Raw genomic sequence first — 144,179 nt, forward strand, 5'->3', positions numbered from 1 at the left:
TTCTCAGCTTATCTGTTCCCCCAAAGGCATCAAAGGATCAAAGGGAGAAGTCTGACAGCAAACATCAGGTTTGTTCACATCTTTGCTTACCTTTGGTGGATCACAAGGTAGGGGAAAGAGGCCAAAAGACTGACCACGTATGAGAATCAGTCTTCTCCAAAATCCAGCAGGCTTTCCCCCTTATTTATGTTTTTAAATATAAGCAAACTCCTTGGTGGTTAAAACAGAACCTATCTTACATGTCACTAATCTTTTGGTGACCAGTAACCTACCTCTGCTACAGAAATCTAATGGAATAAAGCACACTGCTGCACACCATCTTATTCGGTCTACTTTCCTTATGGTTACACCTGCTAGTGACCTTATTTCTTCTAGATGAAAGATGAAAAGTGAATGAAGGTGAATTATCACAGCCGATTTTCAGATATTCTCTGCCTTGTGTATGATACACAACAGAATTACCCCTGGTTCCCTCTAACAATTTAAACTTGGAAACAATATAAACATGACAAAACTTGTAAACCATTCTCCTCAACACCGAATAGCAAGGAATAGTACACAGGTCAGCAAGGAAGATGGCGATGAGGGTTGGAAAATAGGGTTAAGAGAATTAAGTCGAGTTTTGAAACTTCCTTCACGCTTTCTGGATTGTCTCAGCCAGCCTTGGAATAAACACCTGGAAAGAAATTGAAAACGATGGTTCTCGCAATTCCCTTCTGAACCGCCTGCCTTACAGAGGCGTTTATCAGCCCTGTGGCACACACGTGGGTAAGATCATAAACACCACCCCAGGCTAGACTGTGCTGTGCCAGCATTTTCCATCATAACCAGCTTCAAGCCTGTTCTAAAAATGTTTATTCTATTGGACTCCACTGGCTACTTTTTGTACTGACCCCAAAGGTCAGCTAACTCAGGAAACAATGCAAATAACAGACGCTAAAGGGAGAGCAACAATACTAGTGAAATGCTAAAGAAATCGTCTCTGAGACTATTTTATAAAGAATAGTGATGACCGTGGAAGATACTGATTTACCCATTTAATAGGTTTCCAAAACCCAAACCAAATAAAACACAACCACACCAAATCTAAATTACAACACTTTATTGCAGCATCGGCAAAGGTCAGATTTCTGAAGCTGGTGAAGATCGGGCAGCATTTCCATGTGAAATGTTACAACTTTACAAGTTTTGTTTCTTATTTAATTCTACATGCAGGAACTGAAACATGGTAAAAGAAAAAATGCAAAATAGCTAGAAAAAAAGATGTAATCAAGTTGTAGCATACAGATGTGCTCTTCAACTAAATTTACTATGCCTACTGGAAAGCAAACGAAAGACAACTATCCTAATAAATTAACAGATTGCCAGAAACAGACTAAGAATGCTCTTTTCTACTTAGTGGGGGGAAAACAAAACAAAACAAAACAAAAACAAAAGCAAAATAAAAGCTCTACTGTTTCCATACTTTGTTTAGAGACAGAGGCTGTAAACCCATGAAGGTCAACAAAATCTCCGGATCCCCTTCTCGCTGTCCTTCGTCCATCTTCTGTGGCATCTGCCTGGCACGCTGTCTGTTTTCAATGATACTTACAATGGGCTCAACTATCCCTGTTCTTAGGCTGGTGTCAGACTCCCCTAAGCCATCTGGGTACATGCTTTGTACACTAATCGTCTTCACATTTCCTTTTTACCCTAATAGGCAATGTTACATTACTGACTCCGATGGGTAAAACTGATTTTTCTCCCTCATCCCTTGTTCCTCTTGAAACAAACTCCTAAACAAAAGCCTTCCTGGTGGATTATCTGGTATTTGGATATCTTTCATCATTTTGTTGTCCTGCATGTAAGTTTTCACTAGAAGATTTTACTGCTTGCTCTATACTTTGCTACTATAGTCCTGGAGCCCCCAAATGTATCTTCTTCCAACTTGGGATGTTCAATTCAGAGACACTGTAACTCAAATCAAGTTTAAACTCAAGTTCATTTCCCCCATACCATTACCATTACAACAGTTTCTTCTTCGGCTTAATCATCTCACTGACGCTCTTCTTGGTGTAACTGCTCAGGAATCAAGTCAACCATCTCATTTCTTGACTGCATTCTCAAGAGAAGATGAACCCTCACGTGATTTCCATTACAAAAGGCCTTTTCTGCCTTATCTGGAAGCGTCGGCTTGTTCCGGTGTTGGCAGAGGCTGCTGTTTCTGCCTCATGGCCCCAGCCTGTCCCAGGTTTAGATTCGCAACTCTCTAGACCGACATGCTGAGCTGAGATGTGTCCACTGCTCTCATTCAATTGCTGGAGGACTCCACTATCCACAACATCAGATACAGGACCTAATGAAATGACACGTGCTGCTGGATCAACGTCTCCTAGAGGCACAAACAGGGCAATGTTAAAGAACCAGGACTGAGGACGACCCTCCAGCAAGAAAAAGCCCCTAAAAAAGGCCCCAGCCACTATTCACTGATGTCTGCAGACAAGTCAGTGCTTTTTAAAGAGAACGCAAACTCCTACTGGACTAAGACACAACAGGAGGCGGAGGGGCACTAAAAAGAGCAATTCTGATGCTGATCAGAAGGGGGTGGTCCCAGTAGCTCTCCTGTAACTACTTTCTAAGATGCTGAAAATTCATGGTTTGTGTCATGGCTGAACAGTGTACCCTCCAAATTCACATGTTGAAGTCTAGCCGCAGTACCTCAGAATGTGACCTTATTTGAAGACAGGATCACTGCAGATGTAATTTGTTAAGACGAGGCCAGACTGGAGTAGGATGGGCCCCTGATCCAGTGTGACTGTGTCCTCGTAACAGGAGGAAACCCAGACACAGACAAACACCCTGGGAGAACGCCACGTGAAGATGAAGGCATGGGTCAGATGGTGCTGTGGAAGCCAGGGGATGCCAAAGATTGCTGGCAAAGCACCAGAAGCCAGGAGGGAGCCTGGAGCGGATTCTCCTCTCAGCCTCAGAAGGAACCAACCCGGCCTTGACCTTGGATTTCGGCCTCCAGAAGTGTGAGGCAAACCGCTCTGTTGTTTAAGTCACAAAGTTTATCATGCTTTCTTTTGGCAGCTCTAGCAAACTCATACAGGTTGTCTCTCACAAGGCAAGTTGCATTAGCAAGAAACTTTCAAAGAATAAAATGCAAATACAGAAAAGTCTATCTTCAGCTGGATACATCCGTTAAGTCGTGCAGAACTGAACTGAATGGGAAAAGGTCAGTAGAAGAAGTATTCTCTGAGAGAAAGAAAGTCTCTCCCCTGATGTCAAGACAAAGCAATGGTCTAAAACAGAATACTTTATTTAGATAAACGCAATGAATGACAGGAGAAGCGTTCACAGTCTTTGATTAATAAGACACACATTATAACCCCTTGCTACTCAGAGTGTGGTCCATACTCCAGCAGCTTTGACATCTGGGAGCTTGTTAGAAACTAATCAGAACCAGCAGTTTAACAAGAGTCAGAATGGTTAAAATAGGTATTTTAAAGTTTGAGGAGCGCTGGTATAATCCACACAAGTTTATAGCATATAAACCGTGTTAGTATTAACACTTGCCAAAGATGCTGAGTTTCACAGTTTATTCAACACTCACAGGGTAGAAAGTATCCCTGTCCTGCACTACAGAACACTTTGGTAACTGTGTTACTTAGAGTGCTGCTGTCATTTTAACTCATTATAAGCAAATGCTTACTCCTTGTTAGAGCATTCCTGCCCAGGGAGAAGGACTGACATTTTAACTTACAGCCCTATTTCAATCCTGATTATAAAATATAAAAATCATTATAATTAATGTCTGGGAGCCTTATCAAAATCTACAGGTAATAAAAACTTAAAACTGCTTTAATAACCAGTTTCCAAGTAAATTTCCCTTTATCTGACATATAATGTCAACAATTTAATAACTTTTTAAAAAAAGTACTAGTCAAGTTAAGAGTCAAATTGAAAACAGTTTCTCAGACCTCACTCACAGAACCTCCCTCTGCCTCTTTCTACAGGACTTCAGCACGCAGACACCCGAGGACCACAGCTCTAGATGCACAGGTTTCTACTGAGTCTGGCCCAGCGTTAAAAATAGAAGAAAATAAAGAGGAGCCAAACTACCAAAAGACACCACCCATCACCTAATGTTCTTCCACATGACTACATTTCTTCACTTAAGTTTAAAAAATAGCAAAGAACATTTGGTACTTGAAAGGCTTCAAAAACTCACTTTTACACATTTGCTTGTTCCTCTACAATGTTCATCTGAACTGGCATTTTAAGAGCACTGGCTTTGAGAAGACTATAAAACCATAAGACTTTACAGAGGGCCATTTTCAAGAGTGTTGGACAAGTTAGGATTTTTTTTTCCAAGTCATTATTTTAGGAAGATATTTAAAATAGGTAAAGCCAAGTAGCTCAAGAGTCTCACAAAATCAGGAAAACAAAAGGGAATGAGGGTGCTAGGAAGCATAACACAGGGAGAAAGTTTGTTAAATCACTAAGCATAGATTTTCTTGAAGTCCCTCTGTCCAGTCAACAAATATTTACTGGGCATCTACTATGTGCCAGGCACCAAGACCTATGGAGGAGATAAAACGGAAAGCAAGACAAGGCCTCATGTCCGCCCTGAGTCTTCAATCTCCTGGGGGATGGAGACAAGCTAGCAGGTGACGAAGCACAACAAGGTCTGGGGAAGCACAGTGAGCCAGGGCAGCAAGGTCAGGCTCCCGAGTTTCAAGGGGAGACCTGACGGAGGAGCAGGAGTTATCCGGGGAAGAGCCCGAAAGGGTTCCAAACAGAGGGAGGCAAAAAGGGCATAACTAGAAGAGCTAAAAGGCCAGCTGGATGGAAGTAGGGGAAAAAATAGCAAGAGGTAAAGCCAGTAAGGGGAGTGCACCCCCATCACACAGGGTCGTGTTAACCAAGTGAGGAGTTGGGACTTTATCCCACAAGCCACGAGGAGCCACTGAAGGGTTTAAGCACAAGAGCTCACTGCTGGTCAGACGGCAGGTTTCCACTTGAGAAAGAACACTGTGGGGAGAGCAGAGAGGATGCATTGGAAGGGGTTGAAATTGGAGACTGAGAAGCATATCTGGAGGCTGCAGGCAATAATCCAGATGAAGTGACAGTAGCTTGATCTAGGATCTCCGTGCGGAGGTGGAATAAGCAGGGCCAGTGTGAGAAAGCCATTTACCACTAGAATCAGAGTATTTGTTAATTAACTACACAGAGAGACTGATGCAGAGGGAAGAGTCAAAAACAAAACCTCCTTTTCTAGTTTGGACAACTGTGAGGGCAGAGCTTCCGTTCACTGGGCTAGAGAACAGAGGAGGGGAGAGGATGGGGCGGGGATACGCTGAAGTCGAAGTTCCCGGGAGACGTCTAGGTGGTTGTTCAGAAGACAGCAGGTGCACGGTCAGAAACCAGAGTGGAGGCTTGGGCTGGAGACCCGGCTGGTAACGGAGCCACGGGAGGGGACACCTCCTGCGAGAGCGCTCGGCGTAAGCAAGGAGGGCCAAGGACCAGACTGAGGGGCACGGGTGTTTCCAGGAGGAGGCAAGGCCACCCCGGAGTCAGGAGACAAGCAGAGGAGGCAGGGAGGGAAGAAGAATACCAGAAAGGACAGCAGAGCCGCAGAGGTCACGGGAAGAGAGTGTGCCGACAGAAGAGGGGGCCCACGTGCAGAGCGCTCCGAGACAGCCACCCAGATGGCTGAACGGAGCACTGAGGCGGCCCGGGCCAAGGCCAAGGTGTCAGGGAAGGGGCGGGGAGGCAGATGCACAGTGAGTGCGAGGTGAGAGAGAGCCAGCGTGGCCAGTTCCAAGTCTGGCTGCCTGCAGGGCTAGAGGGAGGGAAGGAAATCAGAAAGGTAACAAAGAACTTTGAAAAACGACCGAGTAACTGGTAGCAAACTAAGAAAGGCACATCTCTGTGTTCATATACACAACTATAGCAGCATGTTTAAGCTGATACATCTGCTTTCCCATATTTTTATTCCACACTCCTTGAGAAATGCTTGGAGCTTAGACTCTCCATCAATGATTTTTTAAATAAATACATGACTAGGGCAGAATTAGCTGTCAAGTACCTGGACCTGGTTTCTCAACTGGACTATAAGCCTCAGAGTAAAGACTGTCTTCTACTTCTGAATTTTCTATAGTGCAGGACTGAATCCATGGAAGGTGCTGGATGGAATGTAAGCTGAGGGGAGCAAATCCTACTGCAAATAGTAATTATGTAGCAAATGTCACATTTATTGATTCTGTAAAGTCACCCAAACATTGAAAAATTAGAAAATGATGCTACTGTTACAATATCTAAACTGAGAAAGGATTAGGGATTAATAGACACAATGCTGTTCAGAGATGTTAGGCTGCAATATGGCTGGTGAAGTTGATGAAAAATGTCAAGATAAGAAAGAGGGAGCAGACATTACCAAGAACACAATGGTATATATTTAAAGCTACTCTAAGAAAGTGTAAAAGGAGAAAACTAAAATTTCCATGGCCTCTTCCTTAACCTAGCCGGTTCCACGTCTTAGCACAATAAAAGGTATTATTAAAGGACTTTAATGAAGGTCGTCGGGTAATTTAAAATAATCTAATATCTTATGCCTATTGTACATCATTTGTAATGTGGATTTCTAAAAAAAAAATTGCACTCAATAGCTGTTACAAAACAGATCCCTAAACTGTCAATGACAAACCAATTTCCTAAATTGCAATTTGATTAGAGTTGTCTGAGCATATAGTTCAAAGAAAAATGTTACCAGGAACACGAATATACTTAGTGAGTAAAGACACAAGCTGGAACATCTGCGTTTTCTCCAATGCTACTACTCTCCTCAGTGGACCATTTCTCTACCCCAGCATTCTTTTCTATACCTGCTCGCCTGTCTCCAACAACAAGGTGACAACATTTGAGGGCTGCTGTAGAGCCTCAGTCTAAATACCCCAAGAAGACCAGTAAAAGCACAAAGCCTACGCCACTTTTGAAAATAACCCAAACACAAGACAGAAAACCAAGTTGATAGGTACGGGTCTTTAGATCAGATCCCAGCAAAACTTTCAACAACTTTAAAAAAAAGATGAGTGAGGTCTTAGGCAGTATCTAAGAAGATATGAGGCAATATCTTCTATATGAAATACCTTACAGAGTTTTAATAATTTCACATTAAGCAACTCAAGGTTAAGAAGAACTGGCATAGATCCCAGCAGGATATTTTATAATTTAAAAACAAACAAACAAAATACCTCAAAACAAACTCAATCTGCATGACTGAAAGTCTAGTAACAGGTTTTGGGTTTTTGTAAACACTATGATTACATAACACTGGCTTGAGAGATTCTAACAAAAAGCCTGTGACGTCTCTCAAACTAATCTGTAACTAGTCCTCAAAAGAGGAAACTAAAAAATCCAAAGAAGTCCACTCAGAAAAAGTGGAAGCCAAGATTGGTGTGGCTGAAATTAAGATTAAAAAACAAACAAACAATTTTATAAATAGGTTTTCTTTACTCAAATATCTACAACTCAAAGACTTTTCTATTTTGCTAATCATTGGGCCTTGATCATTAGGTATAATCCAGAACTATCTAATTTGCTCACATGGACACCATGAAAAATAGCTAAGGCAGAAATAAGAGAGACCGTCCTACCTCCCACCAGTCTTAAAGATTAGATCTGCATTAGGCGCTCCCTTTGGATGTTGGTAACGAGGCCGCCGCTCCCGATTGGTGTTTGCTGGAGCTGGGCGCTGGGCAAGAGACTGCAGCATTTCTGGAATTAGGAGCAAAACAGAAAAGGCATTTAACGTTGGTAAATGTACTCCCAAGAAGCAAATAAAACCCTACGGAGATCAAGTTTATTAGTCCTGTCAGGTAGCTGACTAAAGAAAAATAACCATTATATGGACTAAAATGATTAAGAGGTACAAGAAGAGCAACCAAGAGAGGAGACATGCTCTTGAGTATCATTTAACATCCAACGCTCCCTTTACAGTCAATGTGGCCACAACGGTAAGTGTCGTGAGGCAGTGAAACAGCGTAAGAAGCAGTTTAGTACAACAGCTATCGGCACGGCGTTTGGAGCCAGATAATATTAGCTCAAATCCCAGCTCTGCCACATACTAGCTATGCGACTTTTGGTTCAGTTTCCCTAAATGTAAAATGGGAATAATAATAAGCACTTATCTCACAGAATTGTTGTGAGGATTAAGTGATTTGATAAAGTACATAAGTGTCCTGCCATAGTAAGCAATTACACTGAGTGTTACCTACCATTATTTATTATTAAGAACATTGGGTATCAACTGAACTGGAAGAGAAGATTCTAGAAATGGGATTTAAAGACAGAATCCTGGGACTTCCCTGGCGGTCCAGTGGTTAAGACTCCACGCTTCCACTGTAGGAGGCATGGGTTTGATCCCTGGTCAGGGAACTAAGACCCCACATGTCACGAAGCGTGGCCAAAAAAAAAAAAAAAAAAATTAACAACAAAAAAAAGATAGAAAACCAACTATTTATTTATACAACCATCTCTTGCACAAAAAGCAGTCGGTGAGTAGAGCACTATATAGACAGCCATGTTATGGCTCTAAAATCTGGATGCCAGGGGAATGACAAAAGGCTGACTTATGAAGTGTCAGTGGACTCTATATGTAAAGTTCCAGTCAATCCAAGTGTGCTGGGTATGTCTGCATAAAACTGGAATCCTAACTTGATGCCCACAAATCTGAAGGAACAGAGGGTCCTTGAGACCAGGATTCTCAAGTAGACAAAAGAAATGACATTTGTTGAATAATAATTTGCTCACAGTTGACTGGCAGCATGAGGCAATTAAAACTTGGCATTATATCACTTGCAAACATAGCTCTAACAGTATAGAGCCTAACTGAATTATGGGGGAAGCAAAATATGACAAAAATTACGTTAGTGTTACTTTACAAAATAAGTGAGAGAAAAATGAAGACAGAATGGAATATAAAAAACAATCAACTTCTCAGGCTAAATATATACAAACATGACATGAAAAGGTGCAGAATAAAAGCTTTGATGTTCTGTACTTTAAAAGCCCAAATTTCCACTTCCATCCTGAAAAAGATTTGATACCTTGATAATCTTCTTGTTCTTGCCGTTCATTGATATCTAGTGTGAGCTTTTTCATTCTCATCCTCTCTTCCTGTTCTGCCTGTTGCTGGTTCCAATGATTTGCAGCAAGTTGGGAAGACATGGGTACATTAAGGATCTTAAACTGAGAAAAAAAAATAATAAAGAAATCACAAATGGCTTGAGATAATCAAAGAAAAAAAAGATTTCAAATAAATTAGTAAGTAGAATTAAATGAGCTTAGAAAAATAATAATCTTTCCTTCCTTAATAAGTCAATAAAGACAGCATCATCTAAGAACGTAAACAGACAACAGTGTTCCTCTGCTAGAGACAAACCCATTAGGACTGGATGGGAAGTGGAAGGCCATCAAGTTCAACCTCCATCAAGTTCAACCTTTTCTGCACCCTGTTTGGGAGCACACATCTAAGCAACAGGGGATCATTTTCCACTGTACAGACCCTATTACATATGGCTAACTATAAGAAAGGGTTTTATACAGCAAGCTGTAATCTGCACCTTTTTCATTTCTACCCTCTGGAATCAGTTCTGCCCTCCTGAACTATGCAGTCTAGTCCACCTTCAGGCTTAACAGACCCTCATATTCCAAAGACAGATGTGACACTGGAAAAGAGAAAGAGTTAAGCAACTGACTGATGAGATCTATATCTCTATTATGGGGGAGAGTCCTTATCTATGGAATGGTTTGTTTTTAGCAGGATGTCCCTGTTTCAGGACTGTTAACAAGTATTAAACTATAATAAATATATTGTGCATTTGTTTAAAACAATCAAAAAGTTCTTTAAAACATTACATAATGGCTCTATTACATTAAAACTTTTGCTTTAATGATCAAAACATTTTATTTCAATTCATTATTCTAATTCACAGACATTTACATACAGAAAGAAACTATCAACAGTATTAACCTTTCTTTTCAACTACTTACTTCATTGGTGCAAATTTTTCTTTTCCTACTGACTACAGAAGAAAGTTATTTCTGGGCACAAATCTGGTGCACAAAGAGATCTTTCACTTAAAAACTAAAGATTCCTATAAGGCTACACATTTCACATTTCTAAAAAAACCATTGCACCAGAAGGGCCAACACCCAAAAGTCAAATAAAGAAATAAAAATCAGAACAAAATATACTTTCTTCTTCAGACCACAAAATAACAGTGATGTTTCTTCAAATAATGTTCCTAAAATTGAACATTTTCCAAAATTCCAAATAATGTTTATGAGTTGAAAATTTACTTAATAACCAAGTACTCTGAGCTCTCATTTCATGTTTGCTAACATTTAAAAAATAAAGTTCAATAAAAATGTTTCCTTAAACAAAATTTCACATTTTAAGAAATAGGGACTTCACTCCTCATTCTGAAGCTATATAGATTATACACTATATAATCTATCCACTTTGAACCAAAAATATTTCTTCTAAAACACAGACATATGGTCCTATGTTGACCCATACAATTTAGAATTCAGGACAGCTTGAAATGAATTTACTTTTCAAAGCTCCAAAGTTTCTGAAGGTAGATTTTAATTTTATGCCTACACGTTCTGAAAAGATCAAATGGGGTGTGCAAATTCACAGGTATACTGAATTTTCATGTGTGCCTCAGAAAAGGGAGACACGAATGAAGAAAACTGATTATTTACTATTGTGTAATTTGATCTTCACAGAAAGATATTCCTAAGCCTCCTTTTAAATAAGAAAAATCAAGGCTCAGGAAGTGTGCCAATGTAGTACAAATGTTCAGGAGCTGTACGGGAATAGGAACCAAGGCCTACCGAACTGACGTTGCCACGTACTGCCCTTCACAATGAAAAAAACAACAAACTTCCTTTTTGTGCCAAGAAATCTGGTGATGAGGGGAGAGCGAGGGAGTGGAAAGGGGAAGCTGAGAGCTTTTAAAGAAAAAGAAAATGAATCAGACCTAAAATGTGATGACTGAAATAGAAAAGTCTACTCAGAGGACTAAGTCATCCCTAGAAAAGAAAAGAAAAGCAAAAACTCTGGGCTTTGAGAATCCTGGTAACCATGGTGAATTAGTAGTTCCAAGTGCTGAGAAGAGCAATTTTACAAAGATCTCACTCCAACACCAAGTTTAGGGTCTTGATCAAAAACAAACCCTTATTTTTCTAGGGACTGGGTGGAGGATGAGGGAAAGGGGAAATGTGAGGGCTCATCTCTGGCCTGAGGGTGAGAAAGGGGCGGGGAACTTTCCTAAAAACTTGATAAACCTAGAAACTGCGACGGAGGAAAGTCCTATTGACTAGAAAGGAATTAGGAAGACAGTGTCTGAAAAACATACAGCAGTGCTCGGAATCGAAGTCAAAGTTAACTATTTAAACATGACTCATGATGGAAACCCTGTTCCCAGCCCTCCATTCCGTGATCCTAACTGGTATTCAGTTTTCATATCTCAAGATTTATTTGCACTATAGCAAAATAATGGTATACTGTACAACTTTGATCTTTTGAGTAACAAGAAATTACCTGACCAAAGCAGAGATAAAAAATTAAGGTAGGCATCATCTCCTGGAGGCTGTGCTGGGAGGGAGGAAACAGAACATCCCTGCCCTCACAGAGAACACCTCATTCCCGGTCTTCTCCAGTCACCCCCGCAGCAGCTGTCTCCCTCTCATCGCCTCCTCCCCACCCGGTCTCTTCTATCCTCTTATCTTGCTTTATCTTCCAACACAGCACTGTCTCCAACCTGACATTATTTCTTTATTGTTGCCTCTCAATACTAGAATGAAAGCTCCCAAGAGAGGAGGGACTTGGTTGGCTCCTGCATTTCTGCACATGGAACAGTACCTGGTATGTGGCAAGTCAACAATAAGTATCTGTTAAATGACTATTTAAATAAATGTGGGAGCCAGGCGCTGAACTTGTCTGTGATAAGCTGTGGTAGCCACTGTATTTCATAGACACTTCCATTAGTTATAAGATGCACTATTATTTTACATACCACTAAAACAGAAAAAAATGCTGTCAATTATCCCAAGAGTCCACCAACTCTAAGAGGTGGCTTGATTTCAGAAATATTAAAGTGTGGAATTTTTTTTTACAGAACTGGTAATATATGATGTATCCTAGAGTTGTGTCTGAGAGCCAGGCTCTGTTTTCTTCAGGGCACTTTTCACTATCTGCAAATATATTATGCTGTCTCTCTCCCTCATCTGGGTTGTGCATTCACGAGGCCAGGGGCTGCATCTTGTTCATCACTGTAGCCTCACACTTAGGATGGTATTTGGCACACAGTAGACAATTAATATTTGATGAGTGAATGTATGAATCAAAGTGATAGCTTAGTAGTCGGGGAAATGATTTTGAGAGCCATCTGTGAAATAAGGGAAAGAAGGAAGAGGTAATTTAAGGAGAATGGAGGAGAGGGTTAGGGATCAGAAAACAATGATTTTTGGTTTTTTCCCAAGAGAAATCTTGGCAAGTGAGCATTTTCTTGAGATTATCTGCCCTCACCCTCCTTCCCTTTCCCACCCTGAGCTTACATATGAAACCCTTCTACTGAAAGTCAAGGTATTTATATCTTCTAACAAATACATATGATTTAAATTTTATTTTAATATATTTATTTATCTGGCTGCATCGGGTCTTCGTTGCGGCACGCAGGATCTTCGTTGAGGCATGCAGGATCTTTCGTTGTGGCACACAGGCTTCTCTCTAGTCGTGGCATACGGATTTTTTCTCTTCTCTAGTTGTGGCGCACAGGCTCCAGGGCTCGTGGGCTCTGTAGTTGTGGCGTGCGGGCTCCAGAGCACATGGGCTCTGTAGTTTGCAGCACGCAGGCTCTCTAGTTGAGGCGCTTGGGCTTAGTTGCTCCGCAGCATGTGGGATCTTAGTTCCCCGACCAGGGATTGAACATGCGTCCCCTGCACTGCAAGGCAGATTCTTTACCTCTGGACCACCAGGGAAGTCCCTATCACTGAATACTTTAAACGTTTCCAGTCTTTCCCCTTGTAAGCAAAAGATAATTTAGAACCTATAAAACAAAGTTACTGCTTACACTTGATAACTAACAACCAACTGTGAATACACAGCGGACAGATTCTTACCTGCTGTTTATTGCCTTTTCTGGTTAACATGACAAACGGCATCGTATCTGCAGACTCTGCCTCTCCCTCCCCACCACCGAGTGGCGGCCCTTTCCTCAGCTGGCTTTTGAGATGCAAGGGAATGGCAACATCAAGTTGGTGCACTTTAACAGATTCGCCACTTCGTTGCTTAAAGACAGAAATGAAAAAATGAAAATAACCCAATACATTGCAAACAATTCCTTCAGTGCTATGTTTGTTAGAGCAAACACTAGAGCCAAGTCGTCTTTCTGAAACCACAGAGTCATCCCCCACCTCCAAACCCTTACACACGCCTTGGAGGAACCATATGATTTGGTTCCTACTGATGGCTCCAGCCTCTCCCAAGCTCAAACAAACAATGCTGTAGGTTCTACTGTTTCCCTGTTCCTTGAGTGCACTTCTCCTCTCATTCACACTCACGGCACACATCTTCCTTTGTAGTTATCATAGGCCATAACTGCCTGCTTATCCATGAGACGTCCCACCTGACTGATGGCGTTCATCACTGAACCCTTTCCCTGGCATTTGGTGGTGGTGCTTTACACAGAGCAGGTGCCCAATTAATATTTAAGAGTGAATAGAATCTACTAATGTTCAGATTAACTTCCTGCTTATTAATATCAATTATTTTTAGCATTCACACTGGATTTATCAACCAATTATTTAAACAAACCTTCACCAATGACTTACTACATGTTAGGCTTGGAGATACTAATATTAAAAAGATAGTCTCGGGCTTCCCTGGTGGCGCAGTGGTTGGGAGTCCGCCTGCCGATGCAGGGGACACGGGTTTGTGCCCCGGTCCGGGAGGATCCCACATGCCGCAGAGCGGCTGGGCCCGTGAGCCGTGGCTGCTGGGCCTGCACGTCCAGAGCCTGTGCGTCCGGAGCCTGTTTTCCGCAACGGGAGAGGCCGCAACAGTGAGAGGCCCGCATATCGCAAAAAAAAAAAATAATTAAAAAAAAATAAAAAGATAGTCTCTACCCTCAAAGAGCTCATAAACTTGTTAAGTAAGAGAGAGAAATAAATTAATTACAATTCATTTGGGTTGCGTATAACGTGTGTTGGGGATGGAGTGACCACATAGGCCTAGCTGAGAGTGGGTGGGTGCTGAGATTTCACAAAAGGTTGAATGAAAATGGGACATTTGAGAACATTAAGACTTCACATGACTTCTTCCAAGCAGATGGTAAAAGAGCAGTTTGGGGGATATGGAGGGAATTTAGGCTGGGGAAGAATAGGTGCAAAAGCAAGGATGTGAAACAGCAGGTGCATTTAGGGAACTGCAAATAATTTCTAAGTCTGATGAATGGAGCACGAATGAGAAAAGAGTGGAACATGACTCTTCAAAGCTAAGAAGGTAATGCCGAAAGGCCATGAAGGTGTTAAAACTGCTTAACTGCTATTTAAATAGTCTTTTGATATAGGTGCCATATATGCAAGAGTTGGGTTTTTTTGGGTTTTATTTTTTTGGTTTTTTTTTTTTTGCAGTATGCGGGCCTCTCACTGTTGTGGCCTCTCCCATTGCGGAGCACAGGATCTGGACGCGCAGGCTCAGCGGCCATGGCTCACGGGTCCAGCCACTCTGCGGCATGTGGGATCTTCCTGGACCAGGGCACGAACCCATGTCCCCTGCATCAGCAGGCAGACTCTCAACCACTGCGCCACCAGGGAAGCCTGGTTTTATTTTTTGATTTCTAAGTTCCAATTTCTTAGAATTTGCTTAAAGTTCTCCCAGGTTCATAAGATTTATCAAGACTTTTTATCAGTATTTAAAATTTGAAAGAATCATGTTAGATGAATCTTGATTTGTAAATTATCTTTCTTTCCTGATAACAAAATTAACATACTATTTTCGTAAACTATTTCAATACAAAAATATATTACTGGGCTTCCCTGGTGGTGCAATGGTTAAGAATCCACCTGCCAGGCAGGGGAAAATGGGTTCGAGCCCTGGTCTGGGAAGATCACACATGCTGCAGAGCAACTAAGCCCGTGCACCACAACTACTGAGCCTGCGCTCTAGAGCCTGCAAGCCACAGCTACTGAGCCCGCGTGCCGAGACTACTGAAGCCCGCGCGCCTACAGCCAGTGCTCCACAACAAGAGAAGCCACCGCAATGAGAAGCCCACGCACCGCAATGAAGAGTAACCCCACTCACTGCAACTAAAGAAAGCCTGTGCACAGCAAAGACCCAACGCAGCCAAAAATAAAATTAATTAATTTAAAAAAAAATATATATATATATATATTACCAAGTGCGTCCATACCAATCCCTCCAGGTACCTCCCTCAGCCCGACTCCAAGATGCAACAACTATTAACAATGGGTCATGTCCTTCCAGATTTTTTCTTGCACATATATACATATATAAACATATACTATATACACATATAAACAGGAGCAACCATGATGTGTATTATTCTATACTAAACATACATGTTCTTCTTCTTTTTGATTCAATATCTTGGGCATCTAGTTGAATATATACAGAGCTAATTATAGGGGTGTGTCTTATTTATTTTATTGGTCATCTACTGATAGACAGCTTAGACTTTTTTTTCTATTACAATGTCACATCTTTGTGACATTATATTTAACTTCATGCACTTGAGAGACTATTATTAAGGGTACATTTTTAGATCAAATGGCATGCCCATCTGACAGGTTTACCAAATTTTCTCTAAAAAACAATGGACTCATTTACACTTACCAAATATAGATGTTTGCCCACACTTAACCACAATAGATACTGTCACTTTTTAAATCTTAATATCTGATGACCTGATAAAAAGGCCCTTCTTAGTTCGCTTATCTTTTGATTGTCAGTGAGCTTTAGCACGATTTTGCATATTCTTTCCAACAGCAACAAAATGAGTCATTCATCTTTTCTCATTACTTTGTATGATCTCTTTGGTATAGTAGAGATATTGACTCGTGTTGTGTTGGCTATAGACTTTTTCCCCCCTGGTCTGTTATTTCTTAAAGGTTTTTATGGCATTCTGTGCTGGAAAGTAATGCAACAAATGGTTGATAAGAGACTACACCACTCACTACCCTTTCACCTTAAGCAAGTTTTTTTGTCTTTCCAAGCCTATTTCTTTAAGTGAAACATGGGAATATGAACAGCATCCAACAGCACTGTATGAAGAATAAATGTAAAGTCTTAATGCAGTGCTCAACAGTCTTCACAATTATTAAGATTTTTTGAGAGATTTGCAATTAATTCTGGTGTGGAAATAAAACAGAAATCCAGCTTTATTTTTATTGACCATTTGTTGAATACACCATTTTCCCTCAACTGATCTGAAGTGTTAACTTCATCATGATTAAACTGCCATGTTCTGAGGTCTATTCTGGACTCTCCTCTGTTTGATTAATCTGTCTATTCCTGCAACAACCTATTACTGTATGTATATCTTGTATTTCAACTCACCCTCCATTTTCTACAAGTTTCCTAGCTATTCTGTTTCTTCTTACAGATGCTTTTAGGAATAATTTTGTTAAGTTCACCCTGCATTCATGTCCCTGTTCTTCTCTCCCCCCACCCCCACCCCATCCCCAAATGCCCCCCGTGGGACAGAATTAGGACTGCATGAAATTTAAGGACCTGATTCATGAAGAGTCAATGTCTTCACGATACTGTATCTTCCTACGATTTTTAGCAAAAGGAAGACGTCTGTACAACTGTTCGTTTGGGGTATTTGATAATGATTTAAAATCAGTGCCTAACAGAGGATGAAGTTTTCTGCAGTACATAAACACAAATGCAAAAATGTGAATTCAAAGTTTCCTCCTCTCTGATCACACCCTCCCATCCTTCCAGATCACTTCTTCAAGAGTGCTCAATAAGTAACGATCACTGGACCACATCAAAAGCTCCCATTCCTCTGACTTCCTCAGCTTTTCTACCTTATTTCTAAATGTTGGGCTCCTCAGGGCTCAACCCTGAACCTGCTCCTCTTCCGTCTCCACACTCTACATCTGGGTGAGTCAGTTATTGCCATGGCTTTAAATATGCTCTAACAACCGCTCCATTTGTGTTTCTCTTCTGATCTCCAGACACTTCCACTGACACCTCACAGGCTCCTCAAACTTAACAAGTGGAACTTGGGCTCACTCTCCCGTTTCCAGTCAGAGACCAGCCAGTGGCCCAAAAGCTAAAAGACTTGAGTGTCGTCTTTGACTCCTTGGGCCCCATACACCGCTATCTAATCAAGCACAAAATAAATCCAGTTCATTCTACCTCCTAAACAGCTTTCAAATCCAGACTTCTGTCCATGTGCCCTGCCACTCCCCTAGACAGATGCCCATCATCTCTCACCTGGGTTACCACCACAGCCTTCTAACCACCCCCTGGTTAGTCTCCCCACTTTTAGTCCTATCCCAGTCTGAACCAGCTCCTTAAAGGACCGGGCCACTCCCAATTACCTGTTCTCATGCTGTGACCCACCCACAGACCGTGTTCTATTAATACCGGCCTTTTTTAAGTTTTTCAAACACAAGTTCTTTTCTGCTTCAGTACCTCTGACACACTGCTTTCACGTTACCCTAATTTTTCACCCAGATGACTCCTCTGTACCTGTCTTGTCTAAGAGTCATGCTCTCAGAGATGCCTTCTCTGATCATCTTATCTAAAGAAGGCCCTTCTCCTTTACTCTCTACCAAAGCGTTCTTTTAGTTCCTTAGCACTTATAATTTGAAATTACATATTTGTGGTTAAATATGTACCTCCCCCATAAAAGTACATTCTCTGAGAGCAGGAACCAGGTCTGTTTTTATTTACTATTTTACACTAAGCCTGAACAGTGCTAGTCACACAGTAGGCCCAATAAATACTTGCTAGACAAATGAATGAATGAGTAAATAGCTACTGATTCATGTAAGATACGAAAAACTTCTTTAAGGAGTAAACTGTTTATTACCTCATCAAAGGGATTATAATGATTATGTTTTATTTGATGATGTGTGCTCCTAAATGACATGAATATAAGGTTTCATAAAGTAAGAGTTTTCTAGATGTATGAAGAAATTTTAATATACGTAGGAAGAAGCAAATTGGCCTGTACCACTAATTCATACATGATCATAGCTTCTGACCTTACCAGCATCTTCTACATTTATGAAAGTAAAATCCAGTATTTCTTCTCTAAAGGATTATTCCATCGGCATCTACTCCATAACTTCCTCTATCTTAAAAATAACCCTCCTCTTTTAACTCTGACCTTCTCTAGCTACATCCCCATTTCTTTTCCCTTTCTAGAAAACGTCTCAAGTCAGCTCTACCTGTATCCAGTATTTCCACTTCCTCCTTCTCCGTTTCCCACTGAGCCCACACTCCATGGGGCCTTCACCTACCATTCCAACAAAAGCCCCTTTCTCAAGTCACCAAAGGTTAAAACAATAGCTATATATAGGGCTGAAGTAAACAGTCCATGGGATTTTCCCTCTAACTACAGAAAAACATAATTACCTAAATCACTGGGACGATGGAGCTTTTTATAAAATCTAGTATCTTAATGTCATGATTAAACAATTAACATTTCTTTAAATATCAAATGACCAATTTCCTCTAGATATTTATATATAAGTTATTCAAATTATAAATCAAACTTAAGAATTTACTAAATTAAATTTCCCCAAATATTTATCTTCCGCAGTTTGACTCCTAAACAAACTGCAAGTGAAGGGTTTTAGAAATAGAGATATGACTTCAGAGAGAAAAGGTGGAGGGTGATACAATGAAGTCACTCTGTTCCAAGTCTTATTACATTTTTTCCATCTATTTTCAAAGAAATGTGGCAAATTAGGATATGGGATGCCAGAAGTATTGGCAGCTTCAAACTGTCTAACTTAGAAAAAGCTGCTGCAGAGGTAAATGTTTAGGTAGGAAACACAATCAAATGTGCTGCAGTATTTTGTATTGAATACTTTGGATTAGAGCAACAGTTAATACCTGCAGATTTTCTAGCATCATTTTATCCAGAGCTTGAATGAAGTCCTCATCTTCTACACAAGGTACATGTTTGAGTCCACCTCCTTTAATCATTACCTCCTTATAAAAACAGAATAGAAACAAGAATTCAGACTAGAAATTCTAACTGTAATGTTTTGTATGGCAGAACCTTTTGTACTGATAACTTTTCCAACATAACTCAAGGAATGAGTGGGCAATATAACATTATTATATAGTCAAAGAACTTGTTAATAAAGAAAAGTATTTAGATAGGAAAACAAATTAAAAATGAATTTCCAAAGAAACATTATTTCAATTATCACAAAAACTAAAACTTCAGTGGCTAAAATTGAAATACTATGAAAATAGTGCACAATTTCAAAAAGCAAATTTTCAGCCATACGTACAGTATTTTCTTCGTCAGTTTCATTCTCCTTATTTGAATCCGTGAGGTAATCTGTATTCTCTTCCTCTTCTTCCTCCCCTTCATCGTCATCATTATCAGAACCCTCCTGAAATTGTTTAACATTTGTAGAAGATTAAGACATTTTGAAAAACATTACTACTTTTACATGCCTTAAAAAGATGTTAAATTTTCTGTATAATTGTTTATTATTCTCTGGTTTCAGCCTTTTATGCAGTCTGCCTAGACTGGTAGGGCGAAGTCAGCTGGCAACATGTACTACATACCAGTAGCTGAAAACCCATTTCACATTTTCCACTGATCTAGTAATACAAAGATCCTTTGTAGAAACTCTTCCTTGAATTCCACAAGGAACGAGTTTCCTGAACCTTTTGTTATTTTCCTCCTCCCTAACTTGAGACTGATTTTCTCCTAGTAGTTCTTTAATATCCATCTAACTCTGCAATGAAAACTGACAATTCAAATTTAACATTGTTACCATTTGAAAGCAATGACACTACATTTTATAAAGCACCTCACTGTATAAAGCACCTCAGTTTAGAAAGTGCTCTCACAGCATTTTGTTTGCTCTACCTAATTCTGAAGAAGGATGGATAAGCTTTATGGTCCTCATTTTTATATGTGAAAAAACTAAGGCTCAGAAAAGTTAAGTGACTTGCCCAAGGACATGTGCTTTATTAAGCAGAGGAGATAGGCATTCTGACTCCCCTTGCTGGTGGCTTTCAAGTACTACATCTCTCCATCCTCTCCTGTCAGTACCCCCAGCATCCTCTTCTCTCAGCCAAAATTCCTTTTCAAACGGAAGATTGGGCAGAACTCCAGTGAATTTTCAAAGAGGCACAAAAAAAACAAAACTATAACCATAACCAAAACCAAAAAAAACCCCAACCACACAGGGGCAGCATTCCATCTGAGTATCCTTCTAACACAATTCACTCCCACTCTGTTCCATAAAAGATTTTTTTAAAAAGACTACACTAAACCCAGCTGTTTCTCATTGTGCCAAGAGAAATAAAGTGAATGAGAAATAATTCCTAAGAGAAAACAAATGATTTAAATTTGTTATAACACTTCTAGTATACACAGAAATTGATTTTAAAAATCCAAACAGTGCATTATTACTTACTATAGAGACATTTGAAAACTTTTAGAATTTCTGAAGTGGAAATAGTTGAGGAAAATACAGAAAGGCATTAACTTTTTTTTCAAATGCATTAACCTTTTTTGACATAATTCTATAATTCAAATTTAAATTTGCAATAGAAATGCTCTTAAATTGGCCCTTGGAAAAAATTAATCATTTCTTAACACTTGAAAGATGCTTCCTATTCAAAAACTAAGCTAAAACACATTAACCCTTTTCTTTCACCATTTTTTATATTGCTCAAGCAAAATAAAACGGATTAACTTTTGAAATTAAAACGCTGAACAAGAATCTCCCTGTCCTAATCCCATGGTCATAATAACCTGTGAGGTGAGGAAGTCAACAGACCACATGAGCTGGTTAGGAAAGCAGGTGGTCAGCACAGAAGTCAAGCTGTCCAAGTTCAAATGCTGGCTTGCTAGGACCTGAGGCAAATTATTAACGTATCTGTGCCTTATTTATCACCTAACTCATAGGGTACCAAGAGAAATGGTAATATGAACACAGTGACCATACTCAATAAATATTATTGCTATTACAATAATAAATCTTGTACTTTCTCTAAAATGCTGCAGAAAATTAGAATTTTAGCAGAAGAACATTTAGTTCATCTTTAAAGTTCCTTTTAATTTACCCAGCTGATACTGAGAAGAAAATATTCTGGTTGTTATGTGCTAAGAATAACTTCAAAAGGCCATATGGAGCTTGGAAGAGTTGTGGACCAAGATGGAAAAGAAGAGTACAACTTTTCTGAAGAGTTCCACTCCAGCCCTGTTCTTTCTCAGTTGAGGCACATATTTATAGAATATCCTACATTGTTCTTACTACTTTATAATCAATCCATCTTCTCTCTTTAAAAATGTTCTCCTCCCTGTGTTTGGAGGGTACTGGTGGGAAAGGATGGTCTCGGGTGGGAGAGCAAACAATTCCAACTCCATTTCCTTAAAGTAAACCAAGCATTCCTTTCAATTCTCCTCCCAGACAAGGCTCATGAGTCATCCTATCGAACATTTTGTTTTTCCACTTAGCAAACACACATATATTATGTATAATATCCACTTTGCAACTGGAAAAGAAATAGTTAAAAATTATAAAGTTCACTTTTGAAAAGGAGAAAGTGTTTAGAGGAGAAAATATAGTACAACTATTCAAATGAGAAATTTATAGGAAAATGAGTCACTCTTTAATGTCACATTTACTGAGGATGTTTAATTTATTAGATTCTTTATCTAATTAGTGCGGTAGCAAAATCCAAAGACAGTCATAAGATTAGTCTAAAAATACAAAATGGAAATACTCTCTCATTTCCTTTTGTTGTTATAAAGTACTTAATAAGCCAATTTAAATTATATAATTGAATGTTTCTACGACAAACTCATTTTTTAGAAAAGCAATATAGGGACTTCCCTGGTGGCACAGTGGTTAAGAATCTGCCTGCCAGTGCAGGGACACAGGTTCGAGCCCTGGTCTGGGAAGATCCCACGTGCCGCAGAGCAACTAAGCCCATGTGCCACAACTACTGAGCCCGTGTGCCACAACTACTGAAGCCCACGCACCTACAGCCCATGCTCCACAACAAGAGAAGCCACTGTAATGAGAAGCCCACACACCGCCACAAAGAGTAGCCCCCGCTCACCACAACTAGAGAAAGCCCACGTGCAGCAACGAAAACGCAACAAGGCCAAGAATTAATTAATTATTTTCCTTCTTTTAAAAAAAAGCAATATAGCAATGTCCATCTCTTACATAGAAATCAATTATAGAAACATATTCCAGTTCTAAATTTTTATCAGTTTATTTATATCTACTTTAGGGGAGTGGTCAGGTTGGAAAGAGAAAGTGCTGGCAATACTGTATTGTATATTTGAAATTTGCTAAGAGTAAATCTTAAAAGTTCTCATCACACACACACAAAAAAACATTACTAACTATGTGAGGTGATGGATGTTAACTAAACTTATTATGGTAATCATTTCTCTCTCTCTCTCTCTCTCTCTATATATATATATATAAAATGTTATATGTACACCTTAAACTAATACAATGTTATATCAATTATATCTCAATAAAACTGGGGGAAAAAAGTGGTAGCAAAATACCAACACAAAGGTGCATTTCTACTGCCTATAAATGCTAACCAATTATAAAAACCATACATTATTATTTATGCTGCCTTTTACACAATAATTCATTTTTAACTAACAGCAAAGCTATTTGCGATGTAGTCAAATCATACGAAATGTTCATTAATAGCTACAGACCTTCAGGGCTAAAAAGAAAATAAGACTTAGGGATTTCTACTTCTAACTGTAGAAAGTCTTAATTACCTTAAATTATTGGTCATTTTAAAAAATTAATTAATTAATATTTATTTTTGGCTGTGTTGGGTCTTCGTGGCTGCGCGTGGACTTTCACTAGTTGCAGTGAGCATTGTGGTGCACAAGCTTCTCACTGCAGTGGTGTCTCTTGTTGCAGAGCACGGGCTCTAGGCACATGGGCTTCAGTAGCTGTGGCACGCGGGCTCAGCAGTTCTGGCTCGCGGGCTCTAGAGCACAGGCTCAGTAGTTGGGGTGCATGGGCTTAGTTGCTCCTCGACATGTGGGATCTTCCCGGACCAGGGCTCAAACCCGTGTCCCCTGCACTGGCAGGTGGACTCTCAACCACTGTGCCACCAGGGAAGTCCCTATGGGTCATTTTTCTTTCGCACTAAATGAAGCTTTTTAAAAATCCAGTTTATGAATCTCTTTTATGAATGCCTTAAATAATTTACATTCCTTTATACATGAAACAACCCATATCCTCTAAACATTTGTATTCTATTTACTCAAGTAAATCAAAACTTAAAATTTTAATAAATTCAATTTCCATAAAACATTTAAATATTGATTATAAATTTAAACTTTTTCAATATTTAATTAAAATCACACTTCTAAATTATCACACTCTCCTAAATGCTCTTAGCACCCAAGGGACACAAAGAAACCATACACGTGATATCATAATTATAAGCTTACAAGGTGAAAAAGTGCTAATTCCATGATTTAAATTTTATATTCATCAGTATTTTATTGTTATTCTTATTCATCCTGCTTTTCATTTTCTTAACTTTCTAATTTAAATATATATTAATGTAGACAGAATAGCATAAGGAACCCTTACCCATTACACAACTGAACAATTATTAGCTAATGGTCAGGTTATAGTTTCTTGTATATCCCTAACTCATTGCCCAGTCTACTTCCAGGTTATGAAGCAAACCCCAGATACTCTATTATTTTAGGTGGAATTTTTAAAACTTAAGCAGCTTTAGAAGAAAAAAGGAACGAATTAAAACTATTAGGTTGAATCATATGTGAAAATGACATTTTGATAGGTCCTAAATGGTAGAACAGTCATTTCATTCATGAACAGTCATTCATGTTAGTTTGGCCTAACAGAGTCGTAAAAACAAAAGGGCACACTGATGATTATGGTACATGATGATTTTCAGGTTTCCTATACTATCAGATCTGGGAAAAAGCAAAGTTATTAACATCTAGTCCATAATTTTTTCATAAAATCTACAGGTTAAAAAGTCCACACTCAAAAGTGAGATTAAGGGTACTTCCTGGTGACCCAGTGGTTAAGACTCTGTCCTCCCACCACAGGGGGCACAAGTTCAATCCCTGGTTGGGGAACTTAGATCTCACATGCCGCACGGTGTGGCCAAAAAAAAACGAAAGTGAGATTAAGATGCATAGCTGATCGGGACTTTCCCGGTGGCACAGTGGTTAAGAATCTGCCTGCCAATGCAGGGGACACGGGTTTGAGCCCTGGTCCAGGAAGATCCCACATGCCGCGGAGCAACTAAGCCCGTGCGCCACAACTACTGGGCCTGCACCTTAGAGCCCACAAGCCACAACTGCTGAAGCCCGCGTGCCTAGAGCCCATGCTCCACAACAAGAGAAGCCACCACAATGAGAAGCCCGCACACAACAAGAGAAGCCACCGCAATGAGAAGCCCGCGCACCGCAACAAAGAGTAGCCCCCGCTCGCTACAACTAGAGAAAGCCTGTGCACAGCAACAAAGACCCAACGCAGCCATAATTAAATAAATAAATTAAATTTTAAAAAAAGAAAACACATACTTAGCAGATCAATTTTTTGTCTTCAAATTGCTTATTAAATAAAAATCCTAACCATAATGATGGATACATGTCATTATACTTTTACCTAAACCCATACAAAGTACAACACCAAGAGTCAACTGTAACGTAAATGATGGACTTAGGGTGATCACGATGTGTTGCTATAGGTTCATCAGTTGTAACAAATGTACCACTTTGGTGGGGGATGTTGATAATGGGGGAAGGTTGTGTGAGTAGGTATGAGCAGGTAACATATGGGAAATCTCTGTATCTTCCCCTTAAGTTTGCTGTGAACCTAAAACTGCTCTAAAAAAATGGTCTTAATAATAGTAATTTTTAAAAATCCTATGATCAGTATTTTCTTACTTGTAAAAAAAAAAAACTCTTAATTAATCCAGCAGTTTTATAATAGACATATACTACTAGTTACATGTACTCTAATAAAACTAAAGAGGAGATCTTATTTTATACATTAAAGAAAATCTTGGCTCATATAATCAAAATACTCTTTTACAAATGTACCTATTTTGCTATAAATAAAAGTCATCACCTCTTCCTCTGGCTCATTCACTTCACTTTCATTTCCAGATTGTTCCTCTGTTTCAGCTCCTCCTTCTTCTTCTTCTTCATCCTCTTCAAGATTTTCTCCTTCTGTCATAGAATCTTTTGAGTCTTTGTCATTTACTAGGCCTTGAAGTGAGGAGAAAGTAGAAAAAGACATTAAAAAAAAGATAAAGGCAAGTTTTCGACAGTATTACACCACTTAAAGTATGTATTAAGATAATTCAACAGCCATGTTCTCAGAATAAAATAAGAACAGAATTTAAAACTATTTTGAGAACCATTTAAAAAACTTAATTAGATCTTTATTTCAACAAAGGAGCACTGATACATTTCTTAACCACTAGCCAAAAAAAAAAAAAAATTTTTTTCCCCTTTCTCAGAGCTTCAAACTGTTTATCTCAGTGTCAGATGAACAAAGGCAAACAGTAGCAGCACATAAGGTGCAGCTTCAGCCACGTACAATGCAACCTTGGTCATACTTCTTATCAAATGATATTTCAAGAATCTCTAAACACTCAAGGATATAATAAAATTATATCGCTTTAATGGAGAAGTCGCATTTGACTATCAATTTGAATGTCTGCAAATTAAGACTGAGGGAAGGAGGCAAAGCTATATGGTGACACATCTAACAGCTGTGTCACCAAAGAGCTTGTTTTTTTCTTCAGTAACAGCGTGTTCCTCCAAAGGGAATTCCCTGGCTTGAATCTCTTTCCTCCTCCTCATGTTCATCCACATTTTGCTGCCTAATCAATTCTTCTTTATTATCATTTGAGTTCCAAACTACTCTCTACTTTCAAGATGCACATACCATGGTCTCATCTGATCCGACTTTTCCCCACGCTCCCTAGTCCTAATCCAGCCTTTTCCTGTAGTTGGGGTAGACTCTTCTGTGTCACAAAGTATACTAACCTTGCATTCGTGATCATCAAATTGCTTCTCCATAGAGAATATCGTTCAATATGCACTTTCAAATCCTATACATTCTTCAAATTCAGTCTAAGTTTCACTTCCTGCATAAACTCACTGAGTACTACTCTTCCTCCTACTTACTCTAAAGCACTTGCAGAATTGATCACAGCACTTTACACTTAAAGATACACCATGTAATGGTTTTTCTAATGATTTCAATACATGTTACATCAGATTATAAGAGCCTTGAGAACAAAAAACTTTTTTTATATATTCAAAACTCATTAGAGGCCATATATTGATAAATACATAGTAGGTGTTTAGTAAATACTTGTTTACTCACAGAATCTTAGACAATTAGAGCAGACAGAAACTTTAGTGACGATGTGATTTAACCCTTTCATTTTATGAGGTATACTGAAGCCCGGAAAGTTTGAATAACTAACACAACCAACAAAAACAAAAAATTACTCCAGTGTCTTAAGTCTAACCAATTAAGAATTGACAAAAACACAGATGTACAGAGTGATGAAAGGAGGTACATTCAAGTTTGGAAATTAAAAAAAAAAAAATTGAGAAAAGATGGATAAAGCTCAGAGAGATCTGTTTTAAAAGAAAAATAATACTGAGGGAGAAAACTGCTATCTCAGATTGAGATACCATGAACTGACTATTTAATTTATTCATTTATTTGGAATTTCAGAAGCAATATATTGCTTTAATGTTATCAAAGGCAAAAAATTAAAAGTCAGGACTATATAAATCTAAGCACTCTCAATAAAAAATATCACAGTGCTGATAAACTCACATGGCCTAATATACCATTATACCTTTTTTACAGCCACTTTAAAATACGTGTCACAGGAAGAACTCTAATGGATAAGTAGCTTTGTTTTGATAGCTGTACATCTAATTTGTAAGGAAAATACTATTTCTAACACATTTTCATTTGCATTGCAAGTTAGTTTCAAAAGCAGTTTATAAATATATTTTGCATTTGCTAAGCTGTATAATAAACAGTTCAGTTGCTGACCTCTAGGACACTGTCAATCTAAAATAAACAATGCAGATAAAAATGTACAAAGGACATACGGTTAATAAAACGTAAAATCTAGACAGTACAATAGTTAAAATGTGGGTCAGAATTAAGTGTACTTGGGGACCAAAATAATCAAATACTGTTCTCTTGAATTTGAGCTGCTTGGTGCCTCAGTTTTCCTGCTCATAACAGAGTAATAATTGTGATACTCCCTTTCAAATGGTTTTCATTTATATTTCTCTGCTCACTAGACATGCTAAGCATTTTCCCCACATACTTACTATGTCAGAAAGAGCACAGTCTTTGAATTCTGGCTCGATTGTTAACCTAGTATTTTGATTTGGGCTTTACATAACTCACTTGTCAAATACGAACATTACCTTCCACTTTAATTTTGGCAAACTGGAAGTACTCAATAAAAATACCAACTCTTCCCTGCCCTCCCTCATTTGATTATGTTATGTTCATCTATCTATTGTGTATCAATTTGCCTGTGTTCTTTATGTAAGTGATAATAACCTGGCACAGAAACTATTTTCACTTCAATCTTAGTTATTTCTTTCATTGTACAAAAGTTTTAAGCACCCAAATCTGCCAACATATGTGTGCTTTCTTGCATCCTTTTAAAATTTAGGAAAATTACCACCTCTCCAAATATCTGATGATCAGATATATTTTTAACTTTTAAAAAATAAATATTTAACTCCTCAATCCATCTGGAGTTTGATGACATAAGATGTGGTTCTATATCAATTTTCCCCCTAAATGCTCACCTTGTTGTTCTTATCCTATTTTTAAGATTCCTATTTCGTCATACAATAAATTGTTTTGTATTTAATTGGGGCAACTTCTGGGCTTTTATTTTATTCTACTGATTTTATTTTTAATTTATGAAATACACTCTTCTGTTTTATAGGTAATTTATTCATATGACTTTTCTTTTTTCACTTTTATTCTTCCCATTTCTGTTCCTTTTATAATATAATAATATAATCTAGAACTTCCAAACCAGAATTAAATTACATTGCCTATTACCATTTTGGTTTTGTTCTTAAAGTGTGTCTTACTAGAGAATGGACTTGAGGAAATGGGGAGGGGGAAGGGTAAGCTGTGACAAAGTGAGAGAGTGGCATGGACATATATACACTACCAAATGTAAAATAGATAGCTAGTGGGAAGCAGCCGCGTAGCACAGGGAGATCAGCTCGGTGCTTTGTGACCACCTAGAGGGGTGGGATAGGGAGGGTGGGAGGGAGGGAGATGCAAGAGGGAAGAGATATGGGAACATATGTATATGTATAACTGATTCACTTTGTTATAAAGCAGAAACTAACACACCATTGTAAAGCAATTATACTCCAATAAAGATGTTAAAAAAAAAAAAGTGTCTTAGAGCCAGTAATTCTCTCTATCCTGAGAAAACCAAGATACACACAAAAGTAACATAATAATGTTATTTATAGGGGTGCAAAATTAGAAATAACGTGTCAAACAACAGAATTAACACATTCGTACAAAGAAAAATAGCCAGTTTTGTAAAAAATTAAATATTTAGAAAAGTATTTCATGTCAGGAAGAAATTTCATAATATATTAGGTAGAAAAAAATCCAGTTATAAAACTGCAAACACGTGAAGAAATTTTTTTAAAATAGAAGAACATATATCAAAATGTTAACACATGATTCTCCGTGCATATGAAATATCAGTGATTTCTGTCTTCTTGGCATTTTTCAAAATTTCTGCCATGAACACTTCATTACTTTTAATAACATTAAAATGGTTTTAAAAATATGAGAAAATGCTAACTATTAAGTTAGCATTGGATAGCTATAAGATTGAAATGATAATGAATTTGCAAGTGCTTGAAAACAAAAAACTACCAAAAGCAAAATGCTATATTATCTTATGGTTTACCAACAGGAAACAGATTTAATATAGATTTATTCATGTATACCTTGTCTATGATATTTAGATTCTAAAACAGAAGGAAAATGGGACGACTTGGGAGCATATTGATTCTAGTTGCCACCATCCTTAGAGTTGCATTGGCAAATGGTGACTGGTGACCTATTTTTTCCTTTCCATATTCTAAACAAGGACAGACTCCTCAAAAGAAGCCCGAAGTCCTTTAATTTAACTCTTTGCTCGATAAAGGATAAAGCATACTGCTCTCTTTACTGCTACCAAACTGGGTATCCAACTAGTATTTCCTCATGCCCACTATACAGAGAGAGTCATTCATGGAAGTCTTTGGGAAACAAGGCTAAGACTATTTCAAAGCATATAAAGTAAATGAAATAAGTATGTAGATAAATAAACACTCTACTTGAAACGATCATTTTATACAATTAGAAATCTGAAAAGGAAAAGAAAGTAGATAACTTGGGACAAAGTTCAAAGAACAAAAAGAATCACATATGCGTTTATGGGTTGAGAATTAGGAAAAGTGAATAGTTGCATAATCAGTAGCACCTTTCAAATAACGCTCAAATAGATAACAGTAATCGAATTCTCCAAAACAGGATTTACCTTGGAGAAAGAAACCCTATTAATATGCTGGATTTAATATGAAAAAATAACTTTAGAGGAAAAGGATCACCAATGCCTTTGCCATGAAAAGTGGTTTTTCAGATATGCAACATAGTAAATTTATACAATTAGTATAACTGGTCAAGGTAAGGGTCTCCTAATAAATAATCTCCTAATAAAATACTAGCTTCATAGGCTGAAACCATGTGTCACTTTGAAATGACTACAATACAACATGCTAAGAACTATCAGCAAGCAAGCCAGACTGGTAAGGCCCCACCCTGTTCCAGTTATTTCCACTGGCAAGGCTAGTCGGCTCCTACAGTCCTTTAGGGGAGCCGTTCAAATGCTACCTCTTCTTCCAGAACAATCGCAGAAGGATACTGAGAAAGTAAAGTGACCAATCCTCCTGTAGCACATTTCTCACATGTTCTCTAGTCTTTAGAAACAGAGACAACTCCCCCAGTGACTAGGAACTAAAATTTGGTGGGATAGTTTCAAACTTCTAACAGGCACCCCCTTATATAGTGTCAAGCCTGCACTGTCTTAGGAAATAGTGTTATTGAAAATATATACCGTATATGAGATGCTTTAATCAAAAGTAGGTTTTAAATTAGCAACCAAAAATTCTAAAATTAAGAGAGGCTGACAGGATTATATTTTTTCCATCATTATCATTTGCTTCAAGTTTTACATGACTGTTTTCCTCCAATTTGGGATTAATGAAAGCAAGAAGTAAGTCACCCAGGTCTTACCTAACACTATTATGTAACACTCAACATCAAAAAACAGAAAGTATACAAAAGTAAACGCTAACTGAAGACATTATAAAGCAAATTCTAGAAACGATCTGTCAAATACCATCTTTATTTTCTCTCTGTAATTAATTGCTTACCTAGTTTTATTAAGAATTCTCGTTCCAAGTCGTGTACCTGCCTGATGGATTCTTCCAGAGAATTACAGAGTTTGATCTTTGGTCTTAGCAGTTCTAGTGTGTCACTGATCATGTAATCTATGTCAATAGGAAATGGATGGTCTTTTGTCCAAACCTCCAAACTTTTCTTCCACCAAACATAACGCTGATAACAAATGAAAAATAAATTTAGCTATAAGAAATTAATAACAAAATATTTAAAATAATCTGTATTGTGACATCACCTAATTATAACAACTAAAGAGTTGTACAAGACACCTACCATTTTTATTAATGGTCAACAGCAGTGATCCTAGCACATTTATTTCCCTCCATCTATATAGTTCCTAAGCCATCTGGTGACTTTAATTTAAATATATTTTTTATTGTAACTGTCATAATCTTTTTTTAAAGGCAAGGAAAAATTATAAATAAATAAAACAGCAAATAAGTTTTCAGGTACTGAAACCAGGCAGAAACTCCACTCCCAAATCCCAAATAGGGCTTAAATATTTAATTTTACAAAAACAACCAAATTCAAGGCAACGGTTTTGATAAATTACAATTATTTTCTCTATACTACCTGCTTTGATTTTTTTAAAGAGTCAAAGTATCTGAAGATAGGGTTTTTGAATATATAAAAATCAGTAATCAACAAGCATTTATTGAACATCTACTGTGTATATGGCACCATTTAGATATTTTCCCTCGTCTCCTAGCTTGGCTCCTTCATTCTATTTTGTACTTGTAATTCTCAAGTTTAACTAAAAAGCACAACCCATGAATTTACTTGTATATAAACAGGTGTTCCTCTGGGTGTTTAATCTTCCTGTCCAGTTTCTTCTAGGTCTTTGCTACTCAAAGTGTGAGAACTCAGAGCTTATTAGACATACAGAATCTGAGACGTCCCCTACCCTAGGCCAACTGAATCACAGTGTGCATCTTAACAATATAGCCAGGTGATGTGTGTACACACTGAAGTTTAGAAGCACTGCTGCAGGTGAGCCTTTCTATCTGCCTTCCAATATGTAACTGGACACTGTTACAGGCAGCACACACTGACTGCATCTCCCAGGCCTCACTTACTTCTTACTCCCGTGCCCTAAGTATATCCCTGCTACACATTCCTGCTATTAATCAATGTGGAAAATACTTTTGTCTCTTTCTACTCCTGAATATTTCTGAGTGGCTCTTTTCTCTCTGCCAGTGATGTTAGAGTGAGTACAAATAAGAACACTCTTCTGAAAGGGATCCTGCTTTGGATGCTGATAGTGATAACTGATATTCTGCAGCAAAACTTTGGTTTTAAATACAGGCAGTCTCCAACTTAAGGCATTTCTTACGTGGAACAGAGAATCTGAGTCTCAAATCTTCAACACACCTTCCCCATTTTTGGCTCAACAATTCAGAAAACAAGAGAGTAACAAGTTACCCTCTAACGCAAAGATAAAGTAATAGGAGAAAGTTACAAACAGCTCTTCCCCAAGAGTAGTTACCCCCACTTAACACCAGCTACTATGTGGATGTATTTTTGACACCTCAAAGTTGTAGTTTTAAATTTATTTTCTTTGTCAATGGGTAAACAAAAACAACATAACAGATTAGATAGAAAGGAATGATCAAATAGAACTGAATGGTACCACTGGTACTTTATTTCAGTAACATCTGGAGAATTTGATAGTGAGCTATTCCCCCTAATAGTACTTATAACATTGTGTTTGATGGGAAATAATGATTAGGTTCCAGACAACCAAGCTACAGCTAACTTTTGGAACATGAACTGTATAGAAGCTGTAGAACTGTCTCTGTATTTGTATCTGAATTTAATTTATACTGTACTTGCTCTAAATCACCAGTTTACATAAGTAACTTAAGATATGGAAAGCACAACCCAAGAGTTTAGCAATGAATGAACAAATATTTCTTTCAGTGTTAATGATGGGTCTTTTTTTTAAATTTAGAAACAAGAATTTTAGATATAAAACCAGAACACAAATGAGTGAGAATGTTATCAAATGCATAAATATTACAAGTAATTTGATTCATGAATTACATACCAAATACAAAATAATCCATACTATACCAAATTTATAAACTGCACCAAAATAATTCCCAAAATTAATGATCATCAATTATAAAACTTAAAATGTAATCAGAATGTTTATGATAGAATTCATCATACATATATTTTTTAAATTTTTCTTTCTTTTTTTTGGCCATGCCGTGTGGCATACAGGATCTTAGTTCCCTGACCAGGGATCGAACCTGTGCCCCCTGCAGGAAGCACAGAGTCTTAACCACTGGACTGCCAGGGAAGTCCCCATCATATATTTTAAAACCTCTAAAGCTAAGTATACTTGCAAGAATAAATCTTACCTAACTATGAATATATCTTATACATAATATATGAATGCTACAGGGTTTCTTCTCTAATATTTTTGTAACACAAGCAATGCATTAAATGATGCCAACTGCTTATTTCAATTTATATACCTGAAAATACACAAGGAAGCAATCCAGTTTTCGTTTACTAGAACCTCTGTCAAAGTACTGGCCACAGGTATCCAAAATAGTGCACACTAGTCTAATCCTGAAAAGGTGCTCGGGAGGGTCCAGTGAACTTGGAGAGCCATCAGGGTTAACACCAAATGAAGTAAAAGAATAAAGAGTTCTAAAAATAACGGCCGATTCCACCATTCGGTAATTATAAAGTTCCCCTAAGAACTTGGCACTGCTGATACGTCTCTGATTAAATTTAGGTTGATTAACCTAAAGGGGGAAGAAAAAAAAAAGCAGATTTCCATTAAAGAATAGCAATGTGTTTGAGAAGAGGTAAAATTCTCCTATGTCACTTGACAATATCACTCACTGAACAGAGAAAAAATAATGGGTTCTTTTCTTATATTCTAATAGGTAGTCACTTCTGGGTGTCCTTTTTCTCTAAGAAATGTCTACCTTTAAAATGTTTTAATAAAAAGAACATGTTAAGTATTAAATTTAATATTAAGCTATTGTTAAATGAATTAAGTTTATAAAACAGTTAAAATGTAATTCTCCCTATCAGCCCTCTGTAACTTATTTTCTCTGAAATCCATGAATTAAGGAAACAACAAGCATATAGAAAGAGGAAAATTCTTACAGAAATTCTTATCAAATGATTACCAATTCTCCTAATTAATAAATTTATGAATTCCTATAACGTGAATGCCAATAGTAACCAGGAAATAATAAAAATTTACTATACTCTTCTAAAATAAGCTTAACTGAACTTGAAGAAAAGGCAAAAAATACTTCAGCATTAGCCTGAGAGAAGACTAGGAAATCTGACACAACAGGGTTTATTAAGAAATCATTATCTTCAAAAAAGTAATAGTAAATGACACCATATGGGGAAAAGAGGGTTTTCAAATCCTTATTTTTCAATAATAGGACTTAAAGGCTCTCTAAATTGTCCACAGATTCCAATGTGCTGCAGGTCTTTGTTACCTCCATTCCTAATCGAATATCTTCTAAAACTCCATCCACAACATGGATTCCAACATCCTCCTGGTAGAGCACTAGTCCTGCTAAGAGGTTGGCTACACAATGAATGCTGTTGTATTTCACATTCCAGATGTTTATCATACAACAAATCACATAGTCTTTCACTTCTTGGTCCTGCCAAGGCAACTTTCGCATCTGTCTCAAAACCTAAATGAAGAGAATTTTGTTTAAATTACTAAGATAAGCACTAAGTAGTCCAAAATACCCTATAATACAAATATTTTATTATGATTGTACAGTCATAGAACTTTTGAAATGGAAAATACTTTATAGATTCTCTACCAGCCTCTTCACTTTAGAGACAGGAAAAGTAAGATTTTTCTAATTATTGGTAAAATTTATTCACATTTTCCCTTTATCTTTCCATAACGGCCTTAAATTTCCTAGAGTTTCCAGGACTTCAATCAAGCTAACAGTATACACTCATACTCAGGTCACTGAAAGAAATACCCAAGATTTAACAAAAATAATGTTTTCTTTTGTGCATCATTTGATGTAAATAACCTCAGACGCTTCTTTTTATAAATGAAAAGTTTCCAATAACGAAATAAACCCAAGGTCATCTGGTTAAAAGATCCCTTAAGATGGAGGACACAGGACTTCCCTGGTGGTCCAGTGGTTAAGACTTTGCCTTCCAGTGCATGGGGTACAGGTTCGATCACTGGACAGGGAGCTAAGATCCCACATGCCTCGAGGCCAAAAAACCAAAACATAAAACAGAAGCAATATTGTAACAAATTCAATAAAGACTTAAAAAAAAATGGTCCACATCAAAAAAATCTTAAAAAAAAAAAAGATGGAGGACACAACATCAAGACTGACATCACACAGTTTCCTTGCATGTAAAGGGGGGATGATAGGCACTTACTCCATAAGTCTGGTCTAAGGGTTAGACAAGTTAAAGTGCATGAAGTACGTAGGAATGTGTCTGGCGCATTACAAGCACCCCATACAATTTAGCTATTACTTTCAAAATCTCTACTGGTAATGAGATAATCAGCAGAGCTCTAGTCATCATCAAGTTCTTTCCATTTTTATTCTGAAAGAAAATGGATACTGTTGGCAGAATGTAAAGTAGTCTTTTCATCTCTATTCTATACCCACAATCCACCTTTCAAGCACTAAATATGTTCTCATATCAGCTTCAATGGAAACGTTAACATCATCTCAAATGCATAAGCATTCCATACTCTTCAAACTTTTAGCCAATTCTAAAACAGCTTTCAAATCCTGTTGTCTTAAACAACTACTGTCTCTGGATCCCTGAAGGTGGCTTCAATTTTTAAAGTTGTGCTCATTCGTCATCACCTTCTACCCCGCCCGCCCATGACACATGTATTATTCCATGACTCTTATCCTCCCCATAGGTTTCCTCTGTCCAGAAGTTAATTTGCTTCAATTTTTTTTTCCTGAAAAGAAAAAAGTTCCATACCATGTTGTTTCAACTTGTAGAGTTGACCAAAAAATGTTTACTCAACATGTCTCACTTAAAAGTGAAGGTTCTAACAAGGTAACTACAATAATTAAGCTAACAGGTCGGTGGTTCTTAACCTTTTCTGGAAATTGACCCCTGCTGAGAATCTAAAGAAAGCTACAGACCCTCTTCCGGAAAAATACAGACAGGCCCAGAGATTCAATATCATTAAGTTCCAGAGGATCACGGGCCTCTTAAAGCCTACTTAAGGTTAAGAACCCCTGTACTGAAAGCAAAATATTTAAAGGCAAATTCATTACAGAACATCAGAGACAAAGTAATAGTTTCAAATGTACACACAGCAGCAACATCAAATTTAGAAGAATTACCATTTTAATTAGAATAAGAAGTTACTATCATAAAAGGAAAATAAAACATATGTCCCATACATTATGTATCATCGTATGAATTCCTTCTTGTGATGACTTGTATGGAATCAATCATAATGGAACTTGGGATCTAATCCTACCTCTCCTAAACTCCACTGCTGGGACTTTAACAATTCTGCTTCAATTTCTCCATTCAAAAAATGTGAATAATGCAAACTACTTACATTTCCTATCTATACTTTGTGGGGCACTGAAGCAACTGATAAACAAGCTGATCTAGGAAAACTGAAATATATGTCCTTGACCTAAAACAATTTGGTGCAGGGCTAGAAGGAAAGTGCACTGCAATCAGTACTATTATCATCAGGATGAAAAAGAATTAATTTGGTTGAATGTTATATAAGCTTAGCACTACCACAAATCTCAAGTTGACTACTGTTCTATGATTTCATTAAGATTTACCTTCTCAGTGGTAACCTTGGAGAGATCCTTGTACAAAAGTTTCCGGACATATTCCTGAAGAGGAGGACGTTTCTTTTTCACTGTTTTTTCAGCTGGAGGTGGGTTGCAGTAGTAATATGCATTCTCCACCATTGTGACATATCTTGCATCGAGATGCATCGCTTGTTTCTTTCTCATCATTTGTTCCTAAAATAAAAAGTCTAGTCAAAATACTTTCATTCTAAGGTTTCTTTCTTCCTAACTGAAGTTCTACTCTCAGTGATAAGATTTCAAGACAAAGGGCTAAAAAAGGGAAAAAACAATTACTAGGTATTTCTAAGAGTATGCAAGCATACTAATTGTTGTATCACTAATCATGTTTTTAGAACAAATTAGTCCATAACTGCTTGGTCTTAGGCCTTGTCCAATAAAATACTCAGAGAACTCTGCTACAAACATAACTTGACTTATAACTCTGCCAAACTATATGAACTCTACGTAAAACAAGGCTTATATACGAGTGACTGAAATTAAGGACCAACAATATAAATAAAGGGGTGAATGCCTCTGGCTGTTCCACACACAACAGCTGAGAATAACCTTATTCTGAGAGCTTGTGCCATCCAATGTTGTACCAGGTAAATCTGACGTGTCTCTATAGACAAGAAAACTAAAAGCCCCCAGTGTCACAACTTGTCCAGAGCCCTCAGCATCAGCTCCAGGAGGTGATTAAAAGCAGTCAATCATCATCTACTTCAGGATCCTCAACCTCAGCACTACAGACGTTTGGGACTGGATAGTTCTTTGTCGGGGTGTGTCGGGGGAGGGTGTTCTGTGCACTGTAGGATGTTTTGCAGCAACCTTCAGCTGTACCCACCAGATGCCAGTTGAGAACCACAGACTGATACTGTTTGAAGGTCTTCAAACAGTACTCCTAGTTCTTAAAAGAGCACCACACTAAGTATTAAGATTACTGAATTTATTCAGCCATTTAACATTTTACTTGGCACTTACTATGTGCCAGGCACTACGCTAGGTACTGGAAGTCACCAGTGAACAAGGCGGACATGGCTCCTACCTTCATGAAGCCTAAGAGTCTGGCGCAGGAAGACAGAATAAACAAGCCAACAAATAAACTAACAACCTTTTAAATACTAATTGTGAATAGTGTTATGAAGGAAAATAACAAGGCCCTAAGATGGAGAGTAATGAGAGCCCACTCTAGTCGGGGTGGGTTAGGGACGGCCTCTCTGCAAAAGTGACATTTGAGGTGTGCTCTGAAGGACAAAAGGTTGAGAAGAGACACAGAGAGAGCACCTGAGGCAGAAGCAACAGCAAGACGAGAGGCAATGAGGAGAGAAGGATCTGTTACAGGAACTACATGAAGGCCAGCGTGGTGCCAGCATGGAATGGCGTGAGATCAGTTCTAAGGAGTGAGGAGAGGCTCAGTGAGACCAGATTCTGCAGACCATAGTAACAATGTTGGATTTGAAGCCTGTAGAGGGAAAGCACTGAAGAGCTTCAAGCAGGTGTCTGGACCGGGGTGGCAGGTGGTGGCGGGTGGAGGCAAGACTTCAAGCTTTGGAAAGAAGGCTGTGTCTGCAAGCTCAGGGAGGGCAGGGGCTGCAGCATGTTCACTGATGTAAACCCAGCACCTAAAACAGTGCCTGGCCTAGCACATGGGAGGCTTGGAATTAATGTTTACTAATATACAAAGTAATGAATGCATTTTTTAAAACACATTCAAATCTTTCCCATGGTCTGCCTTTCTATACATGTAAAACCATTGTATACTGGGGGAAATTCTGCTCTTTCATAAGTTCAATTATGGGTATACCAAGTTTCACAATTGTTTCTCTTGTCTATGAATCTGCTAAAGTATACAGGTTGTAGCCTAGCTCCTCTCCTGACCTCTATTTTATAATTTGTGAATGCTTATTAAATGTTGACTCTTCCAGGGCTTCCCTGGTGGCACAGTGGTTGAGAGTCCGCCTGCCGATGCAGGGGACACGGGTTTGTGCCCAGGTCTGGGAAGATCCCACATGCCGCAGAGCGGCTGGGCCCGTGAGCTATGGCTGCTAAGCCTGTGAGTCTGGAGCCTGTGCTCTGCAATGGGAGGGGCCCCAACAGTGAGAGGCCCGTGTACCACAAAAAAAAAAAAAAAAAAAAAAAAAAATGTTGACTCTTCCAAACAGAGAGAACAGTTCCATGATTAACAGGGCTAGAGATAATGACCTCACCCTGTAAGTTCTTTGAACAAAACATGATGCAACACTTAACTTTTCATTTGTACATACATATCAGTTTTAAATCAAGACTAGTTTCAACCTGTTTGTTATGTAGACCACTTTAGAACCTTCTCCCCCAACACACACACCAAACTACTTTCTTTTTTCTTTTTTGATGTGGACCAATTTTAAAGTCTTTATTGAATTTGTTATAATATTGCTTCTGTTTTATGTTTTGGTTGTTTCTGGCCTCGAGGCATGTGGGATCTTAGCTCCCCCACCAGGGATGGAACCCACACCCTCTGCATTGGAAGGAGAAGTCTTAAGCACTGGACCGCCCGGGAAGTCCCCACACCAAACTACTTTTAACATCAGCCAAGAATAATTTTAAATGCAAACCAGTTAAAAGGTTATGTGTGTTCCCAAACAAATATGGGTACATTTTAGATCATCCCACAAGCATTCGCGCTTCAGACCAAACTCTCCTCCTCCTCCCTCATCTCTGTGACTGGCACCATCACCCACTCAGATGCTCATGCTGGAATCCGGGGTCTTATCTTAGGGCCCTTTCCCTTCCTCGCCCCTGGTATCTCACCATCACATCTCATCAGTTCTGCTTCCTAAAATTCTTCATACAGCCAGTTTTTATTCCCCACCCCCCCATCCTTACCATTTCTTCATTGTTTTCCCCTTAGGTTTTGAAAACAGCCATTTCACAGTTCTGTCTACCTCTGGCCTCAGCCACCTCAGTTATCTCCTCCACACCGACCTTTCTAAAACCATAAATCTGATCATACTTATCCTACCTGCTTAACATCCTTCAATAGCTACTCTCTACCACTGGGGGAAATCCCTCGTTCCTTAGCACAGTGCTCACACTCGGGGCTGTGCCTACGTCTCCAGTGTTACCTGCAGCCTCTTGACTCAGTGTATCTCTCTTCTCTGCCTTTGAGACTCAGGTGAGTCTCTAAAATAAACACCATTTTTTCCAGGAAACCTTTCCTGACATACCAAGACTAGATTAAGCACCTCTTCTATCTATACACATAATACCCTATGCTGACCCACAGTATTATATTACATCCCCCTCCCTGTGTTCCAACTGTCCATCTGTCTGAGTTATTAGACTGCAAATTCCATGAGGGCAGGAACTATCTTTTTCACTTTTATATCCCAAGGGTCTGACAGAAGAGTCAGACTCAATAAACACTCAGTAAACACTGGGAAGTTGTTAGGGAAGATCTCTCCTGACTCATTCAGTCTGGCTTAAGTACTCCCTCCATGAGCCCATAAAATCCTCTGCATACCTCTCTCTGTTAAAGCACTTAAAACACTACACTGGAATTAGCACTAGATATGGACCACTTTGAGGATGGCAACTATGTTTCATTTCTTTGTACTAACCACCCCCAACCAGCCATAACATCCCTGCAGAACTGAGCTCAGTGCCTAACACATAGGAGAAGCCCCAAAAGCGTTATATGATAAACAAGGCTCCTATCCAGAAAGCAAGACAATCAATGATAAAAGGCTAGCTGCTTTCGCTACAAGAAGGGGAAAGATCCACTGAGTGAAGAAAACCAGTCGGGCAGGAAGAACTCTGGTTTCCAGCAGTGGAATAAGTATCCACACCACCACAACTAGTAAACTTTCCCTAGCAAAAAGTAAACATAGAGGGTTCAATATTACAGATAAAATATAGACATTTTTAAAACCTAAGCTTTCTTGGCATCTCTATTACATTTTCATATGCAGTGTCTCATTTAACCCTACCAGCTTGAGCCAAAGAGGAGGAAGAATTTTTTCTGTGTTACAATAAAAATTTGAACTTGGAATGACTATTATATGAATAAGCCTAGAGAGAATGTGGAAATAAAGTCCATGCGATGGCCTTCACATTAATATTTTTGTTTACTAGAAATAAATTCCCATGTTTTTTTCATTTTAAATATTGCCAGAGAAGTATTCAAGCTTACAATTAGATTCTAAAAAAATAACACACCTAGAGAAAAAGACACAATCAACACGTCCGTAAAAGCACACTGATGTAATGACAGTCTATTCCCGGGGAGTCCTAAACCAGGGCTAACACTGACACCCTCCCCCACCATACTCTCTCCCCTGCAAAGGCTGCAATCGAATGCATGGGTATTACCAATAAGCATACTGACTTAATTGCTTAATAAACTTGATGGCCATGCTGGCATCCTAATTAGCTTAAGAAATATCTTCTCCCCCAAGTTAATTTTTCAAGCTTATGTTTTATGTTTTCCAATTAAAAAAATTTAAGCTTTATAATTTATGGCACAGTAAAGATGTACCAAGAACATCCACGAAGAGGGCTCTAACACAAGAGTATTTAGAGTACCTGCTCCTCTGCATCGTTTGTAAAAAGTTACCTGGGGCTGAATTTAATCCCCCTTCACAATAGTGTGAACTCACTGGCAGTCAAATGAGAAAAATTCCTACAGCTCTCCAGGAACGGTTGGAGTTCTAGTTCAGGTAGAAGTGTTCAAATGGCAGAGCAAGATAAAAGGAACTCGTCAAAAATTTTAACCCCTGGAGTAAATCAAGAACCTCAACCTCTTGCTAGGATCCTCAAGCCCTTACCAAAAGTACACTGGTCCTCAGGTGAGATTCTGGAGATCTGAAAAGAAATCTTCCACATGTTTCTAGTAGGGTACATGCCATTTCAATATGGTGATGGGAAAAGTCTGATAGAAGCATCTGTAAAAATAATAATGATGAAAAACCACAAAGACAACATTTCAATCCTATTAGAGAAAGAAAACATTATATACCTAATGTGTGCAACAAGTTTTAAAATGTCACTGTAAAAAGAAGAAAAGCTAAACACAACATTGTAAATCAACTATAATTCAATTAAAAAAAAAAAACCTAGTTTACTTTAGATGCCAAGCTTCATCACTGGGTATCTTTGTGTTAGGCCATAAAATTTTATCTAAAAACTTCAGGATATTTAATGTCATTCCTTTTAGATAGATATATGAAAACTAATTTATCAAAGCCCATTTTATATTTATCAGGAGATGCTATGTATTTAAGCAAATGCCACATACATAGCTAACATTTTCTAAATAGCTTTTTGGTTTTGGTTTATATGACATTTACCTTTAAACTTCTGACAACAAAAGCCTTACTGTATGAAATTTACAAACACACTGCCACATTTTACTATTTATCCCTCCAATATTTTTCTGTGCACATTTTCTAAGCCAAAAAAGATTTACACATATCATTTAATAATTTGGTTTCTTTGGGCTAACATGAGTATTTTTCCACATCTTTATTATCCTTCTATGGCATGATTTAAAGGGTGCATAGTACTTATAATATGAACTATACTAAAACTTAACTGATTTTTATTTATGGGACATCCAAATTGTTTACAATTTTTTGCTACTGTAAACAATGGTGTGACAAACACTCTTGCAGATAAATTTGTGCATGTTTATGATTATTTCCTTAAAACAAATGTACAGAAATGAACCTGTGTCAAATAAATGTATATTCTTCCTATATATATCAGTAATTAATACAAAGAAATATACTAATATGTCTAAGTTGGTCATGGCATGATTCCTTTCAATGACAGCGTTGAAAAAACTTTCACAACCTCTCTTAAAATGCTGTCCAAAGTTCCCCTAATGTACTTTGTAGTCTCCTGAGATGCTCCAAGTAGGTTTAGGAGACTTAACCCCTTGAATATTTACAATGATTATTAATATTTTAAATACTCTTAAGAAATCATGCAGTAAAGAAACTTGTTAACTCAGGGTTTTCCAAATGTATTTGAACCCATGAGACCCATTTTGTGTGACATACCTAGTGATATCTCAAAGAAATCAACTTGATAAAAAATGTGTTATTGTTAAGTAATGACCAATTCCAAAAGCAGAAGAATTATTTCATCTATGCTGCATCAGCTTTACCACACATAACTAGTTAGTTACTAATGAATTTCTACCTTAATTCTATTGTGGACAAAAAAACATAATCTGAATAATTTCAATTTTTTTGAACTTGCTGAGACTTTCTTTTTGGCTGATTTTGGTAAATCATCCATGTGCATTTGAAGAGATTATAAATTCTGATCCTGTTGGGTATAGTGTCAATTAGATTAAGGTTGTTCAATCCTGAATATACTTACTAATGTTGTCTGCCTATGCTTTTAGCTACTAAAAGGTGTTTTTAAGTCTCTCACTGTAATTGTGGATTTATTTCTCTTTCCTTGTCGATTTTTTGCTTTATGTATTCTAAAAATACAGTACTGGATGCATACTGATTCAGGAGGGTAACACACTTTCCTATTAAAAGGACCTCATCATCATTATGAACTATGCTTCTTTATTTCTAATAATGCTTAGTGCCTTAAAGCCTACTTTGTCTGATAATAATAAAACCAGGTGCTTTTACTTATTCATTATTTTTTAGTGCTTCCATGGTATATTTCCCCCATCTTTTTATTTTAGGCTTCCTGGTGTTAATATTTAAGGGTATCTTCCTTGTAGTCAGCATATAATGTTGTTGTTTTAATCAAGTCATATTCTTAAGGCTTTTACTTAACGTATTTTGTCCTTCTACATTTCATGTAATTACTGTTATAGGTATTTGTATCTACCATCTTATTATTTGTTCTATTTTGCTCATCTGTTTATTGTTCCTTTTTACTCCTCTTTTGTCTTCCTGTAGATTAATCAAATATTTCTTAATTACATCATTTCCCAGCACTTACAAACTGAAGCATTAAAACTTTAGATGTGTCTATTAAAAAATATTTCAAATGATTCACCACTAACCTTCAAACAATGCAGTGTATCATTTTTTGTGAACATCTTAAACTTGGTGAGTTCTCCAATAAAACGAACAGTTTTGTTCTTTGTTTCAATATTGATCTGGTCCTTTTTTCGTACCTACAAATTAAGAGAAGAGACACTGCTTAAATAATTAACATTTTGAAATCTGTGATAAGAATTGTTATTTTAATAAGACTGAATTCACTCTAGATATTTTAAATAAATTTGGGTATAATTTCTTGTTATATTCAAATTATCTTAAGTTAAAGCAAAATAAGCTCTGTAGAACACCAGTGCCAGGACATGCTTTGCAAAACTGTTTCATGGTCAAATAATTTGGGGAAACAATGCATTTCATCAGCCTTAAGAGGCTCTCAAATAAAGAAACCTGTTTAACTTAATTCAATGTTTCTCAAATTTATTTGGCAATTTATTTTGAAATGGTAACAACGACTAGTTTGTTAAATTAATATTATAAGGAATACACTTTAGGAAATGCTGCTTTAAAAATAATAAACACCAAGAGCTCACTTAAGCAAAAATGTTAAGGCTCAGTTAGTATAATTATGAACTATATACATTTTTTATTGTAAATTCATTAGTACAATGAAATTTCCAATACAATCACTATTTTTTATCAACAGTCACAGTCGTATATCAAAGTTCAAATCCTTTGCAAATATAAGCCCTCTACTTAGGCACATATTTCAAGCAATACTGAACATAACAAAATCCTATTACAACAGTACCATGTGAACAGACACATCACGATAAATGTAATTGGATTTAACCTCAGAATTACAATTTCACCAGAAAACCAAACCTGTAGTCTAGAAGCCTTTTCTATGAACAACAATAACAGTAATATGGTAGTGCTTTGAACTAGTTTAGTGTTCCTTATTTTTTCAGAGTACTATCCTATCTTATTTGTTCCACATAACAACACTATAAGGAGCAAAAGCTGTATAATTCTGATTTAATAGTTAAAACAACAGCAGAACACAAAGCTGTCAAATGACCTGACCAAGGATCAGTACCAAAACCCCAGACTCTAAATTCATACTTGAGAATTCCATTGCTCTATCATGTGCTGGGATTCAAAACAAGTCCAAACCTCACCCGCATCTGGACAATTAGTAACAATCTTTTACGTAAGTATTAAACTTCTACATAGACAGCTGACACTTAATGGAATTTATCATCTTCCTTTTTAAGGACCTACTTTCTGTAGCAAACAGAGGTAGGTGTTCACTTTTTAGATCTTCAGTGATAATTTTTGAACAAAACCATGTTTACTCACTTAAAAAAATCAAGAGGAAATTAGAAACTCACTATAACTATATTTAATCTAAAGCATCAATAAAACTGCAACTAAAAATAAAATCACAAAAACTCAACTTACAGAACTTTAATCATGTCATTCAAGCATACAAAATAGCTTTGAGATTAGAGACAAACAGAAAAAACTAGAACTAGATTCTAGTTTAATTAGTCTATTAAACAAACTAATATTGAATAAATTTGACTATTTATTCTAGCCTTGCAATTTAGCCTTCATAAAGGTGTTTTCACAAATAGGTGTTTGATAAGTACTGCATACTGAAAGCTCCTCTTGGGACTTCCCTGGTGGAGCAGTGGTTAGGAATCCGCCTGCCAATGCAGGGGACACGGGTTCGAGCCCTGGTCAGTGAAGATCCCACATGCCGCATAGCAGCTAAGCCCGTGTGCCACAACTACTGAGCCTGTACTCTAGAGCTTGCGAGGCACAACTACTGAAGAGCCCGTGCCTAGAGCCTAGAGCCCGTGCTCCACAACAAGAGAAGCCACCGCAATGAGAAGCCCGCACACCACAATGAAGAGTAGACCCTGCTCTCCGCAACTAGAGAAAGCCCACGTGCAGCAACAAAGATCCAAGGCAGCCAAAAATAAATAAATAAATTTATATATTAAAAAAAAAAGCTCCTCTTATTAATTTATCTTATTTTGTGAACTCCGAGGCAAGTTTAATCTACGCTCTAGATTAAGAGGGTAGACTCTGGACCAGATCTGCTAGGTTTAATTCCCAGCTTTATCACTTACTGTTACTTAAACTCTGTGCCTCAATTTCCTCATCTGTAAAATGGAACTAATGAAAGTAACTTATATCATACGGTTGTGAGTCTTAATTAAGTGAACTGATACATACAAAGCACAATCAATAGTGACTGGGACCACGAAGAGTTCACTAAGTATTGGCCATTATTAATATTATCCACATTTGTACACTGTATCGCTAATACACTGACACAAAATCAATATTCACTGAGTGAACAAATTAATGAAAATGCTTAACGTTTATATACATATTGCAGTGACGTGAAAGAGTAAAAGATCTACAGTCGCAACACCTGAGGTCCTGTGGTCATTTCATGCCATTTGGGGTGGGGGTAGGGGCATATAATCTTGGACAATTCATATAAAACTCCCTGAACCTACTGGCTCACTTGGTAAAATAAGGATAAAAATAAGGATGATGATGATGGGGCAGTAATGATGATAACTATACTTCACTTGATACTAAGCAATTAATGTCTAGGACAAAAGAGTATACAAACTTTAAAATGATGCTTGAGAAGTGTTTTAAATGATGCTGTAAAATACTTCTGAGTGAGAAATAAAAGTGGGAAATTGTACATAAAATATAAAAGCATCCATAAAAAACTACAGAAGAAAAAAAGTAAAGAAAATATACTAAAATATTAACAAGGTTTCCTTTAAGTGATGAAATTATGAGGTTCCCCCTCCTTTCTTTCTTCTTTATATATTTTCTAAACCACCCACACTGAGCATGTGTTTCTTTTACAGTTAAAGAAATGTAGAAATAGAAAAAGGATAAAGACACATTTCAAAAATGATATACTGAAGCTGAATCTTCAGAGGGAGTAGGGCTGGGAAATACATATACATGTTTTTAAAAGTCTCCCTGGGTGATTCTGGATGCACAAGCTCTTAACAACTGTGCTGTGGAGATCATACAATTTAAGTATTACAGAGCATCACAATTTACAAAAACATGTAACATAGTGTATCATTCACAATTATTCCTAAATATTATTGAGGTTAAGGAGGTACAATCTAACTAACATGACAAGATTATAGAATTTTTAAATGAAGTATTAGAAATCAATTATCTCACTCCCTCATTTTCAGATGAAAAAACTGAAGGCTTTTCAAAAGACTGTGACATAAAAACAGACTAACTTATTCTGACTCCTCATTTAATATTTTCCAATCTCATTTGTTGACTCTTTATGATCAAATGGTATGTCAAACATTTCTGCAAAAGTAAATACAGATGAATTAACAATGTAAAATTTTCTATATATTTTTAGTTCAATAATGTCTCAGATTTTACTTACATAATCAAATTTAGCAAAAATGCTGCTTACAACTCATTTATTAATAACAGCTGGAATTGAGATTACTCAAATAACTAAATTCATATACATTAATAAAAACTCTTCAGATATGTCAAGATACAAAAGTAAGAATTTCCAAGGCCTCTCATTCATTATCCCCCTGGAGGAAGAACCCTTTGTCCCAAACCGGCTCCTCTATAATGTCACCCAAATATTATATTTTCTGTCTTCCATAATTTGCTCATTTTGTTTTACATAAACATTCAATCATTCAACTAATTTTTTGGAAAATCCACTATACTCTAAACACTAAGTAGGCACTGTGTTTATAAACAAATAAATTTGCCTTCAAAGAAACTTATTTACTTTATTCTAGGGACCACTGATCTCCAAAGTAGGGAGGGCAAGACTCTTGATCTACTGGGGTGTGGGGAAAAAGAAATGTTGAAACATCTATTTATGTTTTTGTTTTTTATCTCATACTTTTAAAGTTATTTTTGTATGTTTTATGATATACATAAAATATCTGGTAGAATTACAAATGCATATAATTTATAAATAAATATGCCTATACTGGGGTATGTGGTCAACTTATTTTACCAACAGAGAGGCTTGATCAAAAAAGTTAGAAGGGGGGCTTCCCTGGTGGCGCAGTGGTTGAGAGTCCGCCTGCCAATGCAGGGGACACGGGTTCGTGCCCCGGTCTGGGAGGATTCCACATGCGGCGGAGCGGCTGGGCCCGTGAGCCATGGTCGCTGAGCCTGCGCGTCCGGAGCCTGTGCTCCACAATGGGAGAGGCCGCAAGAGCGAGAGGCCCACGAACCACACACACACACACAAAAAAAGTTAGAAGGGCTTCCTTGGTGGCGCAGTGGTTGAGAGTCCGCCCGCCAATGCAGGGGACACGGGTTCGTGCCCCGGTTTGGGAAGGTCCCACATGCCACGGAGCGGCTAGGCCCGTGAGCCATGGCCGCTGAGCCTGCACGTCCGGAGCCTGTGCTCCGCAACGGGAGAGGCCACAGAGCGACAGGCCCATGTACCGCAAAAAAAAAAATTTCCCATAACCCCACTATCCAAAGACAGCCACTGGTAGCATACTGATATACAATTTTTTCTAGTCTTTACTTGCCAAGAATTTTAACATAACTATAAATTTATTATGTGTAAGATTTTAGAGCTTGCTTTTTTTCCCCTTAAAAACAGCACTTTCGTAGAGAATGGACTTGAGGACACGGGGAGGGGGAAGGGTAAGCTGGGACGAAGTGAGAGAGTGGCATGGATATATATACACTACCAAATGTAAAATAGATACCTAGTGGGAAGCAGCTGCATAGCACAGGGAGATCAGCTCAGTGCTTTCTGACCACCTACAAGGGTGGGATATGAAGGATGGGGGGGAGACGCAAGAGGGAGGAGATATGGGGATATATGTGTATGTGTAGCTGATTCTCTTTGTTATACAGCAGAAACTAACATACCATTGTAAAGCAATTATATCCAATAAAGATGTTTAAAAAAAAAGCACTTTATGATTTGAAAACTTTTTGGTAAGTAAGACTTTCTAATGGTTCTATATCATTTCAGCATTGTGATTATATGACCATTTTCTTAATCCATTGTTGGACTTCTAGATTATTTTCCTTTTTTTCCCTATTACAATTCATGATGTGAATAAAGCTTTTGGGAGTACTTAGGATTGTTTACTTGGGACAGATTCCCAGAGTTGTCCACTGTATGAATGCCTCTAAGGATCTTGAAACATACTGCCAAATTCCTTCTCCAAATTCCAATCTCAAGTATATGTGATGGTTTCTCATTGTTATTACCTTCACTAACCTGTTAGTCAAATTGCTTTTTTTAAAATTTTTTCGGTACACGGGCCTCTCACTGCTGTGGCCTCCCCCACCGCGGAGCACAGGCTCCGGACGCGCAGGCCCAGCGGCCATGGTCCACGGGCCCAGCCGCCCCGCAGCATGCGGGATCCTCCCGGACCAGAGCATGAACCCACGTCCCCCGCATCGGCAGGCGGACTCCCAACCGCTGCGCCACCAGGGAAGCCCCAGTCAAATTGCTTTAACTAGAATTTCTTTTGACTACCAGGTGAGATTTCATACTGTTTTGCTAACCAGCGTTATTTCTCAGGTGAGGTTCTTAAGCATGGGACAAATAGGATCAATTGTGACAATATGTTGGAGCTGGATAGAAGCCAGAGATGGGAAACCTGGTGAAACAGCTATTCTCCTAATTCAAGCTACAGAGAGTGAAAGACAGTGGCACTGGGAATGAAGGAGAGACGCTAGCCTTGAGGAGGTGTTTTAGCAGATATATCAATAGAATTTGACCAATTTGGCTCCCGAATGTCAGAGGGGCGAAAGTAGATGTATTTCCCTCAGTGACTAGATAAAATATATTGCAAATTTATAGGGAGAATATAGAAGCCGGTATAAGAAAGTGAAGGATAAAGACATTTTTGAGAAGAAAATGAGTTTTATGGATGTATTTAGCTAAAAGTACATGAGAACTTATTAAGCACCAGGAGAGAGGTTCTGGCAAGAGATATATACGTGAGACTGCTGGGAAATAGATGCCACTTGAGCCCCAGGTAAACTGTGTTCCATCATAAAGGAGGGTGAAGGAAGAAAGTCTGGGGAAGGAACACCAACACATAAACTCAGCTGGAAAACAGAGCAAAGGATATTGAGGAGAGTAGTCATAAGTGAGAAGCAGGAGAGAGTGGTGGTAGAGAATAGGTAATTATTATTATAATGACATCTGTGTGATGAGCTTTATATGAATTATCTCATTTAATCAGTAAGAACATACAAATTGGGGCTTCCCTGGTGGCGCAGTGAAGAAGAATCCACCTGCCAATGCAGGGGACACGGGTTCGAGCCCTGGTCCGGGAAGATCCCACATGCCACAGAGCAACTAAGCCCGTGTGCCACAACTACTGAGCCTGCACTCTAGAGCCCGCAAGCCACAACTACTGAGCCCACGTGCCACAACTACTAAAGCCCTCGCGCCTAGAGCCCGTGCTCCGCAACAAGAGAAGCCACCGCAATGAGAAGCCCGCGCACCGCAACGAAGAGTAGCCCCCGCTTGCCACAACTAGAGAAAGCCCACGTGCAGCTACGAAGACCCAACGCAGCCAAAAATAAATAAATAAATAAATTTATTAAAATACAAATTATCCCACTTAACAAGCAAGGAAATCGAGGTATGGAGCACTTAAGTAACTTGGCCAAAGTTACAATGCTAGTATGTGGTAGAGTCAGAATGAGTTTCCTAAAAGGCAGGAGAGTCCAGCAATTTAGAATCTGCAGGGACATCAACTAGGATGAGGCGATTAGAAGGACACTGGTGGTTTCTGCCAGGGCGCTATGATGGTAAAACAAAGGGTAAACGTCAGAAGTGCAAGAGACACGTATACTCTACAACATCAAACAAGAAGGAAATGAAAGAGGATGAGGGGAGAGGTGCAGTTGAGGAAAGTTTTCCTGTTTTTATTTTAAGGATGGGAGAGTGTTGAGCACATTTATTGCCTGATAAAAAGTCAATGGCAAAGTCTGCAGATTTGAGGGTGGGAAAGGCTAGACCCTGGAGGAAGCAGAGGTGATCGATGACATCAAGTGCCCTCTCTTCTCTCTCCTGAGAACAGCAGTTCCCAAATATACTCTGGAATCCTGATACTCTTCTAGTTGTAATGAAACCTTACAACAATAACAAAAATGCCAATTCCCTCAACTCTCACCCCAATTTTCAAAGATGGGATGGGAAGTACACATGAACAGAATTTTCTTAATTTTAGGTTTCTCACCAAAAGCACTAATTATGCTTGGTCCAGCAACTCATGTTTTGCTTGACTGTGGCTTTGGTGGAGGGGTGTACGCATGTAACTCATACAGTGCAGTCATACTGCCTGCTAGTAAAACAGTGTCTTGTCTGTATCTGTATGATGGGATTAAAATACCAACAATATGACTTCAGACGCATCTGCCCCCCGAGCTAGCAGCTTGTCTTGTGAGTGACTGTATATTCAGCCCCTTCCAGAAGGCTCACAGTGCTCATTACCCTATTAAAGCTTTGAGAATTCTTACCATAAAACAAAAGCAAAACAGTTTAACTTTCTGGATCTCAGTGTTTCCAAACTTCTCTAGACAGAGAAACCTGTCCTTGATTAATATTATCTATGAAAGTCTGAAACACACTTCAGCAAAAAAGCTGGCCCAGAAAAATCTTACCCACAAATCTCATACTAACAAATTAACACCCATGGCAAGAAGCCTTTAGAGACCACTCCACCCCTCACACAGACTTTTGCTTCCTCTGGACTCAAGGCACTGACTCTCCAACAAGTCATTTGGCAATTAAGCATGTACTTCCTTATAATATCAAATTTATTTAGGGTTTAAATTTTTATTTCACTCTTGCTTTTATGAGTATTTATGCCTTATCTTCCCAATTACATCATGAGATTCCTAACCTCAGGAATTATGTCTGTTCTGGTGCTCAGCCATACTACCGATTTATGTATAGCTAGTGCAATGAAATGCATATTGAGCAGAGCAAACATTTATTTGCATTCCAAGCAACTTGCTATATAAAGCTAAATTTTACAAACACAATTTTTCCATGGGCATACATGAACACTTGCATTTCATGTCTTTTCAAATTCTACCAATGTTCACTTTCAGTCACCGCTAAGGTATCCTTTTACTCCTTTCAAGCCTGTAGCCACAAGATGGTGGGGTAACATGGGTTTGGGAGAACCACTCATAGGCACTCTATTAAGAATCTTTCTTCACGCTAAGGATTCTTAAGGCAAGAATCAATAAAAACATGGTCTATGACGGCATTCAGTGAGATCAGAGCATTTACGCAACTTCGTGTGCCCCAAACGTTGGACCCCCAACACCTAAGCAGGCATCCTACAGGCACTGTGTGCCCTGACTTGTCATGGCCAATCCTATGTTTCTTCGGGGAACACCAATGAGGCCTGCTGGCTCTCTTGACCTTGGAGAATGTTTTTACTTTACAAAAGCAAGAAGTGCAGAACCTACAATGGGAAAACAAGGTAGCAGCAACAGCTCATCTCCAAATTGGAATAGCATTTATCAATTTCAAGCTTTGTTGAGTAGATTTACATTTTAAATATTTAGAAGTCCATACATTCTGAACTGTTATACCACTATCAAGTTTCAAAATGTGCTTACCAATAAAATAATCATATTTTTAAACTAAAGAATCCTCACTCATAAGTGTGTATATATATATAGATATATATAACAAAATAAATGCTTAAATACATACATGAAATCTGAAATCCCCCCTCAGCATGGAACAAAGATCCTCTGCTACATCAGACATGCAGGGATGCAATGTAGCAACCAATCTTGCATAAAATGGTAGCAAATCCAACCTGCAAAAGTTACATGTGATATGTGTAAAAGGAAAGGCATACCAGAAAAAACTCATTTTAAAATTTAAACTTTCTCAGATATATTCACACATTAAATGATTATAAAAACTAATATAATAATCATACAGACATGCCTATGTATTGCCATCATAATGAAGTATTTGGAAATTCAATCTGCCTTGTGAAAGTTTATTAATAATCTGGTATTTTCCATTTAGTACATTTACTGCACATCTGCAATTTTCATCGAGTACTCAATTTTAATAAAATATGAAATACCAAGCAAAGAAAACATGGCTTAAAGTTTTAATCACATAATTACTGAGTAAATAAACAAAGATAACTTAAACAGTATAAAACAACCCTTTTAAATCATTTCCTTCATTTATCCATGGATAAGTTATTTCAAAACTTCAATGTAAAGTAAAAGGGTAACCAATAACCAAAAGGGTATCTAAGAAGTCAAACAAAAAAATAATCACAGGGCCTCCCTGGTGGCGCAGTGGTTGAGAGTCCGCCTGCCGATGCAGGGGATACGGGTTCGTGCCCCGGTCTGGGAGGATCCCATATGCCGCGGAGCGGCTGGGCCCGTGAGCCATGGCCGCTGGGCCTGCGCATCCGGAGCCTGTGCTCCGCAACGGGGGAGGCCACAACAGTGAGAGGCCCGCATACCACAAAAATAATAATAATAATAATAATAATAATAATAATAATAATAATCACAAAACCCACACACTACCTTATCCTACCCATTATAGAACCCACTCAGATTCTCACACAGGGCCTCTCGATTCTTACTCAGGACAATAAACGCAAATCTGCATTTCCTCATGCTGCTGTCCCCTTTCATCATCAGAGCACGTTCGCATCAAATTTGGATGCAACTCCAAATTCCAGCACTCCAGGCAGCCACTACTAATCAGAATCAACATACAAGCTAAAAATTTAGTTTCCATTCCTGCCACAGACATTATTTTATAAAACTCGATTATCCAATGATTCAACACTCAGCAGACCAGACTCTGAAGATGAGAAGCTGTGAGGAACTAATAAAAGCAGCTGCACTGACAGCAGCAAGTAATGGGAGCTGACAGGGAGGAAGGAAGCAAAAAACTAGAAAAATTCAAAGCAAGAGCTCAAAAACTACGACAACCCACAGCCATTTAGAACAGACAAATAATTTTACAAGTCTTACATACCCCTGAATATATCACTATACTACAGAACATGAAACTGGTGTGATCATCAGAGAAAACTGTGCATACCATAAAAGGCTGAGAATTAGACCTGGAAAACTCCGAAGGGACATAGTGAAGGAAGGAAGAATGGACAGAAATTTGAAAGGTGGAGTCAAGGAGAGGAAAGTGCTCAAATTCATGCCTAAGAGCCTCAAAAACTTTGTATTCCTCTTTGACCATTATAATTTCCTTTAAAACTTATCACGTATTTTTCTTACCAAGGTGCCAGGCCCTGTCCTAGGCATCCAATCTCCATTATTTATCTTGTTGATACTGATAACCACCCCATCAGGTAGACATTATAATCACCATTTCAGAAATAAGACTACAGAGGTTGAGAGAAGTCAAGAATATGGTGGCTCTGGGCTTCCCTGCTGGCACAGTGGTTGGGAGTCCACCTGCCGATGCAGGGGACACAGGTTCGTGCCCCGGTCTGGGAAGATCCCACATGCCGCGGAGAGGCTGGGCCCGTGAGCCATGGCCGCTGAGCCTGCGCGTCTGGAGCCTGTGCTCCGCAACGGGAGAGGCCACAACAGTGAGAGGCCTGTGTACCGCACACACAAAAAAAAGAATATGGTGGCTCTGTAAAAGTACCTCAAAAATTTTTAAATGCATTATACCCTTCTTTAAAGAAATGAGACGTACAGTCCGTTATGTAAAGAGCTGAATCAAAACATTTAATGTTAAGCTTTATTTTAAATGTTTCTTTAAATTATTTTAAAAGTTTTATCAATTGAAGGTTAAGTTCCTGTCACACAGAAAATGCACACATGTGGGTCACATTACTCCTTGTTGATGTTACAAAAAAGAGGTATCCTGTAAGACACTCTCACAAATATGTAGTAATTTTCTTAACGTCTGCTAGTGTGGGGAAAAAAAAAAAAGCCTAGGGCAACTGCACACGTAATTTTCATGCATAATAGATGGATTCATGCTAATACCAAATTTACTTTCTAAATTTTCAAACTTTAGTTAGAATATTATATTTTAATATATTATTATATTTTAGTTGGAACATTAGCTTTTTCATATCCACTTTAGCAACAAATACTTTTTTTTCTCAGTTCATGATCAATTACAAATATAGGACTTTAAACCTATGCCCCAGGTTCTACCCCTCCCAACTGCCACAACTACAGGTCAGAAAAATAAGACTCAAGAGTTGAGGTCATGGGATAACAAGGAGTAATGCACTGGGAGTCAGGAGGCTCAGGTTCTAATTCTCTCAAACAGCACTTCTGTGACCTCATGAATTGTCCTGACCTCATCTCCTACTATTCTGTCCAGTCTCACCGGACCCCCAGTAATCCTCAGGGCCTCAGCACTGGCTCTTCTCAGTAGCTGGAGTGTGCTTTCCCCAGATATCTCCGCCACTTACTCCCTCACAAAGGTCAAGTCTTAGTTCCAATGACACCCCCTCCATGAGACCCATTCTGAATACACCATTGAAACTGCAAATCAATCCCACCCCCCCAGCCCCTTACCCTGCACTATTATTTTTTAAATAAAGTTTATCACCTTCTAACATATATAATTTACTTATTTGTTCACAGGTGCTTGATAGATATTTCTTACTGTCAGCTTTTATTCTAAAATATTCTTCATATTAATGAAGTATCATCCAATTTTTATAAGAATAATATTAAATTTGATCAAGTTTTATATTTTAACAAACAAGCACTAGTTTATCAAATATCTTTATTTATTTATTTATTTATTTATTTATTTTTGGCCAAGTTGGGTCTTTGTTTCTGCGCGTGGGGGGCGCAGTGAGCGGGGGCTACTCCTTGTTGTGGTGCACTGGCTCTAGGCACACAGGTTTCAGTAGTTGTGGCACGTGGGCTCAGTAGTCGTGGCTGGCAGGCTCTAGAGCGCAGGCTCAGTAGTTGTGGCACACGGGCTTAGCTGCTGCTCAGCATGTGGGATCTTCCAGGACCAGGGCTCGAATCCATGTCCCTTGCATTGGCAGGCAGATTCTTAACCACTGCGCCACCAGGGAAGCTCTATCAAATATCTTTTATGCAGTCAATGGGATAATCATATAGTTTATTTTCCCTACTGCTGTTACATATATTAATAAGTTTCCTGTTTAAAGTAGCTTTTCATTCCTAAGATCAATCCTCTTTGATCATGCTGGATGTTTGTTTTTAATATACTATTAAATACAATTTGTTAGTGTTTTACTTAGAATTTTTATGTCGACATTAAAAAGTGAGACTGGTCCACACTTTTAACATCTTCGCTCTTTTTTTTGTTAAGATTTTGCCTATTTCTTCATATTATGAAATGGGAAGTTATGCTCTGGAAAAAATGATACAGCAAATAAATTACTCTGATGACTTTTTACATTTTCTTCCATAATCACTGGTCTATTTAATTTTGTCTTGATTGAATCAAGTTTGAAAATGTGTGTATTTTTTTCCAAAAAAAATTACTTGTTTCACTGAGGTTTTCAAGTGGTTTTTTTTTTTTTTTTTTTCAGTACGCAGGTCTTTCACCGCTGTGGCCTCTCCCGTTCCAGAGCACAGGCTCCGGATGCGCAGGCTCAGAGGCCATGGCTCAGGGACCCAGCCGCTCCGTGACATGTGGGATCCTCCCGGTCCGGGGCACGAACCCGTGTCCCCTGCATCGGCAGGAGGACTCTCAACCACTGTGCCACCAGGGAAGCCCTTCAAATGTTTTTTTTAAACTTCTAGTATATCATCTGGCTTATTCTTAAACTTTTTAATGTTTTCTTTGTATTTTCTAAATGGTTCTCTACCTGGATTTTTTTTTTAAGAATTAGCTCCTGAGTTTACAAAATTAATATTAATCTTGATTGTCTTTTTCAATGTATTTTTCAATAAAATTTGAGATTATAACACGTAGAAGCAAAAAATTTTAACCAAACTATGTCATTTCCTTTTTTCTTCTTTTCCTGGGCAAGTCACCTATACTTCGCTTCATTTTTTTTATTCTTCCAATTGGCTCAATCTATTGATACTTCAAAGCTTTTTCCCAGCCCCAAAAGAAAGGCGGATAGAGCCACCCATTTTAAAGTAAAGCAGCCTGTGCTATCCATGCAGAGTAACATCAGTAAACTAAGAACACAGGTCAGCACTTCCAGCTTCAACAGGAATTTAAAAATTAGTTTAAGGATCCTCTAGAAGATCTTAACTCTTTTAATTAAGCCTTTCTAAGTAGTTAGTAATCCTAGTTTTTGTTTCTTTCAGAATTGGTTATATGGAAGTAAAGCCAGATATTCCGTCTTCTCAGAATCCTCTACTAATAAACTCACCAAATCCTTCTCAAACTAAGAAATTCCTAAAATTCCTTTTTCCACTATACTTTTTACAATTAAATGGATAGTTGATACTAAATGTCATCCTGCCCCACTTAAATCTTCCAAGTTCTGTGAATGTTCATTCCTTACTTCACAAAATAAGATCCCCTATGATGCAAATAATATAAGAAATTACATATTTTTTCAATGTTAGCCCTATTTAAGTATGTTTTTCTGTCTTTTCCACCTTCCTACAAATGCAAGCCCAAAGGGAATGGAGTGCTAAATGCTACATCAATCACATGAAAGTTATAAAACACTTTAATCAACATAAAAAGCAAATTTCTGTGTTAAATTTTAAGCTAGATATATATTTTATTTTATTTGACTTTTCTAAAAGTGAACTAGAAAATAAACTTAGACCCTTCCTTTGAAAACTGAATTTTATAATCTTCTGAGAGTGATAATTATTTTTACAAACAATTAATGAGTGAACCATTTAAAAAGAATGTTTTTTTCTTAAATAATAATAAAACCTTGCTTATACTTTCAAGGTCTCCTAAATCACACATTTAAGTATCCTACAAGCAGTTAATGATCATCAAGTAAGTAAACATCCAGTTACTAACTACAAGTAAGAACAGGAAAGCAGGATAACATACTTTTTTTTTGTTCCTGAGGGGGGAAAAAAAGGAATCTTAAAGGCTTTTATTTCATAATCAATCAGCTTTCAAAAAAAAAAGTCCAGCTTTTTTCTGTCTCTTTAAAATCTAAAGAATTTAACTGTTGAAAGCTATTAATTATATCTGTGCTCAAAAATGTCTAGAAAAAAATTAATGTGAAAGAACACTGTTACTGTTCAATTAAAGAATACAAAGGTTTTTCTTCATAGGAAACACCAAAGCAAATGATGATTCAAAAAGGAAAAAATAGGGCTTCCCTAGTGGCGCAGTGGTTGCGAGTCCGTCTGCAGATGCAGGGGACGCGGGTTCGTGCCCCGGTTCGGGAAGATCCCATATGCCGCGCAGCGGCTGGGCCCGTGAGCCATGGCCGCTGAGCCTGCGCGTCCGGAGCCTGTGCTCCGCAGCGGGAGAGGTCACAACGGTGAGAGGCCCGCGTACCGCAGGAAAAAAAAAAAAAAAAAGGAGAAAATATAATAAACAAAAGATTGGGATCATTTACTCTGAAATTGACAACCAAATGCTCCGATGACTTTTTCCACAACATTCACGTTCCCAATTCAACAGTGCCATCAAGTGGTGCAACATGCTAACAGATTTCCCAAAACTCAGTTTCTCATTTTTTAGCAAGGGGAGGTCCAATTATACAGTCTCTCACAAAAACTCCAGCAAATGCTCCTAAAAGCTGGATCAGGAAAAGCTGTCCAAGACTTAAGTGAAGCACTTCACCTCTGAAGAATATTCTGTTTATATTAATGTAAAGAGATTCTGAACATACATCCATCTGCTAAAACACGGCAAAATCCATATGGCTTCAAAGTCACTAAAACCAATACCAGGTCCGTCTATATTCAACACAAGGAACTAAGAGATGCTTAGGTACGTTCCCTGATTCTGGCTGACTTTACACCTGAAAGGTTGCTTAGGTGAGGGAACCTCTGGAGCAGCTAGGAATGTTCTCTATCTTGATCTAGGTGTGGATATACACATATACTTAAGATGTAAGCACTTTATGTCATATGATCCAGCAATCCCACTGCTGGGCATACACCCAGACAAAGCTATAATTTGAAAAGATACATGCATCCCTATGTTCATAGCAGCTTGTACAATAGCCAAGACATGGAAACAACCTAAATGTCCATGGACAGATGAATGGATAAAGAAGATGTGGTACATATATACAGTGGAATACTACTCGGCCATTTGTAGCAACATGGATAGACCTAGAGATTATCATACTAAGCGAAGTAAGTCAGACGAGAAAGACAAATACCATATGATATCATATGTGGAATCTAAAATACAACACAAATGAATACATCTATGAAACAAAACACAAACAGGCTCACAGACATAGAGAACAGACCTGTGGTTGCCAAAGGTGAGGTCAGGTGGGGGAGGGAAGGGTTAGGAACTTGGGATTAGCAGATGCAAACTAGTATATATGGGATGGATAAACAACAAGGCCCTACTGTACAGCACAGGGAAATATCAATATCCTGTGATAAACCAGAATGGAAAACATGAAAAAGAATATATACATGTATAACTGAGTCACTTTGCTGTACAGTAGAAATTAACATTGTAAATCAACTATACTTCAATAAAATTTTTTTAAAAGATGTAAGCACTTTATATGAAATTTCAATTATATGTGTGGACAGTTATACTACAAATTAACTGTAGGATGATATATAAATACATAATTAAGGAGGTTTCTAGTAGATTTCATTTCTGTGGATTCCTTCAAATTAACAGGCTAAGAGATATAATGCCAGCCTTTTATGATCTTTTTTTAACCACTATTTATTTAATGAAGGAAGAACACAACCGAAAGTTAAAACAGTGCTTCACATCAGACATTTAAGAACTGTAAAGATGGAATAAATCAATTTTTAGAACTTTTGTGCTGCAAATGATACCAAGAAAGTGAAAGACAACTCACAGAATGAAAGAAACCATCTGCAAATTATATCTGATAAGAGACGTGTACAAAGTATATATAAAGAACTCATACAACAATAATAAAAAGACAAATAATACAACTTAAAAGGAGGTAAAGGATTTGAACAGAACATTTTCCAAAGAAGACATACAAATGGCCAATGATCACATGAAAAAATGCTCAAAATAATTAGCCATTAGAGAAACGCAAATCAAAACCACAATGAGGTAAGATTCCACTACAACACTAAGATGGTTATAATCAAAACGGGGACCATAACAAGTGTTGCTAAGGATATGGAGAAACTGGAACCTTCATACATTGCTGTTGGGAATGTAAAATGCAGCCACTGTGAAAAACAGTTTAGTGGTTACTAAAAATGTTAAACATAGTTACCCTAAAACACAGCAATTCCACTCATAGGTATATACCCAAGAGAACTGAAAACATAGACCACACAAAAACTTGTACACAAAGAGTCACAACGGCATATTCATAATAGCTAAAAAGTGGAAACAACTCAAATGTCCATCAACTGACAAATGGGTAAACAAAATGTGGTATATATCTATACAATAAAATAGTATTCAGCCTTAAAAAAGAAGGAAATTTTAATACATGCTATGATATGGATCAATCTTGAAAACCTACTAAGCAAAAGAAGTCAGGCACAAAAGGCCACATATTTTATGATTTCATTTATAGGAAATACCCAGAATAGGTAAATCCATAGAGACTGAAAGTAGATTAGTGGTTTCTTAGGATAGGGGAGAGAGTGGGCAGGGAGGGAATGGAACTGCCTGCTAATAGATATAAGGTTCCTTTTAGGGGGACAAAAATGTTTTAAAATTTTATTGTTGTGATAGTTGAATATACTTAAAACACTGAACTGTATACTTCAAATGGGTGAACTGTATGGTTATGTGAATTATATTCCAATAAAGCTTTTTTTGTTTGTTTTTTGCTTTTTTTAAAGAAAAGAACTGTAAAAACCTTAAGAGTTATTGAGTTTAGTGCTTCCTAAACCAAACTATACAAACTAGATAAGATAGCTTAAATTCTCTACCACATACACACACATATAAAACCTTCGGGTCCTCACAGTCATAGGCACTCAAGTAACTATTAAATGATTCATTCTGGTTTTTATAGTCGGCTCAGGGTGGAGGGGCTAAATGGATAAAGGAGGGAATCCTGGCCATAGAGAAGAATAAAGACATTCACTAGGATCCATGTCCTTTGGGGGGAGGGGAGGGAGATGCCACACAAAGAGAGAGGTGCCCCTTTTTCCAAAAATGTTTGTGGAATGTTCATGAAAACTGACTATATAATAGGCCACAAGAAAATTTCAAAAAATTCCATAAAGCACAAGTAACACAGTATTCTCTAATCACAGTGCAATAAAAATATGAATTATTAACCAAGCCAGAAAACAAAAAAGTCCCACTACCTGGAAATTTCAACTCTCTCAAATATCTCCTTAGGTAACAATGTAAAAACAAACTGAAATTGGAGAATTTCCAGAAAACATAAAAATAGAAATCACCACACGTCAGAACTAAGAGATACAGCTAAAACCAGGGTCAGAGGACAGCAATATATAATATAAATGCCAAAAAAGGAACAAAATGAATTAAAGAAACCAAAAAAGAAGAAAATAAAGATAAAATTCAAAAATAATGAGTAAGAAAACAATAAAACAGTAGAATAAATACATAGATAATCTAGAGGCTGGGTTTTGTGTGTGTGTGTGTGTGTGTGTGTGTGTGTGTGAGAAAAACTAAAATGAATAAACCACTAGCTAACATAATGAAGAGGAGGAAGAAGAAAGGAAAGGTATTATACAAATACAGGGTTGTTTGTAATGGCAAAGACTGGAAGTCCAAAGTGGTTAAATACAGTACATTCATAAAAAGAAACACTGCAGCTTTAAAAAGAACAAGAGAAATCTTTATGTATAGACATGAAAAGATTTCCAAGATATACTGTTAAGTGAAAACAGTAAAGTTCAGTTCAATAGGTATAAGAAGTTGCCCTTGTGTAAAAAAGCAGTAAATATAAGAATGTTTGCATGTTCTTGCACATGCAAAAGAAACTTTGGAAGGATTCAAGAATCAAGACAGCGGTTTCCTACTGGGAGGAGTAGGAATTGGGTAGATGGGGAGACAAGGATAGGAAAGATACTTTTCAGCACAATGTTTTATACTTCAGTGTTCTGAGTCTTGTGAGTGCATTACTTATTTTTTAAATAAAATTTTAAATTTGCATATGACCAATATTAATTCATCAAATATTTTCAAGCCCTTACTGTGTATCAGACACTACACTTGATGTTGTAGATGTTCAAAATGAAAAGATCTAGTCCTCTTTTAAAGGGCCCATATTTTTACAGTTTCATAGGGGTACAGGCGCAAACCAACACTGACCCAATATGCCTAATGTAATGTGCTGAATTCTTTGTATGTATGAAGACATTAAGTCGAAAGTCTATTAAAGAGCACCTATATATATGTAAGGGAAATAAAGATGGTTGTTCAGAGAAGATAATGCTTACGCTAAGAGTTCAAGACTGGAGATTTTTCAGTGGAAAAATACAGGATATCCCAGATAGAGTAGAAAGCAGAGGCTTGGAAGCAAAGAACAAAGGGTATTAAAGAAATCATTACAGATCAGGATTTTCCAAGAAGAGTGGCTAGAATGACGACTGAAGAAGTTGAAAAGGGGCTAGATGAGAAAAGGCATTGTAAATACCAGGTTACATAATTTTATCACCTTCTGTCTGTGAGGCATTGTGCTCAGTGCTGAGGATAAAGAAGTAACGTGGCCTCCCTGCTGCAGCTTAGTCTAGAAAACAATGTCCAGGGAAACCAAGAAACAGGTTTTTTCAGCAGTTTGATGCATGACCTTTCCTGTCTCTGGTTCTGTTGCCTGTATCAGAAATGCTTTCTACGTTCCCTCTCCTCATCCATCCCTCACCTAGCTCATTCCTTTCTCAGGTCTTGGCTGCTCCAGGCAGCCTTCTCTTACTGCCGAGACTAAGTCAATCAGTTCCCCGTGTTATACACTTCAAAGCATGCTGGGATTCTTCCTGTCAACTGCACTTAGAATTCTCTTTGAACCTGTCTTGTTCACCACTGTATCTCCAGCACTAATCACAGTATAGAGTAGCCCCTTAGTTAATGAATAAATTTTAGAACATAATTTAACCTTTCCTGATCACTCAGGCTGAATATAAGAAACCTAAATTATTATATTTATATATTTCAGGTATATAATAAGACTATGTGGTCTCTTCCTCATAGCTCCAAAAGGATATACATTTTAAGTACTTGTATCTTTATTTTTTTCTCTCCTCTCAAACCATAATTGTCACTTCCTACTACTTTCAAGTCTGTTTCTAGCAGATTCCAACTACTTCTAATTTGCAGCTAACCGCTGAGCTAAGCAGATAAATCCAGTTATAAAGGATGTAACTGGCACAAAACCAAGTAATAGTATATAGTTTTTCAGGAGTTTTCTCTGGGGTGGGGGAGTGGGAAGGAATGGGGATAAAGGGAGACAAGATGCTCTCTTATAAGTAAACTATTTAATATTACTGCATATTTTCTTTTGTTAACAAAGCCTTTTATTTTTGCTAAATTTGGATCATTCTATGCTAGAAGTACAGATAACTGTTACTGCGTTTCTTCATTCAAATAAACAGATGAAAAGAAAACTATGAAAGTAAACACTCCACTGTATAGGTAAAGAAAAGAATCAATTTTAAAAACTGGTCCAAAATATTAAGGAAAAGAATATCTGAGTTTGAAATTTTGAGTTTGAAAGTAGAATGTGTCTCACAATCAAAGGCTTAAAAGTACCTGGCAATATTCTTTTCTTTCTTAGTTGTACATGAAATAATCATGCACCTCATAACTGATGGCACCTCAGATTTGATGAAATGCAGTATATAATTTTACATAATAAAAATAATTCATCTATGATTTTCTCGATTAGATAATTCTGAATTATCTACTCGCTATATTAGCACATTCCATCTCCCTTGTCCCACTAAAATGAAAAAACAAATGCTCATTAATGCTGCTGACAGGAGATAAAAACCAATATAAAGGAAAAAAGTAGTGATTTGGTTTCACTGCGAAATGTTACCATTTAAGAGACCAATGAATGAAATTAAAATTGTGCTTAAGAAATCTTTAGTGAAATCCCTCAGAACCCGTATCTTCTGGGGAAAGTATCTATCTTAGCTATGATGTATGTAATCATGATAATAGTTAACAAAATCCTTTAATTATTCACTGTTGAATAAACAGAAATGGATCTCCTCCAGGTTCCTAAGGTCAACAATCTATGACCTGTTGTGGTCCTAAAATATGCGGGTGAAGTAGGGGTTTTAATTTAGTGTAAGTTAGAGCATTAGAATTCTCTACCAGCATTATTCATAATTTCTTGAATTACCAGCAACATAATCACTAATGTGACTTCCAAGTCTAAACTAGCATAATTACAAAAAAAAACTTGAAATTTTTCATTTAAACACAACTCTTAAAAATTAGATACAATCAATTTAGTCCGAGCTTTCCACAAAATAAAAACTCTCCAAAAAAAGATATACCATTTATTATTTTTTCTCCTCAGAGGCAAAAGTCTAAACAAGTTGCTTCTAGCAATGATTAAGTTATTTAAGTTCCTATAATTCTTAAATTTTTTCTCTCAAAATAACAGGAAAGCATCCCACTAGAGCTCATGAACAAAAATCAATGAGAAGTTCTAGAAAATATGCTAACAACAATGATAAAAAGTTCTGTTGACAAGGGATATTTTCTAAGAGATAAATAAACAAGAACTTAGACCTTACAATCATCATTGCAGGGTAAAAACACTAAGAAATTACTTTTTTTTTTTTTTTTTTTTTTACCTACCTTTGTCTGGGAACTATAAAGAGTGCCCGGACCAGCTTCTTCCTATTTGCTTTTGTGTTCATGTTCATGCAAAAATCCATTGCTGCCTATAGAAGAAAAAGCAAACTTTTTTCTTTAAAAAATCTCCATTTAGCTACTGAAAGCAGAAACCCTGCATGCTACAATGGATTTCTAATAGTTCCTAAACATTTCACAATGGTTTTAAGACACTAGTATTATAAGCATATCCCAAACTTTAAAGATCACTAAGCTTAAACTCCTCTCTCCTTATATATCTCAAAATATATGTTTCATAAACTTTTTAATTGCAACCTAGTGTTAGAAACAGAACTTCAAGTGAGTAGATTGAAGACCCACCATGATATGTTTGGCCAATAACTATATGAAATGTGCAATCCATGCTTTTGATCTCATAAATCAATGTTAATAACAGGAAAGTTTTCTGGTAAAATGTACAAAGTAACAAGAAGCCAGGAACCAAGGAAATTACTAATGCTAATAAGGATAACCAAAAAAGAATAAAGACCAACTACGTATGAGACAAAGACACAGATTATCCCCAGAAACATGTAAAAGTGCTTCAACACTGAGTAAAAATGTTTACTGACAACAATCAGATCTGATAACAAACTAAAGAAACCACATCATAGGACTACAATAAATACCCATAATTATTATTTAGTACAGCAATCCACTATTCTATATTTTAAAAATGAAAATGTGTTCAATATTTCATCAATATGTCTAACATCTAATATAAGTGTAGAAGAAAAGCTATGAGAAGTGTATGTTCCGGGAAGCCATTAGAAAAAAAAACTATGAGTAGTTGGTATTTTTTAAATACAGGTATATATATTTTTTAAACATTATCAAAGATTTTCAATATACATGGTTTAAGAAAATAACAAGTTGAAGTTATACTTTACAAAGAAAAAAACTATTATCAAATATCCTTTTGGGTATCTCAAGTATTTTCCTTCCATAGGTTCACATGATTATTTTATCATTAATCCCAATCTTTAGGTAGATTTGAGGATCAGGTAACAAAGATCCTCAGATTTCCCTACAAGGGGGTTCAACTCTTCAACAATACACTCACTGAAACACCTCCCATTTGATTAAAACTTTTGCTGAAAAAAAATGACACAACTGGGCCTCCCTGGTGGCGCAAGTGGTTAAGGGTCCGCCTGCCGATGCAGGGGATACGGGTTCGTGCCCCGGTCTGGGAGGATCCCATATGCCGCGGAGCGGCTGGGCCCGTGAGCCATGGCCGCTGGGCCTGCGCATCCGGAGCCTGTGCTCCGCAACGGGAGAGGCCACAACAGTGAGAGGCCCACATACCGCAAAAAGAAAAAAAAAAAAAAAAAAAAAATGACACAACTAATGGTGATTAGATTCAAACCCAGGAAACTAACTCACATTGAAAGTATTCACCAAGATTGAAACTGTCACTATTAGTCAAAAGTAAAACCAATGTAAATTTTTTCTTCTGCTTGTAAAGGGAGTATAATAAATTTTATTAAAGTTTATATTTTATAACATTAAAGCTTCTTACAGCTAATTAGAATAACAAAGAGAAAAGCTGAAAATATACTAAAGTTCCTTCAAGTAATTCACCCATATGAAACACTGAAAAATTCTAGACCAGTATAATAAAAATCCCAAAGGTCATGTACTCAGAAAACTGGTCAACACTGGAAAACTTCACACACACACACATACCCCTCAAATCAACATTTTTTGAAAAATATAAAGAAAAAATTTTAATGGCTAATAATGGCCTATGTTTCAACATAAATTAGGAAACAAAAAATAAGATGTACTTCAATAACTATTTTAGAACATTATCCTTTAAAGGGCAATAAACACTTTTCCTACCACAATAATCAAAGGCCAGTTAGATGGAAGAAAACTACAATGCTCAAAACTCTGCAAAGATTAGGAGTTCGTAAAACATGTAAATGCCTGGTACACATAGTGGTGGCTCAATAAATATGTAGAATAAATGAATAAAAGACTATATGAAAACTGCCAGAATTAATAAATTTGAGGAAATTAAAAAGAAAAAAAAAGCTTCACATGTATATTAATTCTTAGATTTAACCAGCCCTGCCCTTTGGGGAGAAATGAAAGCAAAGGAATCACTGGGGTGGTGTCTGTCTGCCCGGGTTACAAGTGCTGCCTGACAACTCAACAAGCAGTTTTTGAAAACTTGTTTCAAAACGTTGTTAAGTAAATGAAAGACAGTTCAACAATCATTTTTTATTTTTTTAAGTAAAAATAAACTCTTCTGATCATCAAATGCATGCAGAAATAAGCATCACCATGAATGACATTACCTGCAGAAGTCACCTAAAAGAAATCTTCACTTCGGGTTATATATTGTTACATAAGTATTGAATTCAAAAGAATTCTTAGATTTTTCTATTTCCCAACTACGTTTCCCTCTTAACCCATTTGGACTTCTGCCAATATAGATGGAAAAAATTCCTTTCATGAGGAAGCTGACTCCCAGGAGGAACCCACTGGGGTGCAACAGGGCAGGGTAACCTCCTATTTTCCATCTGAACCTCCAAGAGCTAACCCAGAATTTGACATATGGTCATTACTGAGCTGGGCACTGCAGGATACTTTCCAATACAGATTCACATGAGATCTTCCCACTCAACTTTCAGGATGGCACTCAAAATGGCTGCAAGTGTGTGGCAGGCATGTCAAGGTATGTCTCATCCTGCTGATATCCAGTGAATATATGAAAATTTAGCAGGGGAAAAATTCAATCATATCCCAACCTTAGGAAAATAAGCAGTTGTTTAAAAGGTAGTCTCCGCTATATTCTACAAATGAAAGAAAAAAAGAGACTATCTCTTCAGAAAACAGACATAAATGTTGTAATTACTAAGTTTTTGAAAACTGTACATTGATCTAATTACTCCAAGAGGTGATTAGCCAATTTGGAACTTTTTTCAAGCCTATTTGATTATATGAATAGTTACTGAAACACATCTAAATTATTTGTAGAAGAGCTAAACAAGCTGAAAGTCAAAAAACAACTTGATGTCTGTAGTACTCTATAGGGAACCCTCAATGCATTATGGGGAGAAAAAAGGATAAAAGATTACATTACACCTTGACTTAAAAATGATTTAAAGCAATGATTTTCAAACTTTGGGTCTCAAGAGTCTTCTACACTCTTAAAAATTATTAAGGACCTGAAAGAACTTTGTTTTTGTGGGTTAATATGTTTATCAGGAGTTACTGTTTTAGAAGTTAAAACTGAGAAATTTTCAAAATATTAATTCACATAAAAATACCAATAAATCTATTAGTTAACATTTTTTGGAAATTTTTTTTAATGAAAAAAAATTTAGTGACAGAAGAGTGGTGTTCTTCTAGAAGATACCTTGGATTCTCATATCTATAGATTCTCGTATCTATTTATGCACTCAATCTGTTGTGACATGTTGTTTTGGATGAAGTATATGAAGAAACTCCAGGGACTTCTCTGGTGGTGCAGTGGTTAAGAATTCGCCTGCCAATGCAGGGGACACGGGTTCAAGCCCTGGTCCGGGAGGATCCCACATGCGGTGGAGCAGTTAAGCCCATGCACCACAACTACTGAGCCCACATGCTGCAACTACTGAAGCCTGAGCACCTGGAGCCTGTGCTCTGCAACAAGCCCACGTGCTGCAACTAGTGAAAGCCTGCACGCAGCAACAAAGACCCAACACAGCCAAAAATAAATAAATAAGTTTATTAAAAAAGAAAAAAGAAACTCCAGTTTCACACATATATGTAGCTGGAAAGGGAGGCATATTTTAATATTGTTTTCAGTAATTATAGATATTCTTTGATACTTCACCAAAACTTGACAAGTGGTAGTTTCTTAACCGTCAGTTGCAATGTGAAATCTGAAACTGTATCTATCAATCAACTTCTCATGCTCTGCTAGATTAAAATCCATTGCTCTATCTTGCACTGAGTGAATTTTTAATATCCAATCAAGATTTTGTTGACCTTATGTACTGGTAATTCAGAACAGTGGTTCACTGAGCTACGCAGATCTTCCGAACACTTACAGTGTTTTTAAATTACATTATTTAACATCACCACTCATCTTATCAGGAAAGTTTCACCAATAAAGCCTCTTCAGAAAAGAACTGGGAAGATGTCAAGCTTATGGTGGTGAACATAAGTTTTCCAAAATTCTAATTTTTGCTGGAAACTCAAATTTGTCCACTGGCAATAAATACTTTTAACTGTTTCCCTTGAAGTGAGAGGCTCACCTGTTCATGTTAGAAAAATGTCTGCTAAACACCCACGTCTGAATAACCACAATTCGTCCATCAGTTCTTTCAAGTAAAAACGGTATTCTATGTAAAAAGCAACTAGTTTAGCTTGCAACTCAATCACACAAATGATTGAGGCAACCTTTTCTCGAGGCAACCTTCAGACAGTATATGTGCTTTACACATCCTTCTTATTTTATCAAGTTAAAAGGAAGTGTACTCGAAGACTGAAATGAAACAAAATTACTCCAATTTTTATGGATTCATCAAAGAGATTCTTAAGTGAAAGTAGCATTGTTCTTTTAATTGATAATGCACAGCAGTGGCTACTAGTACAGTCTGCTACCCATGCGGCTTGATTCGTGTTAAAATGCCAGCAGCTTTACCCATCACCACTTTTGCAAATGTCAAAAACAGTGAAAAAGTGGGGGAAAAAAGATCCAAGTATTAGTATGGAAAGAGTTTTGACCTTACAGACGCCCTGAAAGTGCCTCAGAAGACACCAGGAATCTACAGAGCATACTTTAAGAACTTCTGGTCTAACACAGTATTTCCCACACTGAGGAATCCCTATGTGAAGGGGAGAGGTATCAAGCTAATAGGATTCTAGACAGTTCCACCCCCAAACACAGCATCTACAAATTGGCTACCACTGTATGTGTTTATTTTGAATTCCCATATTAGATTCTATTTGAAGAAATGGTTCATTCTACAGCCACAACAGTCCAAAGACCATAGACGTTCCTAATTCGAGCTATCCTACAAGGTCTACGTGCTTGAGTAAAGTCACACAAAGGCAATCATACCTTGTCTATCAGATCACGGTTGACACAGTTGGGCAATTGCTGGAGAAAAGCATCTACTATGAGCTTGAGATGAGATCCAGTGCTGGCTTCTTCATCCTCTTGTTCTAATATGAAATTCATTTTTAAACAGGTTTAAAAATATATATACATAGACAATATAAGAATAAAAACATCGAGTAAGAAGTTATCTGGGGCATAGATAATCTAGAGCACTTTTCTTACTCATGAAAAAATGAAGCATTTTTTGAGATACTACCCTAGAAAGTGTGGGTATCTTTAGAATCATAACCCTAAGTCACTACTGTCTTTCAGATATCAACTGTAAAAAGGCAAACTTTTACATGAAAAGTCATTTACATGATACGTAATAAGTTGCATGTAGTTTTATAGTAGATCTTCTATTTTTATCTGTCATGCATCCCTTCTCCCATGTCTTCAATTAACAGTACGATCATCGCTTGCCCTCAAAGGCAATCCATGGGATTCTGATGGGGAAGGGTGCTGTCCAAGCACAGACACCACCACTCCTCTCGGCCACAGGACTAGCCAAGTCCTTCCATGAGGCTTATACACAGACAGTGGGACACAAGCCCTCTTTTCTTCTGATGTCACTAACTGGTTTGAGCCAAGGGTAGCCTCCAGCCATGCCTCCCTCCCTTCATGACATGGATAAACAGAATCTGCAGTAGGAAACAATGAAGCCCATAGAGAGACAGGCAATACTGACAGAAGGCATCTTTCTAATGAAGAATCCTAACTAATAAAGAAACTTGATGGGAAGTATTCAGGAAATAATTAACAATGTGCTATTTTTATTACTAAATATAAAACATTACTCAATTATAAAGATAAAATTACCACAGATGAACTGATATACTAATTGTCTTTTTATCTCTCAACTTTCAAATACACTTACGTTAAGACTGTAAAGATGATATCAGAATTAGAATACATTAAGGACAATGCTAGCAAGCAGAGAAGTGTAAGAAATATCTATTAAGATTCAGATTATCACTAAAGTTTGTAGTCACATAATATAAGACATGTAGTATTTCTGTTTCAAATCAAATTCCAAAAAAGTGATGGCCTAGAAACAACAGGAAAACAAGGGATAAAAGAGTAAAGACCCATATACTCAGGCAAGGGCTTTGTGTAGAAACACTAATCAAAACTTGGGAATTCCCCGGCAGTCCAGTGTTTAGGACTCTGTGCTCTCACTGCCGAGGGCCCGGGTTCAATCGCTGGTCAGGGAACTAACATCCCACAAGTTGCACAGTGTGGCCAAAAATAAGTAAAATAAAAAAGACGTTTAAAAAACAAAAAAACAACTAGTCAAAAATTAAAATTTTTGGCAATATTGTTTACCTTGCTCATCAAGAAGTTTCTTTGTAAGATCTTCAGCTTCATCTCCACCCTCTAGCTCCAAAGTGTCATCATTAATCTCTAGGTTCTCCAACTCAAGCTCCAAATCATCAGGACTTGATACCTCCTTATTATCCTTAGGTTCCTTTGCCTCTGTTTGAAATCAAAGAATCAGTACCTCTGAATTAAAAGTCATATTGAAAACCTGCTGCAAAAAACACAAAGACTTGGGCTTCCCTGGTGGCACAGTGGTTGAGAGTCCGCCTGCCGATGCAGGGGACACGGGTTCATGCCCCGGTCCGGGAAGATCCCACATGCCGCGGAGTGGCTGAGCCATGGCCGCTGAGCCTGTGCATCCGGAGCCTGTGCTCCGCAACGGGAGAGGCCACAACAGTGAGAGGCCCGTGTACCGCAAAAAAAAAAAAAAAAAAAAAAAGACTCACAAAATCTGCATCGTTTGTCTTAGAATCTACATTTATACCTGGCAAGAAATTTGATATATTCAGATTTTTTTTAATACATTATGCTCATTGAGAACAAAGACCATAACTTCTTTGATTCTGTATGCCATCTGTTCACTGAAGAAATGAACATATGGATGGATTGATGATGAATTGATGGATGGAGACATACATGGCATGAGGATCTGTGGTAACGATGAGGGGAAGATAAAGCTGATGAGATAAAGTGGACTCAAATTAATTAAGATGTCCATATTATTCTGTCATTCATTTAATCCAGTGACTCAATGTTTGTATTACAAAACTAGTAAATAAAAAAAATTTTTACAAATATTATTTTGAAACTAATCTTTATAGCACTTTAATATAAAAAAATTTGTCCTCCACCATTTACCTTTGTAATCATCCTTGTTGGACTCTTTATTCTGACAACTTTTTTCATTATCTTTAAACAAGATGGCTGGAACAAAAGCTTTCAAATCAATGAGGTTCTCATAAAAATTCCGAGCATCTTCGTCTTCCCATATACCACCTTCCAAGTCATATTCTCCAGGTTTACCAGGTGTAAATATATCAATTCCAGGCCCATGCTCTACAATAAAATAAATCACAAGGAATTAAAACCAATAAACCTTGATTATTTTGATTAACAGACGCTTCTTCAATCCACAAGCACTCTGGACTGTTCATGTAACCATCTTTACCAGAAAATCACAAACTGTGTTTTAAGTAAAGCTCTAAACCAGGACAGACAAGAGGAAAGCGTAGGATAAAGATGCTTTTCTCTTAAATGTTTTAAGCAACTGATATGAGATTAAGTAGCCATTTGATATATTAGGCCCACCTTCATAAAACTTAAAACCAATATAAGAAATACATAAGCCTGGTCATTCCTAAACATCCAGCTTAAAGTCCCACCTCCCCTATGAAGCATTTTTTTAAGATTCGCAACCCTCTGTACCATTTATATCATAATTATCATCACAAGTTTATGGTTTATCTGACCATGAACCCTTAAGAAGCAACACTCCTTTTGGTATCTTACCATAAACCCTTAAGAAGCAACCCTCCTTTTGGTATTTACTTGGTATAAGACAGATTGCCATAAATGGTCAATTGATAAATAACTGAAAAGGAAAGGAAGGAATGATGAGGAAATACATAGATATTTCAGTAGAGAGTGGAAAACCATGTATAACACACACAAACACACACACACACAGAGTCTACCTTACATACAACTACACTTTCTTAAACTCAGAACCTTAAAAGTAACTAATTTCCTACTTCATGATCATGAGACCATTCATGATTTTATCTATCCTCACTGTACATCTCTCCAAACTAGAAAATGATCCTGCAGAATAAAATTCACCCTGAGGGGTTCCCTGGTGGTGCAGGGGTTAAGAATCCTCCTGCCAATGCAGGAGACAAGAGTTCGAGCCCTGGTCCGGGAAGATCCCACATGCCGCAGAGCAACTAAGTCCGTGCGCCACAACTACTGAGCATGCATCTAAAGCCCATATGCCACAACTACTGAAACTCGTGCACCTAGAGCCCATGCTCTGTAACAAGAGAAGCCACCGCAATGAGAAGCCCGCGCACTGCAAGGAAGAGTAGTCCCCACTCACTGCAACTAGAGAAAAGCCCACGAGCAGCAACGAAGACCCAATGCAGCCAAAAATTAATCAATTAATTAATTAATTTTTTAAAAAAGAATCTAACAGAGCAGAAACCAGAATTAAAAACAAAACAAAACAAAACAAAACAAAAAATCCTGAAAGGGACATCCCTGGTGGCGCAGTGGTTAAGAATCCGCCTGCCAATGCAGGAGACATGGGTTCGAGCCCTGGTCCAGGAAGATCCCACATGCTGCGGAGCAACTAAGCCTGTGTGCCACAACTACTAAGCCTGCGCTCTGGAGCCTGCGAGCCACAACTACTGAGCCCACGTGCCACAACTACTGAAGCCCACGTGCCTAGAGTCTGGGTCTGTGCTCCGCAACAAGAGAAGCCACCACAACGAGAAGCCCGTGCACTGCAACTAAAAGTAGCTCCCGCTCCCCGCAACCAGAAAGCCCGCGTGTAGCAACAAAGACCCAACGCAGCCAAAAATGAATAAATAAATAAATAAGTAAATTTATTTTAAATAAAAAATAAAACTGATGGCAGAACTTTTGTCAACTTTGTTACACAGCATTTACATTTACATTGTATTAGGTATTATAAGTAATCTACATGATGATTTAAAGTATACGGAAGGATGTGTGCAGGTTATATGCAAATACTAAGCCATTTTATATGAGGGACTTGAGCATCGTTGGAGGTCCTGGAACCAATACCCTGCATATACCAAGGAAGGACCATAAATGTATTCACAGTATACAATGGGTATTTTCTTATTGAGGATGTAAAATACAAAATACCTTCTTGTATTATAAAAGGACACTTTATAAATATTTCACTCTTAAGATTTTTAAGTAAATAGGATCTTCAGACAGTTTTAAGATTAATAATGTATTAACATTTATCTACCGAAAGTAATTTTTCAAGTAGTTGTTGTGATATGTTAGAATAGTATATTAGTAGCCTTACCAAAAAGGAAGTTTAAAACACCTTCAAAATAATATGGAAAGTAACTCATCTTACAAAATGATAAACAATTTATCTTATAAAACTGCAAAGTAGGCTTTAGTTCTAAGTAACAATTTAAGATAATATACCATTCAAAACAACTAAATTAGCTTAGTTGTTTGGCCTGAGGCAACCCAACACTGAAGCCTACCTGGGCTCTTTGGTGGGGCTAATGGCAGACTCTGGGATGGCTCACGCCAACGAGTACCTCCCAGAACTTCTGCTGCCAGTGTCCTAGTCCTCACGGTGAGCCACAGCCACACCCCACCTCTGCAGGAGACCCTCCAACACTAGCAGGCTTGTGGATGAAAGGCTCTTGGTGCTGCAACCAGAAGTCAGTGCTGTGTCTCTGACGTGGGAGAGCCAACTTCAGGACACTGGTCCACAAGAAACCTCCCAGCGCCACGAAATATCAAATGGCTAAAATCTCCCAGAGATCTCCATCTCAACACCAACACCCAGCTTCACTCAATGACCAGCAAGCTACAGTGCTGCACACCCTATGCCAAACAACTAGCAAGACAGGAACACAACCCCACCCATTAGCAGAGAGGCTGCCTAAAATCATAAGGCCACAGACACCTCAAAACACACCACCAGACGTGGACCTGCCCACCAAAAGACAAGATCCAGCCTCATCCACCAGAACACAGGCACTAGTCCCCTCCACCAGGAAGCCTACACAACCCACTGAACCAACCTTAGCCACTGGGGGCAGACACCAAAAACAACGGAAACTAAGAACATGCAGCCTGGAAAAAGGAGACCCCAAACACAGTAAGATAAGCAAAATGAGAAGACATAAAAACACACAGTAGATGAATGAGCAAGATAAAAACCCACCAAACCTAACAAATGAAGAGGAAATAGGCAGTCTACCTGAAAAAGGATTCAGAATGATGATAGTAAAGATGATCCAAAATCTTGGAAATAGAATAGAGAAAATGCAAGAAACATTTAACAAGGACCTAGAAGTACTAAAGAGGAAACGAGCAATGATGAACAACACAATTAATGAAATTAAAAATACTCTAGAAGGGATCAATAGTAGAATAACTGAGGCAGAAGAACGGATAAGTGACCTGGAAGATAAAATAGTGGAAATAACTGCTGCAGAGCAGAATAAAGAAAAAAGAATGAAAAGAATTGAGGACAGTCTCAGAGACCTCTGGGACAACATTAAACGCACCAACATTCGAATTATACGGGTCCCAGAAGAAGAAGAGAAAAAGAAAGGGACTGAGAAAATATTTGAAGAGATTATAGTTGAAAACTTCCCTAATATGGGAAAGGAAATAGGTAATCAAGTCCAGGAAGCACAGAGAGTCCCATACAGGATAAATCCAAGGAGAAACACGCCAAGACACATATTAATCAAACTATCAAAAATTAAATACAAAGAAAACATGTTAAAAGCAGCAAGGGAAAAACAACAAATAACACACAAGGGAATCCCCATAAGGTTAACAGCTGATTTTTCAGCAGAAACTCTGCAAGCCAGAAGGGAGTGGCAGGACATATTTTAAAGTGATGAAAGAGAAAACCCTACAACCAAGATTACTCTACCCAGCAAGGATCTCATTCAGATTTGATGGAGAAATTAAAAACTTTACAGACAAGGAAAAGCTGAGACAGTTCAGCACCACCAAACCAGCTTTACAACAAATGGTAAAGGAACTTCTCTAGGCAAGAAACACAAGAGAAGGAAAAGACTTACAATAACAAACCCAAAACAATTAAGAAAATGGGAACAGGAACATACATATCAATAATTACCTTAAATGTAAATGGATTAAATGCTTCCACCAAAAGACATAGACTGGCGGAACAGATACAAAAACAAGACTCATATATATGCTGTCTACAAGAGACCCACTTCAGACCTAGGGACACATACAGACTGAAAGTGAGGGGATGGAAAAAGATATTCCATGCAAATGGAAATCAAAAGAAAGCTGGAGTAGCAATTCTCATATCAGACAAAACAGACTTTAAAATAAAGACTATTACAATAGACAAAGAAGGACACTACATAATGATCAAGGGATCAATCCAAGAAGAAGATATAACAATTGTAAATATTTATGCACCCAACATAGGAGCACCTGAATACATAAGGCAAATACTAACAGCCATAAAACGGGAAATCGACAGTAACACATTCATAGTAGGGGACTTTAACACCCCACTTTCACCAATGGACAGATCATCCAAAATGAAAATAAATAAGGAAACACAAGCTTTAAATGATACATTAAACAAGATGGACTTAATTGATATTTATAGGACATTCCATCCAAAAACAACAGAATACACATTTTTCTCAAGTGCTCATGGAACATTCTCCAGGATAGATCATATCTTGGGTCACAAATCAAGCCTAGGTAAATTTAAGAAAACTGAAATTGTATCAAGTATCTTTTCTGACCACAATGCTATGAAACTAGATGTCAATTACAGGAAGAGATCTGTAAACACATGGAGGCTAAACAATACACTACTTAATAACGAAGTGATCACTGAAGAAATCAAAGAGGAAATCAAAAAATACCTAGAAACAAATGACAATGGAGACACGATGACCCAAAACCTATGGGATGCAGCAAAAGCAGTTCTAAGAGGGAAGTTTATAGCAATACAATCCTACCTTAAGAAACAGGAAACAACTCGAATAGACAACCTAACCTTGCATCTAAAGCAATAGAGGAAGAAGAACAAAAAAAACCCAGTTAGCAGAAGGAAAGAAATCATAAAGATCAGACCAGAAATAAATGAAAAAGAAATGAAGGAAACGATAGCAAAGATCAATAAAACTAAAAGCTGGTTCTTTGAGAAGATAAACAAAATTGATAAGCATTAGCCAGACTCATCAAGAAAAAAAAGGGAGAAGACTCAAATCAACAGAATTAGAAATGAAAAAGGAGAAGTTAACAACTGACACTGCAGAAATACAAAAGATCATGAGAGATTACTACAAGCAACTCTATGCCAATAAAATGGACAACCTGGAAGAAATGGACAAATTCTTAGAAATGCACAACCTGCCAAGACTGAATCAGGAAGAAATAGAAAATATGAACACACCAATCACAAGCACTGTAATTGAAACTGTGATTTAAAAATCTTCTAACAGGGCCTCCCTGGTGGCGCAAGTGGTTGAGAGTCCGCCTGCCGATGCAGGGGATACGGGTTCGTGCCCCGGTCTGGGAGGATCCCATATGCCGCGGAGCGGCTGGGCCCGTGAGCCATGGCCGCTGAGCCTGCGCGTCCGGAGCCTGCGAGTCCGGAGCCTGTGCTCCGCGGCGGGGGAGGCCACGGCAGTGAGAGGCCCGCATACCGCAAAAAAAAAAAAAAAAAAAAAAAAAAAAAAAATCTTCTAACAAACAAAAGCCCAGGACCAGATGGCTTCACAGGCAAATTCTATCAAACATTTAGAGAAGAGCTAACACCTATCCTTCTCAAACTCTTCCAAAATATAGCAGAGGGAGGAACACTCCCAAACTCATTCTATGAGGCCACCATCACCCTGATACCAAAACCAGACAAAGATGTCACAAAGAAAGAAAACTACAGGCCAATATCACTGATGAACATAGATGCAAAAATCCTCAACAAAATACTAGCAAACAGAATCCAACAGCACATTAAAAGGATCATACACCATGATCAAGTGGGGTTTATTCCAGGAATGCAAGGATTCTTCAATATACGCAAATCAGTCAACGTGATACACCATGTTAACAAATTGAAGGAGAAAAACCATATGATCATCTCAATAGGTGCAGAGAAAGCTTTCGACAAAATTCAACACCCATTTATGATAAAAACCCTGCAGAAAGTAGGCATAGAGGGAACTTTCCTCAACATAATAAAGGCCATATATGACAAACCCACAGCCAACATCGTCCTCAATCGTGAAAAACCGAAAGCATTTCCACTAAGATCAGGAACAAGACAAGGTTGCCCACTCTCACCACTCTTATTCAACATAGTTTTGGAAGTTTTAGCCACAGCAATCAGAGAAGAAAAGGAAATAAAAGGAATCCAAATCAGAAAAGAAGAAGTAAAGCTGTCACTGTTTGCAGATGACACGATACTCTACATAGAGAATCCTAAAGATGCTATCAGAAAACTACTAGAGCTAATCAATGAATTTGGTAAAGTAGCAGGATACAAAATTAATCTACAGAAATCTCTGGCATTCCTATACACTAATGATGAAAAATCTGAAAGTGAAATTAAGAAAACACTCCCATTTACCATAGCAACAAAAAGAATAAAATACCTAGGAATAAACCTACCTAAGGAGACAAAAGACCTGTATGCAGAAAACTATAAGACACAGATGAAAGAAATTAAAGATGATACAAATAGATGGAGAGATATACCATGTTCTTGGATTGGAAGAATCAACATTGTGAAAATGACTCTACTACCCAAAGCAATCTACAGATTCAATGCAATCCCTATCAAACTACCACTGGCATTTTTCACAGAACCAGAACAAAAAATTTCACAATTTGTATGGAAACACAAAAGACCCCAAATAGCCAAAGCAATCTTGAGAAAGAAAAACGGAGCTGGAGGAATCAGGCTCCCCTGCTTCAGACTATACTACAAAGCTACAGTAATCAAGACAGTATGGTACTGGCACAAAAACAGAAATATAGATCAATGGAACAGGATAGAAAACCCAGAGATAAACCCATGCACATATGGTCACCTTATCTTTGATAAAGGAGGCAGGAATGTACAGTGGAGAAAGGACAGCCTCTTCAGTAAGTGGTGCTGGGAAAACTGGACAGGGACATGTAAAAGTATGAGATTAGAACGCTCCCTAACACCATACACAAAAATAAGCTCAAAATGGATTAAAGAACCTAAATATAAGGCCAGAAACTATCAAACTCTTAGAGGAAAACATAGGTAGAACACTCTATGACATACATCACAGCAAGATCCTTTTTGACCCACCTCTTAGAGACATGGAAATAAAAACAAAAATAAACAAATGGGACCTAATGAAACTTAAAAGCTTTTGCACAGCAAAGGAAACCATAAACAAGACCAAAAGACAACCCTCAGGATGCGAGAAAATATTTGCAAATGAAGCAACTGACAAAGGATTAATCTCCAAAATTTACAAGCAGCTCATGCAGCTCAATAACAAAAAAACAAACAACCCAATCCAAAAATGGGCAGAAGACCTAAATAGACATTTCTCCAAAGAAGATATACAGATTGCCAACAAACACATGAAAGAATGCTCAACATCATTAATCATTAGAGAAATGCAAACCAAAACTACAATGAGATATCATCTCACACTGGTCAGAATGGCCATCATCAAAAAATCTAGAAACAATAAATGCTGGAGAGGGTGTGGAGAAAAGGGAACACTCCTGCACTGCTGCTGGGAATGTGAATTGGTACAGCCACTATGGAGAACAGCATGGAGGTTCCTTAAAAAACTAAAAATAGAACTACCATAGGACCCAGCAATCCCACAACTGGGCATATACCCTGAGAAAACCATAATTCAAAAAGAGTCATGTACCAAAATGTTCATTGCAGCTCTATTTACAATAGCCAGGAGATGGAAGCAACCTAAGTGTCCATCATAGGATGAATGGATAAAGAAGATGTGGCACATATATATAATGGAATATTACTCAGCCATAAAAAGAAACGAAATTGAGTCATTTGTAGTGAGGTGGATGGACCTAGAGTCTGTCATACAGGGTGAAGTAAGTCAGAAAGAGAAAGACAAATACCATATGTTAACACATATATATGGAATCTAAGAAAAAAAAAAACGGTCATGAAGAACCTAGGGGTAAGACGGGAATAAAGAGAGACTTACTAGAAAATGGACTTGAGGATATGGGGAAGGGGAAGGGGAAGCTAGGACGAAGTGAGAGAGTGGCATGGACATAAATACACTACCAAATGTAAAATAGATAGCTAGTGGGAAGCAGCCGCATAGCACAGGGAGATCAGCTCGGTTCTTTGTGACCACCTAGAGGTGTGGGATAGGGAGGGTGGGAGGGAGGGAGATGCAAGAAGGAAGAGATATGGGAACATATGTATATGTATAACTGATTCACTTTGTTATAAAGCAGAAACTAACACACCATTGTAAAGCAATTATATTCCAATAAAGATGTTAAAAATAAATAAATAAAATAAAGTAGAATCTCAGCCTTAAAGAAAAAAAACTAAACTACGAATAAAAATAAGCACAGAAATATTAGTATCGCAAATGTCTAATTCACCTTATTACCTATCCAAGAAATAAAGTAAATCTTTCTGTAGCTCCAAGTATGATTTAAGACAGGCCCCTGTTAGACACAATCTAAGGATATCTATTACAGAAGAACCTGAAGGGACTTCCCTGTTGGGGCAGTGGTTAAGAATCCAGCTGCCAATGCAGGGGACTCAGGTTCGAGCCCTGGTCCAGGAAGATCCCACATGCTGCGGAGCAACTAAGCTCGTGCACCACAACTACTGAGCCTGTGCTCTAGAGCCTGTGAGCCACAACTACTGAGCCCATGTGCTGCAACTACTGTAGGCTGCGCACCTAGGGCCTGTGCTCCACAACAAGAGAAGCCAACACGATGAGAAGTCTACAGACCACAAAGAAGAGTAGCCCCTGCTCACTGCAACTAGAGAAAGCCCAAGCACAGCAACGAAGACCCAATTCAGCCAAAAATTAAATAACTAAGTAAATTTATTATTAAAAAAGAAAAGAACCTGAAGAAATTCATCGTATCATCATATGAGTTAATTACTATTCTCTAAGTGCAAAGCATTTTCCATTCAGAGAAGCATTTCAAGCAGATTTTCAATGTTCTTATTAGGTCTTAATACTACTTCTTCATTTAAAAAATTTTAAAGACATTTCAAAACATCCATTTTCAATATTACACATCTGAGAAGACTAAAGATATAAGTGATTACTGCCTACTAAAAAAAATCACAATGTTTGTTTTTAAGGATATCTTACCTTCTGGTGTTGGTTTGTCTTGAGGAAGATCTGGCATATTTTCATCCAAAAGGTCTGCTAAGGATTGAGAATTTGCCAGCAGCTTCTGATAAGACATAGCAAATTCCTCATACTGTTTATGTCTATCTTCGCTTAGCTCCCCTTTAGAATGTAGAATACGCCTATAAACAAATGATGAAATAATCTGATAATCTTATCAAAATAGATGGGATCATGTATTATTACATTGGGAATGTTCCAGAAAATTTGACTTTATCACACAAGCTTATTAACACAATCTTCTTTAACAACTTATTTTTAATACTTAACTTTCAAGACATATCTGAAATTAAAACTTGTACGTCAAATTCACCTAAACAATTAAAAATTTTTAAACAATTAAATTTTCACACTGGTTCTTCAGAAAACATGAAGTGTGATTAACACTTATGCTTGCAGAAATATAAAATTCAACAGTCTGCCACTAATTTTTATTATTTTGTTACAGCCATATTCCCATCAGACATACAAGTTGGTTTTCAAAAATAGCACGTTATAGAAAGAACCAGTATCTTTAAACTCACACAATGACTTGATTCGAGATTATCTTGAAAAAGCCTACATCTTCCACGTAGTCAATTCTCAAGCTACTGTGCAAGCACTCGTTATTTATACATTTAACAAATATTAACTGAGCAAACCCACTTAATCAAGGCCAGGCCGCCCTGAGGAGCATTGGACACAAGTACTCCTGCACTCTGCAAACAGTTCACTAATAAGCCACCCATAATTAGAAATGTAAAACTAATGAAAATTTTCAAATTGCATAAAGTAAAAAATTTACTGTAGTAGTTTAGATGGTTGAAATGTCTATAGCTGGACCCAATTTTTCTATAACTAACTATTTATGTAGTAGTGTAACATCTGAAATTTATAAACCTTAATACAAATACAATATGGATTTCAAAAAGTCAATTATAAATTGAAAATTAAGTCATTTTCAAAAGTAATATTTAAAAGTATTTTTTATTCCTTGTTTTGAGTTTCCTTATGAACAGTGAAGAAAATGAGTTAGAGAGTTTTTTGTGTGTTATCTCCTTAAAAGTTACAGAAAATGAAGTAGAAAATCCATCCCTACACTTATTTATCCCTGCTTATTTGGAACAATTGCCAAAGTTTCCCATCTTATCCCATTCTTATCCACAGGAACTTTTGTTTAAATGCTACAATATTCCAAATATCAACATTTTCTATTTTTAGGAATAGCAGTTCCCATTTACAAGCACAAGATAGATCAATACAAAGATCAATTATTATTCATTAAATCCAATTCTTTTTTTCCCCAAATCTGGCCTATTAGGATCTAAAGTGAGAATTTTTCACTCACTTTCTTGTGATTTAAATACACATTAGACAATATCGTTCTACAAATAGATAAGTAAAATGCCAAGATAGTTTAACCATAATAATCCAGGCTAAAAAGTATTCCTCTAACAACACTGTCATTAAAGAAGTTTCTTTCTCTCTTCAAACATATATTTCAGACTAACTTTACAGGCAAAAAGAAAGTTTCTTTCAGTAAGTTTTATGAATGATTTTTTTTAATTAAAGCAAAAACCCAAGCATTTAAAAATATTCAAGCCATGAAAGAAATGACTGACATTACTTTAAATGAGCTTGTTAGAACTTTTTTGTTGTTGTTAGAACTTTTAATTAGAAGTCATGTCATTTTTGAAGTTAAAAAAGCCATTAAAATTAAATAATTTGAATAAATAATACTCAAAGGCAGGCTACTCTAAAATGTTCTACAATTATTAGGAAAAATGTAAATTAATAAAAACTTGAGTTTATTCAGAAACAAATTATGTTAAAAGGGATAATAGTTCCAAGGGATTTCAAAACCTCTAATGACAACTAAGATGCAAAGTTATTTCAGCTTGAAACGAAATTGGAAAATATCTCAAAATACCATGAACCTGGAACTTTATTTCTCTAACAAGTTGACATTCTGGTCATCTGAAGAAGATACACCCAGTTTAGGTTATACAATATTCACTAAGGATTTATGACATACAAGCTGTAGCAAGGTGGTGACTATTTTATCAGAACAGAAAATGAACTCTTTTTTCCAGTATCAACTTCACTTTCAAACTTTTGCCTGGGACTTTGCATGGGTAAATTAAAAGTGACTGAATTCTATGAGGGGTCCCTTTGTATGCATTCAGTTCCTTTCCATTTCCCCTGGAACCATATAAAACTTTGAAGCTTCAGAGATATTCCTCGTCCTCCCAAAACCTCAATTCCACGATTAAACTTTTAACAGTACTAATTTACCTAACTACTTAATTTATACGTGTTTAGGTTATTGTCTAATGAGAATAGTTGGGGGGGGTTAGATTTGGTTGACTGGTTTTCTAATTGAATCTTATACTACACACTCAGAAAGCAGTACAGGATACCAATGAAATGGCATTAGAAGAGTTCTGTTATACACAAAACTTATATAGTCGTATGTATTTTTTCCTCGACCACTTATTTAATATATATTTCCTAAACATCTGACAAATCCTATAGCATGTAATAAGACTACAGACTTCAAGCAAAGAAAGAACCCATAACAGGTACCTGAAAATTTTAAATCCCTAGTCATTTAGAGGTTCTAATGAAATTTAAATGAAACAGTTTCTAGCTAATGTACTATATGAGTCAGTTTTTATAAGTTTATGAAGTCCATATGGAAGTTTTTCAGTTTGATTAAATTTTAGACCTGTATGAGGGAACTAAATATACACAGCACCTTTGACCAGAGCACCTTTTCTGTACATCAGTATAAATCTCACCAAAATTTCTTATGTAAATTCCATGGGAATATATCACTAAGCAAAATCAAGCTACAGATATGATTCATCACATATCACTTTAATTACAATCTCTTCAGAAACACATCTGTTACACAAAGCTGCTTTGAAGCCATTATTCTGAGACCGTCATAAACCAGAGGTCAGCAAACTTTTTCTGCAAAGCACCAGATAATAATTATTTTAAGCTTTGCAGACCATATGGTCTTTGTTGCGACTACTCAACTCTGCTGATATAGCACAAAAGCAGCCACAGACAATATGTAAACAAATGAGTGTGACTATGTTCCAATAAAACTTTATTTATGGACACTGAAGTCTGAACATCATATAGTTTTACTATTTCACAAAATGTTCTTTTGATTTTTTTGAACCATGTAAAAAGGTAAAGACCATTCTTAGCTCACCAGCTGTACAAAAACGAGTGGTGGGCCTAATCTGGCCTGCAGGCCATAGTTTGCCAATCCCTGTCATAACTGGAGATAACTGAGTATCACTGTTAAATATATTATAAACAAGTTCATTCTCTCTCCTGGTATCACTGAACGATAGGAAATGGTACCATAAAGATATGAAAAGTAAGCAATGAAAACAAAACTAATTCCAAGTCTTAGTCACTGTAATAAAAAAATAAGAAAGTAGACCTCCTTCACCCAAAATATGAGATATCACTATCTGGGAGGACCCCCTAAGGTACATCGATCCTTGATTTTTGGAGTGTTTTTTATATTACATTTAATATTAATTTTTTTTTTTTTTTTTGCGGTACGCGGGCCTCTCACTGCTGTGGCCTCTCCCATTGCGGAGCACAGGCTCCGGACGCGCAGGCTCAGCAGCCATGGCTCACGGGCCCAGCCGCTCCGCGGCATGTGGGATCTTCCTGGACTGGGGCATGAACCCATGTCCCCTGCATCGGCAGGCGGACTCTCAACCACTGCGCCACCAGGGAAGCCCCCTACATTTAATATTAATTTAACTTAATATTGTAAAACTGACAGAAAATTTCAAATAGTCCATTCTGGAATCTAGCATTATATCTCATAAATAAGAAAAGCCACAGATGCCTCAAAAAATTCTAGCATTGAGACATTCGGTTTTCTTTTTTTCCATTTTTTTCATTTTTATTGTTATTGCCTGACTTTCTTGCTATTTCTTTTATTTTGTATAGTGTTTATTCTGTTTTGTATTGTTTTTAAAAATGAATTTTTAAAATAACCCATGAAAGTTTAAGAAGTTTAACATACAAATTTTCACAATCATAAAAAGGCACAAAGAGAAATTCTCATTCAAAAACCTTTCTGAAGGATTGAGCAGGCAATATACCATTAATGGTGAACTAACATTTATTGAATACTTACAATGTGCCAGATACTGTTATTAAATGCTTTTACACATATGAGTTCACTGCATTGTTGGCATGTACCTCAGAGGCAGAGTGCCATTGTTATCCCATTTTACAGAAGAGAAAACCAAAGCACAGAGATGTGAGATAACTTGCCCAAAGTTACAGAATGAGTAAATGACATCTAAAACTTGAACCCAAGCAGTCTGGCTCCAAAGTCCACTCTCGTAACTACTGGATTATACTGCCTCTCAAATAAAATTAAAATTATCCACTTGGTACCTTATTTTGAATTAGGATGTCTCTCAAATGCATATCAAAGGCAAGCCTTCCCACATTGAGGTTCTTGTTTTATATTCTCTTTTGGGTCCTTCTTTTGTTTGGATTTGACTTTGTAAGTCCTGAGTAGCTAATGAGTTTACTAGACACCTTAAAAATAAGTACTAGGACTTCCCTGGTGGTGCAGTGGTTAAGAATCTGCCTGCCAATGCAAGGGACACAGGTTCGAGCCCTGGTCTGGGAAGATTCCACATGCCACAGAGCAGCTAAGCCCATGAGCCACAACTACTGAACCTGAGCTCTAGAGCCCACAAGCGACAACTACTGAGCCACGGGCCACAACTACTGAAGCCTGCACACCTAGAGCTCGTGCTCTGCAACAAGAGAAGCCACCACGATGAGAAGCCCACGCACCACAACCGAGAGTAGCCCCTGCTCACCGCAACTAAAGAAAGCCCACGCACAGCAACGAAGACCCAACACAGCCAAAAAAAACAAAACAAAAGAGTAGCCCCCACTTGCCACAACTAGAGAAAGCCCACGCACAGCAACAAAGACCCAATGCAGACAAAAATAAATAATTAATTTTAAAAATACATAACATTAAAAAAAATAATAATAAAAAAATAAGCACTAAATGCAGATGAAAATGAGTACTATGGAAGATGTGAAAAATACAGAATGAAAAGGTAGGAAAGAACCTGATTCTATCATTTGCTATCCAAGTCACATTGGGCAAGCTCTTTAATCCCTAACTCAGATCTATCACCTTCAAAATACAGGTATTTCTTTCAAGGGTACTGTGAGGATCAATTGAAATCATACATCTGATGCACTATATCAATGTAAAACAGTATTTTCGTGAAAAAAAAAAATGCCAGAGCTCACTGTAGAAAAAGCAAGAACTTCAATGCCAAGTATTATTTTGATCTTCTATTAGCCAAGTTAAAAAAGAAAAAAATCTTGAAAAGACCACAGAAAATCCATTTTAGCCTTGTTCTTACGCAGTAATGCAAAACAACATAGAACACATGGCCAAATCTTGAAAAAATAACCATGAAGCAGACCCATGAAAAACTACTAGTTTTCACTTTTCATCTCCTTTAGCGCCCTATCAAATTCTCATGAGAACTTAAATTTTCTTGTGGTTTCATTTTAGAATTTGGTCACAAATGTTGTACAATCTTATATGAAAAGAGACTAGCGCAACAGTTAAGCATAACTGTACCCAAAGATTTATTAACCAACTATGTCAAAGTCATTGACTCATTTTAGAAAATATCTGGAAGGAGGTAACAATTTCGAAGCACTTATAAAATTGTTAAAGCCTCTTTAAGTCTAAAGCACAGTGATATAACATTTTAATAGTGCTTAAATATTACTACACAATTTATTAAACAATCTCCCTGTAAAGGTAAGGTACAACTTATCTGGAAAGAATGTGAAAGGTAAAAGCAACACTATTTAATTTCAGGTTGATGTGTTTTCAGGTTTCAACACTGTTAAAGTAATGCCTCATGAATTTGCAATAATAAAAGAAATCTCTGGCGGGGGCGGGTGATGAATTGGGAGATTGGGATTGACATATATACATTAATTTGTATAAAATGGATAACTAATAAGAACCTGCTGTATAAAAAATAAAATAAAATTCAAAAAAAAAAAGAAAGAAAGAAACCTCCCTGGTTTTATTAACACGGGAAAAGCCTACATTCTACCTACATTTTTCTTCCTTACTAAACTTTAAATCATTTACTGCTGTTGGACTGAGCATGCAATCATGAAGGTCATAATTCACCAGTACTGAAAAGAGAAACATACCCCCACTCCCACCAATTAAGGAGAAAAAAAAGAAATTAAGACACTTGAGAATTATTCAAGCAAGAATTCTGACTTAATATCTGAATTCATGATTTCACTAATACTGCTAGAAATGAACTGTTACATAATTAACATTAAGTTACATCTAATAAAATTAAATCATTTATTCACCCAATTTTATTAAATGCCAAAAAATACTAGGTTATATTACCTTAATGAGAATAATATCTCAAAGTACAAAGCATTTCAAGTATAAAGAGCACTGAACATAAAAAACAAAACTTAGCAAGAAGTAAAGCTATTAATTCTAAATTGGCAAATATTACTAAATGATCTTTTGTGTAAATATTAATTCCCCAGATCAATCACTTAACCAAATGCATTTTAAAAATAAGATTTTGTACTTAAAGTACGAAAAGCTTATAAATTCAATTTATTAGAATTCACCCAACGCTAGGGTCAATTGTATTGCTGGCTGACAACTGTAAATCGTAAATCCCTCAGGGGGCTAGAAACAGAAGTAGCTATCTAAAATCTATCAGCCGAGATACAGCTGAGACAGGTCTTATTCAGTCACCATCTTCATTCATTCATTACAGTGTTTTTAAGAAAACACAGAGATTTTATTACTCTATTTTTTTAATTGGTTAAATAAAATTTTAAGTAAAGACTTTAATGAGTACAGACTAACACTTCACAGCCCCTAAGCACAGTGCCATCTCCCAAGTTAATTAAAATGACCAAGAGCACTTATAATCCATAGACTGAAAATATAGTCACTTTTTAAAAACCATCATTATTGAGATATGGAATAAAGCCTTAAAGTATTTCAACTATGTACAAGCATTAAATACTCACTAGCTTGGCACTTAGATTTCTAGCATTATCATGCTTAAGAGAAACCTTACTGGGAAAAAACGATTGCCTATGATTTATTCCTATGATACAGAAAAACTTCAAAACACCTACTGGATAATGATTGGGAAGGAGAAACTTTTGGAAACTGGTCATTTTAACTGTAACGTACCCTCTTAGAAGTAAGGAGACTAACATTAGGCCAAGTAGGGACTCTGCACTAACCAATTCCTCATGTCTTCTTTGCTCTCAGTCAGGCATTTAAATCCTCACTACAGAGGCTGCTCAAGTTGAAGCTATCCTAAGGCATGAGTGACTTATTAAGCTATATGCCAATTATTTTCTACATTGTGATTAAGATTCTCACATTCCCCCAAATTATTACATCTAATTGGACAGTCCCTGTGATAAAATAACTGCTACCATGCTAAGGTCAATTTACACTTAGTAAATAACCTCCTCTAATAACCAACCATAGTTAATAGTTCTGTATTAAAATGAGTAAGTTTCTAGGAAAAGGCCACAAAGCTGTGCTCTCAACACGAGATCCTGTTCAAAATTTCTTGCGTGACTTTAATAACAACAAAAAAAAGGTCTGCTTATCTAATCTAAATGTGACCAATGCATAAGTACAATTAATAATATACACATCATTGGGACTTCCCTGGCGATCCAGTGGTTAGAACTCAGTGCTTTCACTGCCGTGGCCTGGGTTCGATACCTCGTCGGGGCAGCGCGCGCGCACACACACACACACACACACACACACACACACACACACACACACACACACACACACACACACACACACACACACACACACACACACACACACACCATCGATTATCATTAGGCTAACATAATATGCCAAAAGTATCTAAATAAAGTTTCAAAGAGGTAAGTCTGTATTAGGTATAAAAAAATTATTTCACTAGTTCAAGGTGAGGAACTGGCTGGGCAGCAGTTCCTCTGAGAAATTAGTCTTTAGGCGTAACAAAAAGTCAAGACTGACAAGGCAGCTACAAAAACTAATGGAATTGTAGGTCATAAGCAGATAAGAAGTCATCCAAAACAAACGTCCTAAGGATAGTGAAGTGTCTGGAAATCATGTAGCATACTGAGGGAACCAGAGGTATTTAGCCTGGAGAAGATGAAAGGGAAACATCTTGGCAGTCTGCAAATATTTGAGACATCCTGGTGTAAAAGAAGAGACATGTCACATGCCAGTGCTTTTCAAACTATCTGCCATAAAGGAATAATTTTCTTTCCAATCATAGCACAGCTATAAAACACAGTGACAATATCATGGCAATGGAGAATTGCTATCAAAATGTCTAAATGCTTAGTCTCAGTTTCTCAGCTTAATTCATTGTGAACAGGTAAACAGTTCATGGACCCCCACTTTGAGTAGCTTTATTCCGTCTGTATCAGAAAAAAGAAGTAAATCAAAGGGAACCATTATATGGGGTGTTAAACATCAGCTTGAATTCCTAGCAAATAGGTATGTCCAACAGTGGAATGGCTCAGACCACTAAGCTCGAGAAGTTTTCAGAAGGATAATTTATGTCAGATAATCTATAAAATGGATTCCATTTTGCATTGGAAGGATGACCGGATTAAATCATTACAGACTCCCTACCCTATAAGCTTCTGTGAGGACAATCAAAAACACACACACAGGGCTTCCCTGGTGGCGCAGTGGTTGAGAGTCCGCCTGCCGATGCAGGGGACGCAGGTTGGTGCCCCGGGCCGGGAAGATCCCACGTGTCGCAGTGTGGCTGGGCCCGTGAGCCATGGCTGCTGGGCCTGTGCATCCGGAGCCTGTGCTCCACAACGAGAGAGGCCACAGCGGTGAGAGGCCCGCGTACCGCAAAAAAAAAAAAAAAAAAAAAAAAAAAAAACACAAACACAAAACCCTTAAAGTAGCCAATAAGAAGTAATCAAAACATACTTTTAAAATCAGCTGTGATGTATTAGGTAGGACACACGGGAAATGGAAAAAGAGTAGAAAACTTGGGGAAAAAAAAAAAGAAAGAAAAAAAAAAAACTTTGGGGCTTCCCTGGTGGCGCAGTGGTTAAAATCCGCCTGCCAATGCAGGGGACAAAGGTTCGATCCCGGGTCCAAGAAGATCCCATATGCCGCGGTGCAACTAAGCCCATGCTCCACAACTGCTGAACCTGCACTCTAGAGCCCGTGTGCCACAACTACTGAGCCCATGCGCCACAACTACTGTAGCCCACGTGCCTAGAGCCTGTGCTCCACAACAAGAGAAGCCACCGCAATGAGAAGACTGCGCACCGCAATGAAGAGTAGCTCCCAGGCTTCCCTGGTGGTGCAGTGGTTGAGAGTCCGCCTGCAGATGCAGGGGACACGGGTTCGTGCCCCGGTCCGGGAAGATCCCATATGCCGCGGAGCGGCTAGGCCCATGAGCGATGGCCGCTGAGCCTGCGCGTCCGGAGCCTGTGCTCCGCAACGGGAGAGGCCACAGCAGTGAGAGGCCCACATATCGCAAAAAAAAAAAAAAAAAAAAGAGTAGCTCCCGCTCGCCGCAACTAGAGAAAGCTGCAGCCAAAAATAAAATAAATAAAATAAATTTTAAAAAAGAAACGGGGCTTCCCTGGTGGCTCAGTGGTTGGGAATCTGCCTGCCAATGAAGGGGACACAGGTTCGAGCCCTGGCCCGGGAAAATCCCTCATGCCGCGGAGCAACTAAGCCCATGTGCCACAACTACTTAACCTGAGCACTAGAGCCCGCAAGCCACAACTACTGAGCCCACGTGCCACAACTACTGAAGCCTGCATGCCTAGAGCCCATGCTCTGCAACAAGAGAAGCCACCACAATGAGAAGCCCGCACACCGCAATGAAGAGAAGCCCCGGCTCACCGCAACTAGAGAAAGCCCGCACATAGCAATGGAGACCCAACACAGCCAAAAACAAAAAATAAAATTAAAAAATAGTAATAAAATAAAAAAAAGAGAAGCCACCACAATAAGAAGCCCACGCACTGCAACAAAGAGTAGCCCCTGCTCGCCGCAATTAGAGAAAGCCCGTGCGCAGCAACGAAGACCCAACACAGCCATTAATTAATTAATTAATTAATTAATTAAAAATAAACAACAGTCCTTGCTATTCAAAAGCAAAAAACGAGGATGCTTTTTTTTTTTTTAAGAAACATTAAGGAGCACCACTGCCATCTTAAATTCTCACCTCTTAGTGATCTTCAGCCACCAAGGATTTATCCATATAGGCTCTGCACCTACCTTACCCCTGACCTAACTGAACTACTGGCATACACTATTGCAGTCTTTTCTGGTTGAGTCAATCACCTTCTAGTGGTAACTACTTAAACCAGCCAGTCCTCCCCAACTACAGGCTTATAGGAATAAGTGTTCTCCCCCCACATGCACTTTAAATAGTTGCAGAGTATCCAACCAAAGGCTACTGCTGTCGCCTCCTTTCTGTGCCCCTTCAGCCCTCCTCCAAATCCAACCCTCCATAAAGTTGACCTAATAATACCCACCAACTGCATCAACTTCTAGCTTGCTGATGCCTTCTAGGTGCAGATGCTACACAGTAGTCTACAGTATCTTGTAACTGTCAAAGGTGGCCTAAATCAGGCACACACATTCCTCTAGAAGTTTGAATGGATGTCCCCAGGAGAAAGACTCCCATAAATTCATAGTTGCACTTGAAGAATTTTTTCACAGCTACTTTGGTACACTATTTTCCAAATTTCTAATCTAAAATATCACTGATAATGAATGACTTTTTCTCTTAAAAAGCGAGTATCAACAGTGACATCAATAAACTAAAATACAAAACAATGAAAGCAAACCTGTTACAGAGAGGGAACAGCAAAACACACAGAAAAATAGCAGATAAGTTAAAGTGACAGAAAAAGAAAACTTATCCCTCAACATTAAGAAGTTTTTTAAATCACAGGAAGAAAACAGATCCACAAAGTAAAAATCACCACATACTTGCCAGATTTCTTTTAAAATCAGAAACAAAATCTATCGAAGACTCACATTTAAACATGAGTACTTAGAGTGTTACACTGTGAAATTTTCCTGGAATGTTAAGAAATCACCTGCAATGAGCCCTTTTCCAAAAGTTCTTTCAGTGGCATGAAGACTTTAAAATTTTTAAGTATGAGCTCCAAAATAAATTCTCATTTCTGAGAAACATTTGAAAATCACCTGTTTTGTCTCTCAGTATTCTGTAGCTCCCTGTGGTCCCTTTTCAGGTGTTTGGTCAAAGACGTAAAGTATTCTTTTAAAAGATTCTGGAAAGGTTGCTGTTTCTCTGGACTAATTATCTCACTAGGAGGAAAACTCAAATTAAACTTCTCTGCAGCACTCTTTACTTTCCTTGGTACAAGTCCAGCAATATCATCTCCACAATGTCGACAAAAACTAATCACCACAGAAACATGGGTATGGGATTCCCGATCAGCATTAATAATATTTTTTAGCTGTTCATAGATTACGGAAAGACCTTCCTTGTCAGTGAAAATCCCAACTATTGTCAATTCTGCAATGAAACGCAAATCAGTTCTTAACTTGGTAATGTTAGGTGTTTTCTCTTCTTTCCTTGCTTCAAAATGTTTTTTCCAAACCTGAAGAAGTGATGGGGCAAAGTCGGCGTAACGCTGGTGAAAGAGAGAGCATAAGTGCACAGCACAATTCACATCAGATATTTTTAGCTTTGCTTCCACAATAGAAGCTACAGCCTCTGCAATGTACTTGCTTAAATTTAGGCCATTAAAATCATGGGACAAGGAGTCTCTCTGTTGTTCCGTAATAGTTTTTAGTTTCTTGACAAAAGCGGTATTTTTCTTCAAACTTGAGTCTAGTCGGCTAAAGAAATTTTCCTCTGGTCGGTTGTCTGGAGCATTTTGGTTTCTGCTACGAAGTTCCTTCCTTAACTGATGTCGTTCCCAAGCCTCCTGATGAAGCTGAAGGGATTCCTCTTTCTCTCTATATAAAAAACAAACAAACACGTAAGTAAAATACCCTGTATATTTTGAAGCATCACTGATGAATCCTATAAGAGTGAAAGCCAATGAAAAGGTGATCAGAAAAGCAACAGAATCCAAGAGGAAAAAAAGATGCAAGAGGCCCTTTCACTACTAAAGACATCTGATTAATGACTTAAGATAATGCGAACCCATTCTGATAACACCAAAAGTAGAAGAGCGGAGGATTCTGAATAACTAGATTAAAAATCATTCTGCCGGGCTTCCCTGGTGGCGCAGTGGTTGAGAGTCCGCCTGCCGATGCAGGGGACACGGGTTCGTGCCCCGGTTTGGGAAGATCCCACATGCCGCGGAGCGGCTGGGTCCGTGCGCCGTGGCCGCTGAGCCTGCGCGTCCAGAGCCTGTGCTCCGCAACGGGAGAGGCCACAGCGGTGAGAAGCCCGCGTACCACAAAAAAAAAAAAAAAAAAAAAATCATTCTGCCAACTGGCAAGCTAAATGGATAAAACACTTTTATTTGTCAACTCTAACTCAATAAAGCTGAAAAAAAAAATAAATGGATAAAACACATGATGCTTAATATGAAAAAACAAAGTAATATATTTGGGAAGGATAACCTAAAACAAATAAAAGCATTGGGAAAAAAGAAAAACAAAAAATGTCCACAAAGAATATTTTAATTAAAGAATAAACATTATAAAAGAATGCATTAAAATGTTTTGAGATGTTAAGTACCATTTCTCCATACTTCAGCATTAAATGAACCTTTATTAATAAAAGTACTTGCTAGGTTTAGGTCTTAAAATTCAAGTGTAATTAAGAAAGCTTGTATAGGAACCAGAAGAACTATAGGATAAGAGCACTTTAATAAAAGGTTAACAGACTCAGTGTATCCTGAAAAGAATAATTAAAAACAAATCTACCTATGTTTCCACTAAAAAGATGGGACATGTTTAAACTGTAGAAGCAGTAAAATAACTTGGGCAGGAGTGGCAGAGTGGAGACAATCTGACTTTGAGGTTTCTGAGATACCAAAATATGTAGCTTTAAAATATAAATTTCTAATAAAATAGATTTTCATCTTTCTGAGCTACCCTATAATTCTATGATTTTTCCACTAACAGCCACAATATGTTAACAGAGAGTTGCATCTACCACTGGGAACAGGGACATGTGAGTATCTCTTGGAAGCCTCCCAACCACACAGAAACACAAGATTAGCAGTGAGAGTACACGTTAAGAAAGCATAACTCATTACGTATATGCACTCAAGAACTCCATTATCATCTTTATTAGAAACACTTTTATATATAATGAATATATATATATACACATACACACATACACACACACACACACACACACTTAAGGTATTTATTTATATTTATAAATTTACAGGTAAAATAATGTGATGCTTTAAAATACTCCAAAGGAAAAAAGTGCAAATTGTTGATGCTGCGTAGGTGGGGAGGGGTGGTAAATCATTTCATTCTACTTTTTGCATCCTTGAATTTTTCCCAGTAAGAAGTTGGGGTTTTGGTTGCTGTTGTTTTTTTAAGCTCTTTAACAGGAGGGGTGAGAGAACTAAACTTACAGTGAAATTAAATATCCTTGTGAATTGTTTTTTTAAAACTAAAATAGAAAATAAGCAAGAAACTCTCAAGAATCATGGTTCTGAATATTCCAAAACAGGTCACTACTACTGCTTTTCAGACCCAAGGCTCCAGCTCCTCATTAAAAATAGAGGTATAAAAGAACTTTGGTAAGAAAGTAGGTAGCTGAGCTGTTCTAGGGATTCATGAAAATTCATGTTTGCAAACAGCTTTTTAAATTATATATATGAAGGGAGGAGCTCATGCACTATTCAACAACTGTCATTTCTGCTACATCCTGGTAGTCTTCCCATGAGGACTACCTCATTTTTCACCAGTTCATTATATCACTTGCACAGATTTACATGGTTAAAAATAGATTTAGATAAAGGTAAGAATGGGAGGCATTAGTGGAATTGTACTTAAGGACAAAAGTTTTAAAGTCAGCCCAGCATAGGTTCAAATCCCAGCTGTTCTACTTACTGTGACCTTAGGCAAGTCATTTAACCTCTTGAAGCTTCATTTTATTAATCCATAAAATGAGGATCACAGAGCTTACTTCATTAGACTGCCTTGAAGACATGTACTGATACAATTGTAGTGCCTGACATATAATAAGAACTCAACAAATAGCAGCCATTTAGAACTAAAGATTTTCAGGAATTCCCTGGCATCCCAGTGGTTAGGGCTTGGCACTTTCACTGCCAGGGGCCAGGCTGGATCCCTGGTCAGGGAACTAAGATCCTGCAAGCCGCATGGTACAGCCAAAAAGAAAAAAACAAACTAAAGATTTTCAACTTAGAAAGATGGCATAAGGTACCAGGGAAAAAAGCTTTTTTAAAAAACAAAAACAGCCCAGATTGCCCCACACCTCAAAAAATACTTATTAAAGATTACTATTGCAGCGACTGTGAAGTGGCGAAGGTCCTGGCTAGGAGAAGGACATTGGATCTCATTGTCCGCCCAGGTTTTCGACCCTCCCCCAAAGCCCCTCAATAAAATGGCTTGATCCGCCCCCCCCGCAAAAAAAAATTACTATTATTTAATTTAAAGAATGAAAGCACTGTAAGCATGCCACTCGTCAGTAAAACTAACAGAACAAGTAAATTAAGATACTCCCAACTCTCAAGAAACTGCACGCTGGAAGTTTTATTTCAAATAATCACTGTTTTTCCAAAACATTCCAATCTTCCCATTCCTGCACATCAATAGTTAGAATAAACGTTCTTACTTCAACTGGGCAGCCTCTTCTTCCTGCTGACGTTTCGCCTGCTCTTCTTGCTTCTTTCTCTCTTCTTCATGCTTCTTTTTTTCTTCTTCCTCTTTTTTCTTTAATTCCTCCTCTGCCTTCACCTTTTCTTCTTCTTTTTTCTTGCGTTCCTTGTCTTCTTTTTTTCTCTTATCTTCTTCCAGTTTCTTCTTCTTATCTTCAGGGACCTTAATAACCTCCTTCTTGGCGGTAAGCTTGATCTCCTCTTTTGGTTTCTCCCTGCTGCTCACTGGCCGCCTTTCACTGCAGTCTTTTTCCTTGCTGTTTAGTAAAGATTCTTTTTCTTCCATACTTGCTGGCTTTTTACGCTCAGCTGGCATTATGTTACCCAGGACAATCTGTAAGAGTAAAAGAATATCAGCATTGTAGATGCAGTGACGTTTTTTAGTGACGTGACACTATTTTGTTAAGCAGAACATATTAATGCAACTTGGCAAGTGTGAAAGATTAAATAAAATGCATGCAAAACGAATACTATTTCAGTGATAAAATTCCGTATCTATCATTATTAGTTATGCCTATGTCTAAGTATTTTTTTTCTTTTTACTTATTAAGGAAGTAATCAAACACAAACAGAAGTGGAGAGCACAACATAAGGAACTCCATGTAACCATTCCCTAGATTCAACCACTGTCAACTTCAAAACAACATATTTAATCATAAATACTTCGGTATGTAACTGAAAACATTCTGAATCAGTTTTACCCCCCCACCATTTCACAGCCATTAAGAAATGCTGGTAACACTACTTCATACAATATTCAATACAAGTATATAAGTGGGAGCATAAACGAGCTCTTGCCTCCTATGAAGACTCATAAATTTCACCTCATTGCTCTAACCTTATCGAACTTTCAAATACAAAAACTGTTAACTATCCCAAACTGGACTAGACCTTTCATCTCTTTATTAGTATTAGTCAAAATTAGTTTACAAATAAACATAATAATGATTATAAAAAACTGTATATTCTCTTCTATATTGGCCAATACAAGGGCCACCAGCCCAGGGTTTCTCAGCCTCAGGACATCTGGGGCAAGACAATTCTCTGGATGGGAGGAGGGGGACGCTATTCTGTGCACTGCACAAAGTTTAAACGCAGCATCCCTGCCTTCTATCCAGTAGATGCCAGTAGTATCTCCCCAGTTTTAAAAACCAAAAAGTACTCTGGACATCACCAAATGTCCCCTGGGGGGGAAATCACCACCAGTTGAAAACCACTGCGTTAGCCACATGTGGCTACTTACACTGTAAATTAATTAAAATTAAACAGAATTTGAAATTCAGTTCTCCAGTCACTATCCATATTTCAAGTGCTCAATTCCACATGTGGCTAGTGGGTACGGACGGTGCAGATACAGAACATTTCATCATCACAGAAGATTCTTTTGGAGAGCACTGGTCTATAGTACAGGCTCCATACAGTTAACTGGAAATAAACTCTGGAACAAAAAATGTATTCCCCAGCAAAATTCATGATTTTCTTTTCTAAAACTACATCTCTACTTAGAACTTAATGTCCTCATATAATTTCTCTTATGGACAGTACTTCAAGTTTTAATTCCTAAATCATCTGAAAGTTGTACCCAAGATAATCAAAATACTTTCCATTTAAGAAGTATAGAATGACTTAACTACCTAGTTTTTTTTTTTTACAAGCTAAAGACAAACAGTACTCTTTAAGTATTTTCAAATATAGGTTTTAAATTACATCAATAAAAACTAGGTTAGCAAAGAAAACATTTGCAATAATATTTTATAGACACAAAGCATTTATTTCAGCCCTCTGATAAAATATTACCACAGAAAGACAACCTAAGCCAACAGAAGCACTTTCAGTCATTTCTGGAGGCACATGCCATAGTCTGTACCTTCTCTCAGCCACCTCTTCCTTTCCCTTTTTCTGTTTTTACTCTTGTTCTCCTCCACTTCCATGTTCTATGCATTTTTTTGGACAATGACACCCAAAGGCTTTAGTTAACACCATTGGTGGAACTTGAACAAAAAAAGGCTGTTAATCCTGTCTAAACAATCATGAAAATATATGAGCATAACTACATATTTATGTGGTAAGATACTGTTAATATTTATATTATCTGGGAAGTGTAGTTATCAATTTCTCATGCAGCTTCAATTAAATAGCCACCTTTGCCCCAAAGCAAGCAAACTTTCAAAAGAGAGAATACTAATAGCTACTACTCACTGGTACCAGAGTAAACATCTTACATACATTATCTCATTTGATACTAAAATCTTTATGAGGTGGGTATTACTTTCCCTATTTTATAAATGAGTAAATGGAGACCTGACCAGGTAACTTGACCAAGGCCTCCACAGCTAGTGACAGAAGTGGAATCCGAACTCTTAACTAAAGTTATGAAGAACCTTTAGAATATGAAACTGTCAGCTGGAAAACTTGACAACAGATACTGACTACAACAAATCAGAATTACGTATCTCAAAGCAGAAAGAGTCCCTGATAATGGCTATGCAGTTTTCACATGATGTTTTAACTTCTGGCATATTCTATGCTAAAATATATGGGGACAGGTAATTCCTAGGTAACAAGATAATCTTACTTAGGAATATTTGTAATTCTATGCAAAAAATAATAATAATGTTTATACAGAATTTGTATTTTGTTGTGAAGCAGCAACAAGCAACATTTCAGCTGATACGAGGAAGTGTAGTTCCCAGGATATAAAAAAGAATGGCATCAAATTTTATAATTAATATCTCATCTATGAAGATGAAATTAGATATTAAATTATGTTAAAACATTAAGAAATTCACTTGGAATCTGACAAATTCATAAAGGAACATCATTTATTAGCACAAGAGTCTCCCAAACTTCTGTGACTCTCCACAGTACTCAATTATTCAACAGATTTTTAAGTGCCTTCTACATCAAACTGTAGTAGTCATTCATGAATAAAATTCTGCTCTAAAGCATGGCAAAACAGATTCTCAGTTAAGACACTTAAGTCTTGGGAGTGGTATCTCCTTTGAATCATTTCATCCTTGTATTACAAACATATACCCAAAGTACACTTGGAACTAAATTTCAGTGAACAAAAAATACGATGGAAATCTAAAGGTTCATGTAAAGGCATCAATGCAATATGTGAAAGTAGTATGAGCTTTAAAGTCCGTCAGACTTTTAAGTTTGCATCCCAACTCTGCAAACTGCTAGCTATGGAAACTGGGCAATGCAACATCTGAGTCTATTCATCCATAAAATGGAACTATTGCTCTCTCTCTGGAATTACAGACTTCTTACATCTCTAAACCAGTAGCAGCATGAGGGAAGCATTCAACAAATGTTTATTCTCTTTCACACAGAACACTGAAAAGTTCATCCTAAAATGAGAGATTTTTCGAGTTAGGAGTACTAGATTTTACCTACTCCAATTCTCAATCTGTACGTTGAGTGACCTGCCCTAGATTACACAACTAGTTTAGCGGCTGGGTTGAAACTGTGTCCAGTGCTCTTTTCCACTATACGCCCTGACTCTAAGATTTAGAAAGGCAAATAAAAGATACGAACAACATGATTCAGATCAGTATGCATTTGTACCACATCAAGTTTCAAAAACTGAACTGTGTTAAATTATATTGAATGAAACACTCAAATTTCTTTAATTATTTTAATAAACTCATGCTTTAATAAATATCTATTTTACCTAAAATGTTTCACAAGTTTTTCAAATAAAAACTAAAACTTTTAAATAGATTCTATCTCAAAATAAGGTAAAAATTAGTGACCTTTTAATTGGATATGATTAGCTCTTAACAAGCTATTTTACTGAGTATAATTACATTCACACAGTCCTTAAAAGGAAGCCATGCTTTAAAACCACCTTCCTAGCTCCCAAAATAGTGTCTTGGCCCTTGGGCTGTATATTTTGTTTGGTTTTCTAAATATACTCTGAACTTCCAGAAGAAAGTAAAAACTACTTTACTGGCAAAACAGGTACTAGCAATGGCGTGTACGGGGAGAGTGCAGAGGAAGGGGTGTTTCCCTTTCAAAGATATTCCTTCGCAAACTACCATATGGACGATGTATGAAATCACAAAGAGACTGCTCTGAAAATACTCCAGAGTAAAAGAATGCTGTTTTTTTCTTTTCATTCTCGGTTATTCATTCAAAATGTTCTAAGGGCAGAACCGCACAGGGGCATTACCTCCCAGTCTTGGACTTTAAAGAACGTCCTCAGTATAAAGGACTCTTTCAAAGCTTTTACAAATTTCACCAGAGTTCAAAAACGATTTTCTCGAGGAGTTGTACAGTCCTCATGAACACGCAACAACTCTGCTAAAGGAGCAAAGTGAGTAATAGTTTTCCTCAGGTCTGAGGCATCACTGCGTACAAGCCCAAGGGAGCAAGAGAACTGACGGTTCGGTCCCCTCAAGCCTGAAAGCTGGCTCTGCTTGGCCAACCTGGAGACCAAATACCCCGCGATCGTCCGGTTACTTCAACAGGGCCAACAAACAAGAGAAGACCAGGAGGCCCGGCATGAAGGCAAAGTGAGGAATCACCAGCCCACGGGACTAAAAAACAAAGTACACCCACTAATGCCTGCCCCAATACACCCAAACCCCTTCCCCTACACCCTCGTCTCCCACAACCCCCTGCTCTTGCTCCACACGCCTCTGCCCGACACGCTTACCCGCCACAGCTCCCCTTCCCACGCGGGTCCACGGTCACCTTCGCGCACCATCCCTGCCCCAACCCGAACTTCGCACCCCACACTCCCTCACCGACGGAGCCCGACACGCTCCGGCCGGTCTCCCCGCTCCACATCCTCCCACACACGCACCCTCCCCACTTCCTCGCCCTCGCTTCCCTCCCGGCTCCCCGAGAGCTTTCCCCAACCTCCCCTCGCTCTCCTCCACACCCCCAAACCGCTGCAGCCCGTCACGGCGGGCTCCCCGCCTCCGGCCCCGAGGCCCGGCCCGAGCATGTGAGGCAGGCACCCCCTCGACCGCCCCTCCGGCCTGCCTCGGACCAGGGGTTCCCGCGTTGATGGGAGCCTCCGGAGGAGAGGGGTGTGAGGAGGACGACGCCGGACCCGCGGTCCGGCTCCTGCTCGCCACCCCCGGAGCGCTGGGGTGCGGAGGCGCCTCTTGGGTCCCCCAGGGAGTACGAGTCCAGGCCGGTGCCCCCCAGCCCAGCTTCCTCCCGATCGTTGGAGCGGAGGGGGAGGAGGTTCCCCGAGACTCACCTCGAGCCTGTTGTCAACATTAGCCCCGGGTTTCCCAGCACCAACTCCAGCGCTCGGGCTCTCCCCTCCCCTCCCCCCACCTAGCTCGCAGCCGAGGGCCCGCCTTCCCTCAGCTCCCCCTCCTCCCTCCGCCCGCCGGCCCTCCCGCCCGCCCGCCACTCACCAGCGCGGCCGGGCTGCGAGTGGGGGCGGGGCGGAGGGAGGTGGAAAGGAAGCAGCTATCCGTGCGATTGCCAGATCGAAAACAGCCCGGGGCTTCCTTCCGCCGGCATCCCCACGCGCTTAGCTTAGCTCCGGGGTGGAGGATCGCGAGTAAATACTCAGATAGGTGCCACACACATAGCGACTGCTTCAAATTGCCCTCTCAATGAGAGGAGCGAATTTTTCAGACAGGCGATCCTCAGGGCAGCCACAAACAGCACCTCTAGCCAGGACCTCAAGGGAGGGGAGGAATGTTCCGAGGACCGGAGGCAGGAAGTGGATTGGTCGCCAGGAAAGGGAAAGCGCCTGAATTGGAGGTGCGCAAGCGCAGGCACTGAGGTGGGGGGGGAAGGGGAGGAAAGCGAGAAGGGGGCGGGGCGGAGCTAACAGGAGGTGAGGAAGGGTGGTGGCACAGTAGGCGAGTTACGGAGCGCCATTAAGGACAAATTTAGCCCTGTGAGTCTCATGGGAGTTTCCTGGAGCTAACGTAAGGAAGAGGTCTAAGAAGGGAAAGTTTGATTGGACTAATTCTTGGGGTGAAGTTAAAGATTTAGGGAGTTGAAAACTGGAGAGGCTAAAGAATATGGCTGGTAAGGAAGGTACAAAGTGGTAAGGAACGGGTCTAGACTTAAGAAAGTCCCGTGGGGGAATTTCCAGAAGCAGTTTTAGGTGTTCGACCTAAAAGTACCCCAGGGTGAAGAAGAACCAGGGCTTTTTTTATACAGATCGTAGAAAGTACCCTGTTCTAGCAAGCAGCTTTTTAAAATTACAGTGGAATAACCTCCTGGAATTATTGAATGAAATCACCAGGTTAAAATATTGGCCAGTCTTGCCATTTCTTCTGAAATGTGAGACCAAGTCAACTTAAAAAAATGGCTCAGCTTATCTAAACAACTTATTATCTAAACAACTTATTTTCTTTTAAATTGATGAACTCGTGCATTTGGCCTCCGATTTTTATCAAAACAGGGTTTGCCAACAGAATCTGACTGGGTGTTAAGTACAGGCCGGCTTTGACTGGTCAGGAGCCAAAGGAACAAAGGTGCAGAACTAGTCTTGATTCTTGCTTGATGTGCGGCGCCCCGCCCACAAAATAAGCTACTAGCAACCTCAAATCCTTGACGCAGGTCTAGGTTCACTTGTGTTCAGCTTTTGCCCTTTGCTTCTATTTACTGTTTTTTACTTACTATTCATTTTTTTTAATTGTTGAGGTATAGTTGATTTACAATGTTATATAAGATTCGGGTGTACAACATAGTGATTCACAATTTTTAAAGATTGTATTCCATTAATAATTATTACAAAATGTTGGCCGTATTCCCTGTGCTGTACAATATATCCTTGTAACTTATTGTGCATAGAATTTATACCTCTTTTTTTTTTTTAAGAAGATGTTGGGGGTAGGAGTTTATTAATTAATTAATTTATTTTTGCTGTGTTGGGTCTTCGTTTCTGTGCGAAGGCTTTCTCTAGTTGGGGCAAGCGGGGGCCACTCTTCATCGCGGTGCGCGGGCCTCTCACTATCGCGGCCTCTCCTATTGCGGAGCACAGGCTCCAGACGCGCAGGCTCAGTAGTTGTGGCTCACGGGCCTAGTCGCTCCGCGGCATGTGGGATCCTCCCAGAGCAGGGCTCGAACCTGTGTCCCCTGCATTAGCAGGCAGACTGTCAACCACTGCGCCACCAGGGAAGCCCGAATTTATACCTCTTAATCCCTTAGCCCTACCTTGCCCCTCCCCCTGGCCCCCCTTGCCCTACTGGTAACCACTAGTTTGTTCTCTGTATCTGTGAGTCTGTTTCTCTTTTGTTACATTCACTAGTTTCTTTTCTTTTTTAGATTTCACATACAAGTTATAACCTACAGTATTTGTCCTTCTCTGTCTGACTTACTTCACTAAGCATAAAACCCTCCAAGTCCATTGTGTTTTTGCAAATGGCAAAATTACCTTCTTTTTTTTATTGGCTGAGTAGTATTGCATTGTATGTATATACCACATCTTTCTCCATTCATCTGTTGGTGGCAACCAATTAGGTTGCTTCCACTTACCATTTATTCTTAGCACACAAGTTGTGCTTCCAAACTGGGTGTTGATGCCTCCTGTACTTAGAAAAAAAAAAACTACCAATAGGCCCATCATTTAAAGGGTAGTGAAAGAGAAAGACAACTACTGCTATTTTGTACCATTGATGAACAACTACGAGAGAAGTATCCTAAAACACCATACTAGCAATAGCCACCAAGTTCTCATCAAAATTTTCTTTTTCTAATTTTGTCTGATTACCTTAAGAAGATTCACCTATGCTGCTGATAAATAAATCCTTCTCCTCAATCCTTTGCCTTTCATTAGGTGTTAAAAAGAAATCAGGGGCTTCCCTGGTGGTGCAGTGGTTGAGCGTCCGCCTGCCAATGCAGGAGACACGGGTTTATGCCCCAGTCCGGGAAGATCCCGCATGCCATGGAGCAGCTGGACCCGTGAGCCATGGCCGCTGAGCCTGCACGTCCGGAGCCTGTGCTCCGCAACGGGAGAGGCCACAACAGTGAGAGGCCCGCGTACCGCAAAGAAAAAAAAAAAAAAATCAGGTGTTAAAAAAAAAGAAATCATGTGAATACAGGGATCAAAAAAGAAGAGCATTTTATCAAGCATTTGCTATTTTACATATGTTATTTTAATAATCACAATAATCCTGTAGGTAAGTATAGAAAATGAGTCACAGAAATATTAAGTAATTTATTCAAGATCACAAAACTAGTAAATATATTATCTACTATCATACTGAACACCAACGCCACTAGAGAAAGCCCGCATGCAGCAATGAGGACCCAACGCAGCCAAAAGTAAATAAAATAAATAAATTTATTTAAAAAAATAAATAAACCTAAGTGTATTTAAGCAAATGTAAGTATAAAGTATATGGAACATGATATTAGTTAGCAAACCATATTGAAATTTCTCATGAAACTGTAAGGTTGAAAACCAGTTTACTAACACTGGCTTCTATTAATTTCACCAAAGTAAAAGTGAAGCAGTGTGAGGTTACTCTTTTTTTCTTTTAGCTTTTGATAAACATGGTCAGTCAAAAAAGCAAATTAGATCATAAGACTTATAAAGTGCTTAAAGTACTGCATAGCAAATAGTGAAAGTCAAATAAATGAAGTTATAATCAAATGCACAAGATAGACAGTAAACAAAAAACTTAAATAGAATAAATGCTATAAAGGAAATAACAGGGAAAGGACTTCCCTGGTGGTCCAGTGGGTAAGACTCCATGCTCCCAGTGCAGGGGGCCTGGGTTCAATCCCTGGTCAGGGAACTAGATCACGCATGCAGGCCGCAACTAAGAGTTCGCATGCCGCAACGAAGCCCATATGCCACAACTAAAGATCCCCTGTGCTTCAACTAAGACCTGGCATGGCCAAGATAAATAATAAATCGATAAATATTTTTTAAAAAATAGAAATACAATGGTGAGGAACTGGAGAGAGAGAGTAAGGTGGCTTCTGTTACAGTGGTCAGGAAAGGCTTCTTTAATGATGCAAAGTTCAAGCTAAAACCTGAAGAATTAGATGATCTGAGTTATCCAAATACAGTTATCAAATCGGCAGTTGGAGCTTAGTGAAGTGTACTGGCACAGAGATGATAATTTGAGCACCATCAACATAGCTAATATTTAAAGTCATAAGAGAGGGGGAATCCCCTGGTGGTCCAGTGGTTAGGACTCCATGCCTCCACTGCAGGGGGCACAGGTTTCATCCCTGGTCAGGGAACAAAGATCCCGCATGCCATGCGGTGTGGCCAGTAAATAAATAAAGTCAAGAAAGAACGAGATCAAAGAAAATGTTATAAGAGAAGAAGGTCCAGGACAAAGCCCTGAAAAACTTCCAAATATAGAGGTTAGGTCCCTAAAAAGGTGACTGGGTGAGGAGGGGAAAGCTGGAGGGTATAGTATTGTAAAAGCCAAAAAAAGAGATGCTCCAGGAAAGGAAAAGTGGTTAACTGTCTCAAGTGTTACTGAGAGAACAGGTAACATCAAGACAGAAAAGAGCTCACTGGATCGACACCATGGGTCTCAATATTGACTTTGTCGGAGGCAGTTCAGTGAAGTAGGGGGGACGGATTGGAATAGTTCAAGACTAAGCTGGAGGTGGAAAAAGTGAAGACAGGTATTTGAGACATTGTGAAGAGCAATAGAAAACTAACTGTGGGAGAATGTGAAGTCAGGGAGGATTTTGTTTTTGTATCTTTTATATTGTTTTTGTATTTTTTAACGAAAGATATAGAGAATGTATACTAATGAGAATGATCCAGTAAGGAGGGAAATATTGGGGATGCAAGAGAGAGAAAAAAAAGATAACAAAGGAGCAAAATCTTTGTGATGGAAAGGAATGGTATCCAAAGTACAAGTGGAGGGATTTCCCTGGTGGTCCAGTGGTTAAGATTCCGCACTTCCACTGCAGGGGACACTGGTTTGATCCCTTGTCGGGGAACTAAGGTGTCACGTGGTGAGGCCAGAAATTTTTTAAAAAAATAAAGTACAAGTAGAAAGAGTGCCTTTGATAGAAGCAGGGGCATTTCTGCCTGATACTAAGAGAAGACAAAGACGATGGATATGTGTACAGATAGGCTTGTAGATTTAGGGGGTGGTCCATGAAGGACTTCCTCCTTGATCATCCCATTTTCTCAATGAAATTTGAGGCAAGTTCATCAGCTAAGGGTAGGTTGAGGGAGACATTGTGGGAGGTTTAAAAAGAGGAGAAAATAGTGTTTCAGACCCAAGTTCGTGTGCCTGACACACAGTGAGACCAAACAGAAACGTCAGGTTTGTAGCAGAGAAATTTTTATCACAAGGGCTGAGCAAGGAGAACAGGATGCTCCTGCTAAAAAAGTTCAAACTCCCCAATGGTCTTTGGTATAGAGTTTTTTTGTTTGTTTTCTTTCTTTTTTTGGCCGCACAGAGCAGCTTGCAGAGATTTTAGTTCCCTGACCAGCGATGGAAGCCGGGCCCCCAGCAGTGGAAACATGGAGTCCTAACCACTGGACCACCAGGGATTTCCCTCAGGGAAGAGTTTTTATAGGCAAAATTTGAGGGGAGGGCTGCAGGGTGTGTGACGACCCTCTGACTGGTTGGTGGTGAGGTAACAGGGTGGCATTCCAGGAATCTGCCTTCTGGTTCCAACCAGCCTGGTATCCAAGCGTTTACACTCAGCCTGAAGTTACCATCCTCCAGCTGGGTGGGGGCCTTAGTTCCTGTAGAAGAACTCAGATATTTATATCAGGTTGTTGTGTATATCCCTTGAGGAGAAACCAGGCCCCTGCCCCTTTGGCTGCACTATCGTTTCTTGACTGCCTTTCCTTTGTTTCTGCATTCCCTTACTCCTCGAATTAGTAACTGTTTAAATCTGCCCTTTGGGACTCGGGGGAAGGTCTAAAAGCCTTTGGTACCTGGGAGGGCCCTACAAAGTGTGAAAGCAATGGAGATTGCCTGCAGAGCCAGTTGAGGTTTGTGGTCATGAATTTAAAGTAAAACCATCCAGCCTACATATGCCAATTTCTCCAGAAGAGATGGACAATTAGATTTCATCAGGGTTGTGGCTTTTTTTTTTCCATGAGAGTAATGAAAGAGAAAGAGACAACTACTGGAATTTGGGTGTTTGCAAAAGAATTATTATAAAGAGGGATCTTGGGATCTAAGCTGGGTGCAGAGGGCGGATAAGGGAGAGGAGGTGTGTGCGTGACTGTGGATGGGGTTAACGGATTGACAGGAGTACAGGTTGCAAAGAAAACAGTAACAAAAGAGCTTGGCTTCGGTGAATTAATGGGGACAGACAAGGACATAAGAAAGTGGTTCTGAAGAATTGCGGTAGCAGGAGGCATAGACAGGAGAAGCAAGCCCAGAGGGGCCAAGGCTCTTGAAAGAACGGAAGAGAACTGGTTTGGAAACCACAAAGGGAAGCAAGAAACATGCATCTCTGAAGCCAGGCTACATGAGTCCAAATTCTAGGCCCAACATTTACTAGCTATTCGAAATTCACAGCTTTTTATTCTTGAAAATTGTGATAACAGTACTTTTTTCTAGGGTTTTGTGAACAGTAATTGAGGTGATTTAAATAAAAGCACTTAACACAGTGTTCCTAGTTTATGCTCTATAAGTGTTAGCTATTACTAAATCATTTTGGAAACAATAAACACTATCATCTAAATGGCTTTGCAATTTGAGTAAATAGTGCTTCAATGGCCCTTTCTTTGCCCTCCCACTGGTGTGAAACCAGTGCACCTGGGAGTTTTTACTCCAGCATGACTTATCCTGCTAAGACAGTGAACTCTAAAATGAAGACTTAAAAGAAAGGGGAAAAGTCAAATCACCACGCTGCACATTTTACTTTTCTTACAATTTTGTCAATTATACCTCAGTAAAACTGAGAAAAAACAAAAAGGAGAAAAAAGGAATTGTGTTCTCAGCTATCATAACCAATAATGACAGGTTTGTAAATATCACCTCTAATCCTGGTTTCACTTCTATTTGTCCAGCAGAATAACCATTTTTAGTATTCTTTAGGAGAACTAATGGGTAAGTGGTGAGAAAGCTAACCCTATGTCATCTACTTGATCTCAGTTCTTTAATTCCTTATATTTCTACGTCTTTGCAGTGGGATAACTGTGGTGAAATATACCACATATACTTCAAAACTAAAATGTCCAAAACTGAACTTAATATTGGCCTCTAATCCCATCTACTTCTTTTTCTATTTTTATTCTTTCAGTTAGTGGTGCTAAAGAGGATCAGACGGGCCACCCCGAAAATGTGTCTTCATCATAAGGATTCTTTTGAGCGGAAGGCAATTGAGAATCAACAGATGCAGGAAGAGTTCTCTGGGACTCTCCGTATCTGCCTAAATGCAAGACATGGATTTCCCTTTGAGAAAGTGTCCACCCCCAACCTCAACCCCAGCATCAAGAAGAAGAAAATGACTCTTATCACCGGAAATGTAGAGACAACATCCAGATGGGTTTGCATAAACAGATCTTACTGAAATAATCCTTATCTTCCATTAGTTCCCCCATATATTTCCTGGTGACATCCCACAATTTGTCATCCCTTGAAACCCAAGCCCCCTTTCCTTTGTTAGGATGGTACCTAAGCCCCGAGTCTAACTGCTTCTCTGTGTTTCAGTTCTTTTCTGAGAACTCTTATGCACATAAATATAAGTGAAAATTGTATGCCTTTTCTCCTGTTAATCTGTCTTTCCTTAGTTTAATCTGCACACTCCCAATTAAAGAACATAAGAGGATAGAGGAAAAGTTATTCCTCCCCAATCGTTTCTTTTTTTTTTTTTAATTTTTTTGATGTGGATCATTTTTTAGTCTTTATTGAATTTGTTACAATATTGCTTCTGTTTTATGTTTTGTTTTTTTGGCCGCGAGGCATGTGGGATCTTAGCTCCTCGACCAGGGATCAAACCTGCACCCCCTGCACTGGAAGGCAAAGTCTTAACAACTGGACCGCCAGGGAAGTCCCTGCAATAGTTTCTTAGTCCCAACTCACCGTCTCTTATCCAAATGCAATCAGTATGTCTTAAAAAGATCTTGCCTGGGTCCTCCTCTGTATCCCCACTGACATAGCCTTAGTTCAGGCCCACAGCAACTCAAACCCACACCATTGGCAACCATCTCTTCTTCTCCCTAATTGCTTCCAATCTTGCCCCCTCCTGACCTTAGCATTGTTTCAAACACAAATCTAATTGTTTAACTCCCGTACAAAATACCCTTTAATGGCAATAATCTCCGAACTTCTTTGGTCATACAACCCTATGGGGAAGGGAGGAGGGCATATACTCCCAACCCATGTCTATTTACTTAGATATAAACTGTGTATATGTGTAATACTACACAAATTTATACATTATACTACATACCCCAAAGTAGAACAAATTTAAAAAAACAAGTTCTAATATTTTGGCCTAAATGGATCATCTTGCACACCCCCTAGTGCCAAGCCACTTTAGAAGCCACTCACTTACAAGGTAAAGTTCAGTCTTAAGCAGGAGCCTTTAATACAATAGCTCTTGCCTGTATATCTAGTCTCATTTCCTGCTGATTCCCCACAGGTCTGAGTTCTCGCCATAGTTAATAACCTGCATGTACTGGACCCCCTCTTCCCTTGGTGCACATATTATGACTTTGCCTAGAATACTCTTTCTCCCATGACTGTTTTCAGACTGGTTGCTCAAGCATTATTTCCTTGGGAAAAATTTCCTTATCACCACTTATTTCCTTATCACCACCACCCCACACATATCAGATTATGTCTCTCTCCCTACCTGGGTTCCCATAGCAGCCTCTGAACAACTCAGTTGCAACACTCACGATATTATATTGAAGTAATTTGTTTATATTTGTTTTCCTATTAAGGCTGTGAGCTCCTTGAGGCTATGATTGGTAGCTTATTAGTCTTTGTGTCCTGGGACCACAACCACATTTTTTTTTTCACAATCACATTTTGATAGAAGAATTAAAATTGATGAATATGAAAGGGATTAGAATATACCACCTCAAAATATGCCACTTTGGCATATGGATTATTTTGAGCTGAAGGCAATTGTGAATCAACAGATGCAGAAAGAAAACTTCTTGGAGCTCTCTTTATCCGACTAAAAGCAGAAACTTCTGAGAAATGAGGACTGCCATAAATACCCTCCCTGGGAGATTTATGTATCTGAAGAAGATGGAAAGCCAACACCAAGATGAGTCTGCACAAACAAACTTTATTCAAATAACCCTTATATAGGTTATTTATATAGGTAATATGTCTTAAAGGGGTTCCATTGGTTATCCCATATATTTGCCTTCCTACAATTTTCTGCCCCTAGAAGTCCACACACACACCCTTTTTTTTTGTCTAGTTACCCTTTGTTAAAATGGTATATAAGCTTCTGAGTCTGTTTCTTTAGGTTTTCACTTCTTTTCTGTGTAGCCCCATGCATGCAAAGTTAAAAACATCAATTAAATTTATATACCTTTTCCCCCGTTAATCTGTCTGTTGTCAGTGTAATTCACACACCCCAGGTATTAAATCTAAAAGGGTAGAGGGAAAAAATTTTCCTTTCTTATGAACACTTTCTTGGAAGAGAGTGAAAAACCTGTGTACTTAGGCAGGAATGTGTAGGATTAAACTAGAGTGAAAAGAACAGACTATTTTAAAGACTGGAATTTCATTTTTATTTACCAAGCAATATACCAACTCTTAACAGTCCAAATATAGGATTACATGTCCCTTTTTGTGATTTCCATTAAAGGTAATTCAAGTTTTTAACACTGGGTGATTGAATGGATGGAGAGAAATAAACAGACACTTCTTTCTTAATGTGTATCAGGCATTAATCCATCCAATGATTCTTTTTGAGAGACACTGTTTTTCTTGTTTTTATAAATGGGGAAACTAGGGCTTAACATAGTTTAATAATGTGCCCAGGATGACACAGCTACTAAATAGAACCTCAATTCTGGACTATCTGATCCCAAAGTTCGCAGTCTTATGTAATATTTCCTCTTATTCTAGGGTGCTTTCTCCACCTTATACAACTGAATACCATACACATGTGAATACAAATGTCCCTTTTTACACAATCAGAATATAGAATAAGAAAAGACATAATTTTATAATCTAGTCCTAACAAGACCAACCAATACATATAATGATAAAAAAAAAAAAAATCTCTGCCTGTGTCAGACATACCAATGAAAGTGCAAAGGGAAGAGAACTGGGTCTGGTCTTACAGCCCCACTAATGTCCATGGAATGCAGTGAACTAGGGCAAGTGGTTTGTAACCTGTCTGTGACTCAGATGCTTCATTTTAAAAATGAGTACATTAGAAGTTATGATCCCTAACTTCATTATTTTAATCTAATTTTGGCATCACACTTCATCATGGCTTCCAAGTGTTTAAGTATTCAAAAGAAAAGTGGTTGCCTTCATAACCCAGGACAATATTGTCACATTGAGAAATATAGCTGGAGAGAATAAAGGTATTACTCAGAGAGTCCTCTGGCATCACCTCACTTCTTGTGTCAGTTGCTAAGGGAAGGGTAAAGCAGTGAGCGTCATTTCTAGCTTATTTGTCTTCTGGAATGTTCTACACTGCAGATGTGATACTATATACATTATACTTCCCTACCTTTTCCCCATGGAAGCTGTAGAAAGAGCCATTCCATTGTGTTTTACCCTTTTTCATCCAACTTAAGGAAAGACTCATTTAAACAGGGATGTCGGGGGTGGGGAGGGATAAATTGGGAGATTGGGATTGACATATCCACACTACTGTACATAGAAATAGATACCTAATAAGAACCTACTGTAGAGCACAGGGAACTCTACTCAATATTCTATAGTGACCTATATGGGAATAGAATATAAAAAAGAGTGGATTTATGTGTGTGTATAAACTGACTCACTTTGCTGTACAGCAGAAACTAACACATCATTGTAAATCAGCTATACTCCAATAAAAAATTAATTAAAAAATAAAATAAACAGAGATGTCACAGGAATTCCCTGGCAGTCCAGTGGTTAGGACTCCTTGCTTCCACTGCAAGGGGCACAGGTTCAATCCCTGGTCAGAGAACTAAGATCCCGCAAGCCATGCGTGGAACAGCCAAAAAAAAGAAAAAACTTTAAAGAAATAAAATAAAATAAACAGGATGTCAGTTTGTATTAATGGTCTCATACCCAACATTTAATATCAATTTAAGAAGAATAATAAGCTAATAACCATAGTTGTAATCCTTTGGGCAGAGTGTCATAGCATCCCACGGAAGAGTTACATGAGAGAGTTCACGATTGATAGGCCAAGAGGATGAACACTGCATATACTTCAGTCAAACCTTTCTAGAAATGGTCATGTGGGTATGGTAGGTGACCTCTAAAATGGTCCTCAAGGGCTTCCCTGGTGGCTCAGTGGTTAAAAATCCGCCTGCTAACGCAGGGGACACGGGTTCGAGCCCTAGTCTGGGAAGATCCCACATACCGTGGAGCAACTAAGCCTGTGTGCCACAAGTACTGAGCCTGTGCTCTACAGCCCGTGAGCCACAACTACTGAGCCTGCGTGCCGCAACTACTGAAGCCCGCTTGCCTAGAGTCCATGCTCCACAAGAGAAGCCACTGCAATGAGAAGTCCGTGCACCGCAACAAAGAGTAGGCCCCGCTCTCCACAACTAGAGAAAAGCCCGTGCACAGCAATGAAGACCCAACGCAGCCAAAAATAAAATAAATAAAAATTTGAAAAAAAAAGAATTTCCTTCCTTAAAAAAATTTATTTATTAAATAAATAAAATGGTCCTCAGGGATCCCTTCCTCCTGGTATTTACGCCCTTGTGTAAAGCTCTCCCCTTGAGTGTAGGCTGGATTTAGTGACTAACTTCTAGTGAATATAATACAGCAGAGGTGATGGGGTGTTAATACCAATATTAGTTTACAGAAATGGTTCATCTCCCCATACCTCTCCCTGAGGACAATTGACTGCCATGTTGTAAGCTACGCTTAGAGAGGCCCACAAGGCAGAGAATTGAGGGAGGCTTCTGGCCAATGGCCAGTGAGGAACTCAGTCCTGCCAACAAACAAATGAATGGAATGAAAGTTGATTCTCCCTTGCTTGAGCTTTCAGATGAGATCATCATCTCAGCCTGCAGCCTGATTGCAACCTTGTGAGATGCCTTGAGCCTGAGGCCCTGAGCTAGGCTGTGTCTGGATTACTGACCTACAAAAACTGTGAGGTAATATATGTTTGTCAATTCAAGCCATTAAGTTGTGAGGTAATGTGTTATACAACAATAGAAAACTAGAAGATGATAATCATTATTATAACATTACATGTTGTTTTTGGGTCTTTTTTTGCCTGCACCGCATGCAGGATCTTAGTTCCCTGACCAGGGACCAAACCCATACCCCCTGCAGTGGAAGCGCAGAGTCCTAACCACTGCATGGCCAGGGAATTCCCTACATTACATGTTTTATACATATAGTTAAACAAATATATTTTATAAGTATGACATATTTCAGACTTTAAATCTGGTCTATAGTCTTCTTCATAAACACTTTTTTTTAACCCCACTTGACTTCAATAGATTCCTGAATTAACCACACAGTTTGTTTTCATGCATTCATTCATCCATGCATACACCTATTTAAAAAATATATTTATATATTTATTTATTTGGCTGCACCTGGTCTTAGTTGTGGCACATGTGATCTTTTAGCTGCGGCATGCAGGATCTAGTTCCCTAACCAAGGATCGAAACTGGACCCCCTGCATTGGGACTGTGGAGGCTTACCACTGGACCACTAGGGAAGTCCCACATCTAATTTTTTTGAGACTTTATTTTTTTTTTTTTTTTTTCTTTTTGCGGTATGCGGGCCTCTCACTGCTGTGGCCTCTCCCGTTGCGGAGCACAGGCTCCGGATGCGCAGGCCCAGCGGCCATGGCTCACGGGCCCAGCCGCTCCGCGGCATATGGGATCCTCCCAGACCGGGGCACGAACCCGTATCCCCTGCATCGGCAGGCGGACTCTCAACCACTGCGCCACCAGGGAGGCCCGAGACTTTATTTTTTAGAGCAGTTTTAACTTCATAGCAAATTGAGAAGAAGATAAAAACTTTTCTCATATACTGCCTTCTTCCCACATATGCACAACCTCCCCCATTATCAACATCTCCACCAAGGTGGTGCATTTGTTATAGATGATTAACCTATGTTGATATGCCATCATCACCCAAAGTCCATGGTTTACATTAGGGCTCACTCTTGGTTCTGTACTCTCACACGTAACCATCTTTGTAGTAAATCATACAAAGTACTTTCCCTGCCTTAAAAATCCTCTGTGCTCTGCCTATTCATCCCTCCCTCCCCTCAACCCCTGGCAACCACTGATCTTTTTATTGTCTCCAGTTTGCCTTTTCCACAATGCCATATAGTTGGAATCATACATTATGTGACACTTTCAGACTGGCTTCTTCCACTTTGTAATATGTATTTATGTTTCCTCCATAGCTTTTCATGGCTTGATAACTCACTCGTTTTAGTGCTGAATAATATTCCATTGTCTGGACGTACCACAGTTTATTTATCCATTCAACTACTGAAGGACATCCGGATTGTGTACAAGTTTAGCAGTTATGAACAAAGCTGCTATAAACATCCATGTGCTGGTGTTTGAGTAGGCCTAAACTTTCAGCTCATTTGGGAAAATATCAAGGTGTGTGATTTCTGGATCATATGTAAGAGTATCTTTAGTTTTGTAAGAAACTGCCAAACTGACTTTCAAAGTGGTTGTACCATCTTGCGTCCCCACCAACAATGTATGAGAGTTCCTGATGCTCCAAATCCTTGCCAGCATTTGGTATTGTCAGTATTTTATGTTTTGGCCATTCTTATAGGTGTGTAATGGTGTCTCATTTTTGTTTCTTACTATATCACTGGTTTGTTATTAAAGGATATAACTCAGGAACAGCTAGATGGAAGAGATGCCTAGGACAGGGTACCGGTAAAGGACCAGGAGCTTCCGTGACCTCCATCCTCCCCACATCTCCATATGGTCACCAACCTCTCATTGTTGTTTTAATTTGTATTTCTCAAATGACATATGATATGGAGTATTTTTTCATATGCTTATTTTCCATCTGTATATCTTCTTTGGTGAGGTATCTGTTAGGGTCTTTGGCCCCTTTTACAAATCAGGTTGTTTGTTTTCTTATTATTAAGTTTAAGTGTTCTTTGTATATTTTGGATACCAATCCTTTATCAGATATGTCTCTTTTTTTGAAAGACAAATGCCATATGATATCACTTATATGTGGAATCTAAAATATGACACAAATGGGGGCTTCCCTGGTGGCGCAGTGGTTGGGAGTCCGCCTGCCGATGCAGGGGACACGGGTTCGTGCCCCGTTCCGGGAAGATCCCACATGCCGTGGAGCGGCTGGGCCCATGAGCCACGGCCGCTGAGCCTGCGCGTCCAGAGCCTGTGCTCCGCAGCGGGAGAGGCCACAACAGTGAGAGGCCCGCGTACCGCAAAAAAAAAAAAAGGAAAAGAAAAGAAAAGAAAATATGACACAAATGAATTTATCTACAAAACAGAAAGAGATTCACAGACAAAGAGAACAGACTTGTGGTTGCCAAGGGGCAGGGGTCGGGGAGAGATGGATTGGGAGTTTGAGATTAGCAGATGCAAACTATTATATACAGAATGGGTAAACAACAAGGTCCTACTGTCCAGCACAGGGAATTATATTCAATATCTTGTGATAAACTATAATGGAAAAGAATATGAAAAAGAATATATATATATATGTATAACTGAATCACTTTGCTGTACAGTAGAAATTAACACAACATTGTAAATCAACTATACTTCAATAAAATAAATTTAAAAAAAGATATGTCTCTTTTTTAAGACTTTATATATTTTTAGAGCAGTTTAAAGTTCACAGCAAAATTGAGGGGAAGGTACAGGATTTCCTAATGTACTCCATGGCCCTACACACACACAGCAGCCTCCCCCATTATCAACATCCCTCACCTGAGTTAGACATTTGCTGTGGCTGATGAACCTACATTGACACATCATAATCACCCAAAGTCCATAGTTTACATTAAAGTTAACCTGTGGTGCTGTACATTCTGTGGGTTTGAACAGATGTATAATGACATTTATCCATCATTATGGTCAGATACATCTTTTGCAAATATTTCCTTCCATCTGTGTCTTGTCTTCTCATTCTCTGGACAGTGTCATGCATCCAATTTTGAAAGTGTTACTATGTATCAATCACTGTTTTGGAAATAAAGTAGAAAAATGAATAAAGCACTATTTCTGGCCTCAAGAACGGCAGAAACTGATAATGACAAAATTTCATGAAAGCCCCACTATTATTCTAGGTCATTTCATTGTCCATGTAAAAGACTCTATCCTGTATCCTAACCTCATTGGACTTTAACTTTAGCTCTGACAATTTTAACTTCCACCTCACTTCAGCATTATATATAACTCTATCTTCTCAATCACCTTCTTACTCTCATAATAATAATAGTGGTAGCTACCACTTACTGAGCATCTACTATGTTCTAGTCATGGACTTTATGTGTTTTACACAAATACTTAAATATTTTACAGGTAAGTATATGGATTAAGAGTTAAAGGAATCTGCCTAAGGCTTATGTAGTAAAGGGGATCAGGGCATGCCACCCCAAATATGCCACTTTGGCATATTAATTACTTTAAGCTGAAGGCAATTGAGAAACAAATTTCTCTTTGTAAAGATTACATAGAGTCCCATTTGTAAAGATGACATAAACTTCCTGACTCCCATACCAGTAAGAGGAGAATGATTCTTACCACCAGAGAGGAATTGAATCTGCATAACAAACCGTACCAAATAACCTTTATCTACCACATTTTTCGTAGTCACCTTTCACAATGTACCATTCCTAGGAGCACAAATCCCTTCTCCATAATATATCACTCTTTGTTAAAATGGTATATGAGGCCCCAAGTCTAGTCACTCTTTGGGTTTTCATTCTTTTCTGTGAAGCCCCCATGTACAAAAAGTATTAACACCAATAAAGAAATATATGCCTTTTCTCATGTTATTATATCTTTTCCCAGTTTAATTCACAGTCCCCCAGAAGCAGATCATGAGTAAATAGAGAATAAGTTTTCTCCTCTCCTACAGGAGTAAGTGGCAGGGCCTGGATTCAAATCCAGATCTCTCTGGCCCAGAGCTCGTATTTTTTTCTGTTAGGCCACACTGTTCTTTTTCCTTTGAAAACACATTCTGGCAGAAAAGCATTATACAATTTTATACTGGCACCCAAGTCTAAGGGTGAGTTATTGTCCTCAATTTAAGAACCGGTGAGTAGAAATTGAAGATTGTAATTGAAAATATGTTATTTTATTATAAGCTCTGTTAAGAATGAATATTTTAGAAGGACAGATCTCTAAAATGAATAGTGTTCTTTATAATACAACAAGTATCATAGCAATAAGGAAGAGAATGGATAGTATGAAACCTTAGGCCTGAAAAATTGGTTAGTATTAATCTCAGGCCTAACAAACAGGATTTAGGTCCTATCTCTGCTGCTTATTAGTTGTGTGTGCCTGGGGTCTGTCTGACCTCAACTCTGCAAAATAAAGATACTATCCACTATAAAGAGTTTTCTGAGTTCTATACACATATGTTTAATTATGTGTCAGATACCTGAACTCAGGAGTCTCATAAACATTCAATATTGGTATGTCCAAAATGGAATTAATCCTGCCTCACAGCCTTCTGCTTGTCCACTGCACCTTTATCTGTTAATGGCACCACCAACCATACAGTGGCTCAACTCAGAAGCCAGAAGGTCTTCATCTCCCCACCTCCCCTTAGTTTTCATATCCAATCCCTTTATCCTATATTCTTCTTCTTTCATTAATTCATGTACTCAACATTTTTTACTCAGTACCTACTGTTAAATTACTGGGTGTTCAACAGTAAATTAGGTGTTGGGGATAGAACAATGCCGTAGACAGACATAATCCCACACTCTAGTCGTTTACAATTTAGTGGGAGGGCCACCCACAAAGGAGTCATATCATACTCACATTTAAGTTACACAAATTTAATCAATTATTTAATTATGCTTGGGAGGGTAGAGAAAGAGTCACTGAAATACTCTAAGTGGGCAAAAATTTAGATAACTATAATTATGACATATCTGGTACTCAGGAAACACTTAACAAAATTGTACTAATATAATAAGGAGTACTATGAGGGCATAGAGTAGAACTAAATTAGCCAAGGAGGCCAGGAACACTTTTTTTTTTTTTTCAGGAAGTAATTCCAAACCCAGTGGAGAAGGAGGGTAGGAATCATCCAGGTATATGCATTGTTGTGGGAGGGGAGGAAGAAGAGCCTTCCTGGAAGAGAGCATAGCTTGTGTGAAAATCCTGAAGAGGAAACATATGGATGTTTGAGGAACTGAAAATAGTATCGCTGGTGCACATCGAGAACCACAGGAAGTGTGGTTCTAATTAAGGGTGGAAGAAGAGGCAGGCAGACAAACCATAGCAGACTAGGGGTTGCAAACACAAGTTGCTATAGGTCCCAGCAAGCAGACCACATAAAGGTAAGAGTGATGGTGTCTGAAAACTGGCACCCATACGCCCCATCTAGAGAGGCCAGCCACCACTCAGCTCATGCTGATTCCTGCCATGGAGGACAGTGGGTGCATTGTGGCCAGATCTTTCAGCTTTCTAAGAAAAACCACAAATCTGGACTTGAATATGCAGTCTTCCATGTTTTTAATAAAAACATCCAATTAAAAAAAAATTAAGACACTCTGATGGCAAACAAAGCATATATCGGCTGTTTATTTATTTTATTTTTGGCGGTGCCACACAACTTGTGTGATCTTATTTCCCCAACCAGGGACTGAACCCGCACCCTCGGCAGTGAAAGCACCAAGTCCTGACCACTGCACTGACAGGGAATTCCCCATATCAGCAGTTTAGATGGGACTTGTGGGTCACCAGTTTGCAAAATGATCATATTTTAATATATCATGGAGTTTAGTATATCATGAGTTCATAATGACACACAAGAGGGAAAATGTCGGGTAAGCAGTATTCCACATTTGTGGATCCTGGGTCCAGAAGAGAGATTATGCTGGTGATTTGTATTTGGGGTCATTCCTTTTTTATTGCTAATTAAAGTCCTGAGTGTGAATGAGATTACAAAGGAAAAAGGGTTTGTGTGTGAAAGTCTGGCACATTGAAGTTTCTGGCTGGAAAATGGGAAGATGAGAGTTTTAAAAAATGAGTCTAGGGACTTCTCTGGTGGTCCAGCAGGTAAGACCCCGTGCTCCCAATGCAGGGGGCCCAGGTTCGATCCCTGGTCCGGGGAACTAGATTCCACATGCCGTTATAACTAAAAGATCCTGCAGGCCGCAACTAAGACCCAGCGCAGCCAAAATACATAAATAAATATTTTTAAAATAAATAAATGAATAAAAAATGAGTCAAGGTTGGTGATCTATAAAGAACTTTTTAGCCGTAATAAGACATTCAGACTTTATCCAAAGAACAGAGGACTTCTCTGGTGGCACAGTGGTTAAGAATCCACCTGCCAATGCAGGGAACAAGGGTTCAATCCCTGGTCCGGGAATATCCCACATGCTGTAGAGCAACTAAGCCCCTGAGCCACAACTACTGAGCCTGTGCTCTAGAGCCCGTGAGCCACAATTACTGAGCCCATGCTCCACAACAAGAGAAGCCACCACAATGAGAAGCCCACGCACAACAACAAAGAGTAGCCCCTGCTCACAGTAACTAGAGAAAGTCCGCGCACAGCAACGAAGACCCAATGCAGCCAAAAATAAATAAATAAATTTATTAAAAAAAAAAAAGAAACAGAGAAGAACAGAGAGTCATGAAAAGGTTTCAGGCAATAGTGATGTGAATCTGTTATTAATTTATAAAAATAACTCTGACTCAGTGTGAGAGGAGCACAGCAAAGCAAGGAAAGACCCAAGACAAAAAGACAATTTAGGAAGCTACTGTGGAACTCCTGGAGAGGGGTGCTGATGGCCCAGACAGGCAATAGATGGAGAGTGAACATATTTGAGAACGATTTTGGATGTATTTAAGGTCCAAAGATGGGATCTGTATCATCTTTATTCCCAGTTGCTTCCTCCTTTTTTGCAAATGTCCCTTCTGATTTGAATCCACGCTTTAGGGATGTGCCACACCTTCTGCCCCTTTTCAGCATCATCTGTCAACTTCCTAGTCACTTCTCTTAATTCACTGAAAACTTTAACCTACGACTAAGAGTCTTCCTCTACTCTGAGTCCTGCCATTTCCAAAGAGATATTAATGTCCTTATGGCAACTCATCTAAAAACCCGTTGTCTCAGTTCCTTGACCTTCTCACCTCTGATGACACTCTTCCCCACTCCACTTTAGCCAACAAGCTGGTCATTATCAAAATTTGCATCACTGCTACAATGATCACTTTAAACATTCTGTTTTCTGTCTACAACCTTCTGTTCCAGATGTGATTCTCAAGCACCCCCAGTTTACCTAGTCTTCAACCTCATTGGAACTGCCAACCCACTGGCCCCTTTCTTTTGTCAACAGCCCATTCTTATATTTGATAGCATTTAAAAAATGGTAGCCTAGAGCCCATGTTTTTATTATTTCAATCGTCCACTAACCAATATCTTAAATGTCTTTGCCTCTTGACCTTTCTATCACATCTGCCTGGAAAAACTTCAGCCCTGAATGAATCCAGTTATCATCCTTCTGAATTTCTCAGTACCAAGGCAGGAGAAAAATTACAAAACAGCAGAAACTGGTATCTCTCTATATTCACGGCCACCAACCTCAACCGGGTGAACTTCAAAACTTTTAAGACAATCTTCTACCTTCTGCTACCCTCCTTGGTAACAATTTCATACTGTCTCCACCTTTCTCAACTCTGACTCGTCTTCCCACTGCCCAGCACCTTTTCAGGTAAATCTTTTGGGGAAATTACCCAGACTCGTAGTTCACGTAGAAGAAACTTCATCACCGGTCCACAAATCTGACTGCTTTTGCCCCATCTTCTCTTCCTTCCATCTGAATTGATGGAGAATGACTTTTCTCCTTTCTAGCACCACCTGCGTTCTGGATTCCGTCCCCTCCCCCCCTCTGCATGGACTTCATTCCGTGGGCTTATCCCTCTCTCCTGTATTTTCAACTTAATATTTTGTAACATCTTTCAAACATATTCTGGACTCTCTCTTGTTAAAAATGTAAAGAGGGAATTCCCTGGCGATCCAGTGGTTAGGACCCTGTGCTTCCACTGCCAGGGGTCTGGGTTCAATCCCTGGTCCCCTGGTTGGGGAACTGAGATCCAGCAAGCCACATGGTGCGGCTAAATAAATAAATACATAATGTAAAGAAAGAAAAATACCTCACTCATCACATCAGCTATATAATTCACTCCACTCCCTTTCAGAGTGAAGTTTCTCAAAACAATTGTCTGCCCACACCATCTCCACTTCCTCACCTTCTATTCCCTTCTCCTCTCACTCTGGTCTGGTTTCTGCACCTACTACACAGTGAAAACTGCTTTTGGTAAAGTCACTTATGCTCTCGTATTGCAAAATTCAGTGGGCACTTTCATTCCTCCTCACACTTGTCCTGTGATCAGGTTTGATATGGTATCAGCCATTTCTCATTTTAGTGTAAAAACTGATATTTAGAGACCACAGTCTGGTTATTAGGAGAGCTCATTACCCCTGGACTGGCCACTGCTTGTCGACTTTAGGGGGGCAGAGCTAGAAAATATTTTTTTCTTTCATTTTTTTTTCTTCCTTTCCTCTTTTTTTCCTTCTTTCAGCAATATTTATTGAGTGCCTTCTGGATGGAAGGACTGCATTGAAAGTGTTGATATCCACAATTTTATTTATCTATTTCAATGTTGATACTTAAATTTTTTTATTATATTGTAAATAAACAATATAATAAATATTTACTTATAATAAAGTTGTTATGAACATTCTTGTACATGTCTTTTGATGCCATTTCTCACGGGTGCTGCAGCTCAAAAAGAGATTGCAATAGTTTCCCTTTCAAAGGGAAGTATTGAAAATATTAAATCCTGGGTAGGAGATACAGTTTTGAAAAAAAATTAAATCGTGATTTTTTTTTTTTTTTTTTTGCGGTACGCGGGCCTCTCACTGCTGTGGCCTCTCCCGTTGCAGAGCACAGGCTCCTGACGTGCAGGCTCAGCGGCCATGGCTCACGGGCCCAGCCGCTCCGCGGCATGTGGGATCCTCCCAGACCGGGGCACAAACCCGCGTCCCCTGCATCGGCAGGCGGACTTTCAACCACTGTGCCACCAGGGAAGCCCTAAATAGTGATTTTTAACTTATGTTTTGAAAAACACAAATGTCACAAAGTTCAAAAATTACAAAAGTGAGAAGTGAAACTTCTTCCCTCCCCATCCCCAGCCTAACAATTCCCCTCCTCAGAGGCAATAATTTCCAGCATCTTCTTCAAGAGATACTCTATGTGTAAAGAAATACATATTTATACACACACATATACATCTGTATAGTTACCTTTACAAATTTTTAAAAAATTAATTAATTAATTAATTAATTTTTGGCTGCATTGGGTCTTCATTGCTGCACACGGGGCTTCTCTAGTTGCAGTGAGTGGGGCTACTGTTTGTTGCAGTGTGCGGGCTTCTCATTGCGGTGGCTTCTCTTTATTGCGGAGCACGGGTTCTTGGCGTGTGGGCTTCAGTAGTTGCGGCAGGCGGGCTCAGTAGTTGTGGCTCACGGGCTTTAGAGTGCAGGCTCAGCAGTTGTGGCACACGGGCTTATTTGCTCCATGGCATGTGGGATCCTCCTGGACCAGGGCCCAAACCCGTGTCTCCTGCACTGGCAGGCGGATTCTTAACCACTGCGCCACCAGGGAAGTCCCACAAATTTTTAAAGTCTATATATTTTAATGCTCTATATTTTAATGCTCTAATGTCGGCATTCTATGCATACTGCTCTCTGCTCTTGCTTTGTTCAGTTAAAAATATATCTTAGGAATTGTTCCAATTCAAGGCATAATGAGCTGCTTCATTCTTTTTTATGACTCTATAGTAGTCTGCTGTAAGGAAGTAGTATAACGTATTTAATCTCTTATTTTTTGATATTTAGGATACAATCTTTTAAAATTTAAGTTATAGGCAACACAACAGTGAATATTCTTGTACACACATAATTGTGTTCGAGTGTGTGTATGAAAGTCTATCCTAGACTTTCAAATTCCTAGAAGCGGAATCATGGGGTTAAATGAAATGTGCATTTCTAATTTTGTAAGATATTGACAGTTTTCCCTCTATAGAGTTTGTACCATTTTACATTTCCACTAGCAATGTATAAGAGTGCCTATTTCTCATATATTTACCAAAACAGTGGGCCAGCAAACTTTTTGAAACATTATGAACTTTGCCAATCCACATCAAGAATTCTTATCCAAGGTCCACGGGCCTCAAGAAATTTATTCCAGAGACTTCCCTGGCAGTCCAGTGGTTAGGACTCTGTGCTTCCACTGCAGGGGGCACGTGTTGGATCCCTGGTAGGGGAACTAAGATCCTGCATGCTGCGAGGCCAAAAAAAAAAAAAAAAAGAGAGAGAAAAGAAAATAAATTGATTCCAATTTTTGCCTTCCACCCAAAGTCCCAACTTCAAATGTCAGTCAGTGAGACCACCAGTTCACCTACATGAGAATCCCCACTCCAGCTCTGCACTCTTCTACCCCTGGTACATTCAGTCCCCTGATCCAATCAACTTTTCAACATAAGCCTCTCTTCAACTTCTCCAGCCTGGACTGCATGGCTCAGTGCTATGAATTCTCCCTTGCCCCATCTCTCCATCATACCTGCCAGGCAAAAATCCATCCTTAGTTAATTTTAAATACAACTCCTGCCTACCCTGCACCTGCAAAAGGAGCTGAACATATCTGGACAAAAACTCACAATCACTCTGTCTTGTCTGAGTCAAGTCCGTAACCACAAGCCTCAGTGGGCTCTTGGCATCCCCCAAATCATGACATTTCCGGGTCTGTTCACTTTCCCATCCCACTGCTTCATACCTTTTTATCCCTTCCAGACGTCCTCCCATGTCTTTTCACTCCCACTTTCTGCTGTTCATCTTGCTTAATATTTCACCAAAAAAAAATTGAAGCAGAAAAGAACTTCATCATCGTTCCTTGATTAAATCTATCAGCCTATTGAAACAGATACGCTTATGCTCTGCCTTTCCTCCTTTTAAATTCTATGAAGTGCCCTTGCTCCTGTCCAAGGCTAACCTTGTCACTGTTGGAGATTGGAGGTCCCCTTCTCTGGGATATAAAGGGACATTGATCTCGTAATTACTTCCTTCTTTTTTACTGAAAGCTCTTTTAATCACGCAGTTATCCTGCATCTTACCTTTCCACTCCCATCTCTCAGTACACACCCAATTCGCCGGCCTCTTGGAATCACTTGCAATGCCTTGCAGCCTCTCCCAGGCTTCTGTGCTCATGCTTGCCCCTCTCCTTGGTGTGCCCCTCGCCTTGCACATCTACCTCACTCCACATGAAATCTTCCACGTCCACTTTCACTTTCTCTTCACTCCTATTCTATCGCTTTCGTACAGGCTCCTTCTCCTCTATTTTAGTCTTTCTCCCTCAATGTTTCTTACAAAAATGCAAATGGAGGGGGGATGTTGATTTTCTGGTTACTTTCTATGACCTTTCCTTCAAAACAAGTCCCTTGGTTTGAGTCCCAGCCACTTTTCATGCACCCTGTCGCTAATTTTTCCTTTCTGTAGGAGACTGCATCGTGTGTGTGAGGATGTGCTCTGGGGCTTCCAGGAGCGGGGTGGTGGGTGATCACTCCTGGTGGGAGACCGCAGCATATACAGGTATATCAAGGTTTATACCAGAAAGCCGGTAACGCTCTGCTCAACACTCCCCATTTTCCCAAATCCAGGGATACCCTCAGCCTCTAGGACCGCGCGAGTCCCAGCGGATCCCGGGGCGCGGCTTCGCTTTGAAGGCCGCTGATCTAGATTGGCTCCGAGGGCCGGTCCTGGCTAATCAGGACTGGGGGCGTTGTCTCGAAGGCGGGGCTTCCCCTCGCCTACCCCCTCCCTCCTCTCGCCTCCCACGCGGTGGGTTCCAGGAGCTACCTCCCTGTGGACGCGACCCCTAGATCTCCCGCAGAAGTCTCTGGGCCCGGGGGGCCTGGCGGGACATGGCCTTGGCCACTGTGGCAGCAGCAAGACTGGGCCTCGGCCGGGCCCCTCCGCTCCTCCTCCGTCGCGGCTACCAGACAGAGAGGGGTGTCTACGGCTACCCGCCGAGGAAGCCCGAGAGCCGGGAGCCCCAGGGCGGCCTGGCGCGCCCCCCAGGTCAAGGTTTGGGCCCGGGCGGTGGGCGTGGGGCCTGGGGAGGCAGGGGGCCTTCCTGCCTGTCCTGGGGTGGGGTGCTTTTGATAGTTGGGGCTTCTAGGGGCCTCAGTGTGCGAGTAGGAGTGTGGGGAGGAAGGTGAGGCGAGGGAGCAGAGGCGGACAGGCGTGCATATTGTCAGGGTCGGGGTCACGGAATGGTTTTGTGAGCTCTTGTCTTTTCCATTCCTTGGTCGTAAAACGTGTAAGAACTTAGCTCTTTGCGGAGTCGGGGCTGCAGGAAAAGAAAAGTTCTAAGATATCCCAGCTCCTGGAGTTCACCCAAGGATACATTTCCAGGGCCGTCTCCAAAGGTGGTGTGAGCCGGGACGTGTGGGGATCGCGACTGTGACTAGGGTGAAGAGGGCAGTTAGTAGATGGTCTTGGACCACAGCATGGTATTTATTATCCATTTGTCTCCTCTGTGTAGCCTCTTTAATTTCAGAGTTTAGAACTCTTTGCTGAATTTAGAAACGTGTTACTCAGGTTTTAATGTATCTAGGAGACACGAATATCAGTTTTTGGAAGCTCTGTTGCATCCTCATATGCTAGAGACTAATTTGGAGTATTTGGTGTATGCTCCAAAGTTATTGTATCTTTATTTATCCTCACAGAATAGAAGATGAACACAGATCGATTATTAGAGGAAGGTCATTTGGCATCTTTGATCCAGTTATTGGATTAACAATTAGGAGCCCCTTCATCATCTAAGCACCTGACCTTTGAGCAGTACATCACACACTGGAACCTCGATATTTTGCTTTTGATCTCAGGGGACATTTAGAATAAAACTGATTGTCCTTCTTGAGTCTAGCGGGTTTCTTTAGGGACAGGATTTTGGCCAGCTAGATTGCTAATCCCTTGAGAGTAAGACTATAGGTATCTTATTTCACTTGGCAAATTGAGTGCTCAGAATTTTACATGCCAATTGTCCTCAAACTGAAGCGTGCATTCAGATCACTCTGCATGATGTTAAAATGCTAGCTCCCAGGCCAGCCTCCCTCTCCCCTCCCCCAAACCCCACCCTAGTTCTCATTCAGTGGCCTGAGATGAGGTTCAGGAATTTGTATTTTTATGTCACTCTAGGTGATTCTCTAGCAGGACGTCCGTGGCCACTGTGGCCAAACACTGTGATAGTCGTAAGGGATGTATGTGTAAGATGTATTTGACAATCTCTTCTTCAATTAAGAACTTACTAGTGTGTGCTCAGTGTGCAATTATTGTGATCTTATTTGAGGTTTTCCCTCACTGCTGGGTCTCTGTTTGATTCCTATTAACAGCCTGGCAGTCGAGAATTAATCTTTGCCTGGGAAAAGTCTGGGCTGGTGGTTCTCAATGGCAAGACTGTATCCAAATCATCCAGGGAGCTTTGGGCTGGTGTGGTTTGAAAAAATATCTCTGGAGTTGATTTTATCTGTATATAATCTTCTCTCTTCCCTCATCACCAACTTGTGCCTCCCCACCCCTCCTAGCAATGAACTTGCTGTATTGTGGGATCCTTGGTGAACTTTGAAAGTTCAGTATGGAGTTAGAACTGCAGGCTAAGGGTACAATATTGTGTTGTACTGAGAGGATAGAGTAAAATCAACACTGAGAACTAGTTGTTTGTTGCAGTTGTGGGATCTGACTTAAGGAATTTTTTCCCTATATCTTTTTTTAATACTCTGAATAAAACTTAAAGGCAAGTGGGCCATTTTGTAACTTTCTTCAAAATTATCATTCCATGTAGATTTGTGACAGTTCTTTCTTTTTTTCTGTTTCAGAACTTATCACATCATTTTGTAAAAACTCTTTTTATAGATACTACTCCTACTAGGCTGTGTGGGAGAATGGGGAAGGAGATTGCATATAGCTCACGTCCACAGAGCTTGGTCACACGTCTATACATACCTGCAAGGGAGACTGGAAAGCATAGTCTTTACTCAGGGTGGCTACCTTCCAGTTAAAAATTATTTTGAGAGAGAAGAGGAAAATAGATGTCGGAAAATAATTAGTAATCACCACGCTCGGCCCCTTGGCCATTCAAATATCCTAAGCTTTTCTTCCCACACATAGAATGTACTCACTTCCTCCCTCCTCCATTCAATTCCTTAATCCAGCTCAAAGTCCATTATCTCTGGAGAATGTGCAGTCCTCTCCAGCAGGTCTGGCTGTGGCTCCTTGGAGTCTGGAATTTTATGAACTGCCATCCATCCTGAATATATACACATTCGATGTACAAAGACAACTCCCATCCACAAAAGGAAAGAATGAGGAATCTATAGCAGGCACTGGTTCAGACCAGTTATCAAGTCCTGTTGATAGGTATGATAGGTAGGAATGATAAAGCCCCTTGATGTGGCTGAGTGGTAAGTTCACTAGATTATCTGGCCCCTCAGCTCTGTCCCCGTCCCTTCCCCTGGTCTTGCCTTATGGGTTCTTCTTTAACCTGTATCTTCTGAGGGCATTGGGGAGTGTGCCCTCCTTGGGGGCTGCACACCTTTCATGGTCTACTTTATTTTGATAAAGTTAGGAGCCTGAGAGTTACTTTAGGTAGTCATCAATTACAGATTTTTTTTTTCTGGCCAGAGTTGGGATTTCTTTGGCAGTTCAGTTTTTTATTTTATTTATTTTTATTTTTTGAATTAATTTTTATTGGAGTGTGGTTGATTTACAATGTTGTGTTACTTTCTGCTGTACAGCAAAGTGAATCAGTTATACATACACATATATCCACTCTTTTTTAGATTCTTTTCCCATATACGTCACTACAGAGTATTGAGTAGAGTTCCCTGTGCTGTACAGCAGGTTCTTATTAGTTATCTTTTATATATAGTAGTGTATATATGTCAATCCCAATCTCCCAATTTATCCTCCCCCACCCCATTTCCCCCTTGGTAACCCTAGGTTTGTTTTCTACATCTGTGACTCTATTTCTGTTTTGTAAATAAGCTCATTTGTACCATTTTTTGAGATTTGGAGTTGGAATTTCTTTGGCAGTTCAGGTTTTTTAAAATTTTATTTATTTTATTTATTTATTTTTGGTTGCATTGGGTCTTCATTGCTGCGCATGGACCTTCTCTAGTTGCGGTGAGCGGGGGCTACTCTTCGTTGTGGTACGTGGTCTTCTCATTGCGGTGGCTTCTTTTGTTGTGGAGCACGGGCTCTAGGTGCACGGGCTTCAGTAGTTGTGGCTCACGGGCTCTAGAGTGCAGGCTCAGTAGTTGTGGCGCATGGGCTTAGTTGCTCCACGGCATGTGGGATCTTCCCGGACCAGGGCTCGAACCCGTGTCCCCTGCATTGGCAGGTGGATTCTTAACCACTGCGCCACCAGGGAAGCCCAGCAGTTCAGTTTCTTAAATAAAATTCCTAGGACTGCAGTCTTTTTGCTTTTTGCTTTTTGGCTTTTTGCTTCTAGTCATTCCACGAGCAAGTTGCCCACAGTCAAAAAGCTCATCCAGGCCTAGTTTTTAAGCCTGAAAACCCTGGTCTTTTATTTACTGCTTTTACCTACTCGACTCCCTAAATTTAATGGTTTTATTTTGAGACCATCTCAACTAATATGCTGTAGTGGGAAGGCAAAACCCTTTGTGTGATATTGAAGGCTCAGCTGGCTTTCATCGTCTAACAGATAATGCTTACTAGAAGGTACTTAAAAAGGGGTTTCGGGCTTCCCTGGTGGCACAGTGGTTGAGAGTCCACCTGCCGATGCAGGGGACACGGGTTCGTGCCCCGGTCCGGGAAGATCCCACATGCCGCGGAGCGGCTGGGCCCGTGAGCCATGGCTGCTGAGCCTGCGCGTCTGGAGCCTGTGCTCCGCAAGGGGAGAGGCCACAACAGTGAGAGGCCCGCGTACCGCAAGAAAAAAAAAAAAAAAAAAAAGGGGTTTCATCTTTTCTCCTATCTCCGGCTAAGACAGCCTCTTCAGAACTACCTTTACTAATTGCTTCTACTCTTCCAACCTTGGCTGGGTCTGCCCTCTAGGTACTGAGGCCACAGATGGAGAAAACCTCCCAGTAGTGGAGTGAATTTCCCTCCATCTCTTCTTGCTGATGAACTAGCTCCTCCTTGACCTCACCTTCCTTCTGGGGCTTTCCTGAAAGTGACAAGAAACAATGAACACAGACTACTGAGCTACAGGCTCCATGGGCATGCAGCCTGCCTTTCAAGATATCACAAGTGACAGTTTTACCAAATGTTTTGTCAGATAACATAACACTGCTTCAGCTTTCTAGTCTGAAATACCTGGGTCCTCGGTACCCACCACCTGACTGCTAAGCCAGTGTCATATACATTTTAGGTTATGTTATGGCAGCAACCCACCTCTGGTAGCAAATTCAATATTGGATAGGATGTGTTCAGGGGCTGTGCCAGAGACCTGGAATAACAGTGGGTTGAATAAGTAAGTAGAAGTCTGAGCTGGTATGATAGCTCTGCTCTGCAAAGCTGTAGAGGTTCAAGTTTCTTCTACATTGTTTCTTTGCCACCCTGTGGGTGTTGCTTTCAACTCTGGTCCAGGATCGCTCACCACTATAGCCACATACTGGCTAGCAAGAGGGAGGAAAAGGGGGAGGGGAAGAGAACACCATCCCTTTAAGGGTAAGACCCAGAAGTTGAAACATCACTTCTACTATCCTCTCATTGGCCAGAACATAGTCATATGGCCACCCTGGCTGCAGGGAAGGCTGGAAAGGGTATCCTTATTCTGGGTGGTCATATACTCAACTATCTGTACCATAAAAGAGAAGGGAAAATGGATGTTGGGAGTTATAATAGTCTCTGCTACAGATGTACTTTAAAAATCTGGGGCAAGCAACTTTTTCACCTTGTACTTCCTGTCACATTTTGAGCACTCTATTTCTCAAAGCCTTGCTTTCTTCATATTTTCACTAGTGAAAATTTTCACTATTTTCCTAGTCTAGGTGTTTAATTCTGGCCTGCTACCAAAAAAAAAGTTGAATTCAAGGGTTCTTAACCTGGGTCCATGGATCCCTATGAGAAGGTTTCAGGGGGTCTGTGTACTTTGCACAACTCTGTGTGTGTGTCTGTTTTCTAGGCCGAGGGCCCATAGCTTTCATCACATTCTCAAAGAGATCCATGACTTCAAAGAGGTAAAACTGCTAGTCTAGCTGGTATTATAATTTATAGCCTAGTTCCCTTCCAGCTTAGTCCAGTCTTTCTAAAACACTGGTTTAACTGAGTCACTTTCTTACTCAGGTCTCCAAAGGCTCTACTTTGCCTCTCAAAATAAAATCCAGGTTCTTTAGGTTGCTACTCAATGCCCTTCATGTTTCTTGACCTGTTCGAATTCTTTCTTACCTCTTTCCAACATAAATTCCCCCACTTTCCAAATCTCTTCTTCACTCTGTGCCTTTCCACTTCTTACTCACTCTCCACAGTCCAGCTCCATTCCCAAGTCCTCCGTGACATCTTTCCAGACAACTCCAGGCTATCCTAATCTGAATCCCCTTAACTCTCAGTATGGGGCCCACCCCTTGGACTGTATTAAACTTTTTCTAATTGTGTGCAGTTTTGTGCGGGGATTATCTTCTCATTTACATTGTAAGATCCTGCCTAGTAAAGACCTTGTCTTATATTCCTTTCAGCTCTACAGTTAACTAAATACATATTAAATGATTGATTCCTACTAAGAAGTGGAAATAGGGTTCTGTATATGCAATTTCTTTGTGACATTTAGTACATTTGAATTTTGCATGTACAACCATAACACCAAGAACTAAGAAAAGAAACACTTTATATATAGGGTAATATACTGTATTACCATGTTCTAGAAGAAGGAATAACTTTTTTTTGCTGATGAAGACAATTAAGATTCATTGGATTTTTCCTTAAATTCTGTTTAACTGTGTGCTTATGGTCTGTTCTGTTAATTTTAGGAGGCTGATGAGGCCAAGGACACAGTTTAATTGGCTTTAGTCTTTTTTTTTTTTCCGGCCTCGCTGTGCAGCATGCAGGATCTTAATTCCCCGACCAAGGATCAAACCCATGCCCCCTGCATTGGGAGGTGCCCACTGCATTGGGAGCACAGAGTCTGAAGCACTGGACTGCCAGCTAAGTCCCAGCTTTAGTCTTTTTCATAATGCCTACCAGTTGTCCTAAAGGGTACCATCTTTGTTGAGAGGAATGACTGAGTTAGTGGGATGGATCATGTACATTAACTTTTGGTATTGGCAAAATGAATCAAAGGACAAACCCTACTGAAAATGGACACAAGACATCCTCCCACATCCAAGGTGACATAGAGAAGTGGGAGGAGGTATGGTCAAAGTTACGGTGCCTCCCTCCTCCTCTTTGACCTTCATCAGCCTTCTTTCTTAATATGTTTATCTTGGCCAAATATCAATGCCTGCATAGGATGACTACCTCATTTACTAAGATTTTCACTGTAGTAAGTCTTTGAAGAGATATTGGATTTGCTTGTAGTAACCTTTTTGGATGGCAGCGGTTTCACTAGTTAAAATTTGACCTGTGATGAGTGTCCTTTGTAGCTGGCTATTAGTAAAACAGCTTGTACTTTAACCTCAGTTATTAAACTGAAGTTGTATACCTCAACTTCCAAGTAAACTTGAATTTATTTATCAACAATCCTAATTTAAAATGGAGGTGGGTTTCCATATACATTTTAGAATTATTTGTTCTAGTTCTGTGAAAAAAGCCATTGGTATTTTGATAGGAATTGCACTGAATCTGTAGATTGTCCTGGGAAGTATGGTCATTTTAACAATATTAATTCTTCCAGTCCAAGGCCATGGTATATCTTTCCATCTGTTTGTGTCATCTTCCATTTCTTTCATCAGTGTCTTATACTTTTCTGAGTAGATGTCTTTTACCTCCTTAGGTAGATTTATTCCTAGGTATTTTATTCTTTTTGGTATGGCACTAAATGGGGTTGTTTCCTTAATTGCGCTTTCTGATAGTTCGTTGTTAGTATATAGAAATGCAACAGCTTAGGACCAGTGATTCATAGGCATAAATTTCATTATGAAGGATTTGGGTTATTTAAAAATGGCAGAATTTAGAGACCATTAGGAGATGGGAGCTGTAAGATTCCAAACAGTGCTTAGTGGTTACTGATCTTGGTGATCAGCTTTAGTAGTTGAAGTGAAGTTGCAGGCATGTTGCATATTAGAAATAATAGGAGCCTTGGGAATTCCCTGGCAGTCTAGTTGTTAGGACTTGGCACTTTCACTGCTGGGGCCTGGGTTCGGTCCCGGGTCGGGGAACTAAGATCTCACAAGCAGCGTGGTGCGGACAAAAAAAAAAAAAAAAAAAGAAATAATAGAAGCCTTTACTGGAGGTATAGGAAAAACAGTTGGGGAAAATCTTATTGCATTAGAGATTTTCAAAAAAATTTTAGATGATTTTTTAAATGTTTCAATGACTTCTAGTTATCTCATCCTGTTTGCTGTAGGCCCTGGACTTTCCTTTTCAATTTTTGTTATGGTATAGTGGGTAAAACACTGGATTAAAATCAAGCACACCTGAGTACACATAGTTCAAATTCCAGCTTCTTCATTACCAGTGTCACCTTCTGCAAGTCACTTAACGTGTTTGGGCCTCAGTTAACTCTTCTGCAGATAAGGGCACCTATTTCAGGGCTGTTACAGGATTACATAAGACGACGTATGTGAAAAATCCAACACAATGTGTAGCACAAGTTAGTACTCACTAAATGGTCACTATCATTTATTATCAATCTGTGACTGTTGCTTACCTATCTCGGCAATGATTTAAGAAAGGAATCTCAAAGAAAAAAGGAAAGGACCATAACAAGTTTTCTATTTAAAGTTTGGTTTTTTGCAAGAAAGAACTATCTGGAAAAATTAATTTAGCTTATAAAGATATCATGTTTGAGATGGGAAGAGAAGATAGGATGTAAAATGAACTCAGCTGCACGGCCTAGGTATGAGTTTGTTGTACAGAATTCATAATAATGGTATTCTGGTACCAAGTCTTGCCTTTTGATATGGTTATCTATGAAGTTCCTAAGTTGAAGCTGGTGGCAGCTGTCTCTCTTTTTTCTATAAATTTCTGTTGTTTATTTATTTATTTATGTATTTGGCTGCGTTGGGTCTTTGTTGCTGTGCGCGGGCTTTCTCTAGTTGCGGCGTGCAGGCTTCTCATTGCAGTGGTTTCTCTTGTTGCGGAGCATGGGCTCTAGGGCGCGCGGGCTTCAGTAGCTGTGGTGTGCAGGCTCAGTAGTTGTGGCTCGTGGGCTCTAGAGCGCAGGCTCAGTAATTGGGGAGCACGGGCTTAGTTGTTCCTCGGCATGTGGGATCTTCCAGGACCAGGGATCGAACCCGTGTCCCCTGCATTGGCAGTTGGGTTCTTAACCACTGTGCCACCAGGGAAGTCCCCGTCTCATTTTAATAGGGCCTAAGAGGGGACTTCCCTGGCGGTCCAGTAGTTAAGACTGCACGCTTCCATTGCAAGGGACGTGGTTTCAGTCCCTGGTCAGGGAACTAAGATCCCACATGCCGCACGGCGTGGCCAAAAAAAAAAAAAAAAATAGGGCTTATGGGACTCCAAGTATGGAGTTCTCTTTCTTGGAGTCTTCAGTGTTTTTATAGATAGCCAATGTTCCCACTTGCTCTAAGCATATGCTGACTTGAATGCAAAGAGACTGTGGATTGGATCTAGATACTTTGGGGGGAGGCTGTTTATGACCAGATGATGAAAGAGAACTGTACTGACTTACAGTTGAAGTACTAAGTTTAGTTTAGGTTTTCTATCAGTGTACTTTATGCTGGCTAATATGAACACATTTCTTTCTGAAAATAAAATACTATTCAACACTATCCAGTGCCCCCACCGTGTTTGCTTACAGCAGAGACTAAAGTGATGGAGATACCCCTATCATAATGTTTTTTGTTTGTTTGTTTGTTTTGGCTGCACGGCACATGGGATCTTAGTTCCCTGACCAGGGATTGAACCTGCACCCCCTGCATTGTAAGCACAGAGTCTTAACCACTGGACCGCCAGGGAAGTCCCTCAAAATGTTTTTTTACTCTTGTTTTAGCTAAGGTTCTTTTGGTCACAAGCAGCAGAAACCAACTCTGGCTAGCTTAAGCAAAGAGGGGACTTTATTTGAAGGGTACAAGGGTATCTTCGAGAGCTGAAAAACGTTTCAAGTAATCAAGAAGGGAGTGAACCAAAGCTAACTCTGGGAATATTGGCAGAGGCTGTGTGTGGCCCAATAAGGCACAGCTGTTAAAGTACTTAGCTCCTGTGTCACCCATTATGTGTTGGGGGTTCTCAAGACCACCCCACATTTAGAGATTCTCCAGAAGGGACTCATGGCACTCAGTCTATAGTTGTACTCATGGCTAAGGTTTATTGCAGTGATGTGATAAGGACGCACAGCGGGACCATAATGGAAAAGGCACAGGAAGAGTCTGGAGGACCTTTGTGCAGGCTTCCTTCTGCGTTCTCCCATGAGGCGTCACACGGAATGCACTCCTCTTCAAGAAACACAGCAACATGTGTGCAATGTTCCTGCACAGGGAATCCTATTAGAGACTCGGCACCCAGGGTTTTTATTGGGAGAGGTTCGTATAAGCACCCTCTGCATGTGCCAAAATCCCAGACTCCAAGAAGGAAAGCAGGTGTTCAGCCTAAACTACCTTGTTCTCCCAAACAGTCGAGGCACAGTGCATCACCCTTATCAGTTAGGGACAGGTGAGGCCATTCCTGAAATTCAGGTTCCCAGGCAGCAACCAAGAGCATAAACCTTGCAAGCAGGCTTTTCTAAGGATAGCAGTCTCACGCTCACTCTTCTCATATCTCTTAATTCCAAGTCTCAAATTCTGGGAAGATTGAATCTCACCCACCTTGACTCAGGTGTCTTTGGAATCCATTGACTCTTTGGGAGGCAAAGTGGAGCAATAGAGACATGGCCCTGGAACCCACCCTCTGGGATGGGAGGGTACAGTTCTCAGAAGAGAAGGACCCAAAGTGATCAGGAGGGATCCACTGCAGCCCTCATACGGCATGTTTGAGGGCTCTGGAAACCTTTGATCAGGAGGGTTCTGTGATGCCATTACAACACAGTGAATTTCAGGACTTCATTCATTCAAGTAATAACAAATATCTCTTGAGCATCTACTATGTGCCATTCTCCTGAGTCAGAAGCACGCCTCCAGTATTTTCCATTTTATTTGGAAGAAGAGCGTATATATCTGCTACTGTCGTTTGCCCTATTCTCTCTGGCTTCTTAGGAATTTAAACATCCAATTAAATTCCTCTGAACTTTCATAGATATCGTGAGCACTGAGTCATTTGGTCAGTATTATGCCTCAGGTGAAGGGATTCATTTTTCTCTTACAGTAATCCTTTGATTTATACAGTAACAGGGAGTTTTTTTGTGAAGAAGATATGTATTCTATTGCTGTGATCACATCCATTTAAATCTTTTAATTTCATTAAAGTAATCCAGCTGAAGCAATTTTATCCAATGCATTTGACACTGAAACTTGGTCAGTTAATTTAACAAAAAATCATTAAATCAAGGATTATCACAATGAAATGAGAGATGCTTTACGTATTTTAACTCAAGTATGTTTATTTTTGGTTTTGTATATGCAAATCTTTAAAGTGAAGAGCACTTATGAAAGCAATCTGAATGCGGAATCTCCTAGATTTTTATAATGTCTCCCCTAATGTTTACTTTTCCCCATAGCAGCAGCCTTAGGAACAAATATAATTTACTCTTACAAGCATATAGTCAACTGGTGAGGACAGTGGAGAGAATCTGATCATCAGAAGCTTTCAGGGTGTATTTAACTCAGTTAAGTGGATACAATTTAAAGAGCTCTGGGAATTTCCTGGAGGTCCAGAGATTAGGACTGGGTGCTTTCACTGCCTTGGGCCTGGGTTTGATTCCTGGTTGGGGAACTAAGATCCCATAAGCCTCATGGCGTGGCCAAAAATAAATAAATAAATAAAGAGCTCTACTGGGCATGTTCATTACAGAAAACTTAGAAACTATGGTAAGCAAGAAAAAAATCTGGAATTTTTTTTTTTTTTTGGCTGCGTTGGGTCTGCGTTGCTGTGTGTGGGCTTTCTCTCTAGCTGCGGCGAGCCGGGGCTACTCTTTGTTGTGGTGCACGGGCTTCTCAGTGCAGTGGCTTCTCTTGCTGTGGAGTATGGGCTCTAGGCTTAAGAGCTTCAGTAGTTGTGGCTCGAGGGCTCTAGAGCACAGGCTCAGTAGTTGTGCCGCACGGGCTTAGTTGCTCTGCGGCATGTGGGATCTTCCCGGACCAGGGCTCAAACCCATGTCCCCTGTATTGGCAGGCGGATTCTTAACCACTGCGCCACCAGGGAAGTCCCAAAATTAGGAATTTTGACATAGGATCATCACTAAGTTTTTGGTCTATTTCCTTTATATATGTGGAATATATACATGCAAATGCAGAGACATATATGAAGCATATAGATACTAATATGCTAGATATACTATATAATTAAATATATATTATACACACATTTTAACAAAAATCAGGCTTATGCTATATATAGTGTCTTTTAGTCTTTTTTCATCTAAACAAACTGACGCTTTTCCAGTAAACATTCTCCTACAGCATTATCTTGTGATGACTTTTGGCCAGTGGGGATTAGTTATCAACACTGTGGCATGTCCCTCAGAGGACCAGGGGTTTGTAGAGAGTTAGAGGACTAACTACAGGGAAATGTCAGTGAGGAATGAGGAGGCATTGACTCCACCTTCAGTACTGGAGGGATGTGTGTGTGGGTGATGAGTAACTTCACCTTCCACTGGTGTCCTCAGGGGAAAGCAGATTCCCGTGACGACAGGAGTATAAGCAATTGTTTAGGGAAGAGGTGAAGAAGGTAGGGAGATCTGTTAAGCATGGAACAGAATTCCAGAGGTCATAATGGAAGGATCTGGGAGACAGAGAGGGAAGAGATATGGGACTGGGTCTGGTAGAAGAAACCAGATCAGTGAAATGAGGGTCTGAGAGAAAATAGATGGTCAGGATGGGTGGAGGATGTGCCCCAAGGTGGGAGGGGAATAGTCCTCTCTCTCTGGCTCTTCCAGAATAGTAGGTGCCACATGTTCTTTGGGGTGAGCAGCATCCTTTTGTCCCAACTCCCCCATCAGTGTTCTAGAGTATCATTAAAAACTTGGCTTTTCAGTTAGAAATTGAAGCAGTGATCCCTGAGCTGATGTGGTTCACTAAAGAGAATGTTTTCAAAAGAGAGCTCGTAGAAGACTTCCCTGGTGGTCCAGTGGTTAAGACTCCGCGCTTCCATTGCAGGGGGCGTAGGTTCAATCCCTGGTCAGGGAACTAAGATCCCACGTGCTGTGTGGCATGGCCAAAAGTTTATAAAAAATAAAGCATTAAAAAAAAGAGGACTAGTAGATTGTGGTGCGAATGGTGATGATAACCCTATATATTTACCATTGGACTTACCCCACTAAGGATGTAGTTTTGCAGATGATATTGGAAGTCGTGGATGAGATCACCTAGAGAGAAAGTAGATTGAGAAGAAGACCCTGGGCAGACCTGGGGAGAACCAATATTTTAGAGGTGGACAAAGAGGAGGATCCCCTAACCCCCTTCTCGCCCAGCAAAAGTGATTGAGGTTGAGTAGCCAGCGAGTTAGGAGGAAACCCAGGATCTTGCAATGCCAGAGAGCCCAGGGAAGCAACTGTCTTTAAGGAGGAGTGGCCAACAGGGACAATGCTTTAGACAAATATATCTATCTATATTTTAGCCAGAAATATGAAAGTGTCCTACTTCATAACCAGAATAGAGACTATAGCAAAATTATATATGACTCCTCCAGCTTGAAATCAGTTCATTTACTGGGATTGTTTGATGAGTTTATTAGACATAGTGTGGATCCCCTTAACTGCTGGATTTGTGCCAACACATCCTACATATTCGTATGAATATTGAATGCATGTTCAACACACCTCAGTTCTTTCCTCTAAGCCTGTGACAAGAGATACGCTGTGCAGTACGCTGAATACAAACCCCAGCACATAAACATGTAGCTCTGAAATCATTGTATGGCAACACACATTCATAAAACGGTCATTAAGTATTTCAAAATATGCTAACAATTTTCTTTGGGTTCTGAGAATAAAAATGCAAATTTTGTAATGTACAGAAAATGTGTGCCCTTCATAGTGGATTTGCTCATCTTCAGAGATTTGTGCTTGATTTGTATAATACGACCTTGAAGGTTAATCGACTGGGGGCTTGAAGGATTTTCTTCCAAATTTTAGAAGGGCTTTCCTGTGGGAAAGGGAAGAAAAGCAGCTTCTGGCTCAATATAAAATCATCTAAGATAGAATTGGATTCATTGAAAGATAATGATTCCCCCTTGAGTAGAGACTGGGGAATTACTCATTTAAGCCTGTACAAACGGGATTTAAAATTTTTTTTCATTATTGGAGTAACAAGATAATTTCTAAGGTCTTTTCCTACTGTACGATTTCATGAGTGTATGTACCTGGGGTCTTTAAGAAATAAGGAAGGCTGGGACTTCCCTGGTAGTGCACTGGTTAAGAATCCGCCTGCCAATGCAGGGGACACGGGTTCTAGCCCTGGTCCGGGAAGTTCCCACATGCCACAGAGCAACTAAGCCTGTACGCCACAACTACTGAGCCTGCGAGCCGCAACTACTGAGCCCGCCTGCCACAACTACTGAAGCCCGCGCACCTAGCGCCCGTGCTCTGCAACAAGAGAAGCCATGGAAGTGAGAAGCCCGCGCACCCCAACGAAGAGTAGACCCCGCTCGCCGCAACTAGAGAAAGCCCGCGCACAGCAACGCAGACCCGATGCAGCCAAAAATAAAATAAATAAATGTATTAAAAAAAGAAATAAAATAAGGAAGGAAATGTAACATTGATTTTGTAGTTCAAATTGTCTGTATTTCTAATGTATGATATAAAAAATCTCAAATAATAATTAAGAGGACGATAATTATCCATAATCTCAGCATTTTAACAGTTATTTTCAATTTGGGGTGTTTCCTTTTAATATCTATCCTCGTGCGTAATTAGTTTCACAAATGTGCACTTATAGTTCTGTTTCCTTTTTGTATTTTTCAGTGACTTTTGCTCTCAGGAGATAAATTTAAGGAAATAAGTGTGTTTTCCTGGAGTCTGTTAGTTTTTTTTTTTTTTTTTTTTGGTTTTTTTTTTGGTTTTTTTTTTTGCGGTATGCGGGCCTCTCACTGTTGTGGCCTCCCCCGTTGCGGAGCACAGGCTCCGGACGCGCAGGCTCCGGACGCGCAGGCTCAGCGGCCATGGCTCACGGGCCCAGCCGCTCCGCGGCATATGGGATCCTCCCAGACCGGGGCACGAACCCGTATCCCCTGCATCGGCAGGCGGACTCTCAACCACTTGCGCCACCAGGGAGGCCCGTCTGTTAGTTTTTAATCCTGAAAACCACTGGCAGCTGTGGTGGGTGGGAGCCGTGTGTTTAAAACTGTCCAAGGCCACAGAGGCTTCTTTGAAAAACTGATTTTGCAGCTTGTGGGCATTTCCTAAACTATATTGTTCTATTGTTTTTTTCCCCTGAATTAGTGGACCATGCCCTTGCCAGGTTGGTGACGGTGTATTGTGAGCATGGCCATAAAGCTGCCAAAATCAACCCACTCTTCACTGGCCAAGCCCTGCAGGAGAACGTGCCTGAAATCCAAGCCCTTGTGCAGACCCTGCAGGGACCCTTTAATACTGCAGGTAAAGCCCATCAGCAATGGACTATCCACGTGACAGTTAACTGCCAGTGAGGTGGGGCTCCTTTCTCTGTTCTTAAAGGACCCACATGCCCGCTGGAGCTGAGGCTTCCACGGGTGTGAGGAGACAGTGAGGGGCACATTCGAACACTGTCTGGGAGGAGCAGTGTTGGGGTTCTAGAATGGTCTTCTGATAGGGCCCGTTTCCTCTGTATTCAAATCATATATACAACGGCCAAAGGATACATGAAAAGGTGCTCAACATCACTAAGCATCAGGGAAATGCAAATCAAACCACAATGAGCTATCACCTCACACCTGTTACAATGGCTGTTGTCAAAAAAAAAAACCCCAAAGATGGATAAACAACACGGTCCTACTGTCAAGCACAGGGAACTATATTCAATATCCTGTGATAAACCATAATGGAAAAGAAAATGAAAAAGAATGTATATATATGTATAACTGAATCACTTTGCTGTACAGCAGAAATTAACACATTGTAAATCAACTATACTTCAATTAAAAAAAAAACAAAGCCAAAGATACAAGTGTCGGCGAGGATGTAGAGAAAAAGGAACTCTTGTGCACTGTTGGTAGGAATGCAAGTTGGTGCAGCCACTATGGAAAACAGTATGGAAGATCCTCAAAAAATTAAAAATAGAACTACCATATGATCCAGCAATTCCATGTCTGGGTATAAATCTAAAGGAATTGAAATCACTATCTTAAAGAGATATCTGCAATCCCATGATCATCACAGCTTTGCTCAATCAGTATCAAAGATCTAATGTTTATTGTAAGAAACCATACACAATATAAAGAAAATGTTGGTTTGTTAAATTCATATTGTAGGCTTAGGCAAATGACTGATAATTGATTTGGTGCTGGGCCAATCACGTACTACAAACCTTTCTTTTCTCTGGCTGAGCTTCAGGGAGATTTCCTTTTACCTTAGAATACTGCATTGCTATCAATATTAATTCACATTAAGACCAACTGTGCAATAATAGGCATTGCTTTATAGATATTAATAAGACTTGAACGTTTTGGTAGATAGATATTTCAGATAAAGGTAGTACATATGATTTGTAGCTATAAAGCAGATGAAAGGTAGGTTCACAATTTAGTAAATGACTATAGAATCAAAATTTGGCATAATGCCTCATGGCTCTGTTCGAGAGAAGGAAGATTTTTATTCCCTCTCCTTTTAGTACCTTATGACCTTTGATCATATTTTTAGTTTTGCCTTTAGAAAAATCTAGATAACCCAAGTTACTTGGAATGAAATGCTCTGAATTTAAATAAGGATCTTGATATGTTCTATAATTAGTTACATGGTTGATTATTCTTTAAAACGATCCCTTTGATTCCATTTCATAGGATTACTGAACATGGGGAAGGAGGAGGCTTCTCTCGAGGAAGTGGTAGCCTATCTCAACCAGATCTACTGTGGGCAGATTTCTATTGAAACCTCCCAACTTCAGAGCCAGGAGGAGAAAGAATGGTTTGCCAAGCGGTTTGAGGAACTGAAAAAGGAGGCATTTACCACAGAAGAGCGAAAACATCTGTCAAAACTAATGCTAGAATCTCAGGTATAAAAGTAGCAGCTAATATCAAAGAAATAGGCTGACTCATTTTCTACAAAGACATATAAATATTGAAGAGGGAGTTAAGACAGGAACTCTCTGAATGTAGCCCCATTTACCCCATGGCCTCAACACAAGGGGCAGTGTAACACATACCGCTTTATTCTAAGTAGAAAAAAGTAGATCACCAAACAACAGAACTATTGGGTCTTCTCGGAGTCAATATGTTTTATGTATTTGTCTATTCCCTCTATAGAAGCCTGCAAAATCCTTATGATCTTATTTCTCTTTTTATTACCTGAAGTGATAGAAAAAAAGGAACTGTATGTGGAGGAGGCTCTCAATACAGATTAATGGGATTGAATGTCTGTCAGGGCTGTGATCAGGACTCGGGCATATCAAGATGACAAGAAACCTGTTCCCAATAATGTGGGTGGTTGGCTAGTTTGCAGCCCAGATGAAATGCTATTGTAGAGCCCTGTACTAAAACTCAAGTCATGGAAAAGGCCCGGCATTCTGAGGGGATTCCTGTTGGGGTGAGTTCTTCTACCACTCAGGTTGTTTTCTCTGCGTCCCTGCTGCTGTCTGATGTCCTCGGCAGGGCTTTCCTGCCTGGCTGTGGGTGACTTCTGTGCATCTCTGCGGTCTGTAGTGAAGGAACCCTGTTGCAGCTGCTTGAAGTAGTGTGGGGTCTTCTTAAACGTGTTTGACTTTGACCCAAGTAGTTAGCTGTCCTGTAACTAACGCGTCTCATGTGGTGTTCCATAGGAGCTTGACCACTTTTTGGCCACCAAGTTTGCCACAGTGAAGCGATACGGAGGCGAAGGAGCTGAAAGCATGATGGGCTTTTTCTACGAGCTGCTGAAAATGGCGGCCTACAGCGGGGTAACTGATGTCATTATTGGGATGCCACATAGAGGGAGGCTGAACTTATTGACAGGCCTTCTGCAGTTCCCTCCAGAGGTAAAAGACTTTCTATGTTTTCCGCTATTCATGTACAATTGACTGTAAAAGAATAAAACCAATGGTAATAACTGCTTTTAGAAAACCGACTAAGCATATGAGCCATTTGTCCAGGAGACAGCTTAGTTAATTTTTTTTTGATTTGAATTTTCTTTTATTTGTTCTTATCAGTTATCTATTTTATACATATTAGTGTATATATGTCAATCCCAGTCTCTCAATTCATTCCCCCCCGCCTGCTCCCACTTTCCCCCCTTGGTGTCCATACGTTTGTTCTCTACATCTGTGTCTCTGTTTCTGCCTTGCAAACTGGTTCATCTGTACTGTTTTTCTAGATTCCACGTATATGTGTTAATATACGATATTTGTTTTTCTCTTTCTGACTTACTTCAGCTTAGTTAATTGATGAAACCTGTTGCTGTTGGATGGCCCTTTTCTTTTTCCTTTTGTTTGTTTATTCTTTTGGCCGTGCTACGTGGAATGTGGGATCTTAGGTCCCCAACCAGGGATCGAACCCATGCCCCCTGCTGTGGAAGCACAGAGTCTCAACCACTGGACCACCAGTGAAGTCCCTGGACCTGGCATTTAGGTTGATTTTCTGTATCAACTTACAGAGGTTCTTCACTCAGGGAAGTTAAAATTTAGTTTGTTTCCTATGGATGATGCAAACAGATAAATTCTGTTTTTCGGAAGCATGCTTCCCCTATTTCATAAAAATCATTCAAACAAACACAAAGATCTGTGCAATTTGATACAATTTTACCTTACAAAAAAGTCATTTTTACCTTCCACTTATTTGCAGCTTATAGTTAATAGATTGTATGAAACTAGTAACACACTGTTATCTCAAGAGACCCCTCTAAGTGAGTGGTTTTATGGGTTATTGGATCTTGGTGTTCCTGTTCTGTCCAACTCAGCTGCTCTGTAAGTCTCGAAAGACTTGAGGGTCAGGACGGAAGATTCGATGTCAGGGAGCATCAGAGGGACTCAATGTCTGATAAGGTTGTAGCCATTACGCATGGATAAACCTCATTACCGTTCTTGGCCGGGAGATTAAAAATAATTATAAACGTTCAAGGACCTTTCAAAGTTAGATGGAGTTAACGGAGCCTGTGGAAGGATGTGTTATCCTTGAGAATATTAGAAAAAACACATGGGAACCCTAGTACGCTGTTGGTGGGAATGTAAATTGGTGCAGCCCCTGCAGAAAACAGTATGGAGGTTCCTCAAAAAACTAGAAATAGAACCACCATATGACCCAGAAATTCCATTCCTGGGTATATATCTGAAGAAAATGAAAACACTAATTTGAAAAGATATATGCACCTCAATGTTCATAGCAGTATTATTTACAATAGCCAAGATACAGAAGCAGCCTAAGTGTCCATCAACAGATGAATGGATAAAGAAGATGTGATATACACACACATGCACACACACACACAATGGAATACTAC

At 39.1% G+C, this 144,179-nt stretch overlaps 2 protein-coding genes across 6 annotated transcripts in view; one reads left to right on the top strand and one right to left on the bottom strand.

Moving 5' to 3' along the window:
• Positions 1 to 1,102: 1,102 nt before the first annotated feature.
• Positions 1,103 to 101,333, bottom strand: UPF2 (UPF2 regulator of nonsense mediated mRNA decay). Of its 3 annotated transcripts, none has more exons than XM_060097604.1 (22): positions 101,263 to 101,333; positions 95,999 to 96,375; positions 92,398 to 93,177; positions 81,063 to 81,223; positions 71,818 to 72,015; positions 70,966 to 71,115; positions 69,601 to 69,704; positions 64,506 to 64,591; positions 52,347 to 52,455; positions 43,642 to 43,755; positions 41,432 to 41,548; positions 36,615 to 36,800; positions 34,293 to 34,496; positions 33,300 to 33,575; positions 30,789 to 30,972; positions 25,399 to 25,538; positions 19,561 to 19,665; positions 19,154 to 19,252; positions 13,177 to 13,344; positions 9,093 to 9,234; positions 7,641 to 7,761; positions 1,103 to 2,371 (listed from the first exon to the last, which is right to left on the bottom strand). In XM_060097604.1, the coding sequence occupies exons 2-22, from the start codon at positions 96,355 to 96,357 to the stop codon at positions 2,362 to 2,364; spliced, it is 3,813 nt and encodes a 1,270-aa protein (XP_059953587.1). In that variant the 5' UTR covers positions 96,358 to 96,375; positions 101,263 to 101,333; the 3' UTR covers positions 1,103 to 2,361. The 3 variants fall into 3 exon arrangements, with proteins under 3 accessions (XP_059953587.1, XP_059953586.1, XP_059953588.1); XM_060097603.1 differs by lacking the exon at positions 101,263 to 101,333 and adding an exon at positions 101,047 to 101,137; XM_060097605.1 differs by lacking the exons at positions 1,103 to 2,371; positions 101,263 to 101,333 and adding an exon at positions 101,047 to 101,137 and having other exon boundaries at positions 7,637 to 7,761.
• Positions 101,334 to 125,177: 23,844 nt separating this feature from the next.
• The window catches only part of DHTKD1 (dehydrogenase E1 and transketolase domain containing 1), a 53,051-nt gene continuing 34,049 nt past the window's right edge, over positions 125,178 to 144,179 (top strand). The window contains exons 1-4 of one of the 3 annotated variants that reach the window (XM_060095421.1): positions 125,178 to 125,431; positions 140,019 to 140,174; positions 141,554 to 141,765; positions 142,528 to 142,722. In XM_060095421.1, coding sequence (XP_059951404.1) covers positions 125,269 to 125,431; positions 140,019 to 140,174; positions 141,554 to 141,765; positions 142,528 to 142,722 — 726 coding nt within the window. In that variant the 5' untranslated portion in view covers positions 125,178 to 125,268. The remainder of the gene's footprint in view (positions 125,432 to 140,018; positions 140,175 to 141,553; positions 141,766 to 142,527; positions 142,723 to 144,179) is intronic. The other 2 variants (XM_060095422.1, XM_060095423.1) reach the window with 2 other exon arrangements.

Source organism: Mesoplodon densirostris, chromosome 4 (genome assembly GCF_025265405.1).
Source record: "Mesoplodon densirostris isolate mMesDen1 chromosome 4, mMesDen1 primary haplotype, whole genome shotgun sequence".
In the NCBI taxonomy this organism is placed as follows: Eukaryota; Metazoa; Chordata; class Mammalia; order Artiodactyla; family Ziphiidae; genus Mesoplodon; species Mesoplodon densirostris.

What these genes read in the sequence shown, in the direction of transcription:
- UPF2 (XM_060097604.1), bottom strand. Translation starts at nt 96,357, where the DNA reads ATGCCAGCTGAGCGTAAAAAGCCAGCAAGTATGGAAGAAAAAGAATCT. An exon ending in TGAATGAGCCAGAGGAAGAG is followed by an intron (nt 19,666 to 25,398) that starts GTGATGACTTTT and finishes AAACAATTTCAG; the next exon opens with GAGGGTTCTGATAATGATGA. An exon ending in GAAAAGGCAATAAACAGCAG is followed by an intron (nt 9,235 to 13,176) that starts GTAAGAATCTGT and finishes TTTTTTTCTCAG; the next exon opens with TTTAAGATCCTTAATGTACC.